At 39.1% G+C, this 106,852-nt stretch overlaps 1 protein-coding gene across 2 annotated transcripts; it reads left to right on the top strand.

Annotated features, from left to right (window-relative positions):
- Positions 1-45,790: 45,790 nt before the first annotated feature.
- On the top strand, positions 45,791-100,921 carry LVRN (laeverin). Of its 2 annotated transcripts, none has more exons than XM_019727837.2 (20): positions 45,791-46,821; positions 60,199-60,341; positions 61,879-62,018; positions 65,232-65,358; positions 68,441-68,595; positions 70,563-70,676; positions 74,282-74,425; positions 74,946-75,011; positions 75,109-75,174; positions 75,566-75,738; positions 77,351-77,427; positions 77,805-77,944; positions 80,391-80,446; positions 83,420-83,573; positions 85,378-85,472; positions 87,882-87,989; positions 88,698-88,865; positions 89,080-89,206; positions 95,809-95,884; positions 99,673-100,921. In XM_019727837.2, exons 1-20 carry the CDS (start codon positions 46,124-46,126, stop codon positions 99,846-99,848), a joined length of 3,003 nt encoding a protein of 1,000 aa, XP_019583396.2. In that variant the 5' UTR covers positions 45,791-46,123; the 3' UTR covers positions 99,849-100,921. The 2 variants fall into 2 exon arrangements, with proteins under 2 accessions (XP_019583396.2, XP_019583397.2); XM_019727838.2 differs by having other exon boundaries at positions 89,080-89,217.
- The last annotated feature ends 5,931 nt before the right edge of the window (positions 100,922-106,852 follow it).

Here is a 106,852-nt window from a genome sequence, read left to right as displayed (position 1 = left end):
ACGCTCAGGAGTGGTTTTCTTCTGAAGGCCTGGACTGATGGTAGGAAATTCTGTTACTGAGCTAGGTGCCCTCATAACAATGGGGATGAGATCCTGAAATAATAAATGCCAGATTGTGGCACTTAACTGTCAGGAGCAGAGGGTCAATTATCTTAATGAACGAACTGCAAGGTCAGGGTGGCAGCCAAAGTTCCTGATCTGCAGAGAGCTATTGAGAGGATTAGTGGAACCAGCAGGTACAAGACAGATGGCCCGCCAGTAAGGGCACTGCCCAATCTATATAATCAAAAGAAATAAAAAATGGATTATCAGGAGGCTGCGAGCAGCCACCGCAATAAAAAATCATGAAGTCTTGTTCAGTTTCTGGTCCTGAGCCAGTTCCGACCCAGAACTCATTGACAGAGGAAGGACCCTGCACACCATGGCAAGCGGATCCGTGAATGATTTTCCTACTGCTTCCCCAAAGAGTCTTACTTGGGCAACCAAACATTGGGAAATGGAAAATACTCAATATTTTGAGGATTATTGGGCACAGTTTCCAAGTTGACACTGATAATTAGGGAGCAAACATCATCATGTCCATTTGTCCCTATTACACTGGGAGCATTTGGGGTTGCTAGGTAATAAATTTAGTCTTGACCTGCATCTAGCTCATAGTGAGTCCACTGTAACCAAAGATCCAACTAGTGGTCATTTCCCCCCTCCATGAATATATCTAACCATGATGGACACACTCGTGTTGGGAAAATTTCCATAGTGGTTCCTTAGTCTGGGATAAGAGCTATTTTAGAAAGAAATGCTAAGGGGAAGCTTTGAAATTGCCCTCATACTCTCAGCTAAGATAATAAGTAATAGCAGTATTATCTTGGGGAGAAGGGAGAGGTTAGTGCCACACTTAAAGACCTAAAAGATGGAAAAATGGTGGTCTCCATCACATACCCATTTAATTAACCAGTCTGTACTCTACAGATGGAACCTGGAGGAAGACAGTGGACGACCACAAACTTGACCAAGTGATAGGTCCAATTGTAGCTGCTGTTCCAGATGTGATATCTTTGTTAGGGCAGATCAACAAGGTAGATGGTATGTGGCCATTGATCTAGCAAATGCCTTCTTTTCCATCCCTGTTAGGAGGGAGGACCAGAAAGTTCATGTTCTGGGTGCACTGCAGTGTTAATGTCAACTCTCCTGCCCTCAGTCATAATATAGTCAGAAGGGATCTAGGTCATCTGGACATACTATCACATCGGACCACATATTGGTAACATTGTGTTGTGTCACCTGAACTGGATGAACAAAGAGTTGCAAGCACATGGAAGGCCTTAGTAAGATACATGACCTCCATGGATGGGTCACGGACCTGCCATATCAGTGAAGTTTTGAGGGATCCAATAATCTAGGGTATGCCAGAATATCCCTTTCAAAGTAAAAAACAAAGTATTGTAATTTCACACCTCTCCCACTCAGAGGTAAGCCACAGTGGATGGTATTCTCAAAGTGCCTTGGATTCTCATGTCAGCATATTTCAGACTGGGAACACTATTTCAGCCCTTTTATGCAAATAGCTTCTAGCTTTGAGTGAGGCTCAGAACGGAATGATCTGCCACAGGTCCAGGCTGCAGTGCTAGTCATCCTTCCTGCCGGACCATACTACCTGACCGGCCCCATGACAGAGCTGACCATTCCAGAAGAAGGTGCCATGTGGTGTTTATGGCATGCCCCAGTTGGAGAATTACAGCATAGAGTCTGCAACTAGACCATGCCACCTGTATTGGAAAAATTACACACCATTTGAAAAAATAGTTCTTGGGTGCTTCTGGCCCCTCGTTGAGACAAGCATCTAATTGTAGAAGTGATCATACATCCAGTACTGAGCTGGGATATGTCACAAAATCATAAGGTTAGGCAGACCCAGCAACAATCTATAGTAAGATGCCAGTGGTGCATGGGAGAGAATGGAGCCAGAGGGCACAAATAAGCTGCACAAGTCCTGACCCCAGTTTCATTCCCCACTGTTGACCAGTGCCTCTCCTTCAGCTCCAGGGAAAGTATGGTGAGGAAAAATCCTTCCAGTGGGTGAGCTTTGGGTTCTTTACATGGGCATCTACTTTATGTGACAATAAAAGTGGCCCAAGGACTCATAGGCAATAGATATATATGACTTACAGGCAATAGCTAACGGCTTGGCAGGTTAGCCAAAGACCTGGAAGGAGAAATATTGGAAGATCAAAGACAAGAAAGTTTGGGTAAGAGGTATGTGGCTAGAGCTATAGGAAGGAGCATGAAACTATGAAGATTTTTGAATCAACAGTATGTTACCCACCAGAGATCATCTATCACAGAAAAGACACTACGAAATAGAATGACTTAGCGAAGTATCAGTGTGCCTCTGTTTATTGGCCACTGCAGTGTGTGGTATAATGGGAGCTAGAATGAAGTAGCCAGGGGTGGAGGCTACCCATGGGTCCGACAGCACGGGCTCCTGCTCACCAAGGCTGATGTTGCCACTGCTGTGTCAAATGTCCTATCTACCAGTAAGTGACCAACACTGAGCCCCTGATACAGCACCTTCCCTTGAGAAAACCAAGCAGCCACCTACTGGTAAGTAACTTTGGACCCCTGCCAATTTAGAAAGGGGAGTAAATTAATCCTGACTATAATTTACCCATAATTTGGGTATGAGCTTTTCTTTCCTGGCCGCCTAGCCACAGCCAACATCACTACCCAAGGACTTACAAAGGGTTTGATCGACCTACCTAGGATCCTACGTTGCACCACAAAGGACTAAGGAATCCACTTTACAGCAAAAGAGGTGCAGCAGTGAATTCAGAACCATGAGATCTACTGATCTTGTCATTTGCTGCCAAACTCAGAAGCTGCTTGACACAGCAATGGAATAGCCTTTTAAAAAGAAACACTTGAGGCATCAGCTTGAAGATGATACTGTGAAGATGGGGCAACCTTCTGCACGATGTAATGTACCCTAAATTGACAACCACAATATGGCCCTGTGTTCTCAATGGGTAGACTACCTGGGTCCAGGCACTAAGGAGTGGAAGTGACACCACTTATCCCACTCCCAGTTCCTCACAGGGGAGTCTGTACTCCTGCCCTCACAATTCCAGGATCTATGGGTATAGAGGTCTTGGTTCCCAGAAAGGAAATGCTTCCTCCAGTGACGCAACATGGGTCATATTAACCTTTAATCTCTAGCTGCTCTCCAGTTATTTCAAGTTCCTTTTATCAAAAGACCAGTTGGCAAAGAAGAGTCTCTATCTTCCAATCCTCCACAGCTCATTGAAGTTTGACCCAAAAAGTGTCTTGCAGAGTACCCAAAATAATAGCTAGCATGCTATTTTGGAGATAGATTTCATTATCACATTTTGGAGATAGGATCCTGCTGCTGGGTTTCCAGGTGCTGACTTAATATAGCTCACTCAAACTCCAAAATGAGATGTTAAAATGTGTGTGAGTGTGTGTGTGTGTGTGTGTGTGTGTGTGTGTGTGTGTGTAGGGGGCTCAAACTGAAGGGTAACTGAGTATCGCAGGTGAAGAAGAGGTGAGGATACCTATTAGGCTACTACCCATGTAAGATCACAGAATTTGGAAACATAATTTGTTAGAATTACCTCTGTAATAGTTTGCACCCTATGACTTGACAGGGAGTGATGGCAGCATCATGGTGCTGTAAGACATTTCTCCTTCCACCCACCCCCACCCCCACTCTTTTTAAAGAAGTGGTGAAAGAGAAGTTTATTAGGACAGAGAGTACACTCCAAAGAGTTAGTAGGGGGCCCGAGCACCTCCTTTCCCATTTTTTAAAAAACAGATTAGACATCCATCCAAATAAAAGTGCCTCAATGGGAGATGTGGGATCCAACAATTTATGCTAAGGGACCTGAGAGGATTCTTGCCTACCCGTGCTTTCAAAAATGGACAAACATACCTGGTAAGGGCTGAAGATCCAAGGGAATCAGTGAACCTGCCCCGTCCCTGCTCACCCCAGTAGGGGAAAAACCTGGAGAGTGCTGGCCTGTTCAGATACAGGTGAGACAGAATTTGTAGAAAAGTCCAGTCTGCCTGAGGTGAGATCTCAGTGCATCATTGGAGTGGAAAGGGGAGGAGTTTGTACATAGGAGAGGGAGACTCTGCCAGAGCCCTACACACCTTCTCCCCCTCCTTCCTCCCTGGGACTGCATGGGGCTAAGCTGTCAAGTGTTGTGGAAAACTGTGTGTGCCCAGTTTTGCGGGTTCTGGCTGGAGAAACCTGTTTCTCCAGCAGCACCCAGAATACTGAGGCAGAACCTCCATGACTGGGGGAAAGAAGAAAGAGAAGGAAGCGGATAAGAATATCAAAGGGCATTAAAGAAACATGGTTCCTGCTGACTGCTTCAGGACTTCAGCAGGAACACTACCGACAAGGCTTTGGGAGTTTCCCATTTGAGAAACTCCCCACTGGGTCCCCAATGCCCCCAAGTGAAACCCACACCTTCCTTGACTCTGTGGCAGTTCCTTGCGAGTGCTCCTGAGTGCAGCAGTGAAAGCAGGTCTAGCAATCGCAGTGCTCTCAGAAAAACGGATCAGGGTCTGTGGGCAATGGAGAAACCACAAACTGGAGCTGTGGCGCCACCTTCTGGGAATAAAAGAAAGGTTTCCAGTAGTCGGCCTAGTGAGTTATAACAGGAGAGATGTAAAAGCTGAAGAATTCTGCCACAAGAGGGAGCAAGAGGGTGGAGCAGGTCTATCCCTTAAAAAGCTGAAGAAACCCCAAATACAGCAACAGCAATGATATGAAGGCAACCGATAAAGAATTAAGAAAGGTGTCTGCCACTTCAAACGGGAAAAACCAATGCAAAAATGCAAGCAGCATGTTTAATCAAGAAAATATGGCACATAAAAAAGATATAAATATCCAAAAGCATAGCTCAAAACTAGAATACTGTGATCTAGCTGATAAAGAATTTAGAATAGCTGTTTTGAAGAAATTCAATGAACTACAAGAAAACTCAGAAAGACAAGTCAATGATATTAGGGGGAGAAACATGAACAAACAAAATGAACTCTTTACCAAAGAGATAAAAATCATTAAAATAAACCAAAGAGAAATTCTGGAGCTGAAGAATTCAGTGAATGAGATGAAGACTACAACAGAGAGTATCTGAAGTAGAATAAAACATATGGAAGATAGAATAAGTGACTTAGAGAATAGGGATTTAGAAATAACAGAAGTGAACAACAATGAAAAAAGAAAAAAGAGCAAAGAAAGCCCTAGTGACTCGATCAAAAGGGCAAATATTAGAATAATTGGGATTTCAGAATGAGAAGAGAGGGCGAAGGAGACAGACGTTATTTAAAGAAATAATAGCTGAAAACTTCCCAAACCTGGGAAAAGACTTTGACATCCAAGTTCATGAAGATAATAGATCACCAATTTCAAAAGGTAAGCATAAACAGAGGGATCAAAGAAAAAGTGAAAGTACAAAACAACCAGAAAGCAATCAATAAGATGACAGTAATAAATCCTTTCATATCAATATTTACTCTAAATATAAATAGATTGAATTCACTAATCAAAAAGCACAGAGTTGCTGGATGAATAAAACAAGACCCAACTATATGCTGCTAACAGGAGATCCACTTCAGTTTTAAGGACTTACATACTCTCAAAGTGAAGGGATGGGAAATATATTCCATGCAAGTAGGGACTAAAAGAAGGCTGGGGTAGATATACTTATATCAAACAAAATAGACTTTAAGCCAAAAAAATGGTAACAAGCGACAAAGAAGGTCATTATATAATGATAAATGGGTCAATACACTAAGAAGACATAATAATCATAAATATTTATGTACCCAACATCTAAATAAGCAAATCCTAACAGATCTGAAGAGAGAAATAGACAATACAATAATAGTAGGAGACTTCAGTACCCCACTTTCAGCAATGAATAGATCATCTAGACCAGGGGTGTCCAAACTTTTTTCAACGTTTTTCACCAAAGGCCATATGCGGTAAAATACACAAACAGTCGGGCCACGCACTCAAGGTGAAGTATGTATTGCCTCACCTGGTTTATTTAAGAAAACTAAATATATTTTTGGAATTTGCTGCGGGCCAATTAACAATGGATCATGGGCTGCAGTTGGCCCGCAGGCCGCAGTTTGGACACCCCTGACCTAGACAGAAAATCAGTAAGAAATATTGGAATTGAATCATACTTTAGGTCAAATGGACCTAACAAACGTATATAGAACATTCCTTCCAATAGCAGCAGAACACACATTCTTCTAAAGTGCACACAAAACATTCTCCAGAATAGATTATATGATAGAACAAAAACAAGTCTTAGCAAATTTCAGAAGATTGAAATCATACCAACTAACTTCTCCTACCACATGGTATGAAACTAGAAATCGACAACAAGAGGAAAGCTTGAAAATTTACAAATATGTGGAAACTGAACAACACACTCTGAACCAATGGGTCAAAGAAGAAATCAAAAGGGAAATTAAAAATATCTTGAACCAAATGAAAATGGAAACACAACATGTCAAAATCTATGGAATGCTGCAAAAGCAGTTGTGAGAAGGAAGTTTATAACAATAAAAGCATACATTAAGAAATGAGAAAGATCTAAAATGAACAACCTAACTTTACATCTCAAGGAACTGGGAAAAAAAAGAATAAATTAATCCCAAGTTAGCAGAAGGAAGGAAATAATATAGATCAGAGTGGCAGTAAATGAAACAGAGACCAATAAAACAATAAAAAAGATCAACAAAACTAAGCTGACTTTTCGAAAAGATAAACAAAATTGACAGAACTTTAGCTAGAACCAATTTAAAAAAGAAGAGAAGATTCAAATAAATAAAACCAGAAATGAAAGAGGAGACATTACAACTGATACTACAGAAATACGTACTATGAACAATTACATGCCAACAAATTAGATAACCTAGATAATTCCTAGAAACACACAACTTACCAAGACTGAATCAGAAAGAAATAGAAAATTAAAAGAGACCAGTAACAAGTAAAGAGATTGAATCAGTTATCTAAAACTTTTCAACACAGAAGACCTACAACCAGATGGCTTCACTGCTGAAATCTACTGAAAATTTAAAGATTAATGCCAATACTTTCCAAAACCTTCCAAAAAATTGAAGAGGAGGGAACACTTCCAAAGGCATTCTACGAGGCCAGCATTACCCTGATACCAAAGGCAGATCAGGACACTACAAAAATAAAGGGAACTGTACATCAATATCCCTGATAAATATAGATGTAAAAATTCTCAATAAAATATTAGCAAACTGAATTTAAGAGCACGTCAAAAAGATTATGCACCATGACCAAAATGCTGTATACCTTAAACTTACGCAACGTTACATGTCAAATATATTTCAGTTAAAAAAAGAGAGAGAGAGAATTGACAGGACTGGGAAAAGGAAAAAGAAACTCACAGACCTCTCCCATTTCCACCATCTATAACAATTCCCTTCACTTTGAGCCCACTATAAAATAAACCTATGGCAGTTCTTGAAAGAATCCATGCACTGCATGTTCCAGGATGATTACTTGCATGGCCTCTACAGTCAAATTGCCTAATTTCTAATCGTAGCTTGGTCCCTTGTTAAGCCAAACACTTAATTCCTCTAAGCCTGTTGTCTTATGTATAAGTGGGAATACTACTGGTACTTCATAGAATTACTGTGATGAGTACATGAACTAATCCATATAATGTGCCTAGCACTGGGTCAGCATTTAATGAACTGGTCATTTTTCTTTTCTTTTCTTTTTAATTTATGTGCCTTTGTTCCAGAGGGAAATACATACAAATACAGAAGGAGACTGACTGGTTAGTTAAGAATATTTTTCACTTGTAAGGGTTTGTTCTGCTTGGAACATTGCCCTTTGGAACCTTCTCTTTCAGACACCTTCCTTGACTATTCAAGGTCCTGAATTTTGGTTTGCTAAGGCCTCTCCTCACCACTATTCCAACCTCCCCTGGGGTTGGAGAGGGGCTGCGTATTGCAACACAGAAATTAAGATCAGAGTATTTTCCACCGTAAGGCTATCTTAGTTTCAGAAGGCAGGAATTCTAATTATTATGTTTAAAAACCCTCTTTGTAATGTATATTCCACTTCCTGGAGTTTATTTTTATAGGTGCTTTCATGTTCCTGTGAAACTAGAAGAGACAATAATACTCAAACCACAAAGCCATTCATTCTGGAATCAACAATACTTGCATGATATTTTTTTCCAGAGGCCCCCCAAATATGAAAGATAAACAGATTATGTTCACAATCTACCCTTTGACCCTGAGTGCCACCACTCCCTCTATGTACCACCACCAACCCTACCCCAGTGAGCTGGCCCTGTGAATGGGGCCTGTGCATCCCTTCGGAAGTTGTCCCATGTTGGCTTTAATTAGATGTCATTTCCTAAACATATGGTATATTTTATACCAGTTATTTGTAGAAACAACAAAAGTTGGTTACTGACTATTCCTTCTACCCTTAAGCTGCTTTCTAGTGCCCTACAATGGAACGTATAGAATCAGAAACTGGTAAAAGTAGTTTTAGAGTGAAAAAAACTCCTAAACAGCTCTCTAATGTGGAAGTCATTATCTTTGCAGTTTTTAATGGGCCAATGCTACCTGTGTCTCACTCAAATGATTTTCAAATGTACTTTTAAATCTGACTGTAGTAAAAGGTACCAACCTAAAGCAGTAGATTTTAGATGACTAGAGGAGCTACTTGGAAGTTTGAAACAATCTGCAGGTGCGGTGCTTTAGTTAACTGAGAGCCCTAGCTTGGAATATGCCTCTGTGTGCCAAGAAGATCTCTTGCTTATTTCACCAGTTACTGCTTTCAGATTTATTAATAAACTTTTAAAAATGCAGCTGTCACTAGCTGCTATGGTATGAATTTTGTGCCCCCCCCCTCCAAATTTATACGTTGAAATCTAACCCGCAAGGTAGTGTTATTAGGAGACGGGGCCTTTGAAAGGTGATTAGGTCCTGATGGTGGTGCCCTCATGGAAGGGATCAGGGCCGTTATAAAGGAGGCTCCTGAGCGCTTGCTTACCTCTTCCACCATGTGAGGACACAACAAGAAGTCTGCAGCCTGGAAAACGGCCCTCACTGGCACTCTGATTTGGCCTTCCAGCCTCCAGAACTGTGCGAAATAAGTTTCTGTTGCTTATAAGCTACTCAATCTGTGGTATTTGTTACAGCAGCCTGAGTGGACTAAAACACAAACCTAATCACAAGAGCTTGTGACTGTTTTATGCTGGGTAGGAAAGGCGTAATTTTGGACCATGGGATATCACAAAGGAGGATACACCTGGCTTCAAAAGAGACTGAATCAGTCTGGACATAGCTGACTAAGGGAAGACGCAGCTAGAGCTTGATTTCTCAACAATGGCACCACTGACATGTGGGGCTGGATAATTCATTGTCATGGCAGCGGCCCTGTGCATTGCAGAATGATTAGCTGTAGCATCCCTGGCCTCTACCCACCTAATGCCAGTAGCGGCTTCCTTCCTAGTTGTAACAGCAAAAATGTCTCCAGACATTGTCCCACGCCCCCTGGGCTGCAAAATCACCCTCAGTTGAGAACCACTGAGACAGAATTCAGAGTTCCAGGGAGAATCTTTGCACCGACTATATTTTGTTTAGGCTCCTGACGGCAGTGGTACCACCTGTGGGTTACTAAAAAGCATTTGTCATATGATGTCAAGAGGTTGACATTTAAAGTTTATCTCAGCTGATCCCAATCTGCCCTTCTTTGGGCTTAGTTACTTCCTTGAACTCTAGTGTCTTTCAAGATTCTCAGGAGATGATGAAATAAATTTAATGGCCCCTAACCAGCATTTTCTTAAAAAATGAAGTAATGGAATGAAATAAAATAGTACAGAAAATATCAGAGTATACTTTGTGGAATAAATATAGACTTGCAAAACTTTTGATTATGAGTTTGTGTGTGTACAACGGCATATGCTTGTTCACATTGGATATTGATGTAAAGCTATATTACTTACCAAGAGTTTGCAATCAAAGGAGTTTGAGAATCCCTGTTCTATTTTAGCATACCTCCTGCACATATACTTCTTTCCTAATATGCAATGTATTAGTTTCTCATTGCTGCTGTAACAAATTATCACAAACGTAGTGGCTTAAAACATAAAAGTTTACTCTCTTGCAGTGCTGGAGGTGAGAAATCCCAAATCGGTTTCCCTGTACAGAAGGCAAAGTGTTCGTGTTGATAGGAGAAGGCCCTCAGTCCTATAGATGCAAGGCACTGAATTCTGCCAACAACCCGTGAGCCTCAGATGAGATAGCAGCCCAGTATGACATGTTGCTTGCAGCCTTGTGACACCGTGAACAGAGGACTCAGCCAAGCTATGCCCAGACTCCAGACCCATGGAAACTGGGAGATAATAAGTGGGGGTTAAGTCCCTAAGATTGTGCTAATTTGTTATGCAGCAACATAAAACTAATGCAGGCACTGAAGGGAATGACTAGAGCAAAAATCTAAATTATGCTGACTTAGTACACGGTTATTAATATTAAAACTAAGTGATTTTATGTAACAACGTGGAAGAATCTCAAATGCATTTTTGCCAACTGAAATAAGCCAAGTCCAAGAGGCTGCCTACTATATGACTCTACTTATATGACATTTTAGAGAAGACAAAACTATAGGGATGAGGAATAAGTCAGTGGTTAACAAAGATTAGAGATGGGGGAGAGGTTGACTACAAAGGGCAACCAGAGAGAATGTGGGGTGGGGTGGTAAGTGAACTGTATCATGACTGTGCTGGTAGATACACGTCTTCATGTGTTTGACAAAAGACATGAAACTGTACATCACAGACAGTGATATTTACTCTGTACAAATTTAAACATAAACTTAAACCGTTAAGTGATTTTTAAAAAATTATAAATTCCTTACTTGGAGTTCCTTGCCTTGGGGAAGGTTTCTCCCCTAGTTGGACAACAGGAGAGGCTGAAAAGAACTTCTTGTCCCAGGATTGGGGCCACCACCATAGGGTTTAGCCTGGGAATTGTGAAGAACATGGCTTCTGAACACTTCTGTTCCGCTCATGGAGTCAGGGTCCAATCAAAACGCTCAACTCCAATACGTGGCCTGGTGAAGTTACTACATTTCAATGATAAAGTTACTAAATTTCAAAGCAAAATTGTTAGGAAAAGTGAGTTATGTAGAAGAAGGGGAAATCAGGTTGGCTTATACTTCTCCACAGTTACATTATCTACAAAATGTGTAGTAATAGTTTAGATTTGGAGACATTGGTATGAACTCATGTTTAGCTTAATATAGATACAGATGGATGCACATAGGAATATTTATGGATATGTGTGTATACACTGGTTAGTATACACCCACATATTTCTTTATTCTGTCAGCTGAGAGGGTCTATAAGAAGCAAAAAGAAAAGATGGGCCACACTCAGATTCGGAGTTTGGATTCTAAATGTCATTCTTCCGTAAAGGGAAACAAGGTTCCTTGGAGAAATGGCTGATTCTAGGGCTGAGGCAGGGAAAGGACAAGATGAGCCTGGAGCATCTTGTGGTTCCAGAAAGTAAGGAAGTGTTCAAAAAGCAAGACAATGGGTGCATGTCAAAGGGACTCAAAAGCCAACTGAAAGAGCTCTCAGTTGCTGGAGCTGAAATGATTTGAGCAACAAAGTAAATCACATAGTATTGGCTTATAACCCAAAGGAAATACAAAAGAAATACCTTTGAGTCCATACTGACACAAATAAATGAGTGGGTCGATAAATAAATAAAACAAATCTGTACTAAAGAATTTCAAATCATTTATGTAGGAACCATATTCTCAGGTAGGTATGCGCTGCATGCACTGACTTCCACCAAGAGGGGACAAGAACGAGAAATATGACAAACGCTGCTTCCGCCGTGCAACCAAGCTTAACATCACGTTGGTAGCGTGTATTCTGGGTGCATCGTAGTGAAAATGGCACTTTACCTTTGCAGTCTTCCTCCTAAGAACCCTAGCCCTAATCATGAGAAAGGCATCAGACAAACCCAGATTGCGGGCCAGTCTACAAAGTTTCCCGACCCACACTCCTCAAACCTGCCAGTCACCAAAACAAGAAAAGTCTGAGAAACTCACAGTCCAGATGGGCCTAAGGAGAAATGATGACTTAATGTGATGTGGTGTCCTGGATGAGATCCTGGGACAGGAAAAGGACATCAGGTAAAAACTAAGGAAATTTGAGTAAAGTATGGACTTCAGTTAATAATAATGTATTGTTTCATTAGTTTTGAAGAATTTATACTAATATAAGATATTGTGGGGACAACTGGATGTTGCATATAAGGGAACCCGACTACCCTTGCAACTTTTCTGTAAATCTAAAACTATACTAAAATTTTAAAATATTTAAAAGTACATTTTTAAAATCCCAAAGCATGTATAGTATGATTTTCCTCCCTCCCTCCCTCCCATCCATCCATATATCCATCTGTTTGTTCTTCCATCATTTCTCTCTGTTTGAAGACATAGAGAGATGCCTGTAATGCTATCCACCCCATTTCAAGGACTGCTATAGCTGACTAGTGGGATTTGTGGTGATTTTCTAAATTGCTTCAATTATTTTTAATAATTGTGTTATTTCTATCAAAATATTAAAGTCACTATGTTTTTTAAAATGAAGTTGGAGAGAAAAGGGCTAACCATCAAGAACTTTTTATCTTGATAATGTTCTAATTATGATTGGAACCAACATACTGTTTCATTTTGTAAGGGTTTGCATAAATACGGTTAGTTATATAACCAAAAACAAACAAAAATATGTTAATTTTTTTTCCTGGGGGAACTCCCACAAAAAAAGAGAAAAGGACCTTGCTTGTGTGATTTTGCTATTAAGATACATAACATTTTTTACAGGTAGCCACTGCAGGGAGGGGGAACGCTCGTGTTCCCACCTGGATGCAGCAGAGCCCCGTTCATTTGTAATCAAGAAGTAAAGCACACCTGAAAGCAAACAATGCATTTAATCCGTAGTAGAACTTTGCCTTATGTGAGAGGAGGATCTGGCTTAATACAAACAATTATTATTTCAGGTGAATATAATTACCATAAGGGGTTGGTTATGAACAAATGAAAAGAAGACAAAACTTGAGAAGAATCACTGTACTTTTGCCCCCATCCCTCAAAGCAGAAAAAGTGGCCAAATCTCTCAATTTCTAAAATGTAACGTTCATGAGAGGTTGGTTCTAAAACCTTATCATTTTAACACTGGAAGAAATATCCCAAATCCGAGTCCACCTCCCTCATGCTACAGACGAAGAACAGAGGATCTACATGCTGAGTTTTAGAAAACCTGGTAAACCCATTTCTGCGTACAAAACAGAAAAATCAGAAGGTGGATATTAATTTACAAAATGTGGTATTCTCTTAAATGTGCTCCCCATATGTTTTTAAAGTATGATTTAACTTGTAAGAATGGAAGTCACACACAACCTTTAGGAATTCATCCAAATTTAGCAAATACACATTCCTAGCATGTCTTGTGTTCAAGGCTCTGTGCTAGGCATCTCCAGCCTTGTAGAAATGGATCCCAGCTCTGCCGTGAAGTAATATGTGACCTTGAAGAAAACTTCATTTATCCTGGAAACTGACACTCTTCTGTAAAAAAACAAGTTTGTAAGTTTTCAGAAATCATCAAAGTCCAGTGAAAAGCAAAACAGCCATGGTCTGAGTGTCACATCTCCCTCCCCGTTTCTCTTCTCATCACTGCTTTTCTGTGTCCCAGGCCAAGAGCCCACAAACATCTGACTAAAACAAATCAAATGTTCACATATGTAGATTTCCAAGAAAACAAGCCAACCAAAACAGAAATGAACTAGACAGGAGAAAATATTAAAATTCTTCTAAATCCTTTACTCTTCGATTGAACTTCACTTTGGATTTGTATTATATGATGATTGTGTATCTTAACGCTTTAATTCATCCAGATAACTGGCTTATAGTTTTCAGGAAATCATATATTCCGGGTTTAAACATGACTGCTGTTTGTCTTCTTAGAAAGAGTATGTTAAGATTTTACTACCAAGGGGAATGTGAAAGCCTAAGTATCAAGTGTGTTCTGAAGGTTCCACCCTAGGGAATGTACGTGGCTGTAGACAGTCACCTCAAAGTTCTTGGAGAATTTGTAAAACCCATAGACCAACTCTAGGACTAGGAATAAGATGAAAAGGAAACAACATAACCCTTTATTGATAGCAGCAAAGCAGCTGTGTACAAGTCAAGGTGATTATTTGTAAAGGATTGATAATTGACGTAGAGACGATAAAAGTAACTTGTTCCTTATACCAAAGCAGTGTTACCTGAGACAATTATGGTAACGGAAGGATCCAGGCAGATTGGAGGTTCATGGAGATTATATTCAAATGTATGTAAAACACCCAGATCCATTTTTAAATAATAGATGTTCAAAATTTGTCCCCAGTTCTCTTTCTGAAGCTCTTGTCTTCTGGGCTCACAGAATCTGCAGTGGCAGCATTTTTCTTTTTGAGTAATTATGAAGAAAATCTGACTAGAAAAAAAAACCAAAGCCCAATAACAAAAACAACTTGTGAAAGGAGGAGAAAAGTCAAGGTGAATTTAAATTTCTAAAGATGCTATGTTTTTGACTAGAGGAAATAACACATTTGCCAATTGGCTTCATGAGATCCCAGACTGGGCCCAGAGACAGATGGAACAGATGGTGGAGCTTCTTGGATCATGTGGCCACACCTATATCCCTTAGAGTCCCCAACCATAATTCTCTGAGAGATGGGAACTTGTCCAGGTCCTCTCAATTGTATGCACGAGCTCATTCAGAGGTGATGATGCTGAGGCTGTGCTTTCCCGGGGTGTAAACGGGGCTAAAATATTGTGATCCTGGCAGATCCTGTGTCCCAGTATGTCCCTTGGCAAATTCTGCCACTTCTGGGAAGACCTGTTGCTGCTCATGTTTCGGCCTCTCCCATTCCCTCCCTCTTCCTGTCAGTGAGACCTGCTTTCCTCACTGTGCAGAGAACACCCCCGGTGGCTTCTGCTCGCAAAGGTCAGCGCATAGCTAACATTTATGGGTCTGGCGCATGTCCACATGCCCTAAGGAAACTAGGAATCTTGACAGGCTTGAGAGGAAGTTCATGAAACACAAACTAACCACCCTAACATTTCACAACCAGGAAGGGAATACAGAAATCAAATGAAAATGAATTCAATGTCAAGATGGAGACTTAAAAAATTGCGAGAAGAACATTGACATCATATGTGGAAAGTATAGGGATCTGTTCTAATTATTTTAGAAAAAGCCACAATCTGAGAGACATGCTCACAGCAATTTTGCAGACTGAGCAGGGTGGGGAGGAGCAGAAGGAGCAGATGGGAAATGTCAGCCTGAGCATTTCATGGCCATTTATCTCACAGAAGCGCTCCTGGACTGATAGGAACCTTTAATTCAAGTTTAATAATCTGAGCTGGCTCTTACAATAATAATAATAATAATAATAATAATAATAATAACAACTTATGAATCATGTTGCCCTTAATTAAGTTTCAATTGCTTTATAGAAGCTCCTCTTTCAAGTGACATAATCTTGTCTTTCCGACTAGATTGTAATTTGCAGAAGATCAGAGACTGAGTCTTAGACTCCCGTTTATTCTGTTAGCACTGAGGCCACTTCAGCGGCTGGTAGTAGGTGCACAGTACGAAATGGAGCTTGAGTTAGTCACGAAGCTAAAATAGCTCTAAATGGAAATATTCTCCAAACCCCTATTGAAGCAGGTATAACTCTCCAGAAAAGATATCTCTCCCTTCCCTTCTTACACATCCCTAGAAACTAGAGCCTGTGAGCACCCCCAGGATTTTCCATTCAGACTTGATCGATCATCAGCTTGTATGCCATGGGATGGCCAAATGGATTGGTAAAATACTGAAAATACTGGTCTGAAAATAGGCCCTGCCCAAGCCTCCAAATGTTCTTCCTCTGCCCCCCAGGCTCCACCCCTGGCACTCACAGACCTCCTCCCCAGGCGCCTCAGTTTGCTGAGACTGCTGTAACTAAGTACTGCAAACTGGGTGGCCTGTACAACAGAAATGTCTTGTCCTACAGTTCTGGAGGCTGGAAGTCTGAGGCAAAGGTGTTAACAGGCTCATGGTCCCGCTGAAGGTGCTTAGGGAAGGACCTGCTCCAGGCTGGTCCCCTGGCTCCTGGTACTTTGCTGACAGTCTTTGGTGTTCCTCAGCTTGTAGACAACATCACGCTGATTCTGCCTTCATGTTCACATGGGGCTCTCCCTGTGTGCATGTCTGTGTCCAATTTTCCCCCTTTTATAAGCATACCAGTCACACTGGATTAGAAGGATCTCATCTTCATTAATTACATCCACAGGGACTTTCTTTTCAAATAAAGTGACATTCTGAGGTACTAGGAGTTAGGACTTTAACATATGAATTGGGGAGGGGGCACAATACAACCCCTAACATCATCTACTAACTAAAATTCAACTCTTGGGCCTGACAGTAGGTCTCTAGAATTCACTCCAGTTCTCACCCATTGTGATTCATCCCTTCACATGATATTGTGCTTGGTAAATATTTTGAATATTACCTTACTCCCAAGAAGTCCATTCGGTGCTGATAGATTGATTGATTTCCCAAGAAGTATATATGAAACCTTTTTGTTCCACACTTGGATAATACCAGGAATGCTACAGATGAGTATATTGGAGGTTCTGAGCCAGCTGCATGCTTACAATTCTACCTTCATACTTTTTTACCAGCTAGCGAATCAGGAGGCACCAAATGGATCTACCTAACCCCCTCCCACTGTCGAAGGAAACCTTGGTTCTTAGAGGCCAGAGACCTTTGACATCCATCTATGGGGGTCTCTGAATTCTTGATCTGTTGGGATGAGCCAAGCTGGAATGAAGACATCTTTAATGGTAGAAAGAAGACCTGCAAGGAACTGAAGAATTGTCTTGCAGAGCAGAGGAGAACTTGGTAACTCTTTAAACCTTCAGCAAACTAAGGATCTCAACTATAGAGCCATATATAGAGTTCCCATCACCTCCTGTGCAAATTCAGGATGTACTAGGACAAAATTCCTCAACACAGTTTTCTCTTCCTGTTTATCAAGTCTTATTCAAACTGTGGCTATGTTTACAAATAACTGTCACAAAGTGCAGCACACATCATTTTTTCATCTTGCTTCTTTTCTGCCAGAACAGAATAACAGTTCTAATATTTGAATAGCACTTTGCAACTTTAAAATTCGGTAGGGTTGGAACTGTGCTTCAGGCATCTGGGGGACAAGATACATCTGGTTGGGGGGAAGGTGCAGGGCATACGAGAGAAGTATTCTTGGGCATTTTCAGTCAGGGAATTGGCAATCCTTTAGACCAGTAGTTTTCAATTGTTTCCTTTCCAAGTTTAACAAGAGCAATTCTTGTTTAAAAATCTGTTTTGAATAGTGCTATGCTTTACAACAAACAAGTTTGAAAGTCTGATACAAGCTAACAGTTCCGAGAGGTTTGGGCCTTACTGGGGAGCTCACAGATGTCTCCCCTTGGGAAGTGATGGACTGGGTTACAGTGGCCTTTTTCTCAGAGCAGTCTTCTTGCTTCCACACGACTCTGTTTCTGCCTCCAGCCCCTGATGTTTAATTCGGCTGGAGCTGGTCCTTCCCTTGTTTTATTTCTCCCATCCATTTGGAAAATTCCTTTCAAAACAAGGTCCCTGTTCACCGAATACTGAAAAGAGCTGTGGCCACAGAAGGAGAGAGCACATGGAGCCCAAAGTAAAGAAACATTTAAGTGCAAACATCTGGACAGCTGTCTCGGGCCTCTGCCTCAGTGCAATGACAGCCTGAAGCTTTGACAAACTCTCTTGATCTCTCATTATTTCCTCTGAGCGGCATGCTGAATTATTTGGTGAAGCATATGTTTCTCTAATGTTGGAGATTGGAGGGGAAAGGAGAAGAGGACGAGGAGATAACAGAACTTAAGGTTTCCATAGCTTTAGGCTGTCCTGATGCGTCCTGCCCTAGGTTCCCTGGGTCCCAGTTCATCCCTAGAGTATGAGATCCTGCCTGAGGGTAGGTCAGGTTCTAAGGTGTCCAGGGGCCTGAAGGCCTCATGGTAGCTGGAGGTGTTCTGGGGTGTTCTGGGAGTGTCACAGCCTCGGACACTAAAAAACCGGTCCTGCTCGCTTTTCCTACAATGGGACTCGAGCTCTAGTCCAAGGATAGCCACCCCAAAACCCCCCTTCCGATGGACTGGCTTTCAGTGTCTTAAGGAGAGAGAAAAATACACATTTAATCTCTAGCGGGTGACTCGGCTACATTATTGTACATTTCTGTGCAAATCAACAGCTGAACGATGAGTGACACTTGAAAATAAACCCCATTGCCAAGAGGCTGCATTTGGTGCATCACGTTGCTCTGCGAATCATCTGTTTGGAATTGTAAACCTCACTGCTTGATATGATACACTTCAGTTTTCATTTGGCCCAGTTCCACCACGGCCCCAAGGAATTCCCTGTAGAGGCACATCTGAAAGTGCTCTGGTAGGTGTGTCAGAGGCCAGACAATTGATGGAACAATGGGAGCAATGTTTCTATAGCGAACCCCAGATACCAGATGAAGGTTCAGGATGGAAAAACATTTCCTGCGCTCTCTGTTCCTAAGTTTCCCACCTTAAAAGAAGAATCTCAAGCACACTTAATAATTCCAACATTCTGAGTTGGGGAAAAAATGATGTAAGTACTTCTCTGAATTTTTAAATTGGTCATAGTGAAAGGCAAGGAACTGGGGCAAATTTGCATGCATTAAAGCTCTGATTACAAAGGGAAGTGGGGAAGAAGCAAGATCAGAATCTAGATTCCCCCCACCTTGCTGGGTGGGGGGGTTGGTTGGGAGTTTCTTTTTACTCAGCAACAGTTTTGAGGTCCTGGACCACCCACCCATTTGCACACGACTGGCTGTTTTGCTGTACGGGAAATTTTGATCCTGAGACATTTTGCCCTAACCTAAGAAACAAACCATCTTGTCCTGGGTTCTTCAAAGAGCAGAGCCCAAGGCAGAAGCTTATGTGCTACAGCGTTATCAGGGAGTGCAATCCCAGGGAAGGAGTGTGTGTGTGTGGGGGTGGGGTGGGGTGGGGACTGAGATGGGGAAGTAGGAGAGCCCGCAGGACAGTGTATTACCCACTCCCACTCCACAGCCGGGGCCAAACAGCTGATTGCTGCGTCTCACAGCACTGTCTTCTGAGACTAGGGCAGAAGAATGTATATTCTGCCTACTATTGGCCTGCAGGCCACCAAATAGGACAGAAACTGCCCACCCCCTTTACTCCACATGAATCAAGCTGAAAGAGGCAAGGCCTGTCAGGTTGCTGGAGACTCCATGGAGCTGGTCATCGTAGTGGAGGCGGGAAGGGACCTCCGACTCCAGGGTCCAAGACTGAGAGCGGGATTTGACCTCACTCTCCAGGTGGCTTCGGCATCTTCACTCTTTGCCCATTCGCATATTTTTATCTTCTTGTCTCTTTTCCCTCCTGACACTGACGTGCATCATGGAGAGCCCTCTTCAAGGAAAGATTTGGTGACTAGCAGTGGGAAGTGGAACCAGAAGACAGCCTCCAGCTGTCAGCTCTTTCAGGATCTGCCTCAGCTGCAGAGAGTCTCTGACCAAGGCCGTGCCCGCCCTGGGACCGTCAGCCATCTGGTGAGTGAACATGGGCGGACCATTTATGTCAGGGGTTTAAAGTCCCAGACTGTGGTTTTGGGATGACCCTGAAGGGCAGTATTCATTCCAGAGCTCCCCCCTGGGTTGGCCCGTGTTGCAGTGTGACTTCTCCCTCTGCCAGTTGTGCTTCATCCCCTTCCTGTCACACGTTCCTAGTAAACATCTTGCACCCCACATTCCATCTTAGCATCTGCTTCTGGAGAACCCACCCTGCCACAATTAACTTACAGCACCGCATGCCCAGCATGTGTCAAATATGTACAAGGAATTGGAAATGTAGGCCATTCAGGAATGTACAAGTGTCGTCTACATCCCAACCCTGGTCCCCACTAGCCTCAAGGAAACTAGTCCTGAATCTGGTCCAGGAACAGTAGTGTCAATGACAGCAGTAAATTTCTGATTTGTGTTGGTAACACCACATGAAGCTATCTGGGGCCAGAGAACCCCTGGATAGAAATTTCTGCTAAGTGCACAAAGCAGTGTCTTTGGGGCATTACCATACATGTGACCTCATTTACATCCAAAGGTTGGATAAATTCAAAGGCCAGGACATATAGGTACATTTATGTTCAGTATTTGGTGATTGCAGAGCCCTCATATTTCCTCTCTAGGTTGCTTACCACTGCCCTGGTCTATTTATTAGACCGAGAGGCAGGAAGCCCCATATCCTTCTTTCCTGCCCCCTCTCTGCTTTTTCAGGGTGGCCGATACATTACAGTGGCTTAGGGAGCAGTGGGAAGTTTTGTAGTAGCGCTTGAGATGACAGATAGTAATAGAACATTTTCCCTGATGATTTTTAATTGTGTTTGCTCACGTTGGACACTGGGGTAGCATCATAGGGGGCATATCCTGTGCAGCATCGCAGCCTACCTCCTTCCATGAATGAAACTCAAGCAGAATGTGTAGGACAGGCTTATGTGCTCTTACACCCACATACTCCCACACGCCCTCCTTAGTAGGTTCATCCTTCCTTCCATCAAGTTGTACCTGAAGCCTCTTTGTCAGTCTTCTCTCCCAATAAAAAATAATATATACTTATTTAAAGAGAAATGGAAAAGGTAATTGAGAATTGAGTATCTATTGGAACCGTCTCTGTGGGACAGAGTCCCAGGGAGCAGTTTCCAGACTCTCGGCCTCTCATGGAAAGGTGCTGGCTCAGTTATTAGATGACCATCAGCTGTAACTAGTTGGCCATCAGCTGTTACCGGTTAGCCATTAGCCAATAATATAACTGCCGTGGCTACGCTGGCAAGGGGCTTGGTTGGTTGGCAGAGAAGTGGAAGGCGGATTGCGGATAGTGTGGCTCCTGCTTCCTGTGTCTCCAACTCAGCCGCCAGCAAGAATATAGTGGTATGACTCCCCTATCTATGACTCCGTGGGTGTTCCTTTTTGGCCTCACCATATCCTGCGTTCTTGTGCAGGTTGCGGGAGTTGAGTCCCTGCATTACAATCTCCTCTCAATTTCCATGTCACTCAACCCAGACATTAGTGTAACTGAAGCAGAGACACTGACAGGAAGCTTCCCGTTAGCTCCATATTATAGCTCAGGCTTGATGTGGTACGTGTACTTCCAGTATCAGAAATTCGTTCCATGTTCTGCCCTAACTGTTGATTTCATTTTGTGGAGCTGAGAATTGTTTGGAGATTTCCAACTTAACTCAGTGAATTAATACGAAACGATGCCAAAGAGATCCAAAGTAACTTACATGCCCAGGTAAGGTAGGTGCTTACTGCAGAAACAGGTGGGGCTCACCAACCGTCCATGTCCTTCTCTCTACATTTCCTGGTCTCCCTTGCAGGCAAGTTCGATCATATGACTAGTTCTGCCCACTAGACTCAGTAGAAGGTAGGTATGGCACTTCTGGATTGAGATAGTTAAGAGATGGTGGGCCTCCACCATAATCTCTTTCCTCTACTCCAGTGAATTTGAAGACCACAGCTTCTAAGTGATGAAGCAGCAAAATAGATAAAGACCACTCAAGTCACAATAGACATCTTTTCTCTTCCTGTATTCTGTGGTTCCTAGATTGTCCTTGGGCTTTCTCGTCTCCCTCCTCGCCTTCCCCCATCCCTCACATTCCATCTTTCTTGGTAAAGAGGCTAGCAGTAGCACTTGACAGAGGTATATATGTGAGTAATGTGAGACTCAGAGACATACCAACCAATGTCTCTACGAGACAGTAATTTTCTGTTCTGCTATGTCGTCTCTGCCTCTGTGAGGCCCATGATGTCACTAAGGAACCCCACTGTGCCTTTTTTATTGTTACTTCCACAACTGACAGTCCTTTAGCTAAAAATCATGTAGTTTTAATTTTTCTCATATAGTTGGATTTCATTTTCAGTACTAAGTACAGTACTAAGTCTTTGTTCTCCTTTATCTACAATTAATGATAGAAAATATTTACATTTCAATAATTTTAAGAACAATATATTTACTCTTCTTCAAGCTAATCAAATATTATTTTAATTTTTTGATGTTTATTACAACTGAGAAAATCCTTAGTCCTTTCTAAATCAATATCAAAATAAACATATAAGGTACTACATAATATAGGTCTCTTCAAGAGGGTTGTTGTTTAACCCACTGATTATGAAATACTCGCTTTCTACACTCTTTTACCTGTACCCCAGACTGAGATTCTGCCATAGCTCAGCAGAAGTAGAGACCTTTTCATATGATATTTGAACCGATAGGAGCCTCCAGGTCCAGCCACAAATTTTTTTTTCAGTTTTATATAAAATATGGATCTAAGTGCTATCTCTTTTTCCAACCAGGAAGTCCCTCATGGCTCCTGGTGTGTTCTTCTGGCCGCTAACACCATTGCTAACTTCACAACAAGAACATCAGGATTCCAAGGACACTGTGTCTCTTCGACTTGTCAAGGGACACTGTTCTGGCCTGGCTTCCTACTGGCATCCACATCGGTCGTTGTCTTTGCCTCTCATTCCATCCCCGGCCCCCTTTTCCAGCTGTTCCTGTAGTAATACTTGCCAGATCCTGTTATTATTGTTCTTTGGGGCCCTTTCAGAATAAGAAGTGGGCAAGTTTACAATTTAAACCTTATGGGATTGAATTTTGAAGTTGTGAACTTAAACCTTTTGGAGATTACTCTTGTCCAAATGCAGATTTCTGCTCTCATGAAAAAAAAGAAAAAAGAAAAAAAAAAAAAAACCTCCAAAGACATTTGGACATCTAGTAGCTTTTGCAAAATAATGTATCGTTGGTGATTTAAGTGTAAAGGAACCAGAAACATATGGATTACATTTCATTTTAAGTGAGCGTGGTCTTTAAGATGAGGAGAGGTGGTCACTATGAAACTATTTGAAAGGTAAGGCAGAGAACCAGGCCTACCTTGAGGACTCTCCATCCTGAGTAACAGGGAGCTGCTGCTATACCTGGTCCCATTGAGGCCACTCTGCAGCTGTGAGACCTGTCATACGACACAATCACTGGCATAGGTTAGGAGACCACTACTGTCCGAAGGTGTTATTGAGTGATGACTCATCACTCAAATACATTTAACACCCATAAATAAGTGGTTCATAAATAGAGGACATAACACTGATGGGATATTAAATATTTGAAGCCGTTATCAACCTAGTCTTTATAAACAGAAAGGTCTGTTTTCAAATCCTAGCTAAGTGACCTTGAGCAAATCCTTTTGCTTTTCTGGGCCTGTGTCCTCATCAGCATGAGTATTATTAAATAAAACAATGTACATAAAATACGTGATTTTTCTGTGGGTGACTGTCTTCTTTCACTTAACCTAATGTGTTCAAGGGTTCATTTATGTTGTAGCATATATCAGTATTTCGTTCCTTTTTATGGCCAAATAACAGACAAATAATATGGCCAAGTAATAAACAGAATATATTTTGTTTATCCATTCATAAGTTGGTGGACATTTGGGTTGTTTCCCCTTTTTGGCTGTGTCATGAATAATGCTATTATAAACAATCATGCACAAATGCCTGATGGACATACATTTTCATTTTTCTATGGCATAATATCACTGAGCCAAGTGACATTACAATTGAAAAATGGTGACAGTGTCTCCTAAAATACTCTTCATTCATTTCTATTATGCAGATCCCTGATTCTGCTTTGAAGACTCTGTCCCTTCCATGACCTGATTCTTTAACTCTTTTCTTGAGTCTATAAGCTATCCCCTTAAATTACCAATATGCACCTTTTAAATTTATTTCCTGTTTAAACTTGATAATCCTAAAAGATACATCAAGCACAATAATACTTGTATGAAATGTTTCTCCAGCACTTGCTGTGGACCCGGCACTTTGCAAAACTCGTCACCTAGATTTTTTTTAGTTAATCTTCACGATCATGTCTGAAATGAGTAGCATTTTGTCTCCCTCTTATGCATGAGGAAATTATATCTTTGAGAAGGCAAGCGACCTGTCCCAGGAGACACAGCGGATTAATGGAGGAGCCAGGTTGACGCTCGTTTCCCAAGTACGTGCCCTTAGCTCTCATGCTGTTAGACTTCCCATGGCTTCTGGCTGGCAGCCAGTGAGGGATCCTCTCCACTGAAGTGCCTTACACAGTTTTTGGTGTCGAGGATAGTTCACCTTTCTCTGATGACACTTAATCACACTCTATCTTTTATTACAGTCATTTGTGTACATTTCTTAACTTCCTTAGCCCAGAATCTAGTATGCATAAGAGGTAAACAATAAATATTTCTGAATGGATAAATAAACACATAATTGCATCTATAGAAGACCAAATGAAACTTCCAGTTCTAATTGAAGAAGTAAATTGCTTTAGCAGAGCAAGTAGAGGGACCTTACTCTGCTGGCAAAAATGGTGGCAGCTACCCTTTTCCCATGAACATATTTATAATTTTGTCTTTAAAAAGCTTGTCTTATTATTACAAAATTCTGATCTCCTTTCTAGCACTTTATACACAAATCTTTAATAGTGTATGGTGGTTAAAGTCACCAAGGTTATTTTAATTAAATTCAGTAGTTAGCAAATACTGTGGCAGAATTTCTCCCAAGTTATATCATTACCCAGTAGAGCAAACAGCTTTTTACTAGAGTCTCTACACTGGGATGTTTTCTCCTGTCTTTTTTTCCCCAACATTTTATTTACTTTTTTTCTCATCTTGCTTTTCCTAGATTTTATTATGGCCCAGCTGAACCAGATGTCTCTCTCCTTGTCACTGTAATGTTACATTCTGGAAAGAATTGAAGGAGAAACAATTTCCCAGGTAATGACTATTGGTAAGGATAAGAATGGAGGGAGGGGAGCAGCCCAGTTGGGAAAGGCTGATGCCAGACTGGCTGGCTGATTCCGGGTAGAATTAAGCAGGGTGGCACAGGCCAGCACAAATGACATCAGTAACAACCTTGTAATGTTACCACAAACTGTAAAACTTGTCTAATTGAGTCAATTTTTTAAAAACGTTCACGGAAAAGATGCAGAATCTAAGTTTTCCTTTTAAATATTCCCAGCTGCTACCATTTACTCTCCAGGCTTTGGAGGTCTAGGATTTCAGTCCCCTTTATTACTGTCAAGGAATGCAATATTTGTATGTTCCATGTCCCCTATAGTAACATAGAACACTTTAAGATGCCCCTATCAGATGAACTATGTGATGGAAAATCAACTAGAACTCTGCAGATATGGGTAAGTGAAACTGATAACTGTAACTGGAGACAGAGGAGAAAGGCTATGGTGGACCATGGAATTAGGTGACTTCAAAGAAAGATGAGATCCATTACGGAAAATCAATAAGGAGAATAAAAGCATTGAAGGTAGTAGGAAGTTTCATTCCTTTCAAAAAAAGTGGACATATTCTATGCACTTGGAAAGTTTCTTTTTGTTTCATTTAAATGTTCTTTCCCAGTAAACGACTGGATTAAGAAACTGTGGTACATTTATACAATGGAGTATTACACAGCAATAAAGAAGAATGAAATCTTACCATTTGCAACAATATGGATGGACCTAGAGAACATTATGCTAAGTGAAATAAGTCAGACAGAGAAAGACAAATACCATATGATCTCACTTATATGGGGAATCTAAAAAAAAGAATAAATGAACGAACTGATCAGAAATAGCCTCAGAGACATAGAGGAAAAACTGAGGGTTGCGAGAGGAAGGGGTGGGGGAATGAGGGAGAACTTAAGGGGATTAGAAAGTACAATCGGTAACCACAAGATTGCCATGGGGATATGAAAGACAGTTTGGGGAATATAATCAATAATATTGTAAAGATTGTGTAGGATATCCGATGGACACTTGTCTTATTAGGGAGACCACTTCATGGATGATGTAGATGCCTGATCACTGCACTGTACACCTGAAGCTGAAGCTGAACAATAATGAATGTCAACAATAATTATTATATATATATATATGGTTACAAGAAGTGGAGTACAGCATTAGGAATAGAGACAGTGGAAATGTAATGGCCGTATGTGATGTCAGAAGGGTAGTAGATTGGGGGAGGGGGGTTATTACTTTGTGAGGGATATAAATGATAAATATCTAACTATTACATTGTTTTGTACACCTGAAACTAATGAAGAAAAAAAAGAATTTACTATATGCTGGTAGATTTGAGGCAATAATCCTGAATCACCAAGTAGAAGTTAAACGATGTCTAAAGTACTCTGCTAAATTAGGCAGGAAAATGCATATAGTACACCTCAGAGAACAGCTTAAATGTTCAGAGTACTAGGGCTAAAATCTAAGTGAAGGTCTCTCAAGATTCCTAATACTTCTGATTCCAGATAAAAGAAGTTTTACTATAGTGACTATAGAACAAGAGAGTATATAATGGGCAGGGGGACTCCTCAGAAATGGATATATAAAGTAACAAATTAATCTCTAAAAATGTTCTTTCCCAACATTAATAAATAAGCAGAATAGTTCTTAAGAGGGGCATGCTAAATAATGGAAATATCATGGACTTCAGGGCACAAAGACCTGAACTGAATCCTGGCTCTGCCACTTCTCAGCTCTGTGTTCTTGAGCGAACTGCTGAGGCTCACTGAGCCTTAGTTTCCATGTTTACACAGAGGAGATTAAAAAAACAAAACAAAACAAAGAAAACTGCCTGCAGGGCTATTATTACAAGGTGTAAATGAGGTGCATGTATATAAAGTACTTGCTTCAATGAGTGACACACAGTAGGTGCTCAACATATGACAGCAATATATGAGCCCTTCTAATGTGCTGCCCTGATCACCAGCCTCTTCATGATCAATGAAGTGAACACGCCCGAGTCACTATGTCTGGTGCAAAGAGAGATGGTAAAGGAAGTTAAAAGATTATGTAGAAAGCCTATGACAAAGAGCATTTCTTTTAAAAAAACGATATATTTCTCTCATGTAAAGTGTTCATGACACTGCTAAAGTATCTGAACATTTCTTTTGTAGGATTTGATAGAACTACACCTTTCCAACAGAATTACAGACTAAGTACATCAAACAAAGTGGAGGCTGCCCACTTTGTAGGTAAATGATGACCTCAGTACACTTTTAATAATTTTAATTCTTGCTAACTCAAGCCTATGTGAACACTCAAGAGAGCCAACTTGAGTCCCAGAAAGAAAAAGAATGTTTGAAGCAATGGTGAGTTTAAATTATGATGAAAATAAAATGGGCAGGGTAAAATGAACCTTGTTATCTAAACCAAAGAGTTTTAATAACCTGCAATATAAATCAACAATCAACCTTACAGTATGAGTTATAAAGCCACTGGGTAATAGTTGGAAAATGGTTACATGGTCATAGCCAAAAATCACAGGAAATCATAGACCTTTGATTTGTATCTTGAAAGAATAGACTTGATTTGAATTTGAACATTTAAATTAGATGCCATACTTTCATCTTACCCAGCCCTCTCTAGTTTTTGGCAATGATTCTTGGCCTCAGTAATAAGATTCTTTTTGTTTTCTTTTCTTTTTAAGATTTTATTGGGGAAGGGGAACAGGACCTTATTGGGGTACGGTGTGTATTTCCAGGACTTTATTGGGGAACAGTGTGTTTTTCAGCTCCAAGTCAAGTTGTTGTCCTTTTGATCTTAGTTGTGGAGGGTGCAGCTCAGCTCCTAGTCCAGTTGCCATTGTTCAATCTTAGTTGCAGCCCGCCATCCCTTGCTGGAGTTGAACCAGCGACCTTGTGGTTGAGAGCACACGCTCTAACCAACTGAGCCTTCGGCTTCCCGGGAGCTTGGTGGCAGTTCAGTGGCAGCTCATTGTCTTCATTCTAGTTGCGGAGGGCGCAGCTCGCTGGCCCATGTAGGAATCCAATCGGCAACCCTGTTGTTCAGAGCTCGCCCTCTAGCCAACTGAGCCACCCGTCCACCCAGTAATAACATTCTTGAAGCTTATTCTATGCTAGTAGATATAACTTCCATGGAAATAAATAGAGTTGGAACAACATAGAGGGGGAAACTGAACTACTTAAAATTGTTCATTGAATTTGCAACTTTTTTCTTTAAATGATAATTTATCAGTTATTTCCAGAGAATGAGCTGCTCCACCTAAATAAATTTTGCAAGCAAAAACCAAGACAGTTTTTTTTTAAATTATTTATGTGAGGAAATCTGTTACATTTTTAGCCTCCTTAAACAGAATAGACCGAATATCAGCCAATCTTTGTTGACTTTGACCTGGAGGACTCAGGGTAACTATTTTGAATATTTGGAAGGTAAAGCAGTGATACATTAGAAAAAGCACAGGATCAGGAAGTCTCATTATAACGAGCTCTGTAAAGTTGGACAAATCATTCATCTGGGTCTTGATTTTCTCACATTTAAAATTAGGGGTTGATTTCTAATTTTCTTCAAGAACTAAAATCCTTTACTTTGGGGGCTGGCCCCGGGGCTCAGGCGGTTGGAGCTCTGTGCTCATAATGCTGAAGGCTGCCGGTTCCCACATGGGCCAGTGGGCTGTCAACCACAAGGTTGCCGGTTCAACTCCTTGAGTCCCGCAAGGGATGGTGGGCTCCACCTCCTGCAACTAAGATTGAACTCTGCACTTTGAGCTGAGCTGAGCTGCCACTGAGCTCCCAGATGGCTCAGTTGGTTGGAGTGCATCCTCTCAACCACAGGGTTGCCGGTTGGATTCCTCGACTCCCAGAGGGATGGTGGGCTGCTCCCCCTGCAACTAACAACGGCGACTGGACCTGGAGATGAGCTGCGCCGTCCACAACTAAGACTGAACAACTAAGATTGAAAGGACAACAACTTGACTTGGAAAAAAGTCCTGGAAGTACACACTGTTCCCCAATAAAGTCCTGTTCACTCCCTTGCCCAATAAATACATACATACATACATACATACATACATACATACATACATACATACATAAAGCCTATATAAAAACCAATGTAGGCAGACGGTTAGCTCAAAAAAAAAAAAAAGAAATCCTTTACTTCTGAGATCAATTATGAGATTACGCTCTGAAGCAACAAGCTGTAGCTAAATTCATATCCTCATCTTACTTAACCCTTCAGCAGCATTCAACATAATTGATCTCTCTCTCCCCTTAGAAACGTTTCTTTAACTTGTGTTCCAGGTGAAGGTTTTCCTCTCACTTCACTGGCCTCTCCTTTTTTGTGTGTCTTTTGTTGAATCTTTCTCACCTTCCCAAAGTCTAATAATTGGAGTCTGCACATCTTTCCTAGATTATTTCACCCAGTTCTATGACTAAAGCCATAAAAATATCCCAACTGTTGATAACTCCCAGACATATATGTATAGTCCTAATGTCTCTCCATAATTCCAGACAAACTACCAGCTAGTCCGTTGGAATATCTAATAGGCATATAAAAATCAGTGATCTAAACAGAACTCTGGGTTTTCCTTCACACACCTAATTCTTGGCAAGAATTCTGGATGTCAATAAACGGCACTTCCATTTATCCTGTTTCTCAGGTCAAAGGCTTTGGAGTCAGTCTTGGCTCCTCTCTTTCAATCGCATTCCACATGTCCTCCATTAGCAGATACTGTGAGTTCACTTCCAAAATATATCCACAATCCAGGTACTACTCTCATCTTCAACTGATACCACCCTAGTCTAACATACCATCATCGGTTGCCTTGAAACCGTCTCCTAACTAGTCTCCATCAGCGGCAGAGTGAGGCTTTCAAAATAAAACCTCATTATATCCTCCCCTGCTCATAACCTTCCAATGACTTTCTGTAACAAAGAGAAGAGAATCCAAAGTCCTTACCTTACCCTAGGTGATCCGGCCCTGGTCGCCCTCTGCTCCGTTTTCTTTCGCCTCTCATTCCACTCCAAACACACTGGCTCCCTTGCTATTTCTTAAATTCAGTAAGCACATGCTTGCCTCAGGCTCCTGGCTCTTCCTTCTGCCTGGAATGCTTTCCCCTCAGGTCTTTGCATGGTTTGCCCCCTCACTTGTTCAACTACCACTTCTTCAGAGAATCTTCTTTAGCCATGCCTAAAATTGCAGCTGCCCCACTTCCACCATTCTCTTCTTTTACTGACTTCCTACTTCTTTAAAACATTTACTTCTACCCAATGTTATTGATTTGTTTGCTTGTTTATTGTCTGTCTCCCTGGCTAGAATGTCATCTGGAGGGCAGGGACTTCAGTTGTTTTGTTCACTGCTACATTTCCCAGCAATCACAACAGTGCCTGGCAGTCCATAGGAACTTGGTAACTATTTGTCAAATGAATGATGAAGGTATTGGACTGTTTGCATCGAACTTAATTTGTCCCAGAATGTTTGTGAGCATAATGTTTGATGGCTCCGTAACCTACTCCTCTGTGTGCTAGCTTCTACTTCTACTCCCACCTTTTTATGATCTGCTGCTCCTTATGAACTATGGTTATAACCTACAAAGAATTCCAGCGTTTCCAGGGGAAGCCAGATAAATAAACCTGTTAGGACAGTGAGATTAATTTTATGTCTAGTGCTGCATTAATAGGTTCTGTCTGCAGCAATGTGAAGGGGAAAAAAAGAGACCTGAATGGGAGCCAGCCGCTTGCAGTTCTAGTAATTATTCTCCCACCAACCAGCTGTGGGATGGGGGTGAATCAACGTGGATTCTCATCCCCCTCCTCTGTCCCTAGGTCCTGAAGATACCTCATATTGCTGCTGAAAAGCAGAGTACATGCATTTGTGACACCTATTTCTATCACTCCTGGGAAGGTATTTTTCATGCTTTTGCCTTTTGGGCTGAGTGAAAGATATGCTTGTTTGAAATGATACATCGTAGTTGACTAGAATTCAGGAACCTTGTATTCATTAATTTTATAAAAGATTTATTGGGCATATACTATGCCAAGCAGCATAATAGAAACTGTAAATAAAGTGGTGAATAAGATAGTCCTTATCTTTGCCTTTATGGAGTAACCAGTCCAACGATAAGACTCAAACAAGCAACCACAGGCCAGGAGACCAGTTAAAAGGCTTTTGCAAGGCTCCAGGTCAGGGATAACCTTAACCTGACCTGGGGGGTGTGTAGAGGCATGGAGGAGAGAGAAAATTAGAGAGATATTTTAGAAGTGAAACTGATAAAACTTGGCAATTGACTGGATGTGTGGAGTGCAGAAGAAGGGGAAACATGGGTAACTCCCCAAATTTGGTGATTGATTGGATGTGAGAAATAAAGAAGAGGGAGGAAACATGGCTAACTCCCAACTTTCTTGCTTAAGCAACTGGAGGTGGGAGTGGTGATGCCATTTCCTGAGACAGGAAACACTGGAAAAGGAGCAGATGTGGGGGCAAGAAATCGGGCGAAAGAATGAGTCCAGTTCAGGCCAAGGAACCTGTGAGACAGTCAGCGACCATGTCAAGGAGAAGGTGGGCCCCTGGGCCGAGACTGCAGACACACATGTAGGGTTGTCATTGTGTGTGTGCTGTTCGGACCTGTGGTGACGACAGGGTGACATCACAGGTAGGAAAGAGTACAGAGTCGGAAGAGACTAGAGCCCAAGCTCACGCTTGAGGAATCGTTATATTTAATATTTGGTAGAGAAGATTGAGCAAAGATGCCCGAAAAGACAAGCCGGAGAGGAAGAAACCAAGGAGAGCTGGGTCCCAGAGTGGTGAACTGTGATGGATGCTGCAGAGAGAGAATGAAATGCTGCGTCATTATTTTGAAAACTGAAGTAATTCTACTGTGCAGCCATGGTTGAAACCACTACTCCAATTCTGGCATATTGGGCTAATTAACTGTAGCTACTGCTGCATTTAGATTCCAGTTAATTTCAGTTCAGATCTTCAAGCTAATATATTAAGAATGGAGTCATCCATTAAATGAGAGCATCAAAATCAATAAATTGGACCTGATTCAATCTTGTATTTGGTCTAACACCCTTGGAATCTATTCCCATTTATGCTCCCAGACTTCTGCTGAAACACAGTTGAAAGGTCATAGCTGTGTAGGCTCTCTTCCTGGAGAGGGCCTAATTTGGGATCTCATTTTGAGCCTGGAGGCAGTAAGAAGTGTTAGGGTGAGAACTGAGAATAAGTATCCCTTTTCAAGGTAACTGTCCCAGATGAGACAGAAATGTTTCTCTTTGAGGGAAGGCTATTCCTCAAGCAGAATTGACAGCTGCTGCCACTGGTAACAGAGGGTCAGAGGGAACTGATGGTTTGACATTCACAGCTTTGACCATGTCTGTCCAAATATCCCCGTTCCCAGTCTCAGCATCTCACTGTTTTCCACATGGTGCCCTTACTTTAGCGTTAGAGACTTGGTGGGTACAGGTAACTGACATTGCAACTCTGGGCTGAATCCAAACTTAGAGCTAGATAAATGACTTCTAAGGTGACAACAGAGATTTTCCGACTGTCCACTTATACCTTGAGATGGGAGTCTAAAGCCTTAAGTTTATGTTTTTCTTTTTCTTTGTGGCTCTCTCCAATGCAGTCAGAAGATGCAGTAATAATCCACCAATAATCCTCATAACCACTATTGTCACCATAATAACTAAATCTTATAGCCATTCCATCTCCCAATGCCTTGCTTTCTATCAGTGATCCATCCTACACCACCATTGTAGAGACTTTGAGTAAGCACTGTCCCAGCTAGGCGGACAGTCATATACTCTTCACATACGTGAGCTGCCCAATCTAATTGCCACATTTTGAGAGTTTATTCCCTGGGACAATTCCTAATAAAAATTATTGTATCAGGTTCCAACAGAAAACAGATCGCACAAACCATGGGTTTAACTGGACAGAATTTAACAAAGGAGCTGTTTCTGGTGGTACAGACAGGATGAAGGGAAGCAATAAGGAATGTTATACACCCAGACACTGGCAACAATGAAAAATCATTGCCACATTGAGACCTGAAGGGATAAGAGGAAATGGTTTTAGCAGAGCCTGGAGAAAGCTGGACTGTGGAAGAGAGCCACTCAACAGGAGCTGTGGCAGAGACAAGCTCAGTCCTTGCCAGAATCATAGTGTCAAGGTCTAGAAGCAGCCAGGGAGAAGAAATACCCCAATCTCTCTCTCTCTCTCTCTCTCTCTCTCTCTCTCTCTCTCTCTCTCTCTCTCTCTCTCTCTCTCCTCCCTCCCTCCCTCCCTCCCTCCCTCCCTCTTTTCCTCTCTCTCTCTTTCTCTCTCTCTGCCTTTTGAGCTCTTGATGGTGCCTCCCATTGGTCAAACCCAACTGGACTCAGAGGTCAAGAGAGGCTTGATATAGTTAGAAGAGATCAGATTCCCAGAGCAAAGAGTGCATTAGATGGCGAGGAAGTGATAACAAGGAGCCCAAGATACCAATCTCTTTCCAGAAAGGTGCTACAGGAACAAAACAGACCTCTGTGAAATTTCCATTGATCTCAGCCTTTGCTACCTATGAACTTACCTTTGGCCAGTGATGGGATGCTCCCAGGATATGGGAATTTAAATAAATGTTTTATTTTTCTTGATCTCATTTTGATACTGTCAGTCCATGGGAAAGCTTCTTAGTGAGGTAGTAATAGAACCAGGGAGGGAAATGAAATTACCCAACTCTTAGCTTGCTATTCAGTTCTCTGCCTGAACTCCAGAACTTTCCCTGTTTTGCTTTTGTGTGGTGATCCTGATTTACACAAATGCTGAAGCTTCACTGGATGCTGACTAAGGGTTTTCTGGTGTCTGGGCAGGCTGCGTGAGATGCCAGTTACAGGAAAGTGCTCAGTCACACCCCCACCTCCTGAAGGCATAGGACATGGGGTGGCGTGGGAATTTGAGACAGAACGCTAGACAATTGAAGGTGTAGTTGGCAGGTCTGAGCTCCACTTTGGGGTAAATTTCATTGCTTTCCTATGGCTCATAAACTGAGTGACAAATGATAACCATACTGACAGTGCTTGCCATGCATCCTTAAATAAAAATTATGTTTGGCACTAGACAATATTTTCCCTGAGGTTTAGCTTTGTGGTAGCCTTCTCTTTTGTCTTTTATTTCAATCCTGAGGCAAAAATGCACTAAACTGTTTTTGTCAAGGATGGCAACGACTGCTAATTGTCTTCCAACGTCTATTTGTTCTTTTCTCCTTTTAGTAATAAAATCTCCCCGTAGAAATTTAGAGACAAATATAGTTTCCCTTAGAGCTGCATATGGCCACGTGATTTCCTTCCCTTTAGAATATGAACAAAAACGACATGTGCCACACATCTGCATCGCTTTCCTAAAAGAAAACATATGCCCTCCACTTTCGCTCTTTTCCCCGCGCGGGGCCAGGTGCCACATGTGGTGGGAGCCTGTGCTGAGCGTGTGGATAAGTACCACGCCCTCGGGGGCCGATGATGTCATGGGAGAGAGCCGCCTGCCCAGCCCCCATCCTCCACTTACCTCTGGACTATCGTGTCAAAATAATAAGTTTCTGTCTTGCTGGAGCCACTGCTGCTTTGGATCCCTTTGTTACAGCAGCTTAGCCTAAACCTTAACTACCACGTCAGAGCTCACTTGGAAGTAACCTGACAACTGACGGACGGGTTTGTGCATGTTTGTCTGAGAAGTTCTCCTGTAATTCCTAACTTCCCATCTAAACAGGTGACCAACCAAAATATTTTGTTGAAAATCAAGTTTTAAATTTGATTTTATGTCACTAAATGGATAGTTGAAAAAAGAAATGAGCACATATTTTAAAATACGTTTTTGAGTATTATTTCTAGGATGGTTTTCCCTTTCATGTGTTTTTCTTCCTCTCCTTATTTAATGACTGTTTTCCATACGGATGGTTCCCACACCAGATTGTGTGCAAGATACTACAGAGAAGAAAACACGATTTTATCCTCCTCTTCTTTAGTTTGTTCTCAATTATCATATGTGAACTGCCAAAGTTAGGCAGTGTATTTTCTAATTTAGGAAAGAGGGTTGATTTACATGCAGTTGATCTTCATTTTAAACACATTAACTCAGCGAAATATTATATGCAATACGACAGAGTGGAGAAATAAAATCATTGGGAACTAATCATTTGAATCCCATTATTCATTCTACAAACGTTTATTGAACATAATATGCTGTGAGGGTGCTGTGCTCAGTGCTTCAATCACATTGAAGCCATGGTTTCTGTAAAAAATGCCATTAATGTATAGAAGGGAAGACAGTGATTTGCACATGTCTTGTACAAGACTGTGGGGGATGAGGTAGAGGTTTCTGGAAAACAGCATCTCCTGACGCACCCTTCCTCAGCTTGTCTAAAATACCCAATCAGCTTAGAACTTCACTTATCCACTCCCTAGATCAGAAATAGGAACATTGTTCTGACTAGAGACTGACAAGTGTCACCTGCTTTACAAGTGTGGTTTTTGCGGTGCCGTCATAATGCTATTGTTTCCCAACTCTCTTTTGCCCTCCCTGACTTTTATGACACCCAATAAATAATTACAACCCCTAGACAGTTGAGAGTATCCAGGGAGTGACATGTTGCATCCAAGGTGATATTATTTCCATGAATAAATTATTTGAAGTGGGGATGGAGACAAGAGGCAGCAAAGCTTTGGGGACATTAGAGTTTCCTTATTTTCAATCTACTAGGTGTGAAGTGCTGGTGGTAGTGGGGGAAGGGACTGGGGACGCGACATATTAGCCTTGTGGAATACAGCTCTGTATTAGACCCACTCTCACATGCACAGATATATAGAACTCTTGATTTTATTTTCTACCCTCTTGGTCAAATTATTTTTGTCAGTACTCAGCCTGGATACTGTCCTTGCCCGAGTCCCAGTACTGAATAGATTTTTCCTTTTGTGCAGCTATATTGTGGGTAGGAAACACTTGATAAATTCTCCAAGAACTCCAGAGGAAAAATGACTTAGGATAAAAATAAAGAGAAAGAACATAATAAAGAAGACAAATGACAGAGATTCGACCTAAGAATTATGGGTGTTTCTGATGAAGGAACAAGAACAAGTGAAACAGAAGAAGCGATAATTAAAAACATAAGTCTAAAGAACTTTCTTAAACTTGGAAAAACATTGATTACAAATCTCAAAAGAACATGATGTTCTAATAAAAAAATAATCAATTAAAGAGGCTTGCTTTTAAGCACATCCGAGCAATAATTTTTGAAATATGAGGATACAGAAAAATTTCTTTATGCATTCTGACAGAAGTGTAACAGAACTTTAAACAGGACTTTTTCTATAGTATGTTAGTTTTGGTGTTCCAAGAAGCAAACTCCAAGGTGGGATTAGATGTGGAAAGAATGTCCTGGAGGGAAATGACCGTGAGTGAAGGGCAGGGAGCCAGAGGAGGTGGGGAAGGTGGGGAGAGTCTTCACACTGTGCTGCTGGTCTGACCGCTGTGTAGGAGGGAGGGGAGATAGGACGGCTGGATAGGAAGAGTCTCAGAACGCAGTGCAGTATTAAGCAAGTTTCTGGCAGTCCAGTGGGAAGTCTTCCAGCCCAACTTGCCCATCAGCTGAGTCCCTTCCCAGGAGCTTCCCTGACATCCCTGCCACACTCAGGCATTCATTGGCTGGGAGCAGGGCACAGGGTGCACGGACTCAGTATGAACACAGGAGACTCAGAGCAGCAGCTGGGGCTGTCAGTCCATTGCACTCATTCCAGCAGGACATCTGAGAAACATTTCCATGGTCACCGTCTGCCATCACCGGAAACCCCAACTCTGAGGACCATAAATGATAAGTATCAACGCGTTTTAAAAGTTTATTAGATACATGCAGTGGAACTTAGTAAAGGACAGCAAAAAAAAAAAAAAAAAAAAGAAAGAAAGAAAGAAAGAAAGAAAGAAAAAGAAAGAAAATTTTTTAAAAAGTGGTTTAGAGACTGCTACCCCAACCACACTCTAGAAAAGAAGGCTACAATTTCAAATTTCAAAAGAAAATATTTGAAAGGAAATTCCTCTCTTCCTAGAAGGCTACTATTCTCTCTTCAGAAAAAAAATTTGCAAAGTATATATCCAAAAGAGGACTCATATCTAGAAAATACACAAGTCAATAAGAAAAACACAATCAGTAGAAACATGCACAAAATCCTTGAATAAGCACATTACAAATGAGGAAATCCAAAGACCTGATTATGTGAAAAAGCCCTGAGCCTCATTGTAAATCAAGGAAGTGAAAATTAAAACTACAAACACACCAAAATGGCTAAAATTTAAAAGATTGATAATATCGAGTATTGGCAAAGTTAAAGAGCAATGGGAACTCATATATACACAGCTGGTAGGAATGCAAATTGGTACTGCCAATAGCTTCACATCATCTACTAAAGTTGAAGACACACACATCTCCTAGGGTAATAATTCCATTCTTAGATATATAGTTAACAAAAATGTATGCCAGCAGACATGCACAAACACACACACATATATATGAGATATATGCATATACATGTATATGCATACATGTGTATATACATACATACACACACACACATTTCATAAGTCACACATTAAAAATAACTCAAATATCCATCAGCAATAAGATAGACAAATCGTGGAATATGCACGCAATGCAATACTCTATATTGGTAAAAATAAATTGAATGTTACAAACGTGTTGAGAACAGAAAAAAAAGCCAGACATCATAGAGTACATCTTAAAGTTCTTTTATATAAAGTTCAAACAGAAAAAAATTATATAAGGATTGGGGATGCACATAACGAAACCAAAAGAAGTGAATGTCATAAAACTAGAGGAAAGTAGTCTTTTTGGGGAAGGGAGTTTATCATTGAGAAGGGATTGTAGGGGTTTCTGAGGATTCTAGTAATGTTTTCTTTCTTTTGTCTCTTCTAGTTTTTTATTCTAACATAATATTCATCTTTCAAAACAATTCATGCTTTTTCCTTAGCAGTTCAACTGTTACATTTCCGAAGCAACAGATACAATTACAAACAAATATTTAAGGACTAAAACACCCAGAGAATGACAATAACTTTTAGGCTAATGTCTGCATATTCCTGAATTTTACTAATAGGTCTTGATCAATATTAATTATAAAATCTTAGTTTCATGCTTAGATTTACAGTATGTTTTTTATTGTGGTGAGACATATATACTAGTTATCATTTTAACCATTTGTAAGTGTATAACTCAGTGACATACATTCACAGTGTTGTGTAACCATTACCACTAGGTATACCTAAAACTTTTTCATCACCCCCAAAAAAATATTTTACCCATTAAACAATAACTCTCCATTTCCCCTCAGCCCAGCCCCTGGTAACCTCGAATCTACTTTCTGTCTCTGTGTATTTGCCTCTTCTAGGTACTTCATATAACCTCATACCATCATATAGTATGTATCCTTCTGTGTCTGGTTTCTTTCATTAAGCATAGTGTTTTTCAAGGTTCATCCATGTTGTATCATATACCAACATTTTAATCCTTTTAATGGCTGAGTAGCATGCCATTGAATGTATAGACCATATTTTGTTTACACATTCATCTGATCATGGACATTTGGGTTGTTTCCACCTTTTGGCTCTTGTGAACAATGTTGCCATGAACATTGGTATACAAATGTCTTGTTTGAGTCTTTGTTTTCAATTCTTATGGATGTATACCCTGAGTGGAATTTGTTTGGTCATATGGTAGTTCGATGTTTAATCTTCTGAGAAACTGTTAAACTATTTTCCATAGAGGCTGCACTGTTTCAGATTCCCACTAGCAGTGCATAAGGGTTCCAATTTCTCCACATCCTCGTTGAAACTTATTTTCCATTTTGTTTGTAGCCATCCTAGTAGGAGTGAAGTAATATCTAATTGTAGATTTGATTTGCATTTCCCTAATGACTAATGATGTTAGGCATTTTTTATGTGCTTATCGACCACTTTTCTATTTTCTTTGGAGAAATGTCTATTCAGGTCATTTGCCCATTTTTGAATTGGGTTGTTTTTTGTTGTTGAATTGTAGAGATTCTTTATATATTCTGGATATTAATCCCTTATCGGGTATATAATTTAAAACTATTCTCATTCTGTAGGTTGTCCTTGTGCTTTCTTAATGGTATCCTTTGATCTACAAAACTACTTAATTTTGATAAAGTCTAATTTATTTTGCTTTTGTTGCCTGTGCTTTCGACATCATATCCATGAAGTTATGGGAAAATCCAATGTCATAACTTTTCTAATGTTTTCATTTACGAGTTTTATATTTTTAGTGCTTAGGGTTAGATCTTTAATCCATTTTAAGTTTATTTTTTGTATATGGTGGAAGGTAGAGTTCCAATTTCATTCTTTTGTACATGGATATCCAGTTTTCCAAGCACCATTTGTTGAAAAGACTGTCTTCTCCCCATTGAATAATTTTGGCACTCTTGTTGAAAATCTATTGACCATATAGGAAGGTTTATTTCTGGGCTGTCTATTTTATTCTATTGATCTATATATAGTCTATCCTTATGCCAGTACCACACTGTTTTAATTACTTTGCTTAGTAGTAATTTTCAAAGTAGAGAAGTGTGTGTCCACCATTTTTTTTTTCATTTTCAAGATTATTTTGGCTCTTGAGGCCATTTGCAATTTCATATGCATTTAAGAACTTTTCTGTGAGAAAGGCTGTTGGAATTTTGATAGAGATTGCATTGAATCTGAATATCACTTAGGGTGGCATCTTAACAACGTTAAGTCTTCCTGTTCATAAACATGGGATGTCTTTCCATTTATTTAGGTCTTCTTTAATTTCTTTTAGCAATATTTTATAGTTTTCAGCATACACATCTTTCACCTTTTTGATTAGAGTTGTTCCTAAGTGTTTAATTTTTTTAGGTGCTATTGTAAATGACATTGTTTTCCTAATTTCCTTTTCAGATTGTTCATTGCTGATATATAGAAACACAACTGATTTTTGTGTGTTGGTATTGTATCCTGCAACTTTGCTGAATTTACTTTTTTAGCTCAAGTATCTTTCTTGTGAATTCTTCGGGATTTTCTTTGTATAGGCTCATGTCTTCTGCAAACAGAAATAGTTTTATCACTTCCTTTCCACTTGTTTGGGTTAATTTTATTTCTTTTTTTCATAGCTCTGTCTAGAACTTTGAGTACAAGGTTGAATAGCAGGAATGAAAGCAAGCATCCTTGTCTTGTTCCTGATCTCAGGGGAGAAAACTTTCATTCTTTACCATGGAATATGGTAAACTACTTAAAAATATTAGCTGTGGGTTTTTATTAAATACTGTTAATCATTTGAGGAATTTTCCCTTTATTCCTAGTTTTCTGAGAGGTTTTATCAATAAAAGAGTGTTGTATTCTGTCAAATGCCTTTGCTGCCTCAATGAGATTATCATATTGGATTGTATCCCTTTGGTCCTATTAATGTGTTGTGTTACATCAACGGATTTTCTTCTGTTGAACCACCTTTTCATGCTTGGGATAAATCCCACTTGGTCATGATAAATAATCCTTTAAATGCTGTTGGATTTTATTTGCTAATATATTTTTTGAAGATTTTGCATCTATATTCATAAAGATATCAGTTTGTAATTTTCTTGTGATGTCTTTATCTGGCTTTGTTTTTAGAGTAATGTTGTTATAAAGTGTTTCCTCCTCTTCAATTTTGTGGAACAATTAAGAAGGATTGGTTTCAATTTTCTTTAAATGTTTGGTAGAATTCACTGATGAAGCCATCTGGCCCAGGGCTTCTGTTTTGGGGAGGTTTTCATTACTTATTCAATCTCTTTACTTGTTACAGGTCTGTTGAGATTTTATATTTCTTCTTGAATTAGTTTAGATAATTTGCATGTTTCAGAGAATTTGTCTACTTCTTTTGTGTTAACTTATTGTTGGTATATGCGGTAATTGTTTATATTATTCTACTATAATTCCTTCTCTCTTTATAAAGTTAATAGTAATGTCCCCACTTTCATTTCTGATTTTAGTTTTTTGCATCTTCTCTCTTTTTTTTCTTTGTCGGTATAGCTAAAGTGTTGTCAATTTTGTTGCTCTTTTCTGAGAACCAACTTTTAGTTTAATTGATTTTCTCTATTGTCCTATTCTCTACTTTATTAATCTCTACTTTAATCTTTATTATTTTCTATGTTTGATTTATGTTGCTCTTCTTTTTCTAATTCCTTAAGGTGTAAAGTTAGGTTATTGATCTGAGATCTTTTGGCTTGAGCAATGTAAGATTTACCAGATGTGAGAGCTCAGGGCCTTCTCAGGTCTTTTCTGAGCATGTGTACAGCCGTAGTCATGTCCATATAGCCCTATGCATGCATATGGCCTTCTAGATTCCCAGGAATATGTTGGATCTTTTCAAAGTCCCCTATAGAAATCTAATTCCTGAGCTTTTCCTTTTATGCTTTATGATGTGCTTAGTATTTGCCTCAAGTGTTTGCTCACATCAGGCAGTTGCAATGTTGAACAATTGCCTATGATTGTTTTCAACCAATGCCCCTGGGGAAAGCCTGTTCACAATGGGTGAAATCTGAAATAGGTCAAATAAAGAGAGCCTTGAAAGTAGAGTCTTCCAGGGAATCACCAGATAATTCAAATAATGACAGTTCTCTGAGAATGAGGCTTTAAAGGGATGGTCTTGGTGTAGAATTAACCCCTGGTCCTTTGCAGAACATAAAAAGAATTTATGAGACTCTACAAGAGTAAGAAAAGATTTATTGAAAGTCGAAAAGAGAGCAAGTTCTGTTTGGAACTGGCAGAAGTTTTGCCAGGGCAGTCTTAAGAGGGAGAGCTGCGGAGTCAGGGGTAAGAGAGAGATACTGGCAAATGGAGTTTAGCCAGGGTAGAGTCCAATGGGGGACAGCGGCACCAATGAGAAGGAGTGCTGGGCTTTTATATTTTTCCATGTAGGATGTAGGGTGCTTGTCAACTTGCAGGGGTGGGGGGCTGCTGTTACAATTGTCTTGTCCTGGGGACTGTCCTGTTCCCATCTATGATGGGTGTTTGTTAGTGTGCAGGGATTGCTGTTGTGATTGGGGACTGTTCTGTTCCTACCTATGATGGATGTAAGGTGTTTGTCAGCCTGCAGGTGCAGTGCTAGCCAGAGGATTCAGAGCCAAGTGGTTAATGTTTAAGCTCGCCCCTGCCAGCTTACAACCTGCTCCTGTTAACTCTTTGCCTGTCCCATCCTGCCAGTTAACAAGTCCACTCCTGTTAATTCATTTCTTGTCTCATCAGGGCCTTTAACATTTTTACACTCCTTTCAGTGGCTGGCAGGCTGCTGGTTTTCACCATAATAGCCTGCTGTTAATTTTTAAGGCTACTGCAGAGCTGAGGAGAGGGCAATACGAATAAAGCAAGTTAAAATACCTAAAGCTGTGTTTTTTTTACTGAGATTTGGCCGATTTTCTTGAATAAACACTCCCTGGATCACTGCAAGCTTTTGGTTACTTTCCAAAGTTCTGAAATAGTTAATTTGACAATTTTCCCAGTGTTAACATTGCTTTCATGGAAAACAGGATTTGCACTGGTCCTTACTCTGCCTTACCTCTGGATATCTGGTTTTTGACTCTTGATTGATTTATGATGTGCTCATTGGTCTGATGACCCCCTGGAGACCCCCTAGGGTTAGTTTCTTTACTTGATGATTTGCAACTGGATTTATGGGTCTAATAAACTTGACTTGATTATTTAAAAGGCCTAAACAAGATTCCTGTCACAGACCTTAATGGTTCAAGCTGATGATACAACACGGTCTATTTATGCAAATAATGGCCCTTGGGAAGCTAGCACATGGGATGTCTCTCTGACCTCAAATACTTGCCTGTATTCTCTTTCTCTTGTTGGCACCATATCCTTTGCCTTTAAATAAAAGCCGATGTGAAGATGCTCTATGGCATAGTCTGGTGAATCCTTTCAAATAGCCAAACTAGGAAAATCTTTGCAATGGTATATCCATACAATATAATAGTATGCAGCTGTAGAAAACAATGTGAGAGATATCCATGGACTCTTATGGAAAGATATTCAAGACATATTGTTAAATTAAAACGCAAGTTGCAGAACTGCATTTTAGCATACTATTTTTTTATGTAAGAAAAGAAATATGAGTATATAATTGTATTTTCTTGATTTGCATAAGTAAACACTGAAAGGATAAACACAAAAATATTAAAAATTACTCACTATGAAAGTGGTGGAAGCAAGATATCTCAACATATAAATGTTCATGTCGTTTTGATTTTTTAACCTTATGAATCTATTACTCATTAAAAACTTAAAATTTTAAAGTAAATGAAGAAAAACAGAAAAGAAAAATTGTCATGTGATGCAAGGGGGATGCTAAAGTATTACAGAGGTTCATAATAAGTAACAAGAAATAAGGATGGAAAAATAAAACACATGCTGAAGCATAAACAACAAAAAATAAATTGCAATACAAGATACAAGGTGAAGTTTCATTTGGGTAGCATATGAAAAGCTTGGATTATTGCTTTAGGTGAGGATTTCTGAACAGCATCACTGCTGACATTTGGGACAGGATATTTCTTTGTGGTAGGGAGCTGTCCTGTGCACTGCAGGATGTTTGGGGGTATCCCTGGCCTCTACCCACTAGATGCCATTAGCAAACCCCCCCAAGTTATGACAACCAAAAATGTCTCCAAACATTTCCAAATGTCCCAGGGAGGGGGACACCAAAAGCTCCCCCCAGTTGAGAATCACTGCATAGTAAATAGAATTTTAGAGCATCTCATTAAAAAAAGATTTAAAAAATCTTTTTAGTTAGTGTTTTTCTAGCAACTAATCTATGTCTCAGAACTACTCTTTCATTGAGATGGATTTCATATAATAGTATTTTCAAATATTTCATGTAATAGTATTTTTCAGTATTTCAATGACATAAGCATGACCCAGCCAGTATATTATTTTGCAACTTCTTTTGCGTGACATTAATGGTTTATCCAAAATATTTTCCCTTTTGATAAGATATTTAAATTGCTGAATCATTTGGTGAGATTTTATTACTTTGAAACTTTTTGCGTGATAGCCAATCTCTATTTCTTTCATGACATTAGAAAAATTGAATTAAGTATTCGTGTCCACATACTCACTTAATCACATTTCAGTAGCGCTTCTTATTTAAAATTGAGGGGAGGGACACCTCTAACATGAATTTGAAATCATTCTGTTACTGGCTCCTTTTCTTTTTTCTTTTTTAATCTTTCCTTGGGAGTCTGGAATCCTTCAAGAAATTGTCCAGGGGGCGGTAAGGACAATAATTAAGTAACACTCCATCTGTGACAATCCCCATCTGCCAATGACCTAAACTCAGAGGATCCTGCTAGCTTAGTAGCTCACAATTCTGGCAGCCTGACTTGGGCTAGGTTTTGCAGAGAGGAATAGAGGGAGCGTCTCCTCCCATGGCTCTACCCAGGATCTTCTGGGAGTTATCCATGTGGTCATAATTATTTTTAAATACGATTGTTTCGTTTCTGAAGAAAGCAAACCAAACTTGGAATCGGGAGGCTGGTCCACAGATTACAGCACAACCATCGGTTTGAGCTTGGTGTCAAGTCTCCATCCTCTTCCCCAGCTCGTTCCAGAGGTTCTTGTTGTTGTTAATGTGATTAGTTGTATTTCGAGGAGCGGGGGAGAATCACCTGGGTTTACCTTGTCTGTGAACTCAGGTGAAAGGGTTTCCTCATTGGGAGATACAGTTCAAAGTAGGAAAGTGAAGACCATTTTATGACTGTGACGGAAAGATTCTCTTCGTTCTGAAAAAACTGAGAGTCTAACGACGGGATATGCTCAAATAAATCTGGAGGCAGCAACAGGACCTTGAACCACCCTCTCCTCCCTCTTCCGCAGCGCCTCCTGGGTACTTGCAAGCATTCCCAATTCACCCGAGAGCGCGTGCAAACTCGGAACTCGGCTCACAAGCCAAACTCTGCCAGGAGCATCGCTCAACAGCAAACCGATGCCCGCATGCCAAGGGCCTCACTGACTAGGCCCCACATGGGAGACGAGTTCCAGCCCCGCGGTTTCCGAGTGGAAAGGCTGGCCGCCGGACTGTCTTTTTCTCTGCTTATAAATTGTAGGCGGTTTTTTGAGAGCGGGATTCCCCTTTCCCCGGCCCAGAGCCGGCTCCAGGACAGGACACCCAGTCCCGGGCAGTTGCGGAGCGGCATCCCGTCCCGCCCCGCCCCGCCCCTAGGTAAAGCGGCCGTCCCCACTCCTTCACTGCGAAGACGCGGACGTCACGCCCCCTGGCGTTTTGTCGCCCCCTCCTCCAGCCCTCCTTCTCCAGCTCCGAAAAGGCTGCGGGACGCGGGACCTTATTTTCTTCAGCGCACTCGCTACCTGTGCCGCGTTGAGTCCCCAGCTTATCCAGGTGAATTTCACGCCAAAGATTTGGCTCCGGAAGTTAGTTCTGAGCGCACGGTTGTAACTCGCAGGGTCATTTCAGAGCGCGCCCCGAAACTCCAGGTTCTTAAGCCTCCGCCGCCCCCCCCCCCCAGCGCACGCATACCCGGTGGTGTCCGGCAGGTGTGCTGCCCGCAGCTCCCCGCTGCATTCAAGGAGCTGAGAGTGCTCCGTACCTGTCTCTTTTCCGACACCTGAACTGCACCGGGACTTAGCCAACAAATCCCACGAATCCATATATCCCTGTCGGAGGTTTCCAAATTCGAGTTTGTTCCGACGGTCCCCTCCCCGCGCCGACTCTAGAAACCTCTTCTGTGAGGTCTTTCCCTTCCGACCCGACGGGGCGCGCGCTGGGGTGCGCCGAGCCCGCCTCTTCCCCGGCTCTGGCGGGCGGGGTGGGTAGGCAGGGACCTGGATCTGATTAGGTGGGAGGGGGAAGCCGTGGTCCCAAACCTCCTCTCTTGTCTCCCAGCGCCTCCGGGAGGAAGAGGGTAGGCACAAGAGAGGTGGGTCCCGTCCCTAAGCACCCCGCCCGGGCATCTGAGCCACTGCCGCCGTATCCGGGCTCTCACCTCGTTCTTGTCCGGAGTCCCCGCCATGGGGCCGCCTTCCAGCTCTGGATTCTACATGAGCCGCGCAGTAGCCCTGCTGCTGGCGGGGCTGGCTGCTGCGCTCTTGCTGGCGCTGACGGTGCTCGCTGCCCTGTACGGCCACTGCGCGCGCGTCGCGCCGTCGGAGCTTCAGGACTGCGGCGTCCCCGACGCCGCACCTTCCCCGCCGGGGGAGCAGGACCAGTCGCCGCCGACCCGGAAGCCCGATCCTGCTCTCGAGCCGACGGTGGCGGCCACCCCAGACAGCTGGCGACCCCCGGGGCCCTGGGACCAGCTGCGCCTGCCGCCTTGGCTCGTGCCGCTGCACTACGAGCTGGAGCTGTGGCCCCGGCTGCGGCCAGATGAGCTCTCGCCTCCCGCGTTGCGCTTCACTGGCCGCGTGAACATCACCGTGCGCTGCACTGTGGCCACCGCGCGGCTGCTGCTGCACAGCTTCCTCCTGAACTGTGACAGCGCGGAAGTGCGGGGTCCTCTGTCCCCCGACACCGGAGACGCCACCGTGGGCCGCGTGCCGGTGGACGACATGTGGTTCGCGTTGGATATGCAGTACATGGTGCTGGAGCTCCGCGAGGCCCTGCAGCCCGGCAGCCTCTATGAGCTGCAGCTCAACTTCTCGGGCCCGTTGTACCAGGACACCAGGGAGGGACTGTTCCTCAACGTCTACACGGACCAGGGTGAGCGCAGGTAAGGGCGGGCCGGGCCGGGCCTCCTCGACCCCCGCCATCAGTCCAGCTGTCTACCTGCCTTCAGGTGAGGGTCTCCTTCCCTTCCCCCCAAGCCCTCCATCCTACCCATCGCGACATTTTCTTTTAGAGCCAGAGGCAGAGTGCCTCCTTTCTCCCCTTCCCTCCAGCGAGCCTGCTTGGAATAAAGGCTTTGACACCGTGGTCCTTCCTCAGGCCAATTTTCATTCCCATCCCTGCCCGTCCAGGTTTGTTTTTTTCTTTCTCTCTCTCCTTGCCCCCTTTAAGGTCGCCGCCACCCCAGAAGTTAATCGTCCTCTTCAGAAAGTCCTATTATTCCTATAACCCGCAATTTTTTCATCGCAGTGAACAAATTCCTTGCTACTCAAATTGGTCGCGGACCTGCTATAGCTGTGATAACCTGGGAGCTTGTTCAAAAGGCAGACACGTGGGCCCCACCCTCGATAGAGGGGATTAGAATTTACATTTTAACAAGATACTCGGGTGATTTCCGGGCGTTAAAATTGGAGAAAAGCGGGGCTATAGCATCCTTGCCCTCCCTGACGATCCCTCCTGGGCGTCCCTCCACGCTCAGTTCTCTGTTCTGCCTCTTTTCCACAGCTCTTTGAACATCTCTGCTAAGTGTTGGAGGCGCTTTCCAGATTCCTCAGCTGAAAAAAGTGAACTAAAAGCGATGCCAGAGCTCCCCTCTGAGTTTGCAAGCTCACTCAGTGTACTTATATGATCTTCTAACTCGTTTGAGATAATGTCTCTCACTAGGAATGTTTTCAATTCGAGAATTGCCCTTTGCCAGCTCTGCGACCATATCACTAGACCTCCAGCCAGGATGGGAGGGAACGGTTTAGAAGGAAGATACCAAAAAGGTCTTTTTTTCAAACTGGCGGTCTCCTTCACTCACGCACTGGCAGAGCATTTGTGGTTTATACAACTGCATGTACTTTACCCTTTATTATTAGAGAAAATGTTCTCAGATGTTCTCCGAGGGAAAGAAACCCACTAAATTACCCCGTAAATCGTCCCCTGAGCTATTTTCAAAACTTCGGGATTTGAGAAAAAAAAAAAAGTTTAATAAGCTGCCTTAGTGGATGTGGAATCTGTAAGTTTTGTTTTAAGGACAGTATGCCTCAAAAATCCATCAATGCTTGAAAAATCGTTTTGAAAATTTTCATAGTAGGATGACGTGTAACTAGACTTATGAGCACTGGAAACCTTTTGAAATTACTGTGTGTAGTTCAGGGTGCAAGATTTTTCAGAGAGAAAAAATGGTCACTCTCTGCACACATGTCTGGTATTGTTTCCTGCTGTCAGGAAGTAAATCTTCATCTATTCACCCATCTCTTTCTTCTTCCTTAATGGGAAGTCCTGATGGGGCCCAGACAATCCGCTCTAGCAAACATGGGAACGGAAAGTCCCTTTTTCAATCGTGCTGCCAATTCTAGTGGTAAGTAGAAACCATATTTTGAGAAAATTAAAATTCAAACAAGCAGAAATCTTAATAAAGTTTTACAGATGTTCATAGACCAATTCCAGAATTGTGACATCTCAGAGGAGCTGTTGCTTCAAAGTTGTTCTTCAGGGTCTGTGCTCCTGAAGCCACAAGGAAAAGAAACCTGCAGTTGAGCTTGAAGCCAAGATCACAAAGACACTGGACAAAATGATGATGGGTGGTGAGGCAGCTTTTGGAAGCCCAGTGAGGCCTCGGTTTGAGCCTGAGCGGTGTGACCTGAGCCAGTTTCTTTACCTCTGAGTTTGTTGCCTCATTCGTGGAATAGACATAATAAGTGTCAACCTTTAGAGTGTTGTGAGAATTAAATAAGAAAGGGGGGACAGTGACTGGCTCACAACCTGTGCAGTAGTAGCTGCTATTATTCGTTCCAGGTATAATTGTTAGGAACCTCCTTCTGTTACCTACACGTGGAACTTGCCACATTCCTGGTAGACATGAGGTTAAGTAGAAGATTCCCACTTGGGAAGAAACTGCCTACTGATATCACATTTTTCTCGGGCTGTCTCTAACTTCAGCTGCGGCCGTTTGAACCTGTTTACCTCTCTTCTTTGGTGACCCTTTATCATAGTCTGGACAGACTAATGTTTTTAAAGAATTTCACTCAACACTAAGGGAAAAGAGAAAGGAAATCATTGCAGAAAATACAAAAAGCATCACTCTCTCCCACGTTTAAGGTTTAGGTTATGATTTTCTACTTCAGAGGTTTCTGAGGATGCTTCCCACTTGTCCTTGGCCCTTCTCCACGTGGCAGGTGTCATCACATTCCTACCATATGGGAGCCATCTACTGGACACCTTGGACATGTGTTTCTGTGTGTCAGTGCCTGGTTCCTTCCTTCCATGTGTAGAAAGATGAGAGCAAGATCCAACTGTTAACGTTCCTCAAAGCCATGTTTCCCAAACTTCATCCACTGGTGTGTCACTATTTCAAGTTGTGTCAAATTATTCACATATCTCTGGCCATCGTATTTGCTAAAAATAGTTACTGGATTTAAACAAAAATATTAAGTAGATTTATTGAAAAGCAACTCCATACCATTGTCACAAATGGATAACTATTTGCAATTTATAGAATATAATGGCACAGTCTAATACACTATAAACAAAACAATGCTAATAAGTTCTACCTATTATTATTGCCTGCTGAAGGGTCTGAAGGCTCTGAATCTGAGGGCTGTTTTCTCTTTGTTAAAAAGGAAAATAGGAATTAGGTGTTCAAGATCAATAACACCAAACTAAGACTTTCTCTTGACATAATCAGAATTATTCATAAAATTGGCAAAGGATTGACTTTCTCATGTGTGAGTCAGATCTATAGAGCAAAGTATCTGAGGGCTACCAAAAATCTCTCTCCATTTATACTTTGGGGAATCCTGCATTAGAGTAGTGACTCACAAACTTTTAATGTGCATTAGAACCATCAGAGGAGCTCATTAAACATGCAGATTCCTGGGGCACAGCCTCAAATATTCCATGTCAGTACACTTATGTTCATAGAAACATAATTCACAACAGCCACAAGGTAGAAGCAACTCAGTGTCTAATGATGGGTGATGGATAAACAGAATTGGTATATACATACAATGGAGTATTATTCAGCCTTCAAAAGAAGGGAAATTCTGACACCTGCTACCACATGGATAAACCTTGAGCACATTCATTATACAGAGGGTGCCAAAAAAATCTATACACATTTTAAGAAAGGAAAACTTATTAAAACTGTAATACTCAATATATACTGGTAACAGAAGATGAATATGTCATGTGTATACATTTTTTTGGCACCCCGGTATAAGGTACCTAGAGTAGTCAAATTCATAGAGGCAGAAAGTAGAATGGTAGTTGCTAAGGGCTGGGGGAGTGGAGAGTTGTTTAATGAAGAATATTTAGGTTTCCAGTTTAAGGCTATTATACATAAAGCTTCTATGAACAATTGTGTATAAATTTTTGCGTGAATGTGAGTTTTCATTTTTCTGGAATAAGTGCCCAGGAGTGCAATTGTTGTATGGTAGTTGCATGTTTAGTTTTTCAGAAACTACCAAACTGTCAAATGTGTCCCAAAGGGTCTATACCATTTCACATTCCCACCAGTAATGTATGAATGACAGTTTCTCTGGATCTTGGCCACCATTGCATATTGTCACTGTATTTTATTTTAACGTGTATAGTGATATCTCGTTGTGATTTTAATTTGCATTTCTCTAATGGCTAACGATGCTGAACATCTTTTTCGTGCTTATTTGCCATTTTTATATCACCTTCAATGAAATGTCTTTTGCCCATTTTCTAATTGAATTGTTTTTTACTGTTGATTTCTAGTAATTCTTTATGTATTCTATGTGTAAGTCTGTTGAGATATATGGTTTGCAACTATGTTCTCCCAGTCTGTAACTTGTCCTTTCATCCTTTTAATACTTATTTCAGAGAGCAAAAGTTTTTAATTTTAGTGAAATTCATTTTATCAACTTTTTATAGGTCATGTCTAAGAATTCTTTTGTTAAAGACTATATATTTTTAGAGCAGTTTTAGAATCAAATTGAGAGAGAATTACAGAGATTTCTCATTTGCCCCCCACCCCCACACATGCATGACCTCCCCCACTAACAATGGCACTTTTTTTTTTTTCACCAAAGATGAACCTATATTGACACATCATAATCACCCAAAGTCCGTAGTTTACCTTAGGATTCACTGTTGGTGTCGTACATTCTACAAGTTTGGACAAACATATAATGACACATATCCATCATTATAAAATCATACAGAGTATATTCACTTCCCCTACATCCTCTATTATCTGTCTATCACTCCAACCATTTATCTTTTTATTGTCTCTGTGTTTTACCTTTTCCAGAACGTCATATAGTTGGAATCGTTATATATGTATATAGCCTTTTCAGATTGGCTTCTTTTACTCGGTAATATGCAATTGTGGTTCTTCCATGCCTTTTCATGGCTTGATAGCTCATTTCTTTTTAGCATTGAATAATATTCCATTGTCTGGTTTGATTACAGTTTATTCATTTACCTACTAAAGGACATCTTGGTTGCTTCCAAGTTTTCACAATTATGAATAAAACTGCTATAAACATCCATGTGCAGGTTTTTGTGTGGACATATGAGATCAGACAATTAAGTTTGCGAACTCATTCTAGAAAAAGTGCCACATACCTCATTACTGAATATCACTACGGTCACCTTCAAAGAGTTCCCCTTGGGAAGTTATGCACCGACATCAGCGCCTAGTCCATCGTTCAAAGCAGTTTTGGAACTCTTTTTCTGGAATGGCCATCAGAGCTGTCGTCATATTACCCTTGATGTCCTGAATGTCATCAAAGTGTCTTCCTTTCAATATTTCCTTTATCTTTGGGTAAAGAAAGAAGTCATTGGGGGCCAGATCAGGTCAGTAGGGAGGGTGTTCCAATACAGTTATTTGTTTACTGGCTGAAAACTCCCTCACAGACAGTGTCGTGTGAGCTGGTGCATTGTCATGATGCAAGAGCCATGAATTGTTGGTGAAAATTTCAGGTCGTATAACTTTTTCATGCAACCTGGTTAGCACTTCCAAATAGTAAACTTGGTTACATGTCTTTCCAGTTCATACAAATTCATAATGAATAATCCCTCTGATATCAAAAAAGGTTAGCAACATCGTTGCAACAAGTTCGTGAGTCCTCGTACGTTTTCAGTTTAGGTAAGTACCAAGGAGCATAATTATTAGACTGTATGGTAAAAGTATGTTTACTTTGCAACAAATCATCAAACTGTCTTCCAAAGTGGCTGGACCATTTTGCATTCCCACGGGCAATGAGTGAGAGTTCCTGTTGCTCCACATCCTCATCAGCATTTGATGTTGCCGGTGTTCTGGGATTTGGCCATGCTAATAGGTGTATAGTGTTATCTCATTGTTGTAATTTGCATTTCCCTGATGACATGTGATATGGAACATCTTTTCATTTGCTTATTTGCCATCTGTATAGTTTCTTTGGTGAGATGTCTGTTGAGATCTTTGGTCCATTTTGTAATTTAATTATTTGTTTTCTTATTGTTGAGTTTTAAGAGTTCTTTGTATACTTGTATCTTATATAGCAGTCCTTTATAAGATATACATTTTGCAAATATTTTCTCCCAGTTTGTGGCTTGTCTTCTCATTCTTTTTATATTGTAAAGACAATATAAAAACTTTGCAGAGCAGAAGTTTTTAATTTTAATGAAGTTCAGTTTATCATTTCTTTCATAGGTCATGTCTTTGGTGTATTATACAAGAAGCACCATATCCAAAGTCATTTAGGTTTTCTTCTCTGTTATCTTGTAGGAGTTTAGTAGTTTTGAGTTTTACATTTATGTTCATGACCCATTACCAGTTAATTTTTGTAAAATGTGTAAGGTCTCTGTCTAGATTCATTTTTTTGCATGTGGATATCCCATAGTTCCAGCAACATTTGTTGAAGAGACTATATTTACTCCTTTGTCAAAGATTAGTTGATTGTGTTTACATGCATCTATTTCTGGGTGGTTTATTCTGTTCCATTGAGTTATTTGTCTATTCTTTTATTTATTCCTATTTTACTGAGAGTTTTTATTGTGAAGGGGTGTTGGATTTTGGCAAAAGCTTTTTCTGCATCTATTAATATAATCATGTGATTTTTCTTATTTAGTCTGTTGATGTGATGGATTACCTTAATTGATTTTCAAATGTTGAACCACTCTTGCATACCTGGGATAAATCCCATTTGGCTGTGTTGTATAACTCTTTTCATACATTATTGAATTAAATTTGCTAATATTTTGTTGAGGATTTTTACAACTATAGTCATAAGAGATATTGGTCTGTAGTTTTCTTTTCTGGAAATGTCTTTGTCTGCTTTTGGTATTAGGATAATGCTGACCTCAGAATAAGAGAAAAAGTATTCCCTCTGCTTCTATCCTCTGAAAGAGATTGTACAGAATTGGTATTGTTTTTTTCTTAAATGCTTGGTAGAATTCACCAGTGAACCCATCTGGGCCTAGTACTTTCTGTTTTGGAAGATTACTAATAATTCTTAGCTAATAATTATTATTAATTTAATTTATTTAATAAATATAGGCCTATTCACATTGCATATTTCTTCTTGTATGAGTTTTGGAAGATTACATTTTTCAGGGAATTGTTCCATTTCATCTGTATCATCAAATTTGTGGGCATAGAGTATTTCATAGTATTCCTTATTATCCTTTTAACGTCTGTGAAATCTGTTCTGATGTCCTCACTTTCATTTCTGATATTCTTATTGATATAGCTGAATTAATATCTACCATATTCATTACTGTTTTCTATTTGTTGCCCTTACACTATTTTTGTCTTTCACTCTTGTTCTGCCTTTCTTTACTATGTTGAATTTTTCAATCCATGAACACGGAATGTCCATTTATTTAGAGCTTTGATTTATTTCATCAACATTTTTTATCATTTTAAGCATACAAAGTTTATATCTGTTTTGTTAGATTTATATCTCAATATTTAATTTATTTAAGCAATTATAAATGATATATTTTTAATTTTAGTTTTCATGTTCATTGCTGCTATATAGAAATACTGAGTTTTATATGTGTATCTTGTATCCTATGACTTGCTGATCTCACTTACTAGATCTAGTAGTTTGGGTTTGTTTTTGGTAGATTCCTTTGGATTTTCTATGTAGATCATCATATCATCTGCAAATAGAGACAGTTTTATTTCTTCCATTCCAATCCATATACTGTTTGTTTTATTTTCTTGCTTTATGTGCTGGCTAATCCAGCATTATGTTGAATAAAAGTGAAAATTCTGGCTTTTTTCGTGATCTTAGGGGGAACGTTTTTAACCTTTCTCCAATAAGCATAATGTTAGGTGTAGATTTTTTTGTGTATGTTCTTTATCAAGTTGAGGAAGTTCCCCTCTATTTATATTATTTCTGAGAAGTGCTTTTGTTGTTGTTCATGATGAATGGGTGTTGGATTTGTCAAACACTTTTTCTGCATCAGTTGAGATGATCATGTGATTTTTTTCTTCTTTTGTCTGTTAATGTGGTGTATTATATTGATTGATTTTTGAATGCTGAATAAGCCTTTGTGTCCCCTTAGTTTTTGATAACAGCAGTTGAAAGGGGGAGTAGTAGAAAGCCCTTCCAATGTGGGGAGGAAGGCTGGGAAGAAAGAGAGAAGTACAAGTGAGCAGAACTCACTTCTCACCCTCCTTCCTCTGACAGGGTGTGACCCTGAGACAATTTTTTCTGTGAAAGTTATTTCTTAGGAAGTGTCCCCAGGGAAAAACGATTGGAGAATGGGGGAAGTATGACTGGGAAGAGAAGGAGGCCATACCAGGGTAGGAGACCAATCAAAGTCCTATAGAGGAGTATTCTGGAGAAAGAATGAGCCACACCTCCAAACTGTCATCATTAGGAGCAAGGGAGCAGGAGCATTTGTACAGCCCCCCACATCTGTAAGTCAGTGATGGTAGACTGGCCATTGGGCCAAGGTCGTCTCCCCTTTAAGGGTACAGCCAGTGCAGTCCCACAGGGAGACACAGGTGCTGACTGCTGGGTGAGGGAGAAAAAGTGATACATAGTTCTAAGAAGATACGGACCGAGCACTGCACCTGCTACAGGACAGAACACAGTGTTGGATGGAGGATGCAGCCACTTACTAATTATCTAATCGGTTGCATAACCTCCCAGGGTATCAGCTTTCACATCTGTAAATTAAGAGGGTGGGGCTCTCCAAGGTCTCTTCTACTTCTGAAATTCAGTGCAAGAGAGAATGCATAGTTCCATTTCAGTTCAAAGGGTTCTTTAGGAACACTTGCATTTCTGATCATTCCATTTCCTTCATAAAAGGTAAGAAAGAATATGGAGGTATTTAGAGAAAGGAAAATAGAGGAATCAGAAAATGGGAGCGGCTTGCTAGTGGGAAGTGGCTGGAGAAAAATGAGACCTTTATTTGGGACAAATTACGGCAAGAACAGCATGATCAAAATCAATCATTTGTGCAGGTGTGGAAAGAGCATACAGAGAATTGAAAGACTTCCTTCCAGTCACTGTTTATGCTAGGAAATCTGGCACAGTCCTAGCATATGACACACAAGAGAGAAATCTGAGTAATATTAGGAAAGAATTGAGAAGTTTCAAAATAAGGCCAGTGAACTCAAGTGCCAGGCACATGATGTCATTGGTGTCACAGAGAACAGAGGTCATTTCATTATCCTATAGAGGTGTTGAACCCACACATTTCAGGTTTTTTTTCTAGGAGGTGCTTTTGCTCATCAAAGATGTAGATTTTGTATCTTTTGAAAACCACTGTAACCAGCAAATTGAAAAAGCACACCTTATGATGCAGTAAAAATGCGGCTGTGTTCCTCCCACTGTCCTTTTACAATTCAGTCTCTGGGGCAATCTTTCCTGGTCCTGCATGAATACTCTAGTAGTCCATAATTTCCTGCTCATTCTTAGGTGACAGATGATCTATGGTGACTAAGTCACAAACACTGTCCAGATGCAGAAATTAGAAGATCCAGTCTTGTGTGATACTCAAAACTTTGAACTGAATGTACTGTGAAAGCTCTCTCTCTTCCCCTCCACCCTCACTTCCCCAAGCTTGGGCTGGCTTCCGGATGGACAACTACAGTAAAGTAGCGGATAGTGGTCCTTCCATTTCTCCACTGCATATTTCTAGTCCTCCCCTTCCATCATGAGTTGTTGTTTCAACTCCACAGTGTCCAGTGGGACTTGGGGAGATGGGGAAAGGTGACACACAGGGCAGTTCTTACTTGAACCCGTACTTTTGTCATTTAATATCACTCGGGTCGAGCAGATGCCTTTTCCCCTTGAGATGTCATTTTCCTGACTGTTCAGAGTTTTCTCACTGTTTCTCTTTCTCCTACAATTCCCTTGATCCTGCAGGATGCTTTTCTTATTTCTCTGTTCTGATGGTCACTTGTGACTCCTTCCTTGGCCTCTGGACATCACGTAGTGCCTCTCCACGCTCCTTCAGGGAGCTCTATTGGACAGAACCAAGACTGTCCCCATTATGGCTCCTTCTGTGTCTCAGGGACCACAGGTCCTCCCAGGAACATTCAAACATCCCTTGCCCAGGACTGACATGGGTCCCAAGGCAGCAGCACTCTTTTGGTTCTGCCTCTAAATCAGTCATTTCTCTTACCTTGCGGATTTCCACCTAGTTAGGAGTTAGACTCCAGCCAGTGTCAATTTCAACTTTCTCAAGAGTGAGTTGGGCACCAGCCTCTAAATCTCAGCCTCAGGAAACATGTCTTCTGCTCTCAGGGATTTTTCTCCCCTTAGCTCAGGGTTAAAGGGCTAGACCCTCCCTTTCCCCACCCTAAGAAATCTCTGATCTCTTTTGCCTGCATTTCCTGACCCTTCTTCTCTGTCCTTGATGTAGCTGAAAAGTCCAAGAGGAGCCCACAGGTTCTTGAGATCATGTACTTTGAAAATCTTCGAAACATGGTTTGGCATCTTTCTTTGGAATTTTACATCTGTTATTTTTTGTTGCCTGGTGGAAACTTCAGTTTTAGGATCCGATTACACAAGTAATAAACAAACATGATTTATGGGCCAATCCTTGAACCACAGTTCAGTGGTAAAACATCTGTCTTTACTAAACATTTTGATTTCTGAGTGTGCTGTGTAAAAAAAAAAAAAAAAAAAAAAAAAATGAGGGACAACTCTCCAAATCTTTGACCATCTATGTTAGTTAGCACTTGTTAACTAGAGCTATAGGCATACAGAGTTCATAAAATAATTTGGAATGAAATACCCTACTCAGTGGATATTTTTATATGGCAGCAGATTGATCCCCAAGGGCACCATGTGGCCTTGACCGCTAAGACCTCTTCCAGCATAAGAAAGTCGTGAGTCCATGGTTCTCTGGCTGTACAAGAGGGCAGGAAAGAAACTGGCTTTGCAATAGTGAGCCACTAGGAGACAAATTCTCTCAAATTAACTCCCTCGCCAGCTGAGCACTCTAAACCCAGACTGCATGGGTACCATAATAGCATGTTTCAGTGAGGTTTGAAAGGAGGAGAGGGTGGTGGATGGTTCTATTTTCTGAGGTCAGGATATCCTTACCAGGGTTGCTTGAGTCCAAAGCAGAGAGAAGGGAAATAAATACCAATCTTTGGTCCCCAGATGTGGCAGAACCAGATCCTGTGTGTTGCTGGTTGGCCCTGACCTTTGAAGTTAAGATTGAGGGCCAGAAATCTTGTGTATTGTAGGGATTTTTTCTCTCCGGTGGTTGTTTGTGTAAAACCAGGAAGGAAAATAGTTGAGTAAAATCCAAGAAATGTTTTAAAATTGCACTTCTCTGGAGACCTGAATCATGGAATTGAAAGGCACTTGCTTGGTGTTTGATTTATTAAAGTGGTGACTCCCTCAGCCTGTGTCTCTTAGCCTTTTTGAACTTGTAGCCCATTTTGATGATCATAAAAGTTTCCCACTTCCTTGAAGAGTCTGGTTTTCTTCCTTTTCCCCACTTTGCGACCTCCTTGAGATTTATATGCTTTGTGACATATGGCAGCGGAGATTATCCCAAGCTTTCCTTTTGGTAGTTTCTGTTACATAAACAATAGGCATTTGTCAGCTTTCTAAATATATAAGCATGTATTATATAATTGAATGTGCTTTTTTTATTATTCTACATTATACTTTTTCATGCTAACATATCTTCATTTGTGCAAAAAAATCCTACAATTTCAGAGGGCTCATAGATCTCCAGAGGGCCACGTGTGAACTCTCAAGGGACTGTTTCTCTCAATCCTAGAGGACTTAATCCTTGCCTTAACTCTTTTTGCATCCTGTTGGATGTTTCTAACCCTGGTAGAATCACTTTTAGAGCTCTAAGTAGCCTTAGAGCTCATCTAGTCCTGTCTCTGCATGTTATAGAAATGGATGCACAAAGAGTTTAAGCAACTTTCCCAAAGTTACACCACTGTGTTTACACTGCAGAGCCTGAGCAAGCCCCAGGTAGGTGAATTCCCTGCTCAATATTCTTTCCACTATATTGTCAATTGCTTGAATCTTCTCTGCTTTATTCCATTCTTTTTAAAGGTAACAACCAACATTATAAAACAAATGCTAGTACAACAAACTCTGTAAAAATACTTTGTGTTCTTTGTATAAACTAATATCAAGCTGCCTTTATTTTATAGTACCTACAAAGCTGAGAAAATATTTATTCAATTGCTATGAACCCATATTTTTGCCAAGTATTATAAATGGTGCAGGAGAAAAAATACTTAACCCCTAATTTCTGGAAATTTAAAGTTTTTCGGGGAGATCCATGTGGTTCATATTCAGCTTATGACTAACTGTGACCTCTTGGGACCTTTTTAAATGCATTCGTAATTAGTGATTTCCAGCCCTCTGCCCCATCCTAAAAGTTATTCCTCCTTGAATTCTTCTGTAGTTCATCTATATCAAAAACAATTTGTGACATTGGAAGGAAGATGGGAGAATTTAAATGTCATTTATTGGTAAATTTAGCTGCTAATAATATGAAAGCTTAAACAGCAATAAGAAGTAATGTCATTCTTTAGAAGGGGAAACTGAGGCTCAGCAAGAATATGTGTCTTGCTCAATTGGTAGTAGATGGAGTCTCGGAGTCTGGCAGCTGAAGTGGCTCATGTTGGAGCCTTCAAACCTCCTTCTAGTCCATGCAAGCAGGAAATAAAGTGGGAAAAAGCAAATAGGGCAAAATAAGCTTGTTGAAAATTGTAGTTTTGTCACCGTGAGGTGATGAACACATCAAATTTGCTGACTGTGAGAGGCTGTTGAACATGCCCACTGTTCTGTGTATCTTTCCTAAAGCTGTATGATTGCTTTTCTGTGAGCAGAGGCCTTCTCATGGCAGAGGAGGCATTCACAGAGCTAGGTCATGGATGGGCCATGCTCTTTGAAGATATCTTTGTTGAATCCGCCTTTTATTTGTCTAAGAACTGGGTCTAAAGGAAGAGTAAGTACATCAGAGACATTAAGTCTCAGGACCCAAGGAGAAAAAAGGAATTTATCCTCCACAACTGTCATCTAAAAACAGGTTTCCAGTTCAAGGAGTCTTGGAAAATGGGATAATGAGACTGCAGATTTATTTTGAGGAGAAAGTCGTTTGCTGGGACCCATCTTGTGTCAGACTCAGGCAGTTTTTACAGAGCGTAAACCTGACAATCTCCTTGTTTGCTCAGGGTACTCTTGTCCCTAAGCTTTTCCCTATAAATCACCAGTGTACAGTGGGATAAGGTCACTTTTTGTATTTTTCCATGGAGATTGGGGGAAGGACCAGTAGAAATTTGATAAATCTACCCATATGTAAAATAAAAGTTGTTTTGTTCAGTTGGCATGTGCCTGCATTGTTTACCCCCAGGAATGTGCAAAATAAAACTTTTTGTAAGTTTTCAACCAGGAAGAAAAGGTAACATATGAACAAAAGATAAAAATGTAGACATTCTTCAGCTGATTTGCGCTTTGGTGGAGGATGAAAGCAACTGGCCATTCCCAAAGTAGTAATCCTATTTCAAAAAATACTTGGTTCTCAAAAACCTGGCATTGTACATTGGTTATATTTGTTCCTATTTTGTTTGTAAAAGGTTTTAAAGGCATATGATGTAATGAAGTAAATATTATTTTGTGGTTGAAAATTAAATAGTTCTTTTGTGTTTTAGGACTCGTAAGAAATGGAGTGTGTGTGTTATGGGGAGGGCAGCAAGGAGGATGGGAAAACTTTCTAGTCCTTCCTTATAATTATAAACCATAATACCTCAGTATTTTTTTTTCTTCCACTGGTTTGAGATAAAAATAAATAGATTTTTCCCAAAAATGTATTTTAGGGTGCTGTTAGCATCTCAGATGGAACCGACATTTGCCAGGAATGTTTTCCCTTGTTTTGATGAACCAGCCCTGAAGGCAACTTTTAATATTACAGTTATTCATCATCCAAGTTATGTGGCTCTTTCCAACATGCCAAAGCTAGGTAAGTAATGTGTCCTGGCATTTTTATAATATAGGTATTTTTATATATTATATGTATATATCTAACTCTGTAATAGCTTTTAAATCAATAGCTTTCCTAGGCCATGTGTTGGCAGTGTATTATAATTGTAGTGTATTATAATTAGGGAGAGAGAGCAGTCACGTGGGGTATGTGGCAGTACCCACATCTTTGGAGGTAACAAATTGTTTCTTTTTTTTTAAGTTAAGTTTGCTGGGGTAACATTGGTTCATGACATTATATAAGTTTCAAGTATACAGTTTTATAATACATCATCTGTATATCACATTGTGCACTTACCACCCAAAATCTGATCTCCTTCCGTCACCATATATTTGACCCCCTTTCCTCTTTTCATCCTCGCCCCACTTCCTTCCCTCTGGTAACCACCATACTGTTGTCTGTGTCTATGAGTTTGTTCGTTTGTTACTTTCTGTTTGTTATCCCACATATGAAGCCATGTGGTTTCTTGTCCTTTTCATGATACTCTCTTAGCGTGAGAGTATTGCACTTAGCATGATACTCTCAAGGGCCATCCATGTTGTCGCAAATGGCAATATTTCCTCATTTTTTATGGCTGAGCAGTATTCTATTACATATCCACCACATCATTTTTATACATTTGCCCTTTGAAGGACACTTAGGTTGTTGCCGTTTCTTGAATCCAGTTTCTTTTTGTGGTAGAAGCTGGGGACATTATACTGTTTTATACATTGGCAGCCTGTCTGCCCATGAGTTTGGGCTTCAAGTATTGATCATAAGTGATAACACACTGGTGGACTCAGTCTGAATCTGGTGCACAGATGTGTTTTATTTGGCTCATAGGTCTCTTTTCTTTTGATTGAAGTAACATCTAACTTTTAAAAATTCAGAGATTTTTCATGAAAGTCAAAATTCTTACTTCCTTGAAAACTTAAAAGATCTAACTAACAACTTTGGGCCTGCAGTTCCTACATGGCAGCAATAGTTACAGCCGAGAAGATGCGGCCTCTGCAGACGGGCCCCCAGCCTGCTATGATCCCCCTCAGTCACCGTTAGTGTACACCAGCCCATTCCACGTCAAGTACCGGGCCCTGCCAGGCATCTGACTTTATGATTTCAGGTTTAAAGGCCCCAGCCTGCCTCCACTGAAGACCTAGCTGAAACCTGAGATTGGCAGAATCGTACCTTGTTGACCTACCTGGGAAGCTCTAGATTAAGTCTTGTCAGAAATAGGCTGGACTAGGAAATGGCAGAAGTGGGTGGAAAAGAGAGGAGGCAGATCAAGGACCTAACTGACAGTGCTCATGGGTTTGGCCTTCAGGCAAGACTATGTTACTCAAGATACTAATTCAGAACCAAGGTGCTCTCCTTAGAGCTTCCTGCTATGATTCTGATAGCTTAGGAGTAGAGACATTTGAACTGCTAGACTATGGGGAGTAGCTGGGAAGAAGGGTGACAATCAACTTGACAAATTATTTCAAAGGTGGATATTATTGCTTAGGTTTTCAGTGACTTGGACTAAAATGCATTTCTCTAGGTCAGTCTGAAAAAGAAGATGTGAATGGAAGCAAATGGACTGTTACCACCTTTTATACCACACCCCGCATGTCAACTTATTTAGCCTCATTTGCTATATGTGACTATGACCACGTCAGCAGAACTGAAAGGGGCAAAGAGGTGAGTAAGGAAAATTCTCCAGGTAAGGGTACGTTTGTACCAGCTGCAGATTGGTTACCCACTCTTTCTGCATCCAGGAGTTATGCTTACACCTTCTGGTTCTCACTCCAACATTTCCCAAGCTCTTAGTGTGGCTTTGCAGAACTGGACACAGCGAGTCTTGTTTGTAGTTCTGTGGAGGGTTTCCATGAAGGCCACACATTAAGCCCCCTCTAGGTAGGTTGTACACCCCCTCTCCCGAGAGACCATTGCTGCCTTTCAGAGGACAGGAAAGTACAGGGAAAGCTGCCATACTAGCACTTTGAAGCTGTTATTACTTAACCTACAATGTTAAAGCAGCCTTGAAGCTGGGGTGATAACTCAGAATATCTAGCAACCAGCATGTCATGGGCACCAAACAACCAAAACCGGCAGCTGCTGGGAACAACTGCTGTGGCTGAAATAATGCCTGCAGGTAAAATACCATCCCTATTGAGAAGTAGGGCCGTTGGGTTCCTCAGCGCGGGGACATGCAACACTTCCTCAGAGTTGTATGAAGTAGATGCTCTGTCTGGAAATACCTAGATTTCACGCAACTATACCCTCCTCCCATAGTAGTGCTTTAGGAAACTACCCAGGTTATTGTGGCCATACTTTATATAATGGTTCACTCCCAAGACTAGAGTGTGGAGGTAAGTAGGCCAGTGCTGTAGGCCCAGTTCTTTCTGGTCAGATCAGCTTCACGGGCTGAGGAAAATCAGGCCCTCCAGCTGGCTGAGCCTGTCTCCTTGGCCCAAGATCTGCCAGGCTCCTACTGTTGACTTGTGGAGACACAGAAGCAGTGGATGAGCCAAGTCTGTTACCAGGGGGAGAGTCACTCAAAGTTATTCCTCAGGCATCCCTAACCGAATGATGAATTACAAAATACTGTGCTGGATGCAAACAACAACTCGTTATCTGCCTCAGCTGTTGGATCCAGCCTGATTTCTCTTATTGACTAATAATCACTGATAGATCCTGGATATTCACAGATCTAACACCAGTCAAGCAAACACTCATGACATATATGGATAAATCTACTCAGGCATGGTTTGGAAGCACATGCTTTGTACCTGGCATGAAGGAGGAGGCCCCAGAGCTCATGAGGGACCCAAGGTGGTCTGTCAGCATCTACATCTCAAGTGGCTTGTTGCTGTCAATGCTGCTGCACAGTGAACAATTCTTATAAAGGGATCAAATCTGTTTCTTCGTGAAAAATCACCCTGAAAAGAAAGCCAGCTGCCATACAAGCAAAGAGGAAATAGAACCTCCTTAAGAAAGTCATGTTGTTAGCCAGAAAATTGAAATTTGGGATGAGTTTATCAGTGGAATGTTGCATTTGGCTAAGGCTCAGCTCTGCTAAGTAAAGGAATCCACCATATATCCTACAAGGGAACCAGAATGTGCTCTTGGAATAGCATCCAGACTATGAAAAATTGCTCATTAAGTAAGAAGTAAAAATTTAGTGAAATTGACAATGTGGGCAACGCATGGCATAAGGATAAACATAGGAAATGCTAATCTAAGGTTGGAAATAACATAGTTTGAGTAGAATTTAGCACACATGGGCATGTGTAAAGATATTCCTCTCTTAGCTACTGAGGTCCGTTATCTCTCAGGAGGGCCATAGGAAGACACTGGTGGACTGGGTGTGATTTTGAAGGAACTTTATGGCTGCATCTCCAAAATGCTTCTTGCTGCCCTACCAGAGCCCTCCCACCCCTGCCACCCAGCTTGAAATCTCTACCATTTGCCTGCCTTTTGGCTTATAGAATGGTAGTTTATGGGAGGAGCTTTATGAACTGAAAATGAACATACGGAAGTTAATTGTTATTGCCATGATGTTCCAAAACGGCTACAATTAAAATGCCTTAAAATGTGTGGAGCAGTAGCTATTCTTTCCACTCAAGTAGTGTGGGCTTTGGTTTAGCAGTCTTCCTGCTGCCTCAGAAATTAGAACTAGAGTTGGGGAGGGTACGTTTATTGCAGGGGCAGGGCTGAGTCCTGGGCCCCTCTTTCCCAGCATAATGAGACCTCAGCAGCACGGAGGAGGATGAAAGGAATGAGGGAATCAAGGCAGGAAGTTGCAAGAACAGGTGGTTGCGTTTTGTGAAAGGGGAGCATTCCTGAAGACGGCATATAAGTCCAAATTCACATAATTCAAGACAAATTTTCCAGCAGAAATTAAAGCAAGGTAAGGTGAACGTGTCCCTGGAGTACAACAATCTGCAAATATTAATGTGCTGCTTTTCATTTTCTTAGCATTTTCTCTAATGTTTTGCAGAGAGCTCTTTCTCAAATTAACTGTACTCACATTAGAACAATTATTTTAATTCCCTCATCTCCCTCTAACTTTCATTCCAGAGTTATTGAGTTACATACATGTTCTATAGCATTAATAGTAGCAACCCCATTAAAAAGTACTTAGATGGTATTGTTGTTGGGTATGAAATGATTTCACATTAAAATCACAATGAATGTTGAAACAACAGCAAATTCCAGTAGTCACCAAAATCACCCAAATTAAGTTCCCAAGTGCCCGAATCACAACATGGTTACATTAAGCTAACAACCCATGGCAGGGATTTCCTCTTACCTATGAAAGTGGACGTATCATAAAGAAGAAAATATAATTCACTTGCTTCAGCAACTGTAAAATCATAAGACTTTTGATGAAATTTTTAAAATTAGAGAAATTATTTGTATTTTACATTTTGAAACTAAGAGGGGACTATTAATGCTTTCATTAAGAAACCATTTTAAATGGGCATGATTCAAATTGATTTAATAGGTACCGTACTGCATAACCCTCAGTAAACTAACTGCACAATTTTGTTTTGGAACATTGGAAATATGTCCAGAACGGGGAAGCAAGATGCCCTTTTATTCTGACACAGAGTCTACATTTTCTGTGGAGTAGACACCATGTCATGGAGTGTTTTTGGATTACAATAGTTATACATATTATTCCAAAAGATTGAAATAACACTTTTCTGGGCGAGCCACTGTTCGCAACTTAGGGAATACCCTTCTGAATTTTTCTCAGCCTGTGTATGCATTTAAACATATTGTTTTATAGCTTCTTCTGAAAAAGTGTGACTGGCTCTAGAGTATCGGAGGATGGGAGCAAGCAGGCTGCCGCTTTCCAAAACCACTACTGCTTTTCCTGATAACTGCTTAATTGTTTTGATTTAGATACGCATCTGGGCCCGGAAAGATGCCATTGCAAATGGAAATGCAGACTTTGCTTTGAATATCACAGGTCCCATCTTCTCTTTTCTGGAGGATTTGCTTAATATTAGTTACCCTCTTCCAAAAACAGGTGAGGCATCTTCCCTTCCAATGCAATCGATTTCCTATTATATGGGGACTCTGGGTTGAGGTCAAAGGGTATCCAGACTAGCCTCCAAAGACCCATTGTCCCCAGTTAGCTGCTATTTGGAAGTTAGCGCTATCTCTTTCCTAACACAGAGAGGCCTGTCTGCTCTTCCTCTGTGTGGTGCCAAGTGCCCAGCAGGTGTTCAGTGAGCTCTCAGGCTTTAGATCCCTCCTGGGTCCTCCCTGGCAGCCTTGCACCCTTACACCCTTTCTCTCTTGCATTGTGTCCTTGTTTCTCATAATGCAAGTGTGCGATGCAATGTTCTGGATCCTTTTAGTGGGCTTGCATGAGTTACCCCAGTTCCCTTTACTAAGGTTTTGTTGGTTTTTAAAAAATATTTTTTAGTTATGAGTCATTGGATTAGGACTTAAGGGTCCCATCTGTGAATTTTCGTTGTATGAAATTGGAATCATGTGTGTACATAATATGATCCTTGAAGAAATATGTAAACATTTTATCTCTCATAGATCTATACAGTATGTCCTTAAAATTGTGTGAGCCACTCAGCTCAGAAAGTTGTTCGATGTTTCTTCTCTCTAAATTGAGGGGATTATGTAAATGTATTTTTTCCGTTGACATGAATTGCTGGGTGGGATGGGAGTGGGAGGAAAAGGAAGGTTAGAAGAATGGGAAACCTACACTAAGGCAACTACATTGGTCCCAAGATAATAGAGCATTAACTGGTAGATGCTATGTAATGACCTGAGTACACACTTTATTACACACTGTCAACTTCAACCATGTATAAATTCAACTTAAATTATTGAACACAACACAGCACAGAATATTCATTAGGTGACGCAGCATGGATTATAAGAATAATATTTCTCCCATTGGTAAAATAAAAAAAAAAAAAAACTTATATTGTTCTAGTTATAAAAGTAGTAAATTATCACATGGTAGAAACTTTGGAAAAACAAAGACAAGCACGAAAAAGAGAAGAAAAATCCTCTTTAATGTTACCATGCAGACATAACCACAGCAGCCATAAGCATGGCTGACGTTTGGTGTATATTCCAATGCCTGTCTTAGTCTGGATCGTTGTCTTTTTTCTATGTTTGTCTCTTTGTTTTTAACAAAGATGACAACATAGAGGTGACACTGTTCTTTGAATGGCTGGTTTTTTTTTATGTTAGCAACATGATCCAGATAACTAAATATTCTTTTTTATTGTTTTTTTTAAGACAGAATACCTATATATCAATTTGACAAAATAATTGGTTTAATCCTTGGTAGTTGAACATTTGGACTGATTCTACCACCTTTGGGGGCACTACTTTCAAAACACTAAAGAAAACCCTTGTAAGGAAATGTTTACAAATATCTGTGCTATTTGCCTTAGTATAAATTCCAAAAGTTGAATGATTTAGTCAAAGGGTAGGAACATGTCTAAAGATTATGAAGCATTTTTCTGGATTGCTCCAGAAAGGTTGGACAAGTTCATACCAGCACCAGAAGGCTGTGTCAGTTTTCCTATACCTAATTATTAATACCAATTATTAATACTAATGCTAACCACTACTAATTATTAATTTTCTCGTACATTTGAAAGATTAACTTATATCATTGTTTCAATTTTTGTTTTTGATAACTAATGAAGTTGAAGATTTTTGGCTTTTGGAATTATTTCTTTAGTGAATTTTAATTTGTCAGAGTTCTTTAAATACTAAAAAAATATTGTCTAGTTGTGATATATGCTGCAAATATTTTTCCCAGTTTGTGGTTTGCCTTTCAATTTTGTTTATGGTGTCTTTTGGTGAACTGAAATGTTTAATTTTAAGTAGACTTTTTTGGAGAGTTCTCATATACCTGTTCTTTCTCCCCCCAACCCCACCGCAAGTTTCTGCTATTAATATCTTGCATTAGTGTGGTACATTTATTGTAGGTGATGAACCAATATTGATGCATTATTATTAACTAATGTGCATAGTTTACATTAGTGTTCACTCTGGGTTGTACAATTCTATGAGTTTTGAAAAATGTGTAATACATGTGTAAACCATTGTAGTACCACAGAATATATGGTATCACTACCATACAAATCCCTTGTGTTCCACCTTTCATCCTGCCTCCTCCCCCAAAGTCCCTGAAAACCACTGATCTTTTTACTTTCTCATGGTTTTGCCTTTTCTGTAATGATCTAATGTTGGAATTATACCACATGTAGATTTTTAAGACTGGCATCTTTCTCTTAGCAATATACATCTAAGGTTTCTCCATGACCTTTCATAGATTGGTAGATCATTTCTTTTTATCATTGAGTAATACTCTGTTGTGTGGATGTCCCACCGTTTATCCATTCACCTAATGAAGGACATCTTGGTTGCTTCTCATTTTTGACAATTACAAATAAAGATGCAATGAAATTTTTGTGCAAGTTTTTTATGGACATAAGTTTTCAGCTCATTTGGGTAAATACCTAAGAATCACTTGCTAGATTGAATGGTCAGCCTATATTTAGCTTTATCAGAAATCTCCAAACTGTCTCCCAAAGTGGCTGTACCATTTTGCATTCCCTCCAGCAACAAATGAGGGATCCTCTTGTTCCATTTCTTCTTCAGCATTTGGTGTTGTGCTTTGGATTTCAGCCTTCCTAGTAGGTGTGTTAGTGGTATCTCCTTATTGTTTCAATTTGCAGTTTCCTAGTGACATATGATGTTGAGTATCTTTTCATATGCTTATTTGCCATTTGTATGTCCTTTTTAGTAAAGTGTCTGTTTTGATAGTTGCCAAATTTATAAAGTTGTTTATTTGCTTATTGTTGATTTTAAAGTGTTCTTTGTATATTTTGGATACAAGTTCTTTAACAAAAGTATTTGATTTTTGTATAGTTAAAACAATTTTTTTTTTCTGGCTTCTGTCTTTGGTATTTGTCTTTAAGCCGTCTTTTCTCTCAGGTTATAAATATTCACTTGTATTTTCTTTCAGTAATTGTATGATTTAACTTTGAGATATTTATATCTGGAAATCTCAAATTTTTTGGAAGCAATGATTTCTATTTTCCCCTCCATTTAAATCCGCTTAGATATAATTGCCTTGCCTGTTTTTGACAACCGTGCAATGGAAAATTGGGGACTAATGATATTCGATGAGTCATTATTATTGCTGCAACCTGATGATCAACTAACAGAAAAAAAGATGGTGATCTCCTACCTTGTCTCCCATGAGATCGGGCATCAGGCATGTGGTAAAACGTTCTTTGTTATTTCACATGGAGATGTTCTCCAGCTGCTCTACCAAAAGTAGCAAAAAAAAAAAAACACTGCTGTATACCAAATTTTAAAAAAAATATTTGAAAAATGGGATAGTGAGTAAAAACAAAGAAGGATCTGTGTAATCAGATCTTGGGTGGATTTGAATAATTGGTGAGGTTGAATCATAGTGATGAGACCTTACAGTCCATTTGAAGGTCAGGTATTCACATCCAAAGATTAGCTTTGCTCCACAAAGTCCACTTCAGGAAAAATAAACCAAGCAGAGCTATGGTTACTTGTTTTCATACAATCTCAAAATAAGGTACATTGGAAACGGTCACTGAAAGATATCAACATTTCGTCAGTAGATTGTTATAAACTTTTTTTGTTTTTTAAAGATTTTATTGGGGAAGGGAAACAGGACTTTATTGGGGAACAGTGTGTATTTCCAGGACTTTTTTTTTTTTCCAAGTCAGGTTGTTGTCCTTTCAATCTTAGTTCTGGAGGGTGCCGTTCAGCTTCAAGTTGTTGACCTTTAAGTCTTAGTTGTGGAGGGCACGGCTCAGCTCCAGGTCCAGTTGCGGTTGCTAGTTTCAGGGGGCGCAGCCTGCGATCCCTTGTGGGAGTCAAACAGGTAACCTTGTGGTTAAGAGGACGCGCTCCAACCAACTGAGCCATCAGGGAGCTCAGCGGCAGCTCAGCTCAAGGTGCTGTGTTCAACCTTAGTTGCAGGGGACAGAGCCCACCATCCCGTGCGGGACTCAAGAAGTTGAGCTGGCAACCTTGTGGATGAGAGCCCACTGGATCATGTGGGAATTGAACCAGCAGCCTTCGGAGTTAGGAGCATGGAGCTCTAACCGCCTGAGCCACCGGGCTGGCCCTTTTTTCTTTTTTCTTTTTGGAGAGGATTAAGCGATGTAAGGAATATATTACTGTTCGTGAGATGAGTTTAATTATCTTCGAGCTGCATCCATAAAGGTGGTATAAACTAAGATTTATTCATTTCATTAGATCTATATGCTTTCATGTTGTGATTTTAGAAGTTTAGTTATTTGATTTGATGGACATTCTCACATCTGCATTTTGACCTTTACTCCATTAATACAAGTTTGTCAAGAAAGAAGTCACCTAAACTATGAAATTGTTATCTTTTTGTTATATGGATCCATAAGAAATTTTGCGAAAGAGTGGTTTACTGGGATTGTATAACACCCTGTTTGTTACACAATCAACACACGCTTTCACAAGTTTTGATCAGTCACCCAAAGTGTCATTTTTTATTATAGCCTAAGTGACACATTATTTTGGAATACAGGCTGCTAACCATTAGTACATCATAGCTGTTACGAGAATTTGGTTAAATACCAGGGTGTGGATTTGTTGGTTTTGGGAATTATTCTGTATGTGTTCTTTTTTCCCCATTCAATTCATCATCTGTTTGGCACTTTCTTTCTTTTAAGCTCAAATACAAAATAATCATAGCTGGATTATTTTACAGAACATATGATTACTTGACTGATTTGTACATGGCACAGATCAAATCATGTTCTTAAAACACAATAACTGCTTACCACAAAATCCTGACATAGTCTATTTAGAGTATAAGATGCTGTAATTAGTAGGTATTAAGTGAACATTCAGAACTTCTCTCTATTTAACTTACGGGCAAAGTGGACAATGTACGAAATGCTACTCTAGCTTACATTATTTTTGAATAGCACAGTTTTAAAACAAAAATTGCTTTCGATCATTGAATGTGAAATAATTATTTCAGATAATTGCATGACTGATAGCTCTTCATGTTAAAACAACAGCATGCTTTTGGGAATCCTGTTTTATTGATAGCAAATAAAATTTAATTATGTCTTTGACCTTATATTTATTTAACATGCAGTTACAAAAAAATATTACTTAAATTTTAAAAAAGCTCTTTTTTCCTTCCATTTTCAAAAGTGGTTTGGAAACTTGGTTACCATGAGTTGGTGGAACAATATCTGGCTCAATGAAGGTTTTGCATCATATTTTGAGTTTGGAGTAATTAATTACTTATATCCTAAACTCCCAAGAGTAAGTATGTCTATTAAATTTATTTATAATTTTTCTTACTTATAAAAGTAATGCATATTCATTGTTGAAAATGTGTAAAATCAGAAAATACAAGGAATATTAAATTATCTGTAATGCCAGAGATGATCAGTGTTATCTTTTTTTTTTTTTAATAATCAAAAATTATTTATTGTTTTCAAAAATATTGTTCAAATATTCCAGGGGTGTCAAAAATTGTATACACACAACTTATATGCATCTGTGGTTATCGGTCTATATGGAGCAATACAATCTTTTTGTTTTTTTTGGGTTTTTTTTTCAGTGTTATCTTTTTAATGGGTTTTCTTTTCCTAGGCTTATAGTAAATATTCATAATAGTGGAAATTACACAGAAATGTGTAATGCCTTTTCTACTTCATATTATATCAAGAGCATTTCCACAAATCATTAATTATTTTTGAAAACAAGATTTTTAAGGGTGGCTTAAATATTTTATTGTATCACCTTACAAGGTATATGTATATAATCCTTTCCTATTGTTAGATTTTTGGTTATTTTCACTTATGCCTACCAGAACTAAATTTTATAGCAGTCGTAATCAGTAGTCTATGACTTTAATGGTAAGTAATATGCTATATTATATCTTATAAATATTATATATAATATAACACATAATATAGCTGATAGTATATGTAATATTAATAGCTGATATTATATATATTATAGCTGATAGTGTTTTACTATTTTGAGTAAATAATAATACAAAAAATAAATTTATAGGTATGCAATTCTGATGATTTCAAGTGAAAATTATATTTTTGATCATTTATTTACAGTAATTAGGTAGTGCTTTCAGAATGGCATGATAAAGCCAAATTTATTTTATTTGACTTAGGTGTTTAAATGTTTAGATTTAGTATCATCCTTTGACACAGACCTCACATCTTTCTTGCAAGTCAGAGGTCCTTTCTTCGCCTCTGTTCCTGCCTCCTGTCATCTCTTTGATGCTCCAGGCTGCTCTTCCTGCTGCTCTTTGCTGCCTCTCCCTGATCTCTTCTCCCTCGTGTTTCCTAGGCTCAATTCTTGGCCTCTTTTCTCCTCTCCATACCTTTACTCATTCAAAGAGTGCATTGTTATTTGAAATGCTGATCTCCACTGGCCAGATCTTCCTTATAGGCTAAATTTTTTTCACTTTGAAGGAGATTCTAAGGTTATGAAGATTATGTTCTTTCTATAATATTGGTATTAAATTTCCCTTCTTTTATGAAAGAATGGTGATGGTAGATAGATGATATTTGGTTTGTGTTGATTAAAAAGTTGGTTGAATAAAAAGTTGACAAACCTATCTTGGCCCCAAAGAAACTGAAAAAAAATTTTTTTTCATCTGTTTGTGAAATCTCAGTTTGTGGGAAGCACTGACACAGCAGCCTCTTAATGCCCCAGTTTCATGCCGTCCACCCTACCCTTTGCAGACATCCTTATATAGATCAAGAGAATGAAATATTGAAAGGTTAAGTGACTTGCTAAGGTCATTTGCCCGATTGGGACAGATCCGTGATTATAACCCATTGTCTGAAGCTAGTCTGATGATGGGGATAATGATGATAATACTGCATTTACCATTCATGAAGCACTTAGGACTAAGTGTCAGGTAGTCTGAGTTCTATACATGCATCATCTTACTCAGTTCTCAAAACAATCATCTGATTGTACTTGATATTTTTTCTATTTTACAGTTGAGGAAACTAAGGCATTAAGTAAGTTGTTCAAGGTCTCACAGTTATTAAATGTCAGAGACGAGATTCAGTTCCAGATTTCTCTGATTGCAAAGCTCATGCTTTTAACCACGTGCACTGCAGAGAAAACACCTGGGAGCTTCTTGTTCACCAGGAGCTACTGGTGTATGTGTGTGCGATATGACTCTCTTCATACCGTGTTTCCCCAAAAAATAAGACCTAGCCGGACCATCCGCTCTAATGTGTCTTTTGGAGCAAAAATTAACATACGACCAAGTCTTATTTTAATGTAACATAAGACCGGGTCTTATATAATATAATGTAATATAATATAATACTGGGTATAATACAATATAATACTGGGTATAATATAATATAATATAATATAATACGATACAATACAATACAATATAATACCGGGTATAATGTAATATAATATAATACCAGGTCTTATATTAATTTTTGCTCCAAAAGATGCATTAGAGCTGATGGTCTAGCTAGGTCTTATTTTCGGGGAAACATGGTATATATAAACTTTATATACATATAGTAAATCTTAGTTGTTTTCAAAAGTAATTTCCGTATATTCTATACCTACAAAATTATTTATATTATTTATAAAATCAAATCTACACATAGTGACGTCTGTAACTGTTATTGAAAATGTTAGGTTGTATCCCAAGTTATCTCATGCTGAGTCACTAAGGAAAGAGGTTCCATTCCCGTAAAACAATTAGATTCACCCTCTATGTTTTTAATTGAGTAGAATACATTATTAACATTAATTAGTTACCTCTTACTGCAACTAAAATGGCTAAGATACTGTCATATCTGGGAACATTTGAGGAAAACATATTGCTGGTGTTTTTGAAGCTAAGATGGTAAGATCAGCCTCTTTTTGTACCATTTAGTTATTTCTTTTCATCATTGGTTTCTTAATCACTCTTTCCTGAGTCTATATTTCTCAGTTGCTTGTAGAGCTGAGTGAATATAACCTCTGCCAGAAGAGCGTAAGATCCTGTCACTTGAGAAAATTGCCACAAGTTTTATTTTTTAAAAGCTTAAGGCCTTGTTTCAATGATCTTTGAGAGATGATGAACTTCGGTTTCCTTGGAATCTAGTCATTAGATTGAAATTGAGTATGAAAAAATCACAGAGCCGTAGGCAGGAAGACAGAACTCTTGAGTGTTAAATTAATAAAACCTATGCTTAATGAATAAGATCAGGCTTATGCAGCTACCACCCCTAAATTCTTGCTATTCAAAGTGTGATTCTTGAACTAGCACCACTGGCATCATCTGATAGTTTGTGAGAAATATAGGCCCCAACCCAGGCCAACTGAATTAGAATATGAGTTCGATAAAATCCCTGGGTGATCTTTAGTCACATTAAAGTTTTATATGTATTGCTTTAAATGACAGCCTTTCTCAGAGTTTGATAATAGCCCAGTCAATGGCATTTGGTTTATAAATGTCCATGTAAGAGAGACCGACTGATTTTAAGGGGTTACTAATAAAATCATCAATGACATTCTAGAGGATTAAAGCCATCTAGAGATGCTATTCCCTGGAAGGCCCTGTTTGGGTACCCAGGGACCTCTTTAGGGGAAGTATAGATAGCTATCTTGGAAATAACATCAACTTTCATATACAATTTATTTTTAAACAATTGAAGTATAAAGGTTACCAAATGGGAAGGAAAGTATTATTATTCACAGAGTTTTATTATTCACAGAGTCCTGACTTATTTGGCATATTGCAGCTCACAGAGCACTTCTCAATTATTCTTTTATTCCCTCTTCAATGTCAGTTTTTGAAAGTGTTGGGAACATTGAATTTTGTGTTTCTGTGACACTTCAGAAGTTAATGTGGCTCAATCTTTTTCTTTTAGAATGAGGTCTTTTTTTCTAACATTTTACATGATGTTCTCAAAAAAGATCATGCCCTGGTGTCTCGAGCTGTATCCACAAAGCTGGAAAATTTCACAGAAACAAATGAAATAAATGAGCTCTTCGACTTATTTACTTACAACAAGGTAAAATCAGTTATATATTTCCTTTTGTTTTGCATTCTTGCAGAAAGTTGCATAAAATGGATTCAATGGGTCATAGACTAATATGCCACTGTACAACTTTTGATACAAATAACCTTAATTATATTTAGTAGATAGATTTCAGAATATATGGTTAAATCAATTCTCATCTAGTAAATATTAATCAAGCCCATACATTAGGTGCTCAGTACCATCTACCACTATAAATAGAGTGGTAGATAAACCCTTGTTTGGTGCAAATTTATTCTTGCCATGTAACTATCTCAATTTAAAAAAATTTATGTACCCTAAACTCTTTATGGGTAGGACATTTGCTCCCCTTTTACCTATTAATTAGTGTCAGTCTACTATTTTATTAGCATATTTTGGAATAACCGAAACTTTCTATTAAAGTGCACGATGCAGGCAGGGACACAGTCCAGAATATTGCTTATCAAAATGGAATGTGTTAGTGTTTAGATACGAATTTTGTTCAAATCATGGACAGCTTCTTGTGTCTTAGGGAGCGTCTATGGCCCGGATGCTTGCTAGTTTCCTGAATGAGAATTTATTTATCAGCGCACTTAAGGTGAGTTTACAAAATTGTTGTTACCTGGAAGGCAGTCAACATAAATAATTGCTTTGGCATGTGATTTATTTTCACCTTAACTTTTCTATTTTTACAGTCATATTTGGAGACATTTGCTTACTCAAATGCTGAGCAAGATGATTTATGGAGGCATTTTCAAATGGTAATTGTCCCACTTCCTGACGTGTTTCTACTGAGTTGTTTTGCATGACAGAGTTCAACAAGATCAGCGGCCATGCCACTGGAAAGTAGTTTTGCCTTGTTTGTGAAACTCCCTTAGGTCGGGGTTGTTTCTTTAGTCTTCACCACTGTACTCCCGTGCCCAGAAGAGAGCCTGCACATATTATATCCATAAATATATGTTCAGTGAATGAATAAATGAATGAACTCAGGGACCATTCAGATACAGAGTTGAACAGAGTTCTGAATTTGGCCCAGAATCTCTCCCACTGGGAATTACTGTATAGAATAGCTATGTAGTTTCTTTTAGGAGATTGCTACCTAAAAAGATTTTGATGACAAATATCTGCTTTTCTGATGATTTTTTAAAACAGGCCATAGATGACCAGAGTGAAATTGTTTTGCCAGCAACAGTAAAAGGCATAATGGACAGTTGGACACATCAGAGTGGTTTTCCAGTTATCACCTTAAATGTATCCACGGGTGACATGAAACAGGAACCATTTTATCTTGGAAAGGTTAAAAATCAGACTCTTCTAGCTCACAAGTAGGTAGATTTGCTCCTCTGTTTTCACCTTTCTTGGCATTGAGCTATGATCAAATGGAAACCAGCCTGTGAGTGAGGAAGCATAACCTCTGCTGGCTACACACCCTTCTGTAGTGACTCTGGGATGGTGACTTAGGGGTTCACACAGGTTGTTACTGGGGTGCTAGGATGAGGTAGAGCACTTGATGTCCAGAGCAAGGCCAGAGACTTGCATTTAGATTCAGGGCAGTGCCCCTCCCTGGGATTTAGGGCCACATTACTGTCCAAATCTTTGGGTGTCACGTATTCCTTTTTGTCCTTTGGAGAGAGGTAGTGAATTACTTGGGATTCAGGATGAAAGGCAGTAAGATAGAGCCATGGATGACTTCATGTTAGTTAAGAGAAAAGAAATCCTGTTGCAAGGTTGTCTTCCCTGAATGATAACTATGTCCTTGAGGAATAATTCTTTGCAAGTCTGCAATGTACACATGTTTATATTTGTAGCCATACCCGTAATATTAGAATTATGGCCTTCAGATACTGTTAGACCTGGGTTCAAATATTTACTTCACCAAAATTCAAACCTTAGGTAAGTCTTATTTAAAATCTCTGAGTTTCAGTTGCTTTATCTATAAAGTAAATGTAATAACATGTGTCCCAGGAGATTGTTGTAAAAATGAAATGAATTAATGAGTATAAAGAGGCCTAGCATTCAGTAACTGTTTCCTTCCCTTCCCTTCTCTTTCTTAGCTTGTTAGTTTTCTGCTGTTTTTGATAAAGTTTTGATCCTCACATCTCATGATAGTAAGTAGTCAGCACGGATGAGTAATTCATTTTCAAATACCACCACCAAAATGTTCAGGTCGTTCTACTCTTCCTTTAACCCCTCAGGGGAGAGAAACAGGAGACCTGAGGTCCCTTCTCACTGTGACAGTCTGTGACTTTTGAGAAGAGGTATGCTGTAGCTATTCGATAAAACACAGATCCTCAGTTCTAAGTCTTTGAGGAAGCAGACTTGTAAGCATTTGAGCAAGATTGGACATAATACGCAAACTCCAATCAGTGTGTCCCAAGCAATGTGTCCTCCCTGCGGTCAGCTTCTTCATCCAGGTCACGTCCACCAATGCGGGACGTGAATGTCAGCTTTCAGTAAATATGAACGATCTGGCTGAGTCATGCTGAACACTTTCAGACAGGGAGAAAGCCTGACACAGAAAAACATTTTGAAATGTTTGTCAAGCCTTTTCTTCTTAAATTACCCTTTAGCCCTCTTGGCAAGGGTGGATCTGGGTCTGTCTGCAGCATTTGAACAGCCTCTGAGTAAGGCCAGGGGACTATAATTTACTATAAACAGACCTTGAGAGTGTCAGATGTAAGACAGTCTTAGTAGCTACTGTAAGTTATAAGAAGGAAATCTATAAGACAAAACGAGAGAGAATAAACAAATAGCCAAAGCAAAACTGGAATGTAAAAACAACAGTGAGTTATCCTAAGAGCAAAGTCATGCATATCCAGAGGGAATGACCAAAGATTTTGAATTCTGTCTGTTATTTTATCATCAAATTTATTATTGGCTGAGTGTTTATATTCTTATGTGTGAAAATTAACTGAATTTAAATTTTTTTCCAATAAGTGGCACATGGATTGTACCTATTCTTTGGATAAAAAATGGAACTACACAGTCTTTAGTCTGGCTAGATAAAAGCTGCAGTAAGTAACAAAATTTTAAAATATCTTCATATATATACATGAATATATATTATATATAAAAGCAGGGAATAAAATGTTGAAATATCTAGCTTTTGAAAAGCTATCTTGTTTAAAACTAAAATATTATATCATTCTTATTGAACATAGATATTTAAAGAAAAGTTTCAAATCAAAAGCTATTAATATGAAAAAATATAATTATATGGTAAGATATATATACATGCATACATATATATTATATTTGTGTATATATAATATATATTTTAATTGCTTTTTGTTTTCTTGGGTTTACTGTTTAGAATTAAGAGGATATAGTATAAACATGTATTGGAATATTTAAATGTACTATTTTAAAGTTTTCACATATTTCTTTGTAGAAGTATTCCCTGAAATGCAAGTTTCAGATTCTGATCATGACTGGGTGATTTTAAATTTGAATATGACTGGATATTATAGAGTTAACTATGATAAATTAGGTTGGAAGAAATTAAATCAACAACTTGAAAACGATCCCAAGGTAAGGTTATTTTTTATACCTTTTATTAAATATCATTAATATTGCACTTTCAAGCCCTTTAGATTTGAGCTTTCATAAACCTGTCTGGTGGGAAGAGACCCCCGCCCCACCCATTGCCACCCCTCACCCCAAGGCATACTGGAGTGTGTTTTTTTCTTTTCTTATTCTTAGAAAGGGGAGATTTTTGTTGAATGTATTGTGTTTTTGAACATTAATCTCACTTTTCCACAACAATTTTACCTTTCTAGGTAAAAATCAGAATATATTTTCTTATTGACCATTATTTTTGTGATCTCAGTCAAGTTATAATACTTAAATATTCTGCTTCCATTTCTTCATTTTAAAATGGAAATAATATTATATATTATTTATCATGAGGATTAGAGACAATGTAGATAAACATGTTCTCAAAATTTCTAAGTTCATAATAGTTGTGCAGTATATGCTAGAAAATGTTAATTTTCTAAAAATTATATTTTTACTCTCCTTTAGAGGGGAGAATTTAATTCACAAAATGTCAACAATAATCCAATATAATTTTAAATGATAAAACAACTGTAAATCGTTATGTAATATATAAGTATTAAAATGTTGGCTAGTTCTAATCTGTCAGATTTTAATTGGTTGAATTAAACCAAATCTCCATTGATGGAGGTGGATACTGGCTTAGAAGTGTTTAGAGTTGGCTCAACTGTGAAAGCTTAGGCAGTTCATTGAGACTCCATTCGCAAAACTAGAGTGTTGAACTAAAAGATACCTTAGATGTCTCTTTGAATGCCCACTGAGTTATGCATGCAGTAACTTCTCTAGAAGAGGCAGTAGAGTATATTGGTCCAGAGCTTGGGTTTTGGGTCAGGTAGGTTTGTGTTGGTAGTTTTGTTCATCATTTACCAGATGTGTGACCTTTGGCCTAGTCACGCCTCATTTTCCTTATCTGTATAATAACTTCTTATCTGTGTAACATACCAAACCTGAAGGGTTGTTGTGAAGATTAAATAAAGTGATGCGTGTGTTATGTTTAACAGAGGCCTGACACAATTCTGGCATTCAGAACATGTTCACTAATTTTTAAAAATTATTACTGGGCTTTTGAATAAAGCTACAAAAAACGCTTATGATAATATTTTTTTTTTTAGATTTTTTATTGTTATTATTATTTTTTTTATTGGGGACGGGGAACAGGACTTTATTGGGGAACAGTGTGTACTTTCAGGACTTTTTTCCAAGTCAAGTTGTTGTCCTTTCAATCTTAGTTGTTCAGTCTTAGTTGTGGAGGGCGCAGCTCATCTCCAGGTCCAGTTGCCTGTTGCTAGTTGCAGGGGGCGCAGCCCACCATCCCTTGCAGGACTCGAGGGATTGAACTGGCAACCTTGTGGTTGAGAGCCCACTGGCCCATGTGGGAATTGAACCAGCAGCCTTCGGAGTTAGGAGCATGGAGCTCTAACTGCCTGAGCCACCGGGCCTGCCCGATAGTATTTAATCTGTTTCAGAGTAGCTACATTCTTGTTAATTCCTAAGGTCACTCTTGGCTATGGAAGCGCTAATTCATGTCCTTATAGTGACGATTTCTTGAAACTTCTGTAGATTTCCTTATTGAAAAACTGGGTCAGTTATTTCTACAACATAATTGGTGAAAAACTAGAACAACATTTTTATTAATATTCATCTAGAAAGTGTGTTATTACTGCCAGAAAAGAAATGAGACGACTACCAAAGAAAAAATTAAGCTTGGCTTGCTCAGATGTTTAAAGGGGTGTTGTAAAGATAAATTTTCTAGGACCAATATATGAAAATGCTGGGAGGTATTGAAAGCATGCTGTAGAGGGCTTTGGGCATCTTCAGGTCTCTAATGCTGAGACAGAGTCCTGTGGCCTGGCAATACCAAGGAGCTCAAACCAAAGCCTAAGGAGTTAGGTTGGCACTGACTGACTTGTGACTTTCTGTGATTCAGAGGGCTCTGTTGGTGGTACTGTGTCAAAGTGAAAATCTTGAGAAGAGAGATACCTTTTAAAAGAGTACCTCAATATCATGAAAATAGTGCTAAATAATATTTATTAAAGGCCTCCTATACCAAAAAAACTCCCCTGAAAATAATCTGGATGTTGTAATACAATTTAATTGTATACTTTCTGTTTTAGAGAGGCCTTTTAAACTTGGGTTCCTGTTTTATTTTTTAACATGCTGTTTTCAGGGAGTGTTTTGGCAAAATTCTCTGCCATATTTAAGGATTATAATTCATGTCCAGAGGACCATTTATCAAAAACAGATGTATAATAAATAAATTATGGGGACTACCCTTAGTAATTATCATTTCTCTGCATGAGACAATTCATGTGAAAGTGCTTTGTAAGCAGCAGTGATCTTTACATGTTATTATTTTGAAAATTATTTTTTTAGTAAAAAATGTTTTCATCTTTTCCTGCACATATTGGAATCTACTTTGCAGGCTATTCCTGCCATTCACAGACTGCAGTTGATTGATGATGCCTTTTCCTTGTCAAAGTGAGTATATTTTTTTCTTTCATGGTTTTAGCGTGTACCTTGAGAACTTTATAAAAATAATAACCTCGTCACTGTGAAGTTGGTTCTTTAGTATATCCATGCCCTAACTTATTAAGATTGGGATCAAATTTCTGTGGTTATAGTAGGATTTCATGATATAAAATTTGCAGGAATATACAACATGGATGAACCTTGAGGTCATTATGCTAATGAAATGAGCCAGTCACAAAAAGACAAATACTGTACAATTCCACTTATATGAGGTAGAGTAGTCAAAATCATAAAGACAGGAACTAGAATGGTGGTTGCCAAGCGCTGGGAGTGGGGAAGAAAGGGGAATGGGGAGATATGCTTTCATGGGTACAGAGTTTCAGTTTTACAAGATGAAAAGAGTTAAGCTAGATGGTGGTGCTTGTCACAACATTATGAATGTATTTAATACCACTGAACTGTACACTTAAAAGTAGATACAATGGTAAGTTTTATGTTGTCTATTTTCCGCAATAAAAAAGAAAAAAAATGCCAATTTAAAAAGTCATATCAGGAGAAAGTAATAATGTCTACTACAATTAGAAAGCTGTAGAAAACAATGGTTTTTACAAGTTGAGAGGAAGGAGTATGTTCTTTCTCAAGTCAAAACTTGGCAGTCAATTATATCAAAGTCCTATAGATTTTCAATTAGATTAACTTTGTTACAATAAGATTTAAACTGATTATGGAGAATTTTTAAAGGGGTTTTAGAAGAATAACAAAGATGATTCCATTTAAAAGGAACCCCTCAAAGGAAAAGTTTTAAAACAATGCAATAGAGAAGATATAAATAGAAAAAATATATAATAGTGTTTAAGTATTTATAGGATTATTATAAAAAGTATAAGAATCATTATTTTTAAAATCATCAGGAATAAAAACTTAGGTAAAATACAAGTGAGTCAGGCTTGCATTTGTAAAGGATGTTAAAGAGTAAAATGGATAAATTAAGATTGTAGATATGTTCATATTTTTCTGTGATATTGGAAGTTAAGGAAATAAAGTAGCTGACATATTCCCCTCCCCCCCCAAAAAAAGTTGCTGGAGATAAATAGACTATGAATTGAGATTTTGAAGTGATAATATGTTACCCAAAGGTGATGGCTATAGGTATAATTTTAATGGGATATGGCCTGTATTTTAATATATTACAAAATTATTGATTTTATTTATATTAAATTTGCTCAATATAAGCTGTGCTGTTAAGTATTTAACCAGGTAAATGAATATATGTTCAGAATTTGAATTTCAGACAATAAGATTAAGGAGTGTACATAATGAATTATCAAGTGTGTTCTCTCTTTCTTTGGCCTCTCACATTTCTTGAATCAATGTCTGCGTATTGTATCCTTCATTTCTTTACTACTTTTTCCCTCTGTGACCTGCAGCATACTTCCCTGCTCACTGCTTTGCTGAAACTCCTCCCTAAGACTACCATGACTTAGAAACTGATGACCACATCCTCCTGGAAACTTCTTTTTTGTCTTCCTGAGACTCCAATATGTAAACCTGGCTTTCCTCATTTATCTGATTTCTCTTCTTCCTGCTGCTGTGAGCATCCTTTAGACCAATCACGGGTATGTTATTTTCTTCTATCTTTCCTTTGGATAACTCATGTATTCTTTTGGCTTCAGTGATTAATTTATCATGTACATTTACAGTGCCTAACAGATGTAAGGTACTCAGTAAATGTTGGCGGAAGACATGTTGAGGTCTTCTAAATCTACATCTCTATTTATCTCTTCCTGTCTTCTGTCTGTCCTGCGGTCATTTAAATTCAGACAACAAACTTTATTTTTGTCTATAAATTGCTCTTGCTATTATTTTTCTCTCTCTCTGTCAAGGGTACCACTGTTCTTCCCAGTACCCAAACTTAAAACAGTAGAGATATCCTGGACTCCTCTACGTTTCCCGCCTAGTCACCATGTCTTATCTATTTGTTCTTGGGAACGTCTTTTGGATTCTCACCTCACTTACTGCCTTCACTGCTTCCATACTAAGTCAAATTTTTATCATCTTTTGCTTGGCCTATTGCATTAGCTTCTAGCCTTTAGTTCCTTTGAATTCCATTCTATCTTCTTCAACACAATTGCAATAAAATTAAGGCATCAATTTCAAGATGTTACCCAGTTGTGTAAACACCTTCCTACCACATGTAAGCTCTTCATCCCGACATTCAAGGCTCTCCACAGCTTTGAACCATCTTGCCTATTAGCCCTTGCCTCTCAACTATATGTAAGAAGTCATCTGCCTTGCGGTAGCTTGGTCTGCCCATCACATTAATTCCTACTTTATCTTTTTTGCTCTAAGCTGTCTTCCTCTCTCTCTCTACCCAGTTAAATCCTACCTATCCTTCATTGTTCTTCTCAAATTCCTCCTCTAGGAGGCCTTCCCTGACTTTTCTGTCACATGCATATGTTTTCCTTCTTTGCTACTTTGTTGTATCCATTGCCTGTTCTAGGACTCTTGTTAACAGCTTCTTATGCATAAATCTCAGCTCTTCATGGAAGTAATAAACTCCTCAATAGTAGGCAAGAGTCTTGTCCTATCTTCTAGTTTGTGTTCCCACTAAGTAGCTGGCATAACATTAGATAGAGAATGATATTTTAATTAATACTTGTTGAATGAAATTTATACTCTTATAAGAATGCATCCTGAATACACAACTATTCTTTTGCCTCCATAATCAGGCCAGTATTTGGCCTGGGTTTTCTATAGCCTCCAGGAATTTGGGTACTTGAACGTACCAGATTGAAACGGAGGGTCTGTCAATGTTTCTTCGTTCCCATCTCATCAATGAGATGGGCCTTTACCCTCTAGCTTCTTGATTTCACATACCTTATTGAAGTCAGGCATTGAAGCATGGAACAAATAGGGAAAGGGTGCAAATCATTTAGCAAGTGAAGGTTTTTTTTTTAGTGTGTGTGTTTTTAAACCAAACAGAAACAATTATATTGAGATTGAAACAGCACTTGATTTAACCAAGTACCTTGCTGAAGAAGATGAAATCATAGTATGGCATGCAGTCTTGGTGAACCTGGTAACCAGGGATCTTGTTTACGATGTGAACAACTATGATATATACCCATTATTAAAGGTAATTTCATTCTTTGTTATGTGGTTTAAAAAAAATCCATTCTTCTTCTTTCTATATTCTATATTCTAGACAGCTTCTGTGAAACAGTTCTTTCCAAAAGTAATAGTCTATTATATCAAATCTGTGTGTGTGTGTGTGTGTGTGTGTGTGTGTGTGTGTGTGTTCATTTTCTTAGTAATGGCTGTTTATTCTTAGAAGAAAATAACCTTAGTCGTAGACCTGGTCTAGGAGATGAGTATGAGAGAAGTTTGGAAAGGTACTTAATTCTTACTGAAGTGACAATGTGTCCTAAGAAACCAGAAGTGGATGGAAATGATATGCCTTTTATCTTACAGAAAAGAATAATATCTATTAGCAACTATTTTCCTAAAAGATTGTTAGTCAAACAGAATGACTTTTAACAACCCTATAATTCATAATTGAAATACTCTGATTTAAAGGGCCAGCACTTAAAACCAGAGATATGTTCCAGAAAAAGTAAAAGTTTTGAAGCTGCTTTTGATATTGTGAGGAGAGAGAGGAAAATTATAATTAATAAATGAAGAAATTATGTGCCATCATAACTGAAACAATATAAAAAGAGAAAAATTCCATTGTTAGGATTTAAACACTGATCATAAGAAAGACAGCACAGGTAAAATCAAAACTAGAATTAGGGAGCAACCCTTCGGAGAGCTAAGGGTCACAAACAAACCAGGAAGTATGTTAGGTGATGCTTCTTCCAAGTGAGTTTCTGGGGCAGTTTGTGGGCAAGATCACAAGTACCTCAGAGTTCCAGACTTTCTTTTCTCTATGGCGCAAAGTACTGATGGGAACTTACTTGAATGTGGGAATGGCAACCAAGAGACAAAGACACTTAAATGTTTGTGGGATCGAGGCAGCTCATTGAAAAAATGTGATTATTGGTTCTGGGCAAAGAAGTAAAAACTAATACCGTGTTTCCCCAAAAATAAGACCTAGCCAGACAATCAGCTCTAATGCGTCTTTTGGAACAAAAATTAATATAAGACCAAATCTTATTTTACTATAAGACCCGGTCTGATATGATATGATATGATATGATATGATATGATATGATATGATATGATATGATATGATTATAATATAATACCAGGTCTTCCATTGATTTTTGCTCCAAAAGACACGTTAGAGCTGACTGTCTGGCTAGGTCTTATTTTTTGGGAAACAGGGTATTTGTTTTTAAAGAATGTCAATGAGTAACATCTAGTTTCTTCTCAGGAATGTATTGTAAATGTGTAACTTTTAAAATCTTATTTACCAGCTGATTCCTCAATTGAAGAAACTTTATTTCAGACTCAGGGCTTAAATTTGTCCAAGGCATAAATCAATTCTTCTTACTTTCTTGGAGGTATACAAGAAAATACTCGTCTATACTAAGCATGAACGTTTTAAGGTAGAAAGTTTAATAGTTTTCAATGTTTACATTTTTTTTCTTTATTTTGAAGACATGTTTTATTTTATCTGAAATGTTGTGGTAATATTAAATGATAATAATAGCTAATATTCATTGAGTTCTTACTAACTGCCAGGCAGTGTGTTGACATACATTACATTGTTTAGTCCTCACAAAACTGTAATGTTAGCATTATTGTAAACCCATTTTTATATGAGAAAACTGAACCTAGGGAGGTTAAAAAATAAACCAATTACACATTACTAACAAAGATCATTTTTGAAGAAATATCTGTTACTCTCTACTAATGTCTTTTCAGATAAAGAGAAATACAGTCAAATTCAGTGATGTGAGCCAGAACTAACAGTATATTTTCTTTACTCTTTGTAGAAGTATCTGTTAAAGAGACTTATCACAATATGGAATATTTATTCAACTATAATTCGTGAAAATGTGGCAGCATTACAAGATGACTATTTAGTTCTGTAAGTATTTTTTCAACAGTGATCATTGAATTAAATGATTCATATTAATAGATAGGCTTCCAGATTTATGTACTAAGGGCAATATATTGTGAGAACTGAGGCCATTATATTGTGAGAGAGATTTTGTATGTTATTTGAGAACAGTAGCTTTGAGATTGGTGAGCTACATGTATCGTAATAACAAATAATAGTTTTGGATCTTAATTTACCTTTAAAGCACATACATGCACACACAGGAATTTATAGTTCTGTGTTCTCAAATCTGAGGCTACTGGTTGAAATTGTGTGTCATACTACCGGTAAATGGTTGTGCTAAGCAAAGTACTCTATTAATGAATTGAAGGGCATGGGAAGGCCACAAAGGATAAAGAGTCCCTCCTGTGTATTACTGGTGACAGAAATTCTACCATTGTGCAAATTTGGTGAGAGAGGTTGACAGTGAAATATATCAGTCATGGTGAGCATAGTGTTGCAAATGATTTCCACAAAATTGATTTGGCGAGGGGAGTAGGCTTGTTGCCTTGATGGTCTGGGAAGTGGGTGAAAGGCAAAATAGGGCGGTGGTTCCGCTGGTCTAACTGTGACTCAAGGGTTGTGTGTATGCTGGGCTTCTAGATTTAGGGAGGGAGTTCGGTATAGGCATTATTATCTACAGCTCTAGTCAGTATCCAGCTGAAATCTATTAGACCAAACAAGAAATACAAAACATACAAAATGCGGGGCTGGCGCAGTGGCTCAGGTGGTTAGAGCTCCATGCTCCTAACTCCGAAAGCTGCCAGTTTGACTCCCACATGGGCCAGTGGGTTCTCAACCACAAGGTTGCCGGTTCAACTCCTCGAGTCCCGCAAGGGATGGTGGGCTCCGCCCCCTGCAACTAAGATTGAACACAGCACCTTGAGCTGAGCTGAGCTGAGCTGCTGCTGAGCTCCCAGATGGCTCAGTTGGTTGGAGCGCGGGCTCTCAACCACAGGGTTGCTGGTTTGACTCCTGCAAAGGATGGTGGGCTGTGCCCCCTGCAACTAGCAACGGCAACTGGACCTGGAGCTGAGCTGCGCCCTCCACAACTAAGACTGAAAGGACAACTTGACTTGGAAAAAAAGTCCTGGAAGTACACACTGTTCCCCAATAAAGTCCCGTTCCCCTTTCCCAATAAAAAAATCTTAAAACACACACACAAAACATGCAAAATGCGATTCTCTCTCGAGTGCCCTTCTGAGAGGGGAGAAATTTTAGTGCTAGGGTGTGTGACTGGAAGGAAGGAAAGACATGAGGTTGAATGGACAAGTAAATGGAAGACGGTGAGGATGAGCTGGGATAGTAGGGAATAAACAGGAAGGCACACATGTGCCTAATTCAGGCAGCACACGTGAACTAGCCATGGCCTTGTTTCTCCCGAAAGTGGACTGAAGTGACCCGCTTTTTGTAGCCTCCATGGCTCAGTTCTCTTTGGAGCAGCCTTAGGGAGTGAGACTGCACTTGCAGAGAACTCCATCTTGCTGTAGCCAACTTTGGATGGGTGGGGAGAGGGAGTGTGTGTGTGTGTGTGTGTGTGTGTGAATGAATGTTCAGAGCTGTCTCTCAGAGGGCCCTCCACCCTTGGACGTTCCACTTCTGCTTATCAGAAGGCCAGCTCAAGCAGGGTCAAAACTAGACGGTGCAGCAATAGAAATTTGGCTCTTGCATTTTCTGGAAGCTTATGCCAATTTGAATTCCTTTATCTCTGACGCCAAACTCAGAGAGTGTAGGGAGACGTACACCTCAAGGCACCACTTATCTGGATTTGTTACTATTCTCACTGTGTTCTTTTGAATTTAGTTTGTGTTGAACCATAATGTGTACCCCTTCTCAGCTATAAAAACAAAACCAAACAAAAACTTCTGTTCTTTTTCTGGATGGAAATAGAATAGCCAGGAGGAGCTGAAGAAGGAACAGGCGCTTAAGCAAGGAAAAGCACATTAGTGTTGCAAATGTCGAAGGAGAGAAGTAAACCGTTCCCTTTCCTTTCATGTATAAAGAACTTTATTTTTAAGTGTATTAGATCAAATACTCTAAAGTCATTTTTTTATCCATAAGGCAATTATTATAAAAGGGAGGAAAATAAATTGATAACAGATGTGTGTGTGTACACCGTGTGTGATTGAGGGAGATGAAGAATGGCAGTAATTTATTTCTAACTTTTCAAAAAAATACCAGTTTTGGGGAGCTTATTTGGTGCCTGACAGCCTCTCAGCAAATATTTCTCTGAATCTTAAACAGATTTGCTATCCACAAAAGCTATTTTTTAGCAAACCTGATGTTATTGGAAGGATGTTTCAGACTATCCATCCTTTTATGAAACATGCTCTTGGAGGCAGAAACAATAATATAGTAATGCAAAATAAAATGTTTTTCTTTGACTTTTCCTTTAAGAATATCACTGGAAAAACTCTTTGAAGCTGCATGTTTGTTGGGCCTTGAAGACTGTCTTCAGCTGTCAAGAGAACTCTTCAAAAACTGGACCAACCATCCCGAGAATGAGTAAGAGTAATATTGTAATTGCTTTTGTTTCTGTCCTGTTTCAACACCAACAATTTCTCTACCTTTTGATGCTCTCATTCTGGTAGTGATTGTTTTGTTTTCACTTGGTTAATCTTTCCTACTATTTTTCTCAAGTATCCTTTTTTTTTTTTTTAAGAAAGAGTCATTTAATATAGGTCTATGCATAACAGTAGATTAGAGTTTATACAATGATTTTCACCTAGGACCTGTCATTGCCAATGCATTTCCTATAAGCACTTGTGCTTATTTTGCGTCTTATTTAGGTTATTCTTTATGTATATATCTCTTTCTCTTTCAGTTTGCAGTCTCACTGAGAGCTGAGACTCAGACTCTGTCACTTTGGTTTTATTTTATTACCTTTAATATATCACCTCAGATGGACTCTTAGGAAATGTGATAATAAGATATGAGACCAAACTTAATTATCAGCATATACTTACTGTTTGTGTTATTCTAATTTACTTCTCTGTTAAAACTTCTTAGTTTCTAAACTAATTGGATGATCTTGTCTCATGAGAGTACTGCTAATGACAGTTCCCAGCGTTGCCTTACTAGCTCCCTACTTTTGATCTTCATAGCTGAGATCTCAGGATTTGTTTCTAGATACATACTTCTAAATATACGACAACTATATAAGCATATAACTTAACTATTATGTGAAATATCATTGAATGTTGTACTTTACAGAATACCTTATCCAATTAGAACTGTGATTTTATGTTATGGCGTTGCCTTGGGAAGTAATAAAGAATGGGACTTTTTGTTAAATATTTACATGAATAACACAAATGAAGAAGAAAGGATTCAACTTGCTTATGCAATGAGCTGCAGTAAAGATCCATGGATACTTCACAGGTGATTATGGTCCACTTACCTTGAAAGTTCCTGGTGGAAGAATGTAGTTAATAAACTAAAGGGAGGAAAACAGAAATGTGCTAAGATAAGAATTAATGAATAGTTGTGAATTATTACCTTAGAATCATATGGGATTGTAATTCCATTTATGTAAATTAACTTTTAATATTGGATAATTTTTACATATTTATCTTCTGTGAATGCATTTTTGTAGATATATGGAGTATGCTGTCACTATGTCTCCATCCATTTTTAATGAAAGAAACATAATTGAAGATGTGGCAGAATCTGAAGTTGGCCGGTATATAGCTAAGGATTTTTTAGTCAACAACTGGCAAGCTGTGAGTGAAAAGTAAGAAGGAAGTGTGAGACCTCTTTTTCATTTGGGTCATGGGTTTGGTGATAGAAGTTCCGCGTTAGTCTGGCCAAGTCACAGAAGTCCTTTGCACTGACTGGAAAAGTGATGATTTGTCCCACATTTAGCCTCACAAACTGGCTGTAGTCTGGAAGAGATGGTCACTTATCCTCAGTTTTGGCTTTCTGGATGAACATGGATTTGCATGGGATAGTTTTATACCATAATTTTCCCCATTGTGCAGACTAAGAAGTTTGCCTTCAGAAACACAGATTAGAGCAAGTCACCTTTTTGGTATAAATCAGTCAGTCATTTATTTTGTGAAGTACATCACCATATCTTTAGGAAACAACAATGCTCATTATTACATCAGCCTTGATGTTGCTCTTGTCTTTTCTCATCTTCCTGGGAGACGCGAACATGAGCAAAACAGTCTTCCTGCACCTGCTGCACCAGAACATATTCCCCACTGGGCTGACAGCTACCGGGTCAGAGGAAGGGAGGCTCAGAGAGGTGAAGTGGTTTGCCTGAGGTCACACAGCCGGCACAGAGGCAGAGGGTGGACAACATATAGCCCAGTCAGTCGTCTCTGAAGCCAGCTCTCCTTCCACCTCCTAGGCTGCCTGTCTACCCTGCTGTCTGGTTGCAGGGGGAAGAGGCATACTATAATTAGGAAATTTAAAAAAATATTCCTGTTCTATATCTGGGTTCCATATTCTTGAACTTTTTCATATTTCTAGCCTTTTAAGATTAAATCAGCTTGCTTCCGAGCCTATCTATTGGGTAAAATATACATTGACATGCACATATCAGATAGCATGCTCTTGATGACTGGTCTTTCTAGAGCATTACTTAAACATACATTCCTAATAGTCACATACCGTAGAGTTAGCAGACACAAAGTAGCCAGTAGTTCAGGTCCAGACACCTGTGAAGTTGGAAGATGCTTTTCGTAAATAAGGTTATTTGAAACAGAAAGTATATTTAGAATAAAAATGTTTAAGAATGTGATATGGTTCTCTTAAAGTAAAATAATGAATGGATTTTTTTGGGGGGTGCGGGGTTGGGTGAATGTTTATTGAACACTTTTATGACACCAAAAAATGTGGTTTAAATCAGAAATTATTTCTACCGACCCTTTTTCTAGCTCATCACATAACCTATTCACATACTGAGAAAATTGTCTTTATATCCTGTTTTAAATTATTTATCATTCTAGGTTCATTGCTTCAGAGGGCCTTATGAATTCCTTAAATTTTCTGGGATCCCTAACACCTGGGGGGTAAACGTTGTTTCCATTTTTGCTTAAATCATTAAAGATAATCCCTTCCTTCCTAGGTTGTACGTCTCACTGGGAATTTGGGAGTTGGGACAGAAATCAGAACTATTTACATAGGTCCCCTTGTTCCATGATGTTTCAGAGATTCCAGCCTCATAGGGTCATCTGTTAATTTCTGTTCTCTCTCCCTGGAGCTTGTAAGAAAAGCTGTGTTGCCATGCTCACTCTACTTCTGACATGCCTGGCTTTGCCAGGTCTGTGAAGCCATCTGACCGCTTGCTGTGGCAGTCATGTTTCCCAAGGTCATTCACTTCTGCTACAGTCCTTGACTGTTTTTATTCCTAACTTCCTGCTGAACCACCTAGTAGTGATTTTGGAATGAAAATGTTGAGAGAACAGCTCCTTGAAGAAATACAGTCCTGATTTTCCTGAGGGCCAAACTTGTTGTAATCACCATAGCCTGTCATGACCCCATTCCTCCTGATGCACTGCTGAGCCCTGAGGCTTAGGATTCAGTTGTGCCTGGCATTAGCTGTGCACCTGTGTTAAGGGTTGTGTATGTATTGTTGTTGTAGCTCCAGGTGACATGGTGTCTGTCCTCCACAGGCCATATGCACCCTAAGCACAAACCAGACTCTTCTCATGAGGCAGAGTTTGAGAATCACCTGGCGTGGCTAAGAAACCTAAAGACTCCCAAGCTTACCTATCTCTTTAAATTCAGAATCTGCCAGGATAGGGCAGGAAATATGCACCTTCCACTAGCTCCCTAGGAGACTCCCGTATAATTTAATGTGGAACAAATTGATACTAGATTGAAAAATGATCGAAGGCTGCATTGCTCAACATGATAGCCACCAGCTAACATGTCAATAATTAAATTTAAATGAATCGAAGTTAAATAAAATTTAAAATTCAGTTCCTCTGTTGCACTAGTCCTGTTTTAAGTGGTCACTGGGGCCAGTAGCTACCATATTTGACAGCTCAGATATTGAACATTTCCACCATTGCAGAAAGTTCAGCTGGACGGTGTGTCTGTCTGCGATAAAGCAGCTCTCAGCTCAGGTTTTCTTCTCTTCATATACCATACACAGCACGTGTGCCAGTTAAGCCCCCAAATAGCTTTGAGCAACCCATGGGAAGGAGTGCTCTCAATTTAAGGGATTTTAAATGTGTCTTAATTTTTATTCCTCAGAAGAGAACAGGAACATGTTGGCAAACTATCTGAAAAGTCCATTGTCTAGCAATTTATTTAAATGATCTACATAGCTGTATTAAATTAGAGATGGAAGTAAAAAAAAAAACAACAAAAAAAAAACTCTAAATGGGTCTCATCATCATCCCTAAGAAGTTCCCAGAATTCTAAATACATGAACTTTTAACCATAGCTTGAATATTTTTATTTGATAGACAAGATGCTATGCTTATAAAATAGATACCTATTCTATTTATGGGGACTTCATCTCGCTTCACTCTTGCACATTAATGTCTGATACAAAAAGCCTTTCAGATTCAAATAAATGTGCTTTCTACATCTAATACATTTATTTTTAGTGTTCAGTTATATTTACCACTCTTGGTGAATTTTGCAAATGATTTTTTTTAAACAGATAGTAATAATATTTATGGATTGTTAGAAGGAAATAAATAATTTAAAAAATTAATAATGAAAAGGTGATATACACTAAAAATGGCACAGGAATATTTAAACGTCAGAATGTTTAATTATCACTTATTTGAACAGTTGTATTTGACATGAATATATGTATGTTATCAATCTTCATATAATGATAGAGTATAAAAGTATAAGTAAACAAATACTTATGACATTAAATTTTATATTAATAACATGGGAAGGGGTTACTGAATTTACTGAAAGGTAACTCTTCACTTGCAAGTTGGTACTGAAATTAGTGTTTCTCCGGTATGCTCCAGTGAGCATTATGCTTGGAAAATGTTGATAAACTCTCTGTTAACAAGGAATGCGATAGCCCAATCAGTTTGGAATCTGTCAGCTTTAATCTCCACTTTTGCAAATTCACAGTATATATTAGCATCATAAAGGTTCCAAGAAGGCCTGTAGAAGGAAATCTAGAGATTTCCACATACTTTGCCTGGCATCTTACAGATGTAATCCTGCTATGTACTGTATATGCTAATATAAACAACGTGTTATTTTGCTAGTAGATCATTTGTACCAGGAGAAAGACAGATAAGAAAGTAAGTTCTTTAATCCACTCTTCTGGAATTGTAGCTAGAACAACTATTTATTGTTTGCCTATCAATATTTAGGCCTTGGTTTCTTCGTCTATAAAATGAAAGGCATGTATTTGATCAATTCTAAGGTTCTTTCTAATAATAACCTGTTTTGTTTTTTCTATGCCAAGGCATGGTTAGTTCAAGCTGCTGTTAGGGATATAAAGTGATTGGGGTGTAGTGCCTGGTAGATGCTATAGAGGAAAGGTGGAGAGGGATTTGGAGAATCAAAGGGAAGAAAGGTATTGAGTGAGATTTGAACAGGCAGGGTAGGAAAAAGTCACCTTCCATGTGGAAAGACAGGAAGACCGAGTTGGTACTAGTCGCCATCGCTGTCTGGAGCTTAGGGCACTGGGAAGGTGGAGATGGGGCTGGTCACGTGTTAGAGCTGAGTACACTGCCAGTAGCGTTTCTGGAGCATCTGCTCCCCTCAACCAGGCCCAGAATTCTTCTCAGGAAGCCTAATCTGAAAATGTGTTTTAGAATGTTTGGTTGAATAAAACACCTTCGGGTTGGTCCTGCCCGCCACTCCCATGTGCAGGCCCTGCACTGGCTGCTGTGGGGCAATTAGTTAACTGCAGGACCAAAGATGATCTTTTGAGTACTGATGCAAATGAAGGAACTTCCACTGACCATAAGGACATCTTTCAGGTTACAGGAAAATCAATATACTCGTACATATGTGTATACTGTGTTTCCCCGACAGTAAGACCTAGTCGGACAATCAGGTCTAAATGCATCTTTTGGAGCAAAAATTAATATAAGACCTGGTCTTATATTATATTGTATTATATAAGACCCGGCATTATATTATGTTATGTTATGTTATGTTATATTATATTATACTATACCTGGTGTTATATTATAATAAAATAAGACTGGGTCTTTTATTAATTTTTGCTCCAAAGGGCACATTAGAGCTGATTGTCTAGCTAGGCTTATTTTTGGGGAAACACAGTATCAGCTAGAGATAGATTCTATGGAAGAATGTGTGAATAGAGATGGAGCAATAGGATTTTTGTGACTTGTTATTGGCTTTTGTCTTTATGTTAATTAGAATGTATTTGACTACTGGTGGGATAAACTATCTGTATTGTAAATATTTTTGTTCAGTAATATTCCAAAGAGATGGTTTTCTCAACAAGAGTGACTGAAAAAAATCTCTCATCTTGTAGTTTATGAGAACAGGAAGGAATGAAGTATGCCAGGTATTCTGACAGGTGCCTCAACATACATCATCTCATTCAATCTCAGAACAATGCTTCTAACTATATGCTATTCCCTCCTTTTACAAATTATAAGTTGCCCAAGGTAACGTCAAACTGAGCCCTGCCTCTTGGGGTAAACTTTTTTCCCGGATCTGTTAGAAAATCACCCATTTAGCACCCGAGGTAGTTTTTCCACTCTTTTAAATGAAGGTTGGAACTCAGTTTCTTGGTAAATTTTGCCAAGTTTCTTGAATCATCTCACAGGCTTTCTATACCTGGTCAACAAAACTGGAGCACTATGAAATATTTCCACTTTCCCCATAGAAACACGTTTGCTTGCCTGAGTTATATGGAGACTGTCTCTTGTCCTCCATTTTGCTCACGTGAACACAGTTTGTTATAGCTGGGAACTTAAGAACAAAAGCGCTGTTTTTTCCTTAACTTTGTGTATCATGCCAATGTTAACTCTTGCAATTTTTAATTTCACATATACATTTCTGAAGTAATCCATTGTGTGCATTAAATATCAAGGCTGTTCAACCATTTCTTGTTCAGTTCATTGTATTAACCCTATTTTAATTTTCTTTCTTTTTTAATGCATCAGTCTTTATTTACATTTTTAACCACAACACCGCTTTGGGTAGGTATGTATCTGCTCTTTCTCTATGGCAATACTTCATGGCTTTTTTAAAGATGATTCTCATTGGGTGTTCAAGGACATTAAACTAAAAGAGGAAGTTTCAATGACCACACCTTTTGGAGGGAGTGTAAGTAGAGCAGGTACTTCACCTTGTGTGATCACCAACATTTAGAGAATCTCAGAAGATACGGATCCTCCCTCCAAAAAGTATACACAAATACAGCATTTAAAATAAGCTTTTAGGGCATTTTAGTCAGAGTTTCTGAAATTAATTCCATATTAATTACTATTTTTTTAAGGGGTGCATATTTACTTACACTCTTATAAATTTTCTTAGTTTGAGGTATGTGACATCTATTCTAACCACCTCATTTAAAAAGATAAAAACAGTTTTCATTGTTATTGTTTTTAAGAAGAGCTTTTTACACTTAAGTAAACTTTAAAAGCTATGTGTTACACAAATTAGTATTTAACTCTAAATATTTTTTAGTGCTAATAGAATTTTCTATATAATAGATTTTCCATTAAAAGATGAAGGTAAACTAGTTCATACATGTTTTTCTTAGATTTGGGAGATAGGAATTAAAAGGGGCTGTATACTTATCATTTATCTGGCATATAATATATAACGTATTTTGCCATGTATAATGTGCACCCACATTTTTGGCCCAAACTTTCAGGGGAAAAAAACTTTAATTTTAATTCAAATGTTTATTTAGGTACTTGTTTTTTGTATTTATGAAAGAATTATATTTTGAATTTATAAAGGAATTTTAGCATTTATTTTTTAGCATATTATAGTACAAGAAATTTTATGTAACAAATAATTACAAAACACAAGAACAGATACAAGGTACAAGAAATTTTATGTACTGGTAACAAATGTACGATATTTACACATCATAGAAGATCTTTGCAAATTTGTCCTCAGTTCAACGAAACTGATTATAGTATTCCAGGGCATTATTTTGTGTATGGATATTATTATTGATTTCTAGAGTTATACTTTTAACTCATAAGCACCAAAAAAAGAATTTAAAACACTTATATAGATACAGAATTAATACTACCCACGTATAATGTGCATCCTTATTTTTCCCTCACCAATTTGGGCAAAACAGTGCGTATTATACCAGTACAGGGCAAAACACGGTACTTTATCTTGCAAAACATTTTCCAACCCTGATTAGCATCTTGTTGCTTTGTAGGTATGGACCACAATCATTGGTGATTCTGATGTATATAATAGGGAGAACTGTAAGTACAGATTTGCAGATCATGGAGGTAAGTACTTTAGACATTGTGAATTATAATAATAATTTGGAAGCCACTTTTTATGTAATTTGGAGTTGCTAAAATTGAAAAATAATATGCTTATCTGAATTACTACATTCTGTGCTCCCACTGGTGCTACTATAACTGCATGAAGTGTTTTTTTCATTCTACCTTGCTTCTGAAATAGAGACTGTCCTTGTTTATGGACTGTTGGGCTTCATCCGTTCTTGTCTGAATTACTGCAGTAGACTCTGGCCCCGGCTCTGCCCCAGGCTGGATTGGCCCCCATCCTTTCTTCACATTGCTGCCGGCCACGGCCCTACTCCCAAAGCTCCAGTAACTTGTCATGGTTTTTAGGAAATTTAAAAATCTTTTGATTAGCCCATGAAGCCCTGCATAATCTGGCCCCTGCCTTACTTTCTAGCTTCATTTTTGCCTACCTCATCACCGCGTATCAGAGAGCAAGAGAGACAGACACCCCCAAACATTTTTCATCTAGTTGTACTCTACCACTTACAGATTTTCTGAAGTTATCATGCTGTTTTACATTTTCTAGATTTCAGAAAAATTTTACCTTGTATCTAGGGTGCCCTCTCTACCCGTCCTTGGCTAGATAATTCCTAATCGTCCTGTAAGTCCCTGATCTAACCATCTATTCTAGGATTTTTTATGAATTGATTTACACCCTCTCCTCCTCCATATTCCCAAATCATCCTATGAATATCTTTATCATAGCTCTTACCACATTATACTATAATCAGTGTGTAAATACGTCTACCCCATGAAGCTAAAATGAGCTCCCTGAGGAATGATACCATATTTTAATTATGTCTGTATTCTAGAACCTAACAGGGGGCTTGTTATTACTAGTTTCTGCTTTCCTCTGGGCTGACTTTCTTCTTAGTCAGGTTTTTCTCCACACGGAGGCAGCCATAGCTCCAGGCTTATGTGATCCTTAGCCCCCTCATTTGTAGAAGAAGGAATCCTTTCTCATCAGTTTCAAGTTCCAGCCCTGGAGGAAGGACTCTTTTTGGTCCTACTTGGGTCACATGTATGAATCACTGTGTCCAGGGGGAATGAAATACTCTGATTGGCCTAACCTGAGTCATGCACCCACATTTGGAGCCAGCTCCACCCAAACCACATGCACTGGGGTAGTTCTGGAAAGAAAGGGGATCTTATAACCATGAGGTAAATTGAGGAGCAAAAGCGAGTGTCTACAAAAAAGTCACACACACACACACACACACACACACACACACGAGTAAAATATAAATATAATCTCTCCACACCCAGTAGCATAGGTAGAATTAGAAAGATTTACAATACCAAACATTGGCAACGATGTGAAGCAACTGGAACTCCTCTTATCCTACCGATGGGAATGTCACACGGTACAACTACTTTGGAAAACAGGCAGAATTTAAAAATATTAATTAGACACATATGCCCAACCATTTCCACTTTTAGGTTTTTAGTCAAGATAAATGAAAACCTATATCTACAAAAAGACTTGTACGTGAATGTTCATAGCAGCTTTATTCATAGAAGCCCCAAACTGGAAACCATCTAAATGTCCATCAATAGGTGAATGGACAAGGAAAGTATAATATATCCACACAATTAAATACTATCCCACAATAAAAAAAAAAAGGGACAAGTTTGTGTAGCAACATAGATGACTCTCAAGATGATTATGCTGAGTAAAAGAAACCAGACACTTTCTAGGAAACACAAATTAATCTTTAGTGACAAAGGCAAATCAGTAGTTTCCTTGGACAGAGGGAGGGAGGCCCACAAAAGGGCATGGGTCATGGTAACTCGTGTGGGTGATGGAAATGAACTGTATTTTGATTGTGGCTATGGTTTTACAGGTGTATACAATGATTGAAACTCAACTTGTACACTTTATGTGGATATAGTTTATTGTACATAAATTTCATCTCAATAAAATTGATGCCAATTTTTTAAAAAATACACAAGTACAAATTAACCACAGCCTAGAACCATATTAATACAAAGAGAAAAGCCTTGTGTAAATAGAAAGGAAAATCAATTCCTCTGTCCCAGCAAGTAAACAAATAAATGCGTAGGTCATACAGGCCTGAAATTTGATCCTAAATGAAAAGAAGATAAGCAGTTTCATAGTTGTTTATTATGAGCAAGGGGAAGAACTGATAATTCCTGAAGGGTTATCTTTGTTTGGGTTTGGCCTGCCTGAGGCTGAGCTGTCCAGACCTGATTGATTAGGGATTCTCTGGACGAGAAAGTAAAGGGCACACCCAGCAATGCTGGAGAAAGTAAAGGGCACACCCTGCAATGCTGGAACGAAAGAGCCTAGAATCAAGACTGAGTTTGTGTTGTATCTTCTAAAGCGCATCCATTCATCTTTGATCTACAGAACCCAGTAAAATTTTGTTGTTGTTGTTTAATGAACGAATGAAGGTTGTATAAATGTAGCAGTCCTCAAAGTTCCAAAACTCTGTAGTCACCAATACTTTATTTAAAAAAAAGAAATGCAAAAGTTGCAAAAGTGGATATAGCAGTGATTACATTTTTGCAATTTTGAAAACAACTAAATTAGCTGTTATGAATATCCTTGTCAAAAACCTACTAATGCCCAACAGTCCTACTATAATTTAGTTGACATGATAATACAGAACACAATTACTAAAAAGCAAATGAAAAGAAAGCACAGTTTCCATACACAAAGAGAAAGGGCTTGTGTAAACAGAAAGGAAAATCAATTCCTCTGTCCCAGCAAGTAAACAAATAAATGCGTAGGTCATACAGGCTTATGTGATCCTTGGCCCCCTCATTGCTTCTCTCTTTGCAAAGAAGCCCCCTCTTTGCTTCTCTTGCTCTTGTCTTTATACTCCACCCTGCTGGAGCCTGACCTCCGTCTCAGGCACACATGAAGCCCGGTAGACCCTGACTCCCCTCCCACCCAGGGCAGGTACACAATCATATGGGGCTGTGGGCATTTGGCTCCCACTGCCTGGCAGGTGTGGACAGGAGTGGGAGTGGGTGGGAGGTTTGTTTCTGGTTCCTTAACCTACTTTTTCCTAGAACCTGCCTTTTCGTTTACATTGTAATTAGCCTCGATAGCCCTATTACTACTCAATTTCAAATGCATTAGAAATGTCCTTTAAGGTGACATTTTGTGAGTTGGTATGCAAATATTGTCATCTCACATGTTAAGCTCTAATTCATTGATGGAGAAACGGACTTCTGGAGTATAACTAAATAGTCGGTGGGGGTCTGGTTTGTACATAATATTGCAGCGTATGTTCTCATAACTGAATACTTGACTTCACTCAATGAAGGAATTTAGCCAGTGGACAAATCCACTACTTAAATATTCTTCAATAAAGGATAACATTTGTAAAGACATAGATGTTATGTGTCAGTTTGAGTTTGGAAGTTGCAAAGTTTGTTTTGAGATAAAAGATCTCATTGTATCTCTGTCCACAAATCTTGTGTAATATCCAGTATGCATTCAGTAAATCTTTATTGAGCTCCTACTATGTGCTTGGGGAATAGAGCAGTGAATAAAGTAGATGAAGTTCCCACATCATGGATCTTCTAGTCTGCATCTGATTCTTCAGATGTAGGTGGTCTTGATAGTTTTCTCTGTCATATTCTCTCCAGGAACACACAATCCAGGGGTACACATTTCTACCCATTCCAGCTGTCATTGGCCATTTGTAAAATCATGTTGCGACTTAGCATAAACTTGGTCTTATTTTGTCTAAATGAGAAGATAGATCGCCCTGATCATCTCTTTGTCCTTTCAGCTGCAGCAGTTTTTCAGTGCCATGTTGGAAGAACACCAGAGGCTTACAATTCAAGCCAAATTACAGACAATGAAGAACGAAAATTTGAAAATCAGAAACCGAAATGCCAGGATAGCTGCATGGCTATGGAAAAACACATAATTTTGTGTCCACTCCCCTTGCATATTAGAATGTAGTTTGCTCACAGTTTTGTCTTCCAATATGTTGTGAGTCTAGAAAACCCCATGTTTTGTTATTTGTATTTCAGTCACATTTACTACTCAAAGTCCTGCTCTTCCCATGTTGCCACATTGGCACTGACACTCAGTGATTGCTGAGGATTTTGCCAACACTGCTGTATTTCTGCGGACGATTTCACTTCAACTTGGGCTATAAAACCATAGAATTTACTTTAATTGCCTTGTAGAAACAAATTTACCTTAGAAAGTTTTGTTTATTCTGTTGTGAAGGCCAGTGGGATATTAAATCATTGACCAAATGAGCACATTCTTTTCTGAGGGAAATACAGATTTGCAATACTCTAGGGTTTATTAGTTCAATATTTAAAAGCATAATGAGCAAATAAAACAACAGTGTGAAGAAACAGAGACCAGAAAAATAATATTCGTAGGAGTCCCTAAGCTGCCTTTAGGATTGCCGTCGTGGAGGACAGAATGGAGAGGGAGGCTTTGCCCTGAACCAGAGTGTGTGAATTTACCTGTGGGATGGACACTCTTTCAGCCAAAGTTTATGAGCAGAAATAATGATGTCAATGGACAACAGCAATTATGAGTTAATCTTCAGCACAAAAGGAGATCGTCAAATAAAGAGCAATGGAACTACAAGGCTCACCCGAGCACAATCTTTACAGCTTTGCACTCGGGGTTAAGTTTGAAATATGGTTTCATTTGGCCAAATTGAACCTACTTGTAGTTTGGACAACTTGAAACACTTTCATCGGTCACAAAGTATGGAATTAGCTTAGTTTTCTTACCCCTGATTAAATCAGGACAGCTAAGACAAATCATCCTACTCTAGAGTTTGTGTATATATGATTTCATTGTTAATTTTGATGTTGATTTTGTAGACTGGGGGTAAAACTACACATCTCCTATCTACCTCAGAGTGATATTGTAAAGATTAAGGAATATGTCAATTAAAAGTCTTTAAATATGTTATCTAAGCCCAAAGCAATGTGATCTAAGGTTTTTCTCTCTATTTCTTGCAAAAGTTAACATAGCCACAAATTAAAATGCAAAACAAAAGTTCACTTTCATGTTTGCTTCATAAGAGATGCTCCCTGAGTGGGCGTGGGAGGCTGAGACTTGGGCCTGAGGACAAAACAAGGCACAGTCTACTCAGACTTGACCATGGGTCATAGGTCAGAAAGGTGTTTCTTTAAATTGAGACATTTTAAATTTAAGCAGTGAATATCTCCATGTCTTCAAATTGTTACATATGAGATCTCTTCCTGTGTTTTCTTAAACATTCTTTCTATATTTCCCATATTTCCTCTGATTATCAATCTCATCTTTGCATAACCACGTCACATGGACTCTCGATGGCTTTTTTCTGCATCTTCTTCCTCTCACTTCCACCTCCTCCCTTCCTCCCTCGGACTCCCCTGTCTTCCGTTCCCATTTCCAGTGATCTCTGCCTAGTGGTCCACATACTCTGTCCTTGGTCTTCCTACCCTACAGTGTTCTTGTTCCTCCAAGGGCAGTGAGAGGCTGACAGCTGGGGCCCGAGTGGGCTCTGGAGCCTATTCCCGCGTGATGCCACACACGGCCTGATCCCACCAAGAAGCACACAGGCAGAGGTCTCCAGACCAGCTATTGAAAATGGAAGTCCCCTTATATCTTAGCTTCTGTAGTGAGTAAACAGTACTGAAAGTGTATCCAAATGAGATGCTCAAATACTTGGTTAATAGTCCTTCCTCTAAATAGGAAGAAGAATGTTGAATCATGTACATTTTTTCTGACTTGGATGAAGCCAGTTACTCCAGATAAGCATACATTTTATCATATTGTACCTTATGCTTAGTATAAAAAGAATTATTGACTGAGTATTGTGATAGCAATAAGTCGGAATGATACTAAGGCAGATTTGTCTAAATGGTATAAACACTTTATTAACTAATAAACCAGCTTATTATCTATTAGCACTCCAGTATAAAACAATTTCTCTGACCCATCCAGTTTACTTTATACTATTTGTCCTAAGAAGAGTTAACAAGATGTACAGTGTATTCATGATTTCTTTCAATTTGGTAATTAGAAATTAGTATTTTCTTCACAATGTTATGCTTCTTTCCCGGTCAAACCCATCAGTGACGTTCCACTGCTGATTTTAACTGAAAGAATAAATGCCCTGAAGATTCTTGAAGATTTTGAACATTCAAAATCCTCTGTAATTTAGAGCCCTGGGGCCAATCTGTTTCTACAGGAGTTTATTCTGAGAAACAAATGAAGAAGCAAAATAAGATGAGATTTAAAAGGGAGCTCTACTAGTTTACTTTTCCTGTTTGTCTGAATAAATGCAGACCTTTTTTTTCCATGCAAACTAAGCAGGCTTAATATGTCCAAAGCAAAGTCTTAAGGGGGCTTACAATAAATATAACTGCCTCCCCCACACACAAAGAATTATGTAGCATAGTCAATAGCATTTGAAAACACACATCATTGCCTCCAGCTCGATCTTCTCTCTAATTCAGCAAAGATGTTCTTTACAATAGACATATTGAGGAGTTATATGGACTCTTCCTCTTCCCTTCATTTCATAAACAAGTCAGTCCCAATTGTGAGGCAAAGCAAGGCAGGTTTCTACACCAGTGGGAGCCAAGGGGGAGCTGTGGTGGCCCATATCCTGGAATGGAGTGTAAGACCTTGAGTGGGGTGAAGAGGGAGTCCACACAATGGGAGAAGCTGGGCACAGGATGTCAGAGCCCAAGAAGAGTGAATCAAATGACCAAACTTACAGGGAGGGGCCTTATGTCATGGAGAGTCGGAGCCAAACAGGGTAAGGAGGACATCTATGCAGGGGGTCCACGAGCATGGGTAGTCAAAGCCCAAACAGGATAAGAATGGGAGGTCCAAGTCCTAGTGGGTGAAGAGGAGGTCCAGACCAGGGGTGGGGTGACCAGCATGAAGTATCAGAGTCTGAGGAGGGCATCCACATGGGGTGGGGGAGAGGCAGAAATAGGAGCTTGGTTACCACAGGGTATGGAGCAATACGAAAATATACTGATAATAATAGAATCCAGATTTCTCACTGTTGGAGAAGGGAGTTGCAGATATTCAAAAGGGAAAAACTAGAATGAACCTTTTGCTGTAAAAATTGAAATTGGAGGTATTGATGTGAATGGTTCTCACAGTTCTCAATACATGGATAGATTTATACATATAGATGTAAATGTGTTTGTAGACATACCTTGCTCTTTGTCGCTCATACTCTATATCTATCTGTATCTGTATCTATATAATCTATATCTATATATGTTACAGACATGGATATGAATGCAGATGCAGACCCTAGGTTTCAGCTGAGAGGGTCTGGGAGCAGCGATGTGCTAATAATGAGCACAGCTAGTGTCCAGATCTTGCTTTCTAAATGCCATGCTCTGCTAAAAGAACCAGGGCTCCTTGAAGAAATGGCTGACTTCAGGGCTGGGCCAGGAAAGGGACAATTTGAAGTGGAACATCTTTTTGTACCAAAAGACAAGGAATTGTTCAAAGAATGATGGGGGACATATCACAGAGTACAAAAGCCAGTTTGAAGGGATCTCCATTAATCAAATCTGGGGAAATTTGAGCATCATAACATATAAAGACAGTAATGGAATAAAATAGGGATTCATGAATCTCCTTATATGTCTAAATAATGAAGAAATTGAAATTCTGATGGAATTTCAAGGAAAAGGAGATCAACATACCTGCCAAGTAATTTCCCTCAAAATACTGATAAATCCCAAAAGGAAAGTGAGTCATTTACAGTGGAAAAGCCTGACAGACATCGCCTTAACCAATAGATTCCTGTGAACTTCATCACAGTGGGATAAATAAAAAATTTTGTTCCATTTAGTAAGATGAAATGACAAAAATACAAAATCACTTTTGTTATGTTCCTGAAAACTTTGCATCAGATGAATATAATGAGGAAACATCAGACAAACTCAAACTGAGGTTCATGCCACAAAATACTCTTCAAAAGTGTCAATGTCATGAAAGTCAAGGAAAGATGGAGGATTGTTTTACACTGAAGGAGACTGAAGATACGTGACAAAGTATAACATGTGGTCTGAACAGAATCCTTTTGCTATAAAGGACACTATTGGGACAATTGGAATCATTTGAACGGAGCCTGAGGATTAGATACTAGAAATATATCAGGGTTAATTTTCCAACTTTGATGGTTATGTTGTAGTATTTACATAGAAAAAAATCCCTGGTTATAGGAAATATACATCAAGGGGAGAATGGGGCATCAGGTGATAGCTTGCTGTTAATGATTCAGGAAAAAATATTTTTACTGTAATTCCAAGTATTCTATAAATTTGTGATCAAATAAATTTAAAAATAAGTAAAGTAGTTATTTTTTATTAGAACAGCAATGCATTTTTCTTTCAAACCATTTTTTCTTTCAACCTTGGTAATGGCCATAGTTGCAGTCCTGAAGTTATCTATTAGACATTTCAATAAGCACAAAGTGAAAATACAAGTTGTCCCAAAAGAGTTAATGTCTTCTTTTAGCAAATATTTTCCATCTTAAAACACAGGGAATAAAAAAATTAAAAGTTTATTACTCAAAATAACAAAACTATATAAATATAAAATATAATCCCATTCATTTATTTTAGCTTTTACTTCCCTTGCCTTTGAGGTCAAATTCATAAAATCCTTTTTGATCCAAGGTCTATAAGTTTAGTACCTATGTTCTCTTCTATGCAGTTTATTGTTTCAGGTCTTATGTTTAGGTCTTTCACCCATTTTGAGTTAATTTTAGTACACGGTGACAGATAGCACGTGGCTTTCCAATTCTTCCAGCACCATTTATTGAAGAGGCTGTGTAACTTTGCTAATAATTGTCACCCCAATAAACTTTAATTAAAAATAATAAAATTAAATGTAAACATTAAATTTTCACATAGTTTATTTTGAAACTTGTATGTAAGTTTGTAGTATTTATGCTTCTGAAATTATTAAAACTTAAAACTGAACTAAGTCTTTTGAAAAAAAGCATATATATGAAAGTAAATTTGAAGTCACTATGGCAACTTGACTTAATCTTTAATCTATGCACAGTAGTCCCTAAATAATATATTGCCATTTCACACAACTAGTGATAAATGATATAAAAATCTAGAAGTTGTATAGTATATAATACATGCTATATATCTATGTATTCTTTATTCTTAAGTACCTCTATTTTAATTTAATAAAAACTCTGCTAGGTACATATACCAGCTCCTTTCATTTCTTCCCTCATTGGAGAAAATCTAACCAGATGAATAAAAACTATTTTGACTTGAGTGCTGTAAAATTCTAAATGGGATTTAGAGGTATCAAATGAAAAATACAAATAGAGACTTCTGCTCTATTTAAAAAAATTAATATCCTTGGATCAGGATTTTTAAAATACTAAATTGCAGGCATTTTTATAGAAACTTTTCCTATGCAAGCTGTATCCTTAAAAAGTATAATTTATTTTGTTTGCTAAATGTTTACTTTGTGAGAAAAGCCTATCTGTGTATGTATGTGTACGTATAACCCAGTATATGTGTGTGTTTGCATAAATAGTATGTGTGTGAACACCTGCCTGTCCTACGCTGAACTGCACATTGATTGTTTTGATTGCCATGGAAAAGAAATAGCAAGATATATATTAAGTGGGACAAACCAAAAGCATCCTTTCTCTTATAATGCCAAGCTGCTAAAAGTGGGCTATCTTGATGAGTCATGGATCCTGGGGATTCATAGACACATATCAGAAGAGTAAAGGGGTGCTAAGCATGGGGTTTGCAGGAGTTTTGTCTTTTTTATCCTCAGTGCAATGATTACTCTATCCTTTAGAATGGCCCTTCAATCTTAGCATATTTTAGTTGGGGTCAACACAGTCTCTTAAGTCTCATCAGTTTCTAGGAACCTGAGCAATCCTTAGTGATGTCAGAGGTCTCATGCCTCACTTAGGAAATTGTCCAAGGAATGCTCCATAACAGAAAACAAATATGTTTCCTTTCAGAAAGTGTTTTTTGGACTTACCAATAGTGAGGAAAAGGCCTTCTTAACCATTAACACCAGATGGTGGGTTCAGTATTTATGAGCTCTTGTGAGAGGTAAGTAGGATGAGAGTAATTATTTCTTCATAAGGTTGATGTTCTCTCTCATCTCCCTTCAACATACGAGTACTGCAAATTTTAGAAAAAAAATATAGTCATTTTATAAATAAGTTCAGAGAGAAGTATGACCTATCCAACGCAAAATAGCACAATTGATTAGAGAGGAGATGTGGTCAGTAGGAAAACATTACTATCTACTGAGTGCTCTCCACATATGATACACTGAGCTGTGTGTTATATACACTTTATCTCATCCTCAAGATAACCCTATGAGGCTGTGTATTCATTACGGTCCAGTCAGAAAAACAGAAACCAAAACCATTTTTGTTTGTTTGTTTTATCAAAGAGATTTTTATGTTAGGGATTTGTTTAACAGCTACTAGAGAAGTGAAAAAGCAAAAGAAGACCCCTAAGTTATATAGTACAGGAAGTAGTTCTCTCCCTTAGGGCAGGAGAATAAAGGGCAAAGATTGGAGTTACTAGAATGTAGAAGCTCGAACTAGAAAGTACAAGATTTTCTGTTTTGTTTGAGTCCACCCACATGTCCTTATTCCAAATCTCAGGGTCTCACTCCTTTCCCATCAATGCCCTAATCTCACAGTAGAGACTCGGCAAGGCCATGAATTCAACTTGTATTGTAATGACGCATCCTGCAGAACAACAACTACAAGAATTGAGAGATTCTTTTAGACTGCCTTTGAAGTTTTCTGGTTCTCTGTGACTTGAGCTGATCATTTTCTTCCTGTAATCATCCAGCGCATTCAGAAATAGCCATCCTATTCCATATCCTTGCAGTCTCAGTGGTTAAACACAGTAGCCACTGGGTCCCCAAAGCCACTTGCTTCAGGAGGCACTTCATGGTAATCA

This window comes from Rhinolophus sinicus, linkage group LG03, assembly GCF_036562045.2.
Source record: "Rhinolophus sinicus isolate RSC01 linkage group LG03, ASM3656204v1, whole genome shotgun sequence".
Lineage (NCBI taxonomy): Eukaryota > Metazoa > Chordata > Mammalia > Chiroptera > Rhinolophidae > Rhinolophus > Rhinolophus sinicus.
Note: the sequence above shows the minus strand (reverse complement) of the source record. Positions and strands in the feature narration are given on the sequence as shown.

Coding starts and splice junctions, on each gene's coding strand:
- LVRN (XM_019727837.2), top strand. CDS start 46,124: ATGGGGCCGCCTTCCAGCTCTGGATTCTACATGAGCCGCGCAGTAGCC. Junction 70,677..74,281: donor TATATCCTAAACTCCCAAGA/GTAAGTATGTCT, acceptor TTTTTCTTTTAG/AATGAGGTCTTTTTTTCTAA. Junction 74,426..74,945: donor ACTTATTTACTTACAACAAG/GTAAAATCAGTT, acceptor CTTGTGTCTTAG/GGAGCGTCTATGGCCCGGAT.